Source organism: Mobula birostris, unplaced genomic scaffold (genome assembly GCF_030028105.1).
Source record: "Mobula birostris isolate sMobBir1 unplaced genomic scaffold, sMobBir1.hap1 scaffold_319, whole genome shotgun sequence".
NCBI lineage: Eukaryota > Metazoa > Chordata > Chondrichthyes > Myliobatiformes > Myliobatidae > Mobula > Mobula birostris.
In genome coordinates, this window is record NW_027276252.1 from 40190 (window position 1) to 162717 (window position 122528).

Here is a 122528-nt window from a genome sequence, read left to right on the forward strand (position 1 = left end):
TCCCGTTCTCCTGTAAATTGTCTCCCCAGTACAGACACATTCCCCGTCTTGCTGTACATTGTCTCTCCAGTACAGACACATTCCTTGTCTGCCTGTACATTGTCTCCCCAGTACAGACACATTCGCCGTCTCTCTGTACATTATCTCTGCAGTACAGACACATTCCCCATTTCCCGGTACATTGTCTCCCCAGTACAGACACATTCCTCGTCTCCCTGTACATTGTCTCTCCAGTACAGACACATTCCCCATTTCCCGGTACATTTTCTCCCCAGTACAGACCAACTCTCCGTCTCCCTGTACATTATCTCCCCAGTACAGACACATTCCCCATCTCCCTGTACATTGTCTCCCTAGTACAGACACATTCCTCGTCTCTCTGTACATTGTCTCTCCAGTACAGACACATTCCCCGTCTATCTGTACATTGTCTCCACGGTACAGACACATTTGCCGTCTCCCTGAACATTTTCTCCCCAGTACAGACACATTCGGCATCTCCCTGTATACTGTCTCCCCAGTACAGACACATTCCCCATCTCCCTGAACATTGTCTCCCCAGTAGAGGCACATTCCCCGTCTCCCTGTACATTGTTTCCCCAACACAGACACATTCCCTGTCTCCCCAGTACACACACATTCCCCATTTCCCGGTACATTGTCTCCCCAGTACAGACCCATTCTCGGTCTCCCTGTATATTGTCCCTCCAGTAAAGACACATTCCCCGTCTCTCTGTACATTGTCTCCCCAGTACAGTCATATTCCCCGTCTCCCTGTACATTGTCTCTCCAGTACAGACACATTCCTTGTCTGCCTGTACATTGTCTCCCCAGTACAGACACATTCCCCGTCTGCCTGTACATTGTCTCTGCAGTACAGACACATTCCCCATTTCCCGGTACATTGTCTCCCCAGTACAGACCCATTCTCGGTCTCCCTGTACATTCTCCCTCCAGTACAGACACACTCCCCGTCTCTCTGTACATTGTCTCCCCAGTACAGACACATTCCCCGTCTCCCTGTACATTGTCCCTCCAGTACAGACACATTTCCCGTTCTCCTGTAAATTGTCTCCCCAGTACAGACACATTCCTTGTCTGCCTGTACATTGTCTCTCCAGTTCAGACACATTCCCCGTCTCTCTGTACATTTTACCTCCAATACAGACACATTCCCCGTCTCCCTGTACATTGTCTCCCCACACAAACACATTCCTCGTCTCACTGTACATTGTCTCCCCACACAGACAGTTTCCGCATCTCCCTGTACATTGTCTCCCCAATACAGACACATTCCCCGTCTCCCTGTATATTGTCCCTCCAGTACAGACACATTCCCCGTCTCTCTGTACATTGTCTCCCCAGTACAGACATATTCCCCGTCTCCCTGTACATTGTCCCTCTAGTACAGACACATTCCCCGTCTCCCTGTATATTATCTCCCCAGTACAGACACATTCCCCGTCTCCCTGTACATTGTCTCTCCAGTAGAGACACATTCCCCGTCTCTCTGTACATTGTCTCCACGGTAGAGACACATTCCCCGTCTCCCTGTACATTGTCTCTCCAGTAGAGACACATTCCCCGTCTCCCTGTACACTGTCTCCCCAATACAGACACATTCCCTGTCTCCCTGTACATTGTCTCCCCAGTACAGAAACATTCCTCGTCTCCCTGTACATTGTCTCTCCAGTACAGACACATTCCCTGTTTCCCGGTACATTGTCTCCCCAGAACAGAGCAACTCTCCGTCTCCCTGTACATTGTCTTTCCAGAACAGACACATTCCCCGTCTCCTGTACATTGTCTCCCCAGTACAGACACATTCCCGGTCTCTCTGAACATTGTCACCCTAATACAGACACATTCCCCATATCTTTGTACATTATCTCCCCAGTACAGACACATTCCCCGTCTCCCTGTACATTGTCTCCCTAGTACAGACACATTCCTCGTCTCTCTGTACATTGTCTCTCCAGTACAGACACATTCCCCGTCTATCTGTACATTGTCTCCACGGTACAGACACATTTGCCGTCTTCCTGAACATTTTCTCCCCAGTACAGACACATTCGGCATCTCCCTGTATACTGTCTCCCCAGTACAGACACATTCCCCATCTCCCTGAACATTGTCTCCCCAGTAGAGGCACATTCCCCGTCTCCCTGTACATTGTTTCCCCAATACAGACACATTCCCTGTCTCCCCAGTACACACACATTCCCCATTTCCCGGTACATTGTCTCCCCAGTACAGACCCATTCTCGGTCTCCCTGTATATTGTCCCTCCAGTACAGACACATTCCCCGTCTCTCTGTACATTGTCTCCCCAGTACAGACATATTCCCCGTCTCCCTGTACATTGTCCCTCCAGTACAGACACATTCCCCGTCTCTCTGTACATTGTCTCCCCAGTACAGACACATTCCCCGTCTTGCTGTACATTGTCTCTCCAGTACAGACACATTCCCCGTCTTGCTGTACATTGTCTCTCCAGTACAGACACATTCCTTGTCTGCCTGTACATTGTCTCCCCAGTACAGACACATTCCCCGTCTGCCTGTACATTGTCTCTGCAGTACAGACACATTCCCCATTTCCCGGTACATTGTCTCCCCAGTACAGACCCATTCTCGGTCTCCCTGCATATTGTCCCTCCAGTACAGACACATTCCCCGTCTCTCTGTACATTGTCTCCCCAGTACAGACACATTCCCCGTCTCCCTGTACATTGTCCCTCCAGTACAGACACATTTCCCGTTCTCCTGTAAATTGTCTCCCCAGTACAGACACATTCCCCGTCTTGCTGTACATTGTCTCTCCAGTACAGACACATTCCTTGTCTGCCTGTAGATTGTCTCTCCAGTTCAGACACATTCCCCGTCTCTCTGTACATTTTACCTCCAATACAGACACATTCCCCGTCTCCCTGTACATTGTCTCCCCACACAGACACATTCCTCGTCTCACTGTACATTGTCTCCCCACACAGACAGTTTCCGCATCTCCCTGTACATTGTCTCCCCAATACAGACACATTCCCCGTCTCCCTGTATATTGTCCCTCCAGTACAGACACATTCCCCGTCTCTCTGTACATTGTCTCCCCAGTACAGACATATTCCCCATCTCCCTGTACATTGTCCCTCCAGTACAGACACATTCCCCGGCTCTCTGTACATTGTCTCCCCAATACAGACACATTCCCCGTCTTGCTGTACATTGTCTCTCCAGTACAGACACATTCCTTGTCTGCCTGTACATTGTCTCCCCAGTACAGACACATTCACCGTCTCTCTGTACATTATCTCTGCAGTACAGACACATTCCCCATTTCCCGGTATATTGTCTCCCCAGTACAGACACATTCCCCATTTCCCGGTATATTGTCTCCCCAGTACAGACACATTCCTCGTCTCCCTGTACATTGTCTCTCCAGTACAGACACATTCCCCATTTCCCGGTACATTTTCTCCCCAGTACAGACCAACTCTCCGTCTCCCTGTACATTGTCTTGCCAGAACAGACACATTCCCCATCCCCGGTACATTGTCTCCCCAGTACAGACACATACCCGGTCTCTCTCAACATTGTCACCCTAATACAGACACATTCCCCGTATCTTTGTACATTGTCTCCCCAGTACAGACACATTCCCCGTCTCCCTGTACATTGTCTCTCCAGAACAGACACATTCCCCGTCTCCCTGTACATTGTCTCCCAGTACAGACACATACTCCGTCTCCCTATACATTGTCTCCCTAGTACAGACACATTCCCTGTCTCTCTGTACATTGTCTCTCCAGCACAGACACATTCCCCGTCTCTCAGTATATTATCTCCCCAGTACAGACACATTCCCCGTCTCCCTGTACATTGTCTCTCCAGTAGAGACACATTCCCCGTCTCTCTGTACATTGTCTCCACGGTAGAGACACATTCCCCGTCTCCCTGGTCATTGTCTCCCCAGTACAGACACATTCGGCGTCTCCCTGTATACTGTCTCCCCAGTACAGACACATTCCCCATCTCCCTCTACAATGTCTCCGCACACAGACACATTCTCTGTCTCCCTGTACACTGTTTCTCCAGTACAGACACATTCCCTGTCTCCCTGTACATTGTCTCACTAGTGCAGACACATTCCCCGTCTCCTTGTACATTGTCTCCCCAGTACAGACACATTCCCCGTCTCCCTGTCATTGACTCCCCAGTACAGACACATTCCCGGTCTCCCTGAATATTGTCACCCTAATACAGACACATTCCCCGTCTCCATGTACATTCTCTCTCCAGTACAGACGCATTCCCTGTCTCCCTGTACATTGTCTCCTCAGTACAGAAACATTTCTCGTCTCCCTGAATATTGTCACCCTAATACAGACACATTCCCCGTCTCCATGTACATTCTCTCTCCAGTACAGACGCATTCCCCGTCTCCCTGTACATTGACTCCCCAGTACAGACACATTCCCTGTTTCCCGGTACATTGTCTCCCCAGAACAGACCATCTCTCCGTCTCCCTGTACATTGTCTTTCCAGAACAGACACATTCCCCGTCTCCTTGTACATTATCTCCCCAGTACAGACACATTCCCCGTCTCCCTGTACATTGTCTCCCTAGTACAGACACATTCCCTGTCTCTCTGTACATTGTCTCTCCAGCACCGACACATTCCCCGTCTCTCTGTACATTGTCTCCATGGTACAGACACATTTCCCGTCTCCTGAACATTGTCTCCCCAGTACAGATACATTCCCCGTCTCACTGTACATTGTCTCTCCAGTACAGACACATTCCCCGTCTCCCTGTGCATTGTCCCTCTAGTACAGACACATTCTCCGTCTCCCTGTATATTATCTCCCCAGTACAGACACATTCCCCGTCTCCCTGTACATTGTCTCTCCAGTAGAGACACATTCCCCGTCTCTCTGTACATTGTCTCCACGGTAGAGACACATTCCCCGTCTCCCTGTACATTGTCTCTCCAGTAGAGACACATTCCCCGTCTCCCTGTACACTGTCTCCCCAATACAGACACATTCCCTGTCTCCCTGTACATTGTCTCCCCAGTACAGAAACATTCCTCGTCTCCCTGTACATTGTCTCTCCAGTACAGACACATTCCCTGTTTCCCGGTACATTGTCTCCCCAGAACAGACCAACTCTCCGTCTCCCTGTACATTGTCTTTCCAGAACAGACACATTCCCCGTCTCCTGTACATTGTCTCCCCAGTACAGACACATTCCCGGTCTCTCTGAACATTGTCACCCTAATACAGACACATTCCCCATATCTTTGTACATTATCTCCCCAGTACAGACACATTCCCCGTCTCCCTGTACATTGTCTCCCTAGTACAGACACATTCCTCGTCTCTCTGTACATTGTCTCTCCAGTACAGACACATTCCCCGTCTATCTGTACATTGTCTCCACGGTACAGACACATTTGCCGTCTCCCTGAACATTTTCTCCCCAGTACAGACACATTCGGCATCTCCCTGTATACTGTCTCCCCAGTACAGACACATTCCCCATCTCCCTGAACATTGTCTCCCCAGTAGAGGCACATTCCCCGTCTCCCTGTACATTGTTTCCCCAATACAGACACATTCCCTGTCTCCCCAGTACACACACATTCCCCATTTCCCGGTACATTGTCTCCCCAGTACAGACCCATTCTCGGTCTCCCTGTATATTGTCCCTCCAGTACAGACACATTCCCCGTCTCTCTGTACATTGTCTCCCCAGTACAGACATATTCCCCGTCTCCCTGTACATTGTCCCTCCAGTACAGACACATTCCCCGTCTCTTTGTACATTGTCTCCCCAGTACAGACACATTCCCCGTCTTGCTGTACATTGTCTCTCCAGTACAGACACATTCCTTGTCTGCCTGTACATTGTCTCCCCAGTACAGACACATTCCCCGTCTGCCTGTACATTGTCTCTGCAGTACAGACACATTCCCCATTTCCCGGTACATTGTCTCCCCAGTACAGACCCATTCTCGGTCTCCCTGTACATTCTCCCTCCAGTACAGACACACTCCCCGTCTCTCTGTACATTGTCTCTCCAGTACAGACACATTCCCCGTCTCCCTGTACATTGTCCCTCCAGTACAGACACATTTCCCGTTCTCCTGTAAATTGTCTCCCCAGTACAGACACATTCCCCGTCTTGCTGTACATTGTCTCTCCAGTACAGACACATTCCTTGTCTGCCTGTACATTGTCTCTCCAGTTCAGACACATTCCCCGTCTCTCTGTACATTTTATCTCCAATACAGACACATTCCCCGTCTCCCTGTACATTGTCTCCCCACACAGACACATTCCTCGTCTCACTGTACATTGTCTCCCCACACAGACAGTTTTCGCATCTCCCTGTACATTGTTTCCCCAATACAGACACATTCCCCGTCTCCCTGTATATTGTCCCTCCAGTACAGACACATTCCCCGTCTCTCTGTACATTGTCTCCCCAGTACAGACATATTCCCCGTCTCCCTGTACATTGTCCCTCCAGTACAGACACATTCCCCGGCTCTCTGTACATTGTCTCCCCAGTAGACACATTCCCCGTCTTGCTGTACATTGTCTCTCCAGTACAGACACATTCCTTGTCTGCCTGTACATTGTCTCCCCAGTACAGACCCATTCTCGGTCTCCCTGTACATTCTCCCTCCAGTACAGACACATTCCCCGTTTCCCGGTACATTTTCTCCCCAGTACAGACCAACTCTCCGTCTCCCTGTACATTGTCCCTCCAGTACAGACACATTTCCCGTTCTCCTGTAAATTGTCTCCCCAGTACAGACACATTCCCCATCTTGCTGTACATTGTCTCTCCAGTACAGACACATTCCTTGTCTGCCTGTACATTGTCTCTCCAGTTCAGACACATTCCCCGTCTCTCTGTACATTTTACCTCCAATACAGACACATTACCCGTCTCCCTGTACATTGTCCCTCCAGTACAGACACATTCCCCGTCTCTTTGTACATTGTCTCCCCAGTACAGACACATTCCCCGTCTTGCTGTACATTGTCTCTCCAGTACAGACACATTCCTTGTCTGCCTGTACATTGTCTCCCCAGTACAGACACATTCCCCGTCTGCCTGTACATTGTCTCTGCAGTACAGACACATTCCCCGTCTCCCTGTATATTGTCCCTCCAGTACAGACACATTCCCCGTCTCTCTGTACATTGTCTCCCCAGTACAGACATATTCCCCGTCTCCCTGTACATTGTCCCTCCAGTACAGACACATTCCCCGGCTCTCTGTACATTGTCTCCCCAGTAGACACATTCCCCGTCTTGCTGTACATTGTCTCTCCAGTACAGACACATTCCTTGTCTGCCTGTACATTGTCTCCCCAGTACAGACCCATTCTCGGTCTCCCTGTACATTCTCCCTCCAGTACAGACACATTCCCCGTTTCCCGGTACATTTTCTCCCCAGTACAGACCAACTCTCCGTCTCCCTGTACATTGTCCCTCCAGTACAGACACATTTCCCGTTCTCCTGTAAATTGTCTCCCCAGTACAGACACATTCCCCGTCTTGCTGTACATTGTCTCTCCAGTACAGACACATTCCTTGTCTGCCTGTACATTGTCTCCCCAGTACAGACACATTCGCCGTCTCTCTGTACATTATCTCTGCAGTACAGACACATTCCCCATTTCCCGGTACATTGTCTCCCCAGTACAGACACATTCCTCGTCTCCCTGTACATTGTCTCTCCAGTACAGACACATTCCCCATTTCCCGGTACATTTTCTCCCCAGTACAGACCAACTCTCCGTCTCCCTGTACATTGTCTTTGCAGAACAGACACATTCCCCATCCCCGGTACATTGTCTCCCCAGTACAGACACATACCCGGTCTCTCTGAACATTGTCACCCTAATACAGACACATTCCCCGTATCTTTGTACATTGTCTCCCCAGTACAGACACATTCCCCGTCTCCCTGTACATTGTCTCTCCAGAACAGACACATTCCCCGTCTCCCTGTACATTGTCTCCCAGTACAGACACATACTCCGTCTCCCTATACATTGTCTCCCTAGTACAGACACATTCCCTGTCTCTCTGTACATTGTCTCTCCAGCACAGACACATTCCCCGTCTCTCAGTATATTATGTCCCCAGTACAGACACATTCCCCATCTCCCTGTACATTGTCTCTCCAGTAGAGACACATTCCCCGTCTCTCTGTACATTGTCTCCACGGTAGAGACACATTCCCCGTCTCCCTGGTCATTGTCTCCCCAGTACAGACACATTCGGCGTCTCCCTGTATACTGTCTCCCCAGTACAGACACATTCCCCATCTCCCTCTACAATGTCTCCGCACACAGACACATTCTCTGTCTCCCTGTACACTGTTTCTCCAGTACAGACACATTCCCTGTCTCCCTGTACATTGTCTCACTAGTGCAGACACATTCCCCGTCTCCTTGTACATTGTCTCCCCAGTACAGACACATTCCCCGTCTCCCTGTATATTGTCTCCCCAGTACAGACACATTCCATGTCTCCCTGAATATTGTCTCTCCTGTAAAGACACATTCCCCATCTCCCTGTACATTGTCTCCACAGTACAGGCACATTCCCCGTCTCGCTGTTAACTGTCCCCCAGTACAGACACATTCCCCGTCTCCCTGTCATTGACTCCCCAGTACAGACACATTCCCGGTCTCCCTGAATATTGTCACCCTAATACAGACACATTCCCCGTCTCCATGTACATTCTCTCTCCAGTACAGACGCATTCCCTGTCTCCCTGTACATTGTCTCCTCAGTACAGAAACATTTCTCGTCTCCCTGAATATTGTCACCCTAATACAGACACATTCCCCGTCTCCATGTACATTCTCTCTCCAGTACAGACGCATTCCCCGTCTCCCTGTACATTGACTCCCCAGTACAGACACATTCCCTGTTTCCCGGTACATTGTCTCCCCAGAACAGACCATCTCTCCGTCTCCCTGTACATTGTCTTTCCAGAACAGACACATTCCCCGTCTCTCTGTACATTATCTCCCCAGTACAGACACATTCTCCGTCTCCCTGTACATTGTCTCCCTAGTACAGACACATTCCCTGTCTCTCTGTACATTGTCTCTCCAGCACAGACACATTCCCCGTCTCTCTGTACATTGTCTCCATGGTACAGACACATTTCCCGTCTCCTGAACATTGTCTCCCCAGTACAGATACATTCCCCGTCTCACTGTACATTGTCTCTCCAGTACAGACACATTCCCCGTCTCCCTGTGCATTGTCCCTCTAGTACAGACACATTCTCCGTCTCCCTGTATATTATCTCCCCAGTACAGACACATTCCCCGTCTCCCTGTACATTGTCTCTCCAGTAGAGACACATTCCCCGTCTCTCTGTACATTGTCTCCACGGTAGAGACACATTCCCCGTCTCCCTGTACATTGTCTCTCCAGTAGAGACACATTCCCCGTCTCCCTGTACACTGTCTCCCCAATACAGACACATTCCCTGTCTCCCTGTACATTGTCTCCCCAGTACAGAAACATTCCTCGTCTCCCTGTACATTGTCTCTCCAGTACAGACACATTCCCTGTTTCCCGGTACATTGTCTCCCCAGAACAGACCAACTCTCCGTCTCCCTGTACATTGTCTTTCCAGAACAGACACATTCCCCGTCTCCTGTACATTGTCTCCCCAGTACAGACACATTCCCGGTCTCTCTGAACATTGTCACCCTAATACAGACACATTCCCCATATCTTTGTACATTATCTCCCCAGTACAGACACATTCCCCGTCTCCCTGTACATTGTCTCCCTAGTACAGACACATTCCTCGTCTCTCTGTACATTGTCTCTCCAGTACAGACACATTCCCCGTCTATCTGTACATTGTCTCCACGGTACAGACACATTTGCCGTCTCCCTGAACATTTTCTCCCCAGTACAGACACATTCGGCATCTCCCTGTATACTGTCTCCCCAGTACAGACACATTCCCCATCTCCCTGAACATTGTCTCCCCAGTAGAGGCACATTCCCCGTCTCCCTGTACATTGTTTCCCCAATACAGACACATTCCCTGTCTCCCCAGTACACACACATTCCCCATTTCCCGGTACATTTTCTCCCCAGTACAGACCCATTCTCGGTCTCCCTGTATATTGTCCCTCCAGTACAGACACATTCCCCGTCTCTCTGTACATTGTCTCCCCAGTACAGACATATTCCCCGTCTCCCTGTACATTGTCCCTCCAGTACAGACACATTCCCCGTCTCTTTGTACATTGTCTCCCCAGTACAGACACATTCCCCGTCTTGCTGTACATTGTCTCTCCAGTACAGACACATTCCTTGTTGCCTGTACATTGTCTCCCCAGTACAGACACATTCCCCGTCTGCCTGTACATTGTCTCTGCAGTACAGACACATTCCCCATTTCCCGGTACATTGTCTCCCCAGTACAGACCCATTCTCGGTCTCCCTGTACATTCTCCCTCCAGTACAGACACACTCCCCGTCTCTCTGTACATTGTCTCTCCAGTACAGACACATTCCCCGTCTCCCTGTACATTGTCCCTCCAGTACAGACACATTTCCCGTTCTCCTGTAAATTGTCTCCCCAGTACAGACACATTCCCCGTCTTGCTGTACATTGTCTCTCCAGTACAGACACATTCCTTGTCTGCCTGTACATTGTCTCTCCAGTTCAGACACATTCCCCGTCTCTCTGTACATTTTATCTCCAATACAGACACATTCCCCGTCTCCCTGTACATTGTCTCCCCACACAGACACATTCCTCGTCTCACTGTACATTGTCTCCCCACACAGACAGTTTTCGCATCTCCCTGTACATTGTCTCCCCAATACAGACACATTCCCCGTCTCCCTGTATATTGTCCCTCCAGTACAGACACATTCCCCGTCTCTCTGTACATTGTCTCCCCAGTACAGACATATTCCCCGTCTCCCTGTACATTGTCCCTCCAGTACAGACACATTCCCCGGCTCTCTGTACATTGTCTCCCCAGTAGACACATTCTCCGTCTTGCTGTACATTGTCTCTCCAGTACAGACACATTCCTTGTCTGCCTGTACATTGTCTCCCCAGTACAGACCCATTCTCGGTCTCCCTGTACATTCTCCCTCCACTACAGACACATTCCCCGTTTCCCGGTACATTTTCTCCCCAGTACAGACCAACTCTCCGTCTCCCTGTACATTGTCCCTCCAGTACAGACACATTTCCCGTTCTCCTGTAAATTGTCTCCCCAGTACAGACACATTCCCCGTCTTGCTGTACATTGTCTCTCCAGTACAGACACATTCCTTGTCTGCCTGTACATTGTCTCTCCAGTTCAGACACATTCCCCGTCTCTCTGTACATTTTACCTCCAATACAGACACATTACCCATCTCCCTGTACATTGTCTCCCCACACAGACACATTCCTCGTCTCACTGTACATTGTCTCCCCACACAGACAGTTTCCACATCTCCCTGTACATTGTCTCCCCAGTACAGACACATTCCCCGTCTCCCTGTACATTGTCTCTCCAGTACAGACACATTCCCCGTCTCCCTGTACATTGTCTCTCCAGTACAGACACATTCCCCGTCTCCCTGTACATTGTCTCTCCAGTACAGACACATTCCCCGTCTCCCTGTACATTGTCTCTCCAGTACAGACACATTCCCCGTCTCCCTGTACATTGTCTCTCCAGTACAGACACATTCCCCGTCTCCCTGTACATTGTCTTCTAACACAGACACATTCCCTGACTCCTACATTTTCTGTTCAGCACACATTCCTTGCCTCTCTATGTTTTCTCTGCAGCACAGACACACATTCCCTGTTTCTCTACATGCTTTCTCCAGCACAGACATATTTCCTGTCCCCCCTGTACATTCTGTCTCCACTCTGCCACCGTCCTGTCTCTCTGTTGCCCTCTATCACTTGCATGTGACTCTGCAGTAGCTGGCACTGCCACTTCATAGTCTCCGCCTGCTGCCCACACCAGCCAAAGCACAGCCCTCCTACAGGAACTCTGGACGGTGAACGTCAGCCGTTCCCAGAACAGGGAATGAGCTGCGAGGAGGTTGAGGGAGAAACATTCATCACAAGAGAGCGAGAAGAGAGGACAAAGTTATACAGCAATGCAGATAACGACACAACAACCACCTCCCTGAAACTTCCATCGACGGAGATACTGAGGTAGGAACTTCTATTACAGTCATAGTTTCGGCCCGTGTTTAGACATAGAGTGAAGCTCCCTCTGTGTTGTCCCATTACACACTCCCAGGGTATGAGAGAGACAAAGAGTGAATCTCACTCTACACTGTCCCATCACACACTCGCAGGGTTAGACACAGAGTGAAGCTCCCTCTACACTATCCCATCACACACTCCCAGGGTAGAGGTCAGACACAGAGTGAATTTCCCTCTACACTGTCCCATCACACACTCCCCTACACTGTCCCATCACACACTCCCTCGACACTGTCCCATCATACACTCCCTCTACACTATCCCATCACCCAGTCCGCTACACTGTCCATCACACACTGCCCCTACACTGACCCATCACACACCCCACTACACTGACCCATCACACACTCCCTCTACACCATCCCATCACACACTCCCCTACACTTTCCATCACACACTCCCCTACACTGTCCCATCACACACTCGCTCGACACTGTCCATCACACATTCCCCCTACACTGTCCCATCACACACTCCCCCTAATCCGTTCCATCACACAGTCCCTCTACACTGTCCCAAAACACACTCCTTCTGCACTGTCCCATCACACAAACCCTCTACACTGTCCATCACACACACCCTCTAAGCTGTCCCTTCACACTCTCCCCCACACTGTCCCATCACACACTCCCCCTACAATGTCCCACCACACACTCCCTCTACAGTGTCCATCACGCAATCCCACTACACTGTCCCATCACACACTCCTCCTACACTGTCCTATCACTCACTCCCTCTACACTGTCCATCACACAGTCCCCCTACACCGTCTCATCACACATTCCCCCTACACCGTTCCATCACACACTCCCTCTACACTGTCCCATCACACACTCTCACTACATTGTCCCATCACATACTCCCTCTACACTGTCCCATCACACATTCCCCCTACACAGCCCATCACACACTCCCTCTACACTGTCCCATCACACGCTCCCTCTACACTGTCCATCACACACTCCCTTGACAATGTCCCATCACACACTCCCCAAACACTGTCCCATCACACACTCCCCTACACCATCCATCACACACTCCCTCTACACTGTCCATCACACAATCCCTCTACACCGCCCCATCACACACTCACCCTGCACTGTCTCACCACTCACTCCCTCTACACTGTCCCACCACACACTCCCTCTACACTGTCCATCATACACTCCCCCTACACTGTCCCATCACACACTCCTTCTGCACTGTCCCCTCACACACTCCCTCTACACTGTCCCATCACACACTCCCTCTACATTGTCCATCACACACTCCCTCTACACTGTCCCCTCACTCACTCCCTGTACACTGTCCATGATGCACGCCCCCTACACCGTCCCATCACAAACTCCCTCTGCACTGTCCCCTCTCACACTCCCCCTGCACTGTCCCATCACAGACTCCCTCTACACCATCCCATCACACACTCCCCCTACCCTGTCCCATCACACACTCTCTCTACACTGTACCATCACTCATTCTCCCTACACTGCCCATCACACTCCCTCTACACTGTCCCATCACACACTCCCCCTACACTGTCCATCACACACTCCCTCTACACTGTCGATTACACACTCCCCCTACACTGTCCCATCACACACTCCCCCTGGACTGTCCATCCCACACTCCCCCTACACTGTCCCTTCACACACTCCCTCTACACTGTCCCATCACACACTCCCCCTACACTGTCCCCTCACACACTCCCCCTGCACTGTCCATGACACACTCCCCCTACACTGTCCCATCACACACTCCCTCTACACTGTCCCATCACACACACCCCTACACGGTCGCATCACACACTCCCCCTACAATGTCCCATCACACACTACATCTACACTGTCCATCACACACTTCTCCTACACTATCCCATCACATACTCCCTTAACACTGTCCTATCGCACACTCCCTCTATACTGTCCCACCACTCACTCCCTCCACACTGTCCTTCACACTCTCACCCTACAGTGTCCCATCACACACTCCCTCTGCACTGTCCCATCACACACTCCTCCTACACTGACGATCACACACTCTCCCTACACAGTCCATCACACACTACCTCTACACTGTCCCATCACACACTCCCTCTACACCGTCCCATCACACACTCCCTCTACACTGCCCCATTGCACACTCCGTCTACACTGTCCATCATACACTCCCCCTACACTGTCCCATCACACACTCCTTCTGCACTGTCCCCTCACACACTCCCTCTACACTGTCCCATCACACACTCCCTCTACATTGTCCATCACACACTCCCTCTACACTGTCCCCTCACTCACTCCCTGTACACTGTCCATGACGCACGCCCCCTACACCGTCCCATCACACACTCCCTCTGCACTGTCCCCTCTCACACTCCCTCTGCACTGTCCCATCACACACTCCCTCTACACTGTCCCATCACACACTCCCCCTACACTGTCTCATCACACACTCCCCCTACACTGTCCCATCACACACTACATCTACACTGTCCATCACACACTCCTTCCACACTGTCCCACCACTCACTTCCGTGTTCACTGTCCTTCACACACTCCCTCTACACTGTCCCATCACACACTCCCTCTAAACTGTCCCATCACACACTCACCCTTCACCGTCCCATCAACTACTCCCCTACACTGTCTCATCACACACTCCTTCTTCACTGTCCCCTCACACACTCCCTCTACACTGTCCCATCACACACTCTCTCTACACTGTCCATCACACACTCCCCCTACACTGTCCCATCACACACTCCTTCTGCACTGTCCCCTCACACACTCCCTCCACACTGTCCCTTCACACACTCCCTCTACACTGACCCATCACACATTCCCCCTGCACTGTCCCATCACACACTCCCACTACACTGTCCCATCACACACTACATCTGCACTGTCCATCACACACTCCCTCTAGACTGTCCCATCACATACTCTCGCTGCACTGTCCCACCACTCACTCCCTCTACACTGTCCTTCACACACTCGCCCTACAGTGTCCCATCACACACTCCCTCTGCACTGTCCGATCACACACTCCCCCTACACTGTCCCATCACACACTCCCTCTACACTGTCCCACCACTCACTCCCTATACACTGTCCTTCACACACTCCCTCTACACTGTCCTTCACACACTCCCTCTAAATTGTCCCATCACACACTCCCCCTACACTGCCCATCACACACTCTCTCTACACTGTCCATCACACACTCCCTCTACACTGTCCATCACACACTCCCTCTACACTGTCCATGATGCACTCCCCCTACACCGTCCCATCACACACTCGCTCTGCACTGTCCCCTCTCACACTCCCCCTGCACTGTCCCATCACAGACTCCCTCTAGACCATCCCATCACACACTCCCCCTACACGGTCCCATCACAGACTCTCTCTACACTGTCCCATCACTCATTCCCCCAATACTGTCCATCACACACTCCCTCTACACTGTCCCATCACACACTCCCCCTACACTGTCCATCACATACTCCCTCTACACTGTCGATCACACACTCCCCCTACACTGTGCCCACACACACTCCCCCTGCACTGTCCATCACATACTCCCCCTACACTGTCCCATCACACACTCCCTCTACACTGTCCCATCACACACAACCCTAAACTGTCCCATCACACACTACATCTACACTGTCCATCACACACTCCTCCTACACTCTCCCACCACTCACTCCCTCTACATTGTCCTTCACACTCTCACCCTACAGTGTCCCATCACACACTCCCTCTGCATTGTCCCATCACACACTCCCTCTAAACTGTCCCATCACACACTCTCTCTACACTGTCCATCACACACTCCCCCTACACTGTCCCATCACACACTCCTTCTGCACTGTCCCCTCACACACTCCCTCCACACTGTCCCTTCACACACTCCCTCTACACTGACCCATCACACATTCCCCCTGCACTGTCCCATCACACACTCCCACTACACTGTCCCATCACACACTACATCTGCACTGTCCATCACACACTCCCTCTAGACTGTCCCATCACATACTCTCGCTGCACAGTCCCACCACTCACTCCCTCTACACTGTCCTTCACACACTCGCCCTACAGTGTCCCATCACACACTCCCTCTGCACTGTCCGATCACACACTCCCCCTACACTGTCCCATCACACACTCCCTCTACACTGTCCCACCACTCACTCCCTATACACTGTCCTTCACACACTCCCTCTACACTGTCCTTCACACACTCCCTCTAAATTGTCCCATCACACACTCCCCCTACACTGCCCATCACACACTCTCTCTACACTGTCCATCACACACTCCCTCTACACTGTCCATCACACACTCCCTCTACACTGTCCATGATGCACTCCCCCTACACCGTCCCATCACACACTCGCTCTGCACTGTCCCCTCTCACACTCCCCCTGCACTGTCCCATCACAGACTCCCTCTAGACCATCCCATCACACACTCCCCCTACACGGTCCCATCACAGACTCTCTCTACACTGTCCCATCACTCATTCCCCCAATACTGTCCATCACACACTCCCTCTACACTGTCCCATCACACACTCCCCCTACACTGTCCATCACATACTCCCTCTACACTGTCGATCATACACTCCCCCTACACTGTGCCCACACACACTCCCCCTGCACTGTCCATCACATACTCCCCCTACACTGTCCCATCACACACTCCCTCTACACTGTCCCATCACACACAACCCTAAACTGTCCCATCACACACTACATCTACACTGTCCATCACACACTCCTCCTACACTCTCCCACCACTCACTCCCTCTACATTGTCCTTCACACTCTCACCCTACAGTGTCCCATCACACACTCCCTCTGCATTATCCCATCACACACTCCCTCTAAACTGTCCCATCACACACTCTCTCTACACTGTCCATCACACACTCCCCCTACACTGTCCCATCACACACTTCTTCTGCACTGTCCCCTCACACACTCCCTCCACACTGTACCTTCACACACTCCCTCTACACTGACCCATCACACATTCCCCCTGCACTGTCCCATCACACACTCCCACTACACTGTCCCATCACACACTACATCTGCACTGTCCATCACACACTCCCTCTAGACTGTCCCATCACATACACTCGCTGCACTGTCCCACCACTCACTCCCTCTACACTGTCCTTCACACACTCGCCCTACAGTGTCCCATCACACACTCCCTCTGCACTGTCCCATCACACACTTCCCCTACACTGTCCCATCACACACTCCCTCTACACTGTCCCACCACTCACTCCCTCTACACTGTCCTTCACACACTCCTTCTACACTGTCCTTCACACACTCCCTCTAAATTGTCCCATCACACACTCCCCCTACACTGCCCATCACACACTCTCTCTACACTGTCCATCACACACTCCCTCTACACTGTCCATTACACACTCCCTCTACACTGTCCATGATGCACTCCCCCTACACTGTCCCATCACACACTCGCTCTGCACTGTCCCCTCTCACACTCCCCCTGCACTGTCCCATCACAGACTCCCTCTAGACCATCCCATCACACACTCCCTCTACACTGTCCCATCACACACACCCCCTGCACTGCCCATCACACACTCCCTCTACACTGTCGATCACACACTCCCCCTACACTATCCCATCACACACACCCCTTCACTGTCTCATCACACACTCCCCCTACACTGTCTCATCACACACTACATCTACACTGTCCATCACACACTCCCCCTGCACTGTCCATCACATACTCCCCCTACACTGTCCCATCACACACTCCCTCTACACTGTCCCATCACACACAACCCTAAACTGTCCCATCACACACTACATCTACACTGTCCATCACACACTCCTCCTACACTGTCCCACCACTCACTCCCTCTACATTGTCCTTCACACTCTCACCCTACAGTGTCCCATCACACACTCCCTCTGCACTGTCCCATCACACACTCCCTCAACACTGTCCATCACAAACCCCCCCATAAACTGTCCATCACACACTCCCTTGACAATGTCCCATCATACACTCCCCCTACACTGTCCTATCACTCACTCGCTCTACACTGTCCATCACACAGTCCCCCTACACCGTCTCATCACACACTCCCTCTAAACCGTTCCATCACACACTCCCTCTAAACCGTTCCATCACACACTCCCTCTGCACTGTCCCATCACACACTCTCACTACACTGTTCCATCACATACTCCCTCTACACTGTCCCATCACACATTCCCCCTACACAGTCCATCACACACTCCCTCTAAACTATCCCATCACACGCTCCCTCTACACTGTCCATCACAAACTCCCCCTACACTGTCCATCACACACTCCCTTGACAATGTCCCATCACACACTCCCCCTACACCGTCCCATCACACACTCCCCAAACACTGTCCCATCACACTCTCCCCTACACCATCCATCACACACTCCCTCTACACTGTCCATCACACAATCCCTCTACACCGTCCCATCACACACTCACCCTGCACTGTCTCACCACACACTCCCTCTACACTGTCGCATCACACACTCCTCTACACTGTCCCATCACACACTCCCTCTACACCAGCCAATCACACACTCCCTCTACACTGTCCCATCACACACTCCCTCTACATTGTCCATCACACACTCCCTCTACACTGTCCCCTCACTCACTCCCACTACACTGTCCCATCACACACTCCCTCTGCACTGTCCCATCGCACACTCCGTCTACACTGTCCATCACACACTCACCCTACACTGTCCCATCACACACTCCCTCTACACTGTCCCATCACACACTCCCCCTACACTGTCCCATCACACACTCCCCCAACACTGTCCTATCGCACACTCCCTCTATACTGTCCCACCACTCACTCCCTCTACACTGTCCTTCACACTCTCACCCTACAGTGTCCCATCACACACTCCCTCTACACTGTCCCATCACACACTCCCCCTACACTGTCCATCACATACTCCCTCTACACTGTCGATCACACACTCCCCCTGCACTGTCCATCACATACTCCCCCTACACTGTCCCATCACACACTCCCTCTACACTGTCCCATCACACACAACCCTAAACTGTCCCATCACACACTACATCTACACTGTCCATCACACACTCCTCCTACACTCTCCCACCACTCACTCCCTCTACATTGTCCTTCACACTCTCACCCTACAGTGTCCCATCACACACTCCCTCTACACTGACCCATCACACATTCCCCCTGCACTGTCCCATCACACACTCCCACTACACTGTCCCATCACACACTACATCTGCACTGTCCATCACACACTCCCTCTAGACTGTCCCATCACATACTCTCGCTGCACAGTCCCACCACTCACTCCCTCTACACTGTCCTTCACACACTCGCCCTACAGTGTCCCATCACACACTCCCTCTGCACTGTCCGATCACACACTCCCCCTACACTGTCCCATCACACACTCCCTCTACACTGTCCCACCACTCACTCCCTATACACTGTCCTTCACACACTCCCTCTACACTGTCCTTCACACACTCCCTCTAAATTGTCCCATCACACACTCCCCCTACACTGCCCATCACACACTCTCTCTACACTGTCCATCACACACTCCCTCTACACTGTCCATCACACACTCCCTCTACACTGTCCATGATGCACTCCCCCTACACCGTCCCATCACACACTCGCTCTGCACTGTCCCCTCTCACACTCCCCCTGCACTGTCCCATCACAGACTCCCTCTAGACCATCCCATCACACACTCCCCCTACACGGTCCCATCACAGACTCTCTCTACACTGTCCCATCACTCATTCCCCCAATACTGTCCATCACACACTCCCTCTACACTGTCCCATCACACACTCCCCCTACACTGTCCATCACATACTCCCTCTACACTGTCGATCATACACTCCCCCTACACTGTGCCCACACACACTCCCCCTGCACTGTCCATCACATACTCCCCCTACACTGTCCCATCACACACTCCCTCTACACTGTCCCATCACACACAACCCTAAACTGTCCCATCACACACTACATCTACACTGTCCATCACACACTCCTCCTACACTCTCCCACCACTCACTCCCTCTACATTGTCCTTCACACTCTCACCCTACAGTGTCCCATCACACACTCCCTCTGCATTATCCCATCACACACTCCCTCTAAACTGTCCCATCACACACTCTCTCTACACTGTCCATCACACACTCCCCCTACACTGTCCCATCACACACTTCTTCTGCACTGTCCCCTCACACACTCCCTCCACACTGTACCTTCACACACTCCCTCTACACTGACCCATCACACATTCCCCCTGCACTGTCCCATCACACACTCCCACTACACTGTCCCATCACACACTACATCTGCACTGTCCATCACACACTCCCTCTAGACTGTCCCATCACATACACTCGCTGCACTGTCCCACCACTCACTCCCTCTACACTGTCCTTCACACACTCGCCCTACAGTGTCCCATCACACACTCCCTCTGCACTGTCCCATCACACACTTCCCCTACACTGTCCCATCACACACTCCCTCTACACTGTCCCACCACTCACTCCCTCTACACTGTCCTTCACACACTCCTTCTACACTGTCCTTCACACACTCCCTCTAAATTGTCCCATCACACACTCCCCCTACACTGCCCATCACACACTCTCTACACTGTCCATCACACACTCCCTCTACACTGTCCATTACACACTCCCTCTACACTGTCCATGATGCACTCCCCCTACACTGTCCCATCACACACTCGCTCTGCACTGTCCCCTCTCACACTCCCCCTGCACTGTCCCATCACAGACTCCCTCTAGACCATCCCATCACACACTCCCTCTACACTGTCCCATCACACACACCCCCTGCACTGCCCATCACACACTCCCTCTACACTGTCGATCACACACTCCCCCTACACTATCCCATCACACACACCCCTTCACTGTCTCATCACACACTCCCCCTACACTGTCTCATCACACACTACATCTACACTGTCCATCACACACTCCCCCTGCACTGTCCATCACATACTCCCCCTACACTGTCCCATCACACACTCCCTCTACACTGTCCCATCACACACAACCCTAAACTGTCCCATCACACACTACATCTACACTGTCCATCACACACTCCTCCTACACTGTCCCACCACTCACTCCCTCTACATTGTCCTTCACACTCTCACCCTACAGTGTCCCATCACACACTCCCTCTGCACTGTCCCATCACACACTCCCTCAACACTGTCCATCACAAACCCCCCCATAAACTGTCCATCACACACTCCCTTGACAATGTCCCATCATACACTCCCCCTACACTGTCCTATCACTCACTCGCTCTACACTGTCCATCACACAGTCCCCCTACACCGTCTCATCACACACTCCCTCTAAACCGTTCCATCACACACTCCCTCTAAACCGTTCCATCACACACTCCCTCTGCACTGTCCCATCACACACTCTCACTACACTGTTCCATCACATACTCCCTCTACACTGTCCCATCACACATTCCCCCTACACAGTCCATCACACACTCCCTCTAAACTATCCCATCACACGCTCCCTCTACACTGTCCATCACAAACTCCCCCTACACTGTCCATCACACACTCCCTTGACAATGTCCCATCACACACTCCCCCTACACCGTCCCATCACACACTCCCCAAACACTGTCCCATCACACTCTCCCCTACACCATCCATCACACACTCCCTCTACACTGTCCATCACACAATCCCTCTACACCGTCCCATCACACACTCACCCTGCACTGTCTCACCACACACTCCCTCTACACTGTCCCATCACACACTCCTCTACACTGTCCCATCACACACTCCCTCTACACCAGCCAATCACACACTCCCTCTACACTGTCCCATCACACACTCCCTCTACATTGTCCATCACACACTCCCTCTACACTGTCCCCTCACTCACTCCCACTACACTGTCCCAACACACACTCCCTCTGCACTGTCCCATCGCACACTCCGTCTACACTGTCCATCACACACTCACCCTACACTGTCCCATCACACACTCCCTCTACACTGTCCCATCACACACTCCCCCTACACTGTCCCATCACACACTCCCCCAACACTGTCCTATCGCACACTCCCTCTATACTGTCCCACCACTCACTCCCTCTACACTGTCCTTCACACTCTCACCCTACAGTGTCCCATCACACACTCCCTCTGCACTGTCCCATCACACACTCCTCCTACACTGACAATCACACACTCTGTCTCCACTATCCATCACACACTCCCTCTACACTTTCCCATCACACACTCCCTCTACACTGTCCCACCACTCACTCCCTCTACACTGTCCTTCACACACTCCCTCTATACTGTCCCATCACACACTCTCTCTACACTGTCCATCACACACTCCCCCTACACTGTCCCATCACACACTACATCTACACTGTCCATCACACACTCCTCCTACACTCTCCCACCACTCACTCCCTCTACATTGTCCTTCACACTCTCACCCTACAGTGTCCCATCACACACTCCCTCTGCATTATCCCATCACACACTCCCTCTAAACTGTCCCATCACACACTCTCTCTACACTGTCCATCACACACTCCCCCTACACTGTCCCATCACACACTTCTTCTGCACTGTCCCCTCACACACTCCCTCCACACTGTACCTTCACACACTCCCTCTACACTGACCCATCACACATTCCCCCTGCACTGTCCCATCACACACTCCCACTACACTGTCCCATCACACACTACATCTGCACTGTCCATCACACACTCCCTCTAGACTGTCCCATCACATACACTCGCTGCACTGTCCCACCACTCACTCCCTCTACACTGTCCTTCACACACTCGCCCTACAGTGTCCCATCACACACTCCCTCTGCACTGTCCCATCACACACTTCCCCTACACTGTCCCATCACACACTCCCTCTACACTGTCCCACCACTCACTCCCTCTACACTGTCCTTCACACACTCCTTCTACACTGTCCTTCACACACTCCCTCTAAATTGTCCCATCACACACTCCCCCTACACTGCCCATCACACACTCTCTCTACACTGTCCATCACACACTCCCTCTACACTGTCCATTACACACTCCCTCTACACTGTCCATGATGCACTCCCCCTACACTGTCCCATCACACACTCGCTCTGCACTGTCCCCTCTCACACTCCCCCTGCACTGTCCCATCACAGACTCCCTCTAGACCATCCCATCACACACTCCCTCTACACTGTCCCATCACACACACCCCCTGCACTGCCCATCACACACTCCCTCTACACTGTCGATCACACACTCCCCCTACACTATCCCATCACACACACCCCTTCACTGTCTCATCACACACTCCCCCTACACTGTCTCATCACACACTACATCTACACTGTCCATCACACACTCCCCCTGCACTGTCCATCACATACTCCCCCTACACTGTCCCATCACACACTCCCTCTACACTGTCCCATCACACACAACCCTAAACTGTCCCATCACACACTACATCTACACTGTCCATCACACACTCCTCCTACACTGTCCCACCACTCACTCCCTCTACATTGTCCTTCACACTCTCACCCTACAGTGTCCCATCACACACTCCCTCTGCACTGTCCCATCACACACTCCCTCAACACTGTCCATCACAAACCCCCCCATAAACTGTCCATCACACACTCCCTTGACAATGTCCCATCATACACTCCCCCTACACTGTCCTATCACTCACTCGCTCTACACTGTCCATCACACAGTCCCCCTACACCGTCTCATCACACACTCCCTCTAAACCGTTCCATCACACACTCCCTCTAAACCGTTCCATCACACACTCCCTCTGCACTGTCCCATCACACACTCTCACTACACTGTTCCATCACATACTCCCTCTACACTGTCCCATCACACATTCCCCCTACACAGTCCATCACACACTCCCTCTAAACTATCCCATCACACGCTCCCTCTACACTGTCCATCACAAACTCCCCCTACACTGTCCATCACACACTCCCTTGACAATGTCCCATCACACACTCCCCCTACACCGTCCCATCACACACTCCCCAAACACTGTCCCATCACACTCTCCCCTACACCATCCATCACACACTCCCTCTACACTGTCCATCACACAATCCCTCTACACCGTCCCATCACACACTCACCCTGCACTGTCTCACCACACACTCCCTCTACACTGTCCCATCACACACTCCTCTACACTGTCCCATCACACACTCCCTCTACACCAGCCAATCACACACTCCCTCTACACTGTCCCATCACACACTCCCTCTACATTGTCCATCACACACTCCCTCTACACTGTCCCCTCACTCACTCCCACTACACTGTCCCAACACACACTCCCTCTGCACTGTCCCATCGCACACTCCGTCTACACTGTCCATCACACACTCACCCTACACTGTCCCATCACACACTCCCTCTACACTGTCCCATCACACACTCCCCCTACACTGTCCCATCACACACTCCCCCAACACTGTCCTATCGCACACTCCCTCTATACTGTCCCACCACTCACTCCCTCTACACTGTCCTTCACACTCTCACCCTACAGTGTCCCATCACACACTCCCTCTGCACTGTCCCATCACACACTCCTCCTACACTGACAATCACACACTCTGTCTCCACTATCCATCACACACTCCCTCTACACTTTCCCATCACACACTCCCTCTACACTGTCCCACCACTCACTCCCTCTACACTGTCCTTCACACACTCCCTCTATACTGTCCCATCACACACTCCCTCTACACTGTCCCATCGCACACTCCGTCTACACTGTCCATCACACACTCCCCCTACACTGTCCCATCACACACTCCTTCTGCACTGTCCCCTCACACACTCCCTCTACACTGTCCCATCACACACTCCCTCTACATTGTCCATCACACACTCCCTCTACACTGTCCCCTCACTCACTCCCTGTACACTGTCCATGATGCACGCCCCCTACACCGTCACATCACACACTCCCTCTGCACTGTCCCCTCTCACACTCTCCCTGCACTGTCCCATCACAGACTCCCTCTACACCATCCCATCACACACTCACCCTACCCTGTCCCATCACACACTCTCTCTACACTGTACCATCACTCATTCTCCCTACACTGTCCATCACACTCCCTCTACACTGTCCCATCACACACTCCCCCTACACTGTCCATCACACACTCCCTCTACACTGTCGATTACACACTCCCGCTACACTGTCCCATCACACACTGCCCCTGGACTGTGCATCCCACACTCCCCCTACACTGTCCCATCACACACTCCCTCTACACTGTCCCATCACACACTCCCCCTACACTGTCCCCTCACACACTCCCCCTGCACTGTCCATGACACACTCCCCCTACACTGTCCCATCACACACTCCCTCTACACTGTCCCATCACACACACCCCTACACGGTCGCATCACACACTCCCCCTACAATGTCCCATCACACACTACATCTACACTGTCCATCACACACTTCTCCAACACTGTCCCATCACATACTCCCTTAACACTGTCCTATCGCACACTCCCTCTATACTGTCCCACCACTGACTCCCTCTACACTGTCCTTCACACTCTCACCCTACAGTGTCCCATCACACACTCCCTCTGCACTGTCCCATCACACAATCCTCCTACACTGACGATCACACACTCTCCCTACACAGTCCATCACACACTACCTCTACACTGTCCCATCACACACTCCCTCTCCACCGTCCCATCACACACTCCCCCTACACTGTCCATCACATACTCCCTCTACACTGTCCCATCACACACTCCCCCTACACTGTCCATCACATACTCCCTCTACACTGTCCCATCACACACTCCCCCTACACTGTCCATCACATACTCCCTCTACACTGTCGATCACACACTCCCCCTACACTGTGCCCACACACACTCCCCCTGCACTGTCCATCACATACTCCCCCTACACTGTCCCATCACACACTCCCTCTACACTGTCCCATCACACACAACCCTAAACTGTCCCATCACACACTACAATACACTGTCCATCACACACTCCTCCAACACTCTCCCACCACTCACTCCCTCTACATTGTCCTTCACACTCTCACCCTACAGTGTCCCATCACACACTCCCTCTGCACTGTCCCATCACACACTCCCTCTAAACTGTCCCATCACACACTCACCCTGCACCGTCCCATCACACACTCCCCTGCACTGTCTCATCACACACTCCTTCTTCACTGTCCCCTCACACACTCCCTCTACACTGTCCCATCACACACTTTCTCTACACTGTCCATCACACACTCCCCCTACACTGTCCCATCACACACTCCTTCTGCACTGTCCCCTCACACACTCCCTCCACACTGTCCCTTCACATACTCCCTCTACACTGACCCATCACACATTCCCCCTGCACTGTCCCATCACACACTCCCACTACACTGTCCCATCACACACTACATCTGCACTGTCCATCACACACTCCCTCTAGACTGTCCCATCACATACTCTCGCTGCACTGTCCCACCACTCACTCCCTCTACACTGTCCTTCACACACTCGCCCTACAGTGTCCCATCACACACTCCCTCTGCACTGTCCCATCACACACTCCCCCTACACTGTCCCATCACACACTCCCACTACACTGTCCCACCACTCACTCCCTCTACACTGTCCTTCATACACTCCCTCTACACTGTCCTTCACACACTCCCTCTACACTGTCCCATCACACACAACCCTAAACTGTCCCATCACACACTACATCTACACTGTCCCATCACACACAACCCTAAACTGTCCCATCACACACTACATCTACACTGTCCATCACACACTCCTCCTACACTGTCCCACCACTCACTCCCTCTACATTGTCCTTCACACTCTCACCCTACAGTGTCCCATCACACACTCCCTCTGCACTGTCCCATCACACACTCCCTCAATACTGTCCATCACAAACTCCCCCTAAACTGTCCATCACACACTCCCTTGACAATGTCCCATCATACACTCCCCCTACACTGTCCTATCACTCACTCGCTCTACACTGTCCATCACACAGTCCCCCTACACCGTCTCATCACACACTCACTCTAAACCGTTCCATCACACACTCCCTCTGCACTGTCCCATCACACACTCTCACTACACTGTTCCATCACATACTCCCTCTACACTGTCCCATCACACTCTCCCCTACACCATCCATCACACACTCCCTCTACACTGTCCATCACACAATCCCTCTACACCGTCCCATCACACACTCAGCCTGCACTGTCTCACCACACACTCCCTCTACACTGTCCCATCACACACTCCTCTACACTGTCCCATCACACACTCCCTCTACACCAGCCAATCACACACTCCCTCTACACTGTCCACCACACACTCCCTCTACACTATCCCATCACACACTCCCCCTACACTGTCCATCACACACTCCCTCTGCACTGTCCACTCACACACTCCCTCTACACTGTCCATGACGCACTCCCCCTATACCGTACCATCACACACTCCCCCTGCACCGTCGCCTGTCACACTCCCGCTGCACTGTCCCATCACAGACTCCCTCTAGACCATCCCATCACACACTCCCCCTACACTGTCCCATCACACACTCTCTCTACACTGTCCCATCACTCATTCCCCCTACACTGCCAATCACACACTCCCTCTACACTGTCCCATCACACACACCCCCTATACTGCCCATCACACACTCCCTCTACACTGTCGATCACACACTCCCCCTACACTATCCCATCACACACACCCCTACACTGTCCCATCACACACTCCCCCTACACTGTCTCATCACACACTACATCTACACTGTCCATCACACACTCCTCCTACTCTGTCCCATCACACACTCCTTCTTTACTGTCCCCTCACACACTCCCTCTACACTGTCCCATCACACACTCACTCTACACTGTCCATCACACACTCCCCCTACACTGTCCCATCACACACTCCTTCTGCACTGTCCCCTCACACACTCCCTCCACACTGTCCCTTCACACACTCCCTCTACACTGACCCATCACACACTCCCCCTACACTGTCCCATCACACACTACATCTACACTGTCCATCACACACTCCTTCTACACTATCCCCTCACACTCCCTCTACACTGTCCATCACACACTCTCTCTGCAGTGTCCATCACACACTCCCTCTACAGTGTCCCATCACACACTTTCGCTGCACTGTCCCATCACTCACTCCCTCTACACTGCCCTTCACACACTCGCCCTACAGTGTCCCATCACACACACCCTCTGCACTGCCCCATCACACACTCCCTCTACACTGTCCCATCGCACACTCTGTCTACACTGTCCATCACACCCTCCCCCTACACTGTCCCATCACACACTCCCTCTACACTGTCCCACCACACACTCCCTCTACACTATCCATCACACATTCCCCCTACACTGTCCCATCACACACTCCTTCTTCACTGTCCCCGCACACACTCCCTCTACACTGTCCATGACGCACTCCCCCTACACCGTCCCATCACACACTCCCTCTGCACTGTCCCCTCTCACACTCCCCCTGCACTGTCCATCACACACTCCCCGTACACTGTCCCATCACACACTCCCTCTACACTGTCCCATCAGAGACTCTCCCTACACTGTCCCATCACTCATTCCCCCTACACTGTCCATCACACACTCTCCATACACTGTCCCATCACACACTCCTTCTGCACTGTCCCCTCACACACTCCCCCAGCACTGTCCCATCACAGACTCCCTCTAGACCATCCCATCACACACTCCCCCTACACTGTCCCATCACAGACTCTCTCTAAACTGTCCCATCACACACTCACCCTACACCGTCCCATCCCACACTCCCCTACACTGTCTCATCACACACTCCTTCTTCACTGTCCCCTCACACACTCCCTCTACACTGTCCCATCACACACTTTCTCTACACTGTCCATCACACACTCCCCCTACACTGTCCCATCACACACTCCTTCTGCACTGTCCCCTCACACACTCCCTCCACACTGTCCCTTCACAGACTCCCTCTACACTGACCCATCACACATTCCCCCTGCACTGTCCCATCACACACTCCCACTACACTGTCCCATCACACACTACATCTGCACTGTCCATCACACACTCCCTCTAGACTGTCCCATCACATACTCTCGCTGCACTGTCCCACCACTCACTCCCTCTACACTGTCCTTCACACACTCGCCCTACAGTGTCCCATCACACACTCCCTCTGCACTGTCCCATCACACACTCCCACTACACTGTCCCATCACACACTCCCACTACACTGTCCCACCACTCACTCCCTCTACACTGTCCTTCATACACTCCCTCTACACTGTCCTTCACACACTCCCTCTAAATTGTCCCATCACACACTCCCCCTACACTGCCCATCACACACTCTCTCTACACTGTCCATCACACACTCCCTCTACACTGTCCATCACACACTCCCCCTGCACTGTCCATCACATACTCCCCCTACACTGTCCCATCACACACTCCCGCTACACTGTCCCATCACACACAACCCTAAACTGTCCCATCACACACTACATCTACACTGTCCATCACACACTCCTCCTACACTGTCCCACCACTCACTCCCTCTACATTGTCCTTCACGCTCTCACCCTACAGTGTCCCATCACACACTCCCTCTGCACTGTCCCATCACACACTCCCTCAATACTGTCCATCACAAACTCCCCCTAAACTGTCCATCACACACTCCCTTGACAATGTCCCATCATACACTCCCCCTACACTGTCCTATCACTCACTCGCTCTACACTGTCCATCACACAGTCCCCCTACACCGTCTCATCACACACTCACTCTAAACCATTCCATCACACACTCCCTCTGCACTGTCCCATCACACACTCTCACTACACTGTTCCATCACATACTCCCTCTACACTGTCCCATCACACATTCCCCCTACACAGCCCATCACACACTCCCTCTAAACTGTCCCATCACACGCTCCCTCAACACTGTCCATCACAAACTCCCCTTAAACTGTCCATCACACACTCCCTTGACAATGTCCCATCATACACTCGCCCTACACTGTCCTATCACTCACTCGCTCTACACTGTCCATCACACAGTCCCCCTACACTGTCCCCTCACACACTCCCCCTACACTGTCCCCTCACACACTCCCCCTGCACTGTCCATGACACACTCCCCCTACACTGTCCCATCAGACACTCCCTCTACACTGTCCCATCACACACTCCCCCTACACTGTCCCCTCACACACTCCCCCTGCACTGTCCATGACACACTCCCCCTACACTGTCCCATCACACACTCCCTCTACACTGTCCCATCACACACACCCCTACACGGTCGCATCACACACTCCCCCTACAATGTCCCATCACACACTACATCTACACTGTCCATCACACACTTCTCCAACACCGTCCCATCACATACTCCCTTAACACTGTCCTATCGCACACTCCCTCTATACTGTCCCACCACTGACTCCCTCTACACTGTCCTTCACACTCTCACCCTACAGTGTCCCATCACACACTCCCTCTGCACTGTCCCATCACACAATCCTCCTACACTGACGATCACACACTCTCCCTACACAGTCCATCACACACTACCTCTACACTGTCCCATCACACACTCCCTCTCCACCGTCCCATCACACACTCCCCCTACACTGTCCATCACATACTCCCTCTACACTGTCCCATCACACACTCCCCCTACACTGTCCATCACATACTCCCTCTACACTGTCGATCACACACTCCCCCTACACTGTGCCCACACACACTCCCCCTGCACTGTCCATCACATACTCCCCCTACACTGTCCCATCACACACTCCCTCTACACTGTCCCATCACACACAACCCTAAACTGTCCCATCACACACTACAATACACTGTCCATCACACACTCCTCCAACACTCTCCCACCACTCACTCCCTCTACATTGTCCTTCACACTCTCACCCTACAGTGTCCCATCACACACTCCCTCTGCACTGTCCCATCACACACTCCCTCTAAACTGTCCCATCACACACTCACCCTACACCGTCCCATCACACACTCCCCTGCACTGTCTCATCACACACTCCTTCTTCACTGTCCCCTCACACACTCCCTCTACACTGTCCCATCACACACTTTCTCTACACTGTCCATCACACACTCCCCCTACACTGTCCCATCACACACTCCTTCTGCACTGTCCCCTCACACACTCCCTCCACACTGTCCCTTCACATACTCCCTCTACACTGACCCATCACACATTCCCCCTGCACTGTCCCATCACACACTCCCACTACACTGTCCCATCACACACTACATCTGCACTGTCCATCACACACTCCCTCTAGACTGTCCCATCACATACTCTCGCTGCACTGTCCCACCACTCACTCCCTATACACTGTCCTTCACACACTCGCCCTACAGTGTCCCATCACACACTCCTTCTGCACTGTCCCATCACACACTCCCCCTACACTGTCCCATCACACACTCCCACTACACTGTCCCACCACTCACTCCCTCTACACTGTCCTTCATACACTCCCTCTACACTGTCCTTCACACACTCCCTCTACACTGTCCCATCACACACAACCCTAAACTGTCCCATCACACACTACATCTACACTGTCCCATCACACACAACCCTAAACTGTCCCATCACACACTACATCTACACTGTCCATCACACACTCCTCCTACACTGTCCCACCACTCACTCCCTCTACATTGTCCTTCACACTCTCACCCTACAGTGTCCCATCACACACTCCCTCTGCACTGTCCCATCACACACTCCCTCAATACTGTCCATCACAAACTCCCCCTAAACTGTCCATCACACACTCCCTTGACAATGTCCCATCATACACTCCCCCTACACTGTCCTATCACTCACTCGCTCTACACTGTCCATCACACAGTCCTTCTACACCGTCTCATCACACACTCACTCTAAACCGTTCCATCACACACTCCCTCTGCACTGTCCCATCACACACTCTCACTACACTGTTCCATCACATACTCCCTCTACACTGTCCCATCACAAATTCCCCCTACACAGCCCATCACACACTCCCTCTAAACTGTCCCATCACACGCTCCCTCAACACTGTCCATCACAAACTCCCCCTAACCTGTCCATCACACACTCCCTTGACAATGTCCCATCATACACTCCCGCTACACTGTCCTATCACTCACTCGCTCTACACTGTCCATCACACAGTCCCCCTACACCGTCTCATCACACACTCACTCTAAACCGTTCCATCACACACTCCCTCTGCACTGTCCCATCACACACTCTCACTACACTGTTCCATCACATACTCCCTCTACACTGTCCCATCACACATTCCCCCTACACAGCCCATCACACACTCCCTCTAAACTGTCCCATCACACACTCCACCTACACCGTCCCATCACACACTCCCCAAACACTGTCCCATCACACTCTCCCCTACACCATCCATCACACACTCCCTCTACACTGTCCATCACACAATCCCTCTACACCGTCCCATCACACACTCAGCCTGCACTGTCTCACCACACACACCCTCTACACTGTCCCATCACACACTCCTCTACACTGTCCCATCACACACTCCCTCTACACCAGCCAATCACACACTCCCTCTACACTGTCCACCACACACTCCCTCTACACTATCCCATCACACACTCCCCCTACACTGTCCATCACACACTCCCTCTGCACTGTCCATTCACACACTCCCTCTACACTGTCCATGACGCACTCCCCCTACACCGTCCCATCACACACTCCCTCTGCACTGTCCCCTCTCACACTCCCCCTGCACTGTCCATCACACACTCCCCGTACACTGTCCCATCACACACTCCCTCTACACTGTCCCATCAGAGACTCTCCCTACACTGTCCCATCACTCATTCCCCCTACACTGTCCATCACACACTCGCCATACACTGTCCCATCACACACTTCTTCTGCACTGTCCCCTCACACACTCCCCCTGCACTGTCCCATCACAGACTCCCTCTAGAACATGCCATCACACACTCCCCCTACACTGTCCCATCACAGACTCTCTCTAAACTGTCCCATCACACACTCACCCTACACCGTCCCATCACACACTCCCCTACACTGTCTCATCACACACTCCTTCTTCACTGTCCCCTCACACACTCCCTCTACACTGTCCCATCACACACTTTCTCTACACTGTCCATCACACACTCCCCCTACACTGTCCCATCACACACTCCTTCTGCACTGTCCCCTCACACACTCCCTCCACACTGTCCCTTCACACACTCCCACTACACTGTCCCATCACACACTACATCTGCACTGTCCATCACACACTCCCTCTAGACTGTCCCATCACATACTCTCGCTGCACTGTCCCACCACTCACTCCCTCTACACTGTCCTTCACACACTCGCCCTACAGTGTCCCATCACACACTCCCTCTGCACTGTCCCATCACACACTCCCCCTACACTGTCCCATCACACACTCCCACTACACTGTCCCACCACTCACTCCCTCTACACTGTCCTTCATACACTCCCTCTACACTATCCTTCACACACTCCCTCTGCACTGTCCCATCACACACAACCCTAAACTGTCCCATCACACACTACATCTACACTGTCCCATCACACACAACCCTAAACTGTCCCATCACACACTACATCTACACTGTCCATCACACACTCCTCCTACACTGTCCCACCACTCACTCCCTCTACATTGTCCTTCACACTCTCACCCTACAGTGTCCTATCACACACTCCCTCTGCACTGTCCCATCACACACTCCCTCAATACTGTCCATCACAAACTCCCCCTAAACTGTCCATCACACACTCCCTTGACAATGTCCCATCATACACTCCCCCTACACTGTCCTATCACTCACTCGCTCTACACTGTCCATCACACAGTCCCCCTACACCGTCTCATCACACACTCACTCTAAACCGTTCCATCACACACTCCCTCTGCACTGTCCCATCACACACTCTCACTACACTGTTCCATCACATACTCCCTCTACACTGTCCCATCACACTCTCCCCTACACCATCCATCACACACTCCCTCTACACTGTCCATCACACAATCCCTCTACACCGTCCCATCACACACTCAGCCTGCACTTTCTCACCACACACTCCCTCTACACTGTCCCATCACACACTCCTCTACACTGTCCCATCACACACTCCCTCTACACCAGCCAATCACACACTCCCTCTACACTGTCCACCACACACTCCCTCTACACTATCCCATCACACACTCCCCCTACACTGTCCATCACACACTCCCTCTGCACTGTCCACTCACACACTCCCTCTACACTGTCCTTCACACACTCGCCCTACAGTGTCCCATCACACACTCCTTCTGCACTGTCCCATCACACACTCCCCCTACACTGTCCCATCACACACTCCCACTACACTGTCCCACCACTCACTCCCTCTACACTGTCCTTCATACACTCCCTCTACACTGTCCTTCACACACTCCCTCTACACTGTCCCATCACACACAACCCTAAACTGTCCCATCACACACTACATCTACACTGTCCCATCACACACAACCCTAAACTGTCCCATCACACACTACATCTACACTGTCCATCACACACTCCTCCTACACTGTCCCACCACTCACTCCCTCTACATTGTCCTTCACACTCTCACCCTACAGTGTCCCATCACACACTCCCTCTGCACTGTCCCATCACACACTCCCTCAATACTGTCCATCACAAACTCCCCCTAAACTGTCCATCACACACTCCCTTGACAATGTCCCATCATACACTCCCCCTACACTGTCCTATCACTCACTCGCTCTACACTGTCCATCACACAGTCCCCCTACACCGTCTCATCACACACTCACTCTAAACCGTTCCATCACACACTCCCTCTGCACTGTCCCATCACACACTCTCACTACACTGTTCCATCACATACTCCCTCTACACTGTCCCATCACACATTCCCCCTACACAGCCCATCACACACTCCCTCTAAACTGTCCCATCACACACTCCACCTACACCGTCCCATCACACACTCCCCAAACACTGTCCCATCACACTCTCCCCTACACCATCCATCACACACTCCCTCTACACTGTCCATCACACAATCCCTCTACACCGTCCCATCACACACTCAGCCTGCACTGTCTCACCACACACACCCTCTACACTGTCCCATCACACACTCCTCTACACTGTCCCATCACACACTCCCTCTACACCAGCCAATCACACACTCCCTCTACACTGTCCACCACACACTCCCTCTACACTATCCCATCACACACTCCCCCTACACTGTCCATCACACACTCCCTCTGCACTGTCCATTCACACACTCCCTCTACACTGTCCATGACGCACTCCCCCTACACCGTCCCATCACACACTCCCTCTGCACTGTCCCCTCTCACACTCCCCCTGCACTGTCCATCACACACTCCCCGTACACTGTCCCATCACACACTCCCTCTACACTGTCCCATCAGAGACTCTCCCTACACTGTCCCATCACTCATTCCCCCTACACTGTCCATCACACACTCGCCATACACTGTCCCATCACACACTTCTTCTGCACTGTCCCCTCACACACTCCCCCTGCACTGTCCCATCACAGACTCCCTCTAGAACATGCCATCACACACTCCCCCTACACTGTCCCATCACAGACTCTCTCTAAACTGTCCCATCACACACTCACCCTACACCGTCCCATCACACACTCCCCTACACTGTCTCATCACACACTCCTTCTTCACTGTCCCCTCACACACTCCCTCTACACTGTCCCATCACACACTTTCTCTACACTGTCCATCACACACTCCCCCTACACTGTCCCATCACACACTCCTTCTGCACTGTCCCCTCACACACTCCCTCCACACTGTCCCTTCACACACTCCCACTACACTGTCCCATCACACACTACATCTGCACTGTCCATCACACACTCCCTCTAGACTGTCCCATCACATACTCTCGCTGCACTGTCCCACCACTCACTCCCTCTACACTGTCCTTCACACACTCGCCCTACAGTGTCCCATCACACACTCCCTCTGCACTGTCCCATCACACACTCCCCCTACACTGTCCCATCACACACTCCCACTACACTGTCCCACCACTCACTCCCTCTACACTGTCCTTCATACACTCCCTCTACACTATCCTTCACACACTCCCTCTGCACTGTCCCATCACACACAACCCTAAACTGTCCCATCACACACTACATCTACACTGTCCCATCACACACAACCCTAAACTGTCCCATCACACACTACATCTACACTGTCCATCACACACTCCTCCTACACTGTCCCACCACTCACTCCCTCTACATTGTCCTTCACACTCTCACCCTACAGTGTCCTATCACACACTCCCTCTGCACTGTCCCATCACACACTCCCTCAATACTGTCCATCACAAACTCCCCCTAAACTGTCCATCACACACTCCCTTGACAATGTCCCATCATACACTCCCCCTACACTGTCCTATCACTCACTCGCTCTACACTGTCCATCACACAGTCCCCCTACACCGTCTCATCACACACTCACTCTAAACCGTTCCATCACACACTCCCTCTGCACTGTCCCATCACACACTCTCACTACACTGTTCCATCACATACTCCCTCTACACTGTCCCATCACACTCTCCCCTACACCATCCATCACACACTCCCTCTACACTGTCCATCACACAATCCCTCTACACCGTCCCATCACACACTCAGCCTGCACTTTCTCACCACACACTCCCTCTACACTGTCCCATCACACACTCCTCTACACTGTCCCATCACACACTCCCTCTACACCAGCCAATCACACACTCCCTCTACACTGTCCACCACACACTCCCTCTACACTATCCCATCACACACTCCCCCTACACTGTCCATCACACACTCCCTCTGCACTGTCCACTCACACACTCCCTCTACACTGTCCATGACGCACTCCCCCTATACCGTCCCATCACACACTCCCCCTGCACCGTCGCCTGTCACACTCCCGCTGCACTGTCCCATCACAGACTCCCTCTAGACCATCCCATCACACACTCCCCCTACACTGTCCCATCACACACTCTCTCTACACTGTCCCATCACTCATTCCCCCTACACTGCCAATCACACACTCCCTCTACACTGTCCCATCACACACACCCCCTATACTGCCCATCACACACTCCCTCTACACTGTCGATCACACACTCCCCCTACACTATCCCATCACACACACCCCTACACTGTCCCATCACACACTCCCCCTACACTGTCTCATCACACACTACATCTACACTGTCCATCACACACTCCTCCTACTCTGTCCCATCACACACTCCTTCTTCACTGTCCCCTCACACACTCCCTCTACACTGTCCCATCACACACTCACTCTACACTGTCCATCACACACTCCCCCTACACTGTCCCATCACACACTCCTTCTGCACTGTCCCCTCACACACTCCCTCCACACTGTCCCTTCACACACTCCCTCTACACTGACCCATCACACACTCCCCCTACACTGTCCCATCACACACTACATCTACACTGTCCATCACACACTCCTTCTACACTATCCCCTCACACTCCCTCTACACTGTCCATCACACACTCTCTCTGCAGTGTCCATCACACACTCCCTCTACAGTGTCCCATCACACACTTTCGCTGCACTGTCCCCTCACTCACGCCCTCTACACTGCCCTTCACACACTCGCCCTACAGTGTCCCATCACACACACCCTCTGCACTGCCCCATCACACACTCCCTCTACACTGTCCCATCGCACACTCTGTCTACACTGTCCATCACACCCTCCCCCTACACTGTCCCATCACACACTCCCTCTACACTGTCCCACCACACACTCCCTCTACACTATCCATCACACATTCCCCCTACACTGTCCCATCACACACTCCTTCTTCACTGTCCCCGCACACACTCCCTCTACACTGTCCATGACGCACTCCCCCTACACCGTCCCATCACACACTCCCTCTGCACTGTCCCCTCTCACACTCCCCCTGCACTGTCCATCACACACTCCCCGTACACTGTCCCATCACACACTCCCTCTACACTGTCCCATCAGAGACTCTCCCTACACTGTCCCATCACTCATTCCCCCTACACTGTCCATCACACACTCGCCATACACTGTCCCATCACACACTCCTTCTGCACTGTCCCCTCACACACTCCCCCTGCACTGTCCCATCACAGACTCCCTCTAGACCATCCCATCACACACTCCCCCTACACTGTCCCATCACAGACTCTCTCTAAACTGTCCCATCACACACTCACCCTACACCGTCCCATCCCACACTCCCCTACACTGTCTCATCACACACTCCTTCTTCACTGTCCCCTCACACACTCCCTCTACACTGTCCCATCACACACTTTCTCTACACTGTCCATCACACACTCCCCCTACACTGTCCCATCACACACTCCTTCTGCACTGTCCCCTCACACACTCCCTCCACACTGTCCCTTCACAGACTCCCTCTACACTGACCCATCACACATTCCCCCTGCACTGTCCCATCACACACTCCCACTACACTGTCCCATCACACACTACATCTGCACTGTCCATCACACACTCCCTCTAGACTGTCCCATCACATACTCTCGCTGCACTGTCCCACCACTCACTCCCTCTACACTGTCCTTCACACACTCGCCCTACAGTGTCCCATCACACACTCCCTCTGCACTGTCCCATCACACACTCCCCCTACACTGTCCCATCACACACTCCCACTACACTGTCCCACCACTCACTCCCTCTACACTGTCCTTCATACACTCCCTCTACACTGTCCTTCACACACTCCCTCTAAATTGTCCCATCACACACTCCCACTACACTGCCCATCACACACTCTCTCTACACTGTCCATCACACACTCCCTCTACACTGTCCATCACACACTCCCCCTGCACTGTCCATCACATACTCCCCCTACACTGTCCCATCACACACTCCCTCTACACTGTCCCATCACACACAACCCTAAACTGTCCCATCACACACTACATCTACACTGTCCATCACACACTCCTCCTACACTGTCCCACCACTCACTCCCTCTACATTGTCCTTCACACTCTCACCCTACAGTGTCCCATCACACACTCCCTCTGCACTGTCCCATCACACACTCCCTCAATACTGTCCATCACAAACTCCCCCTAAACTGTCCATCACACACTCCCTTGACAATGTCCCATCATACACTCCCCCTACACTGTCCTATCACTCAATCGCTCTACACTGTCCATCACACAGTCCCCCTACACCGTCTCATCACACACTCACTCTAAACCATTCCATCACACACTCCCTCTGCACTGTCCCATCACACACTCTCACTACACTGTTCCATCACATACTCCCTCTACACTGTCCCATCACACATTCCCCCTACACAGCCCATCACACACTCCCTCTAAACTGTCCCATCACACGCTCCCTCAACACTGTCCATCACAAACTCCCCTTAAACTGTCCATCACACACTCCCTTGACAATGTCCCATCATACACTCGCCCTACACTGTCCTATCACTCACTCGCTCTACACTGTCCATCACACAGTCCCCCTATACCGTCTCATCACACACTCACTCTAAACCGTTCCATCACACACTCCCTCTGCACTGTCCCATCACACACTCTCACTACACTGTTCCATCACATACTCCCTCTACACTGTCCCATCACACATTCCCCCTACACAGCCCATCACACACTCCCTCTAAACTGTCCCATCACACACTCCACCTACACCGTCCCATCACACACTCCCCAAACACTGTCCCATCACACTCTCCCCTACACCATCCATCACACACTCCCTCTACACTGTCCATCACACAATCCCTCTACACCGTCCCATCACACACTCAGCCTGCACTGTCACACCACACACTCCCTCTACACTGTCCCATCACACACTCCTCTACACTGTCCCATCACACACTCCCTCTACACCAGCCAATCACACACTCCCTCTACACTGTCCACCACACACTCCCTCTACACTATCCCATCACACACTCCCCCTACACTGTCCATCACACACTCCCTCTGCACTGTCCACTCACACACTCCCTCTACACTGTCCATGACGCACTCCCCCTATACCGTCCCATCACACACTCCCTCTGCACTGTCCCATCACAGACTCCCTCTAGACCATCCCATCACACACTCCCCCTACACTGTCCCATCACACACTCTCTCTACACTGTCCCATCACTCATTCCCCCTGCACTGCCAATCACACACTCCCTCTGCACTGTCCCACCACACACTCCCTCTACACTATCCATCACACATTCCCTCTACACTGTCCCATCACACACTCCTTCTTCACTGTCCCCGCACACACTCCCTCTACACTGCCCATCACACACTCCCTCTACACTGTCGATCACACACTCCCCCTACACTATCCCATAACACACACCCCTACACTGTCCCATCACACACTCCCCCTACACTGTCTCATCACACACTACATTTACACTGTCCATCACACACTCCTCCTACTCTGTCCCATCACACACTCCTTCTTCACTGTCCCCTCACACACTCCCTCTACACTGTCCCATCACACACTCTCTCTGCACTGTCCATCACACACTCCCCCTACACTGTCCCATCACACACTCCTTCTGCACTGTCCCCTCACACACTCCCTCCACACTGTCCCTTCACACACTCCCTCTACACTCTCCCATCACACACTCCCCCTGCACTGTCCCATCACACACCCCCCTACACTGTCCCATCACACACTCCCTCTACACTGTCCATCACACACTCTCTCTGCAGTGTCCATCACACACTCCCTCTACAGTGTCCCATCACACACTTTCGCTGCACTGTCCCATCACTCACTCCCTCTACACTGCCCTTCACACACTCGCCCTACAGTGTCCATCACACACACCCTCTGCACTGCCCCATCACACACTCTGTCTACACTGTCCATCACACCCTCCCCCTACACTGTCCCATCACACACTCCCTCTACACTGTCCCACCACACACTCCCTCTACACTATCCATCACACATTCCCCCTACACTGTCCCATCACACACTCCTTCTTCACTGTCCCCGCACACACTCCCTCTACACTGTCCATGACGCACTCCCCCTACACCGTCCCATCACACACTCCCTCTGCACTGTCCCCTCTCACACTCCCCCTGCACTGTCCATCACACACTCCCCGTACACTGTCCCATCACACACTCCCTCTACACTGTCCCATCAGAGACTCTCCCTACACTGTCCCATCACTCATTCCCCCTACACTGTCCATCACACACTCGCCATACACTGTCCCATCACACACTCCTTCTGCACTGTCCCCTCACACACTCCCCCTGCACTGTCCCATCACAGACTCCCTCTAGACCATCCCATCACACACTCCCCCTACACTGTCCCATCACAGACTCTCTCTACACTGTCCTATCACTCATTCCCCCTATACTGTCCATCACACACTAACTCTACACTGTCCCATCACACACTTCCCCTACACTGTCAATCACACACTCCCTCTACACTGTCGATCACACACTCCCCCTACACTGTGCCCTCACACACTCCCCTGCACTGTCCATCACATACTCCCCCTACACTGTCCCATCACACACTACATCTACACTGTCCATCACACACTCCTCCTACACTGTCCCACCACTCACTCCCTCTACATTGTCCTTCACACTCTCACCCTACAGTGTCCCATCACACACTCCCTCTGCACTGTCCCATCACACACTCCCTCTACACTGTCCATCACAAACTCCCCCTAAACTGTCCATCAAAAACTCCCTTGACAATGTCCCATCACACACTCCCCGTACACTGTCCTATCACTCACTCCCTCTACACTGTCCATCACAGTCCCCCTACACCATCTCATCACACACTCCCTCTGCACTGTCCCATCACACACTCCCTCTACACTGTCCCATCGCACACTCCGTCTACACTGTCCATCACACCCTCCCCCTACACTGTCCCATCACACACTCCCTCTACACTGTCCCACCACACACTCCCTCTACACTATCCATCACACATTCCCCCTACACTGTCCCATCACACACTCCCTCTGCACTGTCCCCTCTCACACTCCCCCTGCACTGTCCATCACACACTCCCCATACACTGTCCCATCACACACTCCCCCTACACTGCCCATCACACACTCCCTCTACACTGTCGATCACACACTCCCCCTACACTGTCCCATCACACACACCCCTACACTGTCCCATCACACACTCCCCCTACACTGTCTCATCACACACTACATCTACACTGTCCATCACACACTCCTCCTACTCTGTCCCATCACACACTCCTTCTTCACTGTCCCCTCACACACTCCCTCTACACTGTCCCATCACACACTCTCTCTACACTGTCCATCACACACTCCCCCTACACTGTCCCATCACACACTCCCTCTGCACTGTCCCATCACACACTCCCTCTACACTGTCCCATCGCACACTCCGTCTACACTGTCCATCACACCCTCCCCCTACACTGTCCTATCACACATTCCCACAACACTGTCCCACCACTCACTCCCTCTACACTGTCCTTCATACACTCCCTCTACACTGTCCTTCACACACTCCCTCTAAATTGTCCCATCACACACTCCCCCTACACTGCCCATCACACACTCTCTCTACACTGTCCATCACACACTCCCTCTACACTGTCCATCACACACTCCCTCTACACTGTCCATGATGCACTCCCCCTACACCGTCCCATGACACACTCGCTCTGCACTGTCCCCCTCACACTCCCCCTGCACTGTCCCATCACAGACTCCCTCTAGACCATCCCATCACACACTCCCTCTACACTGTCCCATCACACACACCCCCTACACTGCCCATCACACACTCCCTCTACACTGTCGATCACACACTCCCCCTACACTATCCCATCACACACACCCCTACACTGTCTCATCACACACTCCCCCTACACTGTCTCATCACACACTACATCTACACTGTCCATCACACACTCCCCCTGCACTGTCCATCACATACTCCCCCTACACTGTCCCATCACACACTCCCTCTACACTGTCCCATCACACACAACCCTAAACTGTCCCATCACACACTACATCTACACTGTCCATCACACACTCCTCCTACACTGTCCCACCACTCACTCCCTCTACATTGTCCTTCACACTCTCACCCTACAGTGTCCCATCACACACTCCCTCTGCACTGTCCCATCACACTCTCCCTCAATACTGTCCATCACAAACTCCCCCTAAACTGTCCATCACACACTCCCTTGACAATGTCCCATCATACACCCCCCCTACACTGTCCTATCACTCACTCGCTCTACACTGTCCATCACACAGTCCCCCTACACCGTCTCATCACACACTCACTCTAAACCGTTCCATCACACACTCCCTCTGCACTGTCCCATCACACACACCCCTACACTGTCCCATCACACACTCCCCCTACACTGTCTCATCACACACTACATCTACACTGTCCATCACACACTCCTCCTACTCTGTCCCATCACACACTCCTTCTTCACTGTCCCCTCACACACTCCCTCTACACTGTCCCATCACACACTCTCTCTACACTGTCCATCACACACTCCCCCTACACTGTCCCATCACACACTCCTTCTGCACTGTCCCCTCACACACTCCCTCCACACTGTCCCTTCACACACTCCCTCTACACTCTCCCATCACACACTCCCCCTGCACTGTCCCATCACACACTCCCCCTACACTGTCCCATCACACACTACATCTACACTGACCATCACACACTCCTTCTACACTATCCCCTCACACACTCCCTCTGCACTGTCCATCACACACTCTCTCTGCAGTGTCCATCACACACTCCCTCTACAGTGTCCCATCACACACTTTCGCTGCACTGTCCCATCACTCACTCCCTCTACACTGCCCTTCACACACTCGCCCTACAGTGTCCCATCACACCCTCCCCCTACACTGTCCCATCACACACTCCCTCTACACTGTCCCACCACACACTCCCTCTACACTATCCATCACACATTCCCCCTACACTGTCCCATCACACACTCCTTCTTCACTGTCACCGCACACACTCCCTCTACACTGTCCATGATGCACTCCCCCTACACCGTCCCATCACACACTCCCTCTGCACTGTCCCCTCTCACACTCCCCCTGCACTGTCCATCACACACTCCCCCTACACTGTCCCATCACACACTACATCTACACTGTCCATCACACACTCCTCCTACACTGTCCCACCACTCACTCCCTCTACATTGTCCTGCACACTCTCACCCTACAGTGTCCCATCACACACTCCCTCTGCACTGTCCCATCACACACTCCCTCTACACTGTCCATCACAAACTCCCCCTAAACTGTCCATCAAAAACTCCCTTGACAATGTCCCATCACACACTCCCCCTACACTGTCCTATCACTCACTCCCTGTACACGGTCCATCACAGTCCCCCTACACCATCTCATCACACACTCACCCTAAACCGTTCCATCACACACTCCCTCTACACTGTCCCATGACACACTCTCACTACACTGTCCCATCACATACTCCCTCTACACTGTCCCATCGCACATTCCCCCTACACAGCCCATCACACACTCCCTCTACACTGTCCCATCACACGCTCCCTCTACACTGTCCATCACAAACTCCCCCTACACTGTCTATCACACACTCCCTTGACAATGTCCCATCACAGACTCCCCCTACACCGTCCCATCACACACTCCCCAAACACTGTCCCATCACATTCTCCCCTACACCATCCATCACACACTCCCTCTACACTGTCTATCACACAATCCCTCTACACCGTCCCATCACACACTCACCCTGCACTGTCTCACCACACACTCCCTCTACACTGTCCCATCACACACTCCTCTACACTGTCCCATCACACACTCCCTCTACACCGTCCCATCACACACTCCCTCTACACTGTCCATCACACACTCCCCATACACTGTCCCATCACACACTCCTTCAGCACTGTCCCCTCACACACTCCCCCTGCACGGTCCAATCACAGACTCCCTCTAGACCATCCCATCACACACTCCCCCTACACTGTCCCATCACTCATTCCCCCTATACTGTCCATCACACACTCCCTCTACACTGTCCCATCACACACTCCCCCTACACTGTCCATCACACACTCCCTCTACACTGTCGATCACACACTCCCCCTGCACTGTCCATCACATACTCCCCCTACACTGTCCCATCACACACTACATCTACACTGTCCATCACACACTCCTCCTACACTGTCCCACCACTCACTCCCTCTACATTGTCCTTCACACTCTCACCCTACAGTGTCCCATCACACACTCCCTCTGCACTGTCCCATCACACACTCCCTCTACACTGTCCATCACAAACTCCCCCTAATCTGTCCATCAAAAACTCCCTTGACAATGTCCCATCACACACTCCCCCTACACTGCCCTATCACTCACTCCCTCTACACTGTCCATCACAGTCCCCCTACACCATCTCATCACACACTCACCCTAAACCGTTCCATCACACACTCCCTCTACACTGTCCCATGACACACTCTCACTACACTGTCCCATCAGATACTCCCTCTACACTGTCCCATCGCACATTCCCCCTACACAGCCCATCACACACTCCCTCTACACTGTCCCATCACACGCTCCCTCTACACTGTCCATCACAAACTCCCCCTACACTGTCTATCACACACTCCCTTGACAATGTCCCATCACAGACTCCCCCTACACCGTCCCATCACACACTCCCCAAACACTGTCCCATCACACTCTCCCCTACACCATCCATCACACACTCCCTCTACAATGTCTATCACAAAATCCCTCTACACCGTCCCATCACACACTCATCCTGCACTGTCTCACCACACACTCCCTCTACACTGTCCCATCACACACTCCTCTACACTGTCCCATCACACACTCCCTCTACACCGTCCCATCACACACTCCCTCTACACTGTCCATCACACACTCCCCATACACTGTCCCATCACACACTCCTTCAGCACTGTCCCCTCACACACTCCCCCTGCACGGTCCCATCACAGACTCCCTCTAGACCATCCCATCACACACTCCCCCTACACTGTCCCATCACAGACTCTCTCTACACTGTCCCATCACTCATTCCCCCTATACTGTCCATCACACACTCCCTCTACACTGTCCCATCACACACTCCCCCTACACTGTCCATCACACACTCCCTCTACACTGTCGATCACACACTCCCCCTACACTGTGCCCTCACACACTCCCCCTGCACTGTCCATCACATACTCCCCCTACACTGTCCCATCACACACTACATCTACACTGTCCCATCACACACTCCCTCTACATTGTCCATCACACACTCCCTCTACACTGTCCCCTCACTCATTCCCTCTACACTGCCCCATCACACACTCCCTTTGCACTTTCCCATCGCACACTCCGTCTACACTGTCCATGACACAGTCACCCTACACTGTCCCATCACACACTCCCCCTGCACTGTCCATGACACACTCCCCCTACACTGTCCCATCACACACTCCCTCTACACTGTCCCATCACACAAACCCCTACACTGTCCCATCACACACTCCCCCTACACTGTCCCATCACACACTCCCCCTACACTGTCCCATCACACACTCCCTCAACACTGTCCTATCGCACACTCCCTCTATACTGTCCCACCAGTCACTCCCTCTACACTGTCCTCCACACTCTCACCCTACAGTGTCCCATCACACACTCCCTCTACACTGTCCCATCACACACTCCCTCTACACTGTCCCATCACACACTCTCTCGACACTGTCCATCACACACTCCGACTACAGTGTCCCATCACACACTCCTTCTGCACTGTCCCCTCACACACTCCCTCCACACTGTCCCTTCACACACTCCCTCTACACTGTCCCATCACACACTATATCTACACTGTCCATCACACACTATATCTACACTGTCCATCACACACTCCATCTACACTGTCCCATCACACACTCGCCCTAGTGTCCCATCACACACTCCCTCTGCACTGTCCCATCACGCACTCCCCCTACACTGCCCATCACACACTCTCTCTCCACTGTCCATCACACACTCCCTCTAAACTGTCCCATCACACACTCCCTCTACACTGTCCCACCACTCACTCCCTCTACACTGTCCTTCACACACTCCCGCTACACTGTCCCATCGCACACTCCGTCTACACTGTCCATCACACCCTCCCCCTACACTGTCCCATTCCACACTCCCTCTACACTGTCCCACCACACACTCCCTCTATACTATCCATCACACATTCCCCCTACACTGTCCCATCACACACTCCCCCTACACTGTCCCATCACACACTCCCTCAACACTGTCCTATCGCACACTCCCTCTATACTGTCCCACCAGTCACTCCCTCTACACTGTCCTCCACACTCTCACCCTACAGTGTCCCATCACACACTCCCTCTGCACTGTCCCATCACACACTCCTCCTACACTGACAATCACACACTCTCTCTCCACTGTCTATCACACACTCCCTCTACACTGTCCATCACACACTCCCCCTACAGTGTCCCATCACACACTCCTTCTGCACTGTCCCCTCACACACTCCCTCCACACTGTCCCTTCACACACTCCCTCTACACTGTCCCATCACACACTCCCCCTACACTGTCCCATCACACACTATATCTACACTGTCCATCACACACTCCATCTACACTGTCCCATCACACACTCTCTTTGCAGTGTCCATCTCACACTCCCTCTACACTGTCCCATCACACACTCTCGCTGCACTGTCCCACCACTCACTCCCTCTACACTGTCCTTCACATACTCGCCCTACAGTGTCCCATCACACACTCCCTCTGCACTGTCCCATCACACACTCCCCCTACACTGCCCATCACACACTCTCTCTCCACTGTCCATCACACACTCCCTCTAAACTGTCCCATCACACACTCCCTCTACACTGTCCTTCACACACTCCCGCTACACTGTCCCATCGCACACTCCGTCTACACTGTCCATCACACCCTCCCCCTACACTGTCCCATCACACACTCCCTCTACACTGTCCCACCACACACTCCCTGTATACTATCCATCACACATTCCCCCTACACTGTCCCATGACACACTCCTTCTTCACTGCCCCCTCACACACTCCCTCTACACTGTCCCATCACACACTCCCTCTACATTGTCCCATCGCACACTCCCTCTGCACTGTCCATCACACACTCCCTCTAAACGATCCCATCACACACTCCCCCTACACTGTCCATCACACACTCCCTCTACACTGTCCCCTCACACACTCCCTCTACACTGTCCATGACGCACTCCCCCTACAGCGTCCCATCACACACTGCCTCTGCACTGTCCCCTCTCACACTCCCCCTGCACTGCCCCATCACAGACTCCCTCTAGACCATCCCATCACGCACTCCCTCTACACTGTCCCATCACAGACTCTCTCTACACTGTCCCATCACTCATTCCCCCTACACTGTCCATCACACACTCCCTCTACACTGTCCCATCACACACTCCTCCTACACTGTCCATCACACACTCCCTCTACACTGTTGATCACACATTCCCCCTACACTGTCCCCTCACACACTCCCCCTGCACTGTCCATCACACACTCTCCCTACACTGTCCCATCACACACACCCTCTACCCTGTCCCATCACACACACCCTCTACCCTGTCCCATCACACACTCCCCTACACTGTCCCATCACACACTCCCCCTACACTGTCCCATCACACACTACATCTACACTGTCCATCACACACTCCTCCTACACTGTCCCACCACTCACTCCCTCTACATTGTCCTTCACACACTCCCTCTATACTGTCAATGACGCGCTCCCCCTACACAGTCCCCTCACACACTCCCCCTGCACTGTCCATCACACACTCCCCCTACACTGTCCCATCACACACTCCCCCTACACTGTCCCATCACACACTCCCCCTACACTGTCCCATCACACACTACATCTACACTGTCCATCACACACTCCCTCTACACTGTCCCATCACACACTCCCCCTACACTGTCCCATCACACACTACATCTACACTGTCCATCACACACTCCCCCTACACTGTCCCATCACACACTATATCTACACTGTCCCATCACACACTCCCTCTACACCGTCCCATCACACACTCCCTCTACACTGTCCATCACACACTCCCCATACACTGTCCCATCACACACTCCTTCAGCACTGTCCCCTCACACACTCCCCCTGCACGGTCCAATCACAGACTCCCTCTAGACCATCCCATCACACACTCCCCCTACACTGTCCCATCACTCATTCCCCCTATACTGTCCATCACACACTCCCTCTACACTGTCCCATCACACACTCCCCCTACACTGTCCATCACACACTCCCTCTACACTGTCGATCACACACTCCCCCTGCACTGTCCATCACATACTCCCCCTACACTGTCCCATCACACACTACATCTACACTGTCCATCACACACTCCTCCTACACTGTCCCACCACTCACTCCCTCTACATTGTCCTTCACACTCTCACCCTACAGTGTCCCATCACACACTCCCTCTGCACTGTCCCATCACACACTCCCTCTACACTGTCCATCACAAACTCCCCCTAATCTGTCCATCAAAAACTCCCTTGACAATGTCCCATCACACACTCCCCCTACACTGCCCTATCACTCACTCCCTCTACACTGTCCATCACAGTCCCCCTACACCATCTCATCACACACTCACCCTAAACCGTTCCATCACACACTCCCTCTACACTGTCCCATGACACACTCTCACTACACTGTCCCATCAGATACTCCCTCTACACTGTCCCATCGCACATTCCCCCTACACAGCCCATCACACACTCCCTCTACACTGTCCCATCACACGCTCCCTCTACACTGTCCATCACAAACTCCCCCTACACTGTCTATCACACACTCCCTTGACAATGTCCCATCACAGACTCCCCCTACACCGTCCCATCACACACTCCCCAAACACTGTCCCATCACACTCTCCCCTACACCATCCATCACACACTCCCTCTACAATGTCTATCACAAAATCCCTCTACACCGTCCCATCACACACTCATCCTGCACTGTCTCACCACACACTCCCTCTACACTGTCCCATCACACACTCCTCTACACTGTCCCATCACACACTCCCTCTACACCGTCCCATCACACACTCCCTCTACACTGTCCATCACACACTCCCCATACACTGTCCCATCACACACTCCTTCAGCACTGTCCCCTCACACACTCCCCCTGCACGGTCCCATCACAGACTCCCTCTAGACCATCCCATCACACACTCCCCCTACACTGTCCCATCACAGACTCTCTCTACACTGTCCCATCACTCATTCCCCCTATACTGTCCATCACACACTCCCTCTACACTGTCCCATCACACACTCCCCCTACACTGTCCATCACACACTCCCTCTACACTGTCGATCACACACTCCCCCTACACTGTGCCCTCACACACTCCCCCTGCACTGTCCATCACATACTCCCCCTACACTGTCCCATCACACACTACATCTACACTGTCCCATCACACACTCCCTCTACATTGTCCATCACACACTCCCTCTACACTGTCCCCTCACTCATTCCCTCTACACTGCCCCATCACACACTCCCTTTGCACTTTCCCATCGCACACTCCGTCTACACTGTCCATGACACAGTCACCCTACACTGTCCCATCACACACTCTCTCTGCACTGTCGATCACACACTCCCCCTACACTGTCCCCTCAGACACTCCCCCTGCACTGTCCATGACACACTCCCCCTACACTGTCCCATCACACACTCCCTCTACACTGTCCCATCACACAAACCCCTACACTGTCCCATCACACACTCCCCCTACACTGTCCCATCACACACTCCCCCTACACTGTCCCATCACACACTCCCTCAACACTGTCCTATCGCACACTCCCTCTATACTGTCCCACCAGTCACTCCCTCTACACTGTCCTCCACACTCTCACCCTACAGTGTCCCATCACACACTCCCTCTACACTGTCCCATCACACACTCCCTCTACACTGTCCCATCACACACTCTCTCGACACTGTCCATCACACACTCCGACTACAGTGTCCCATCACACACTCCTTCTGCACTGTCCCCTCACACACTCCCTCCACACTGTCCCTTCACACACTCCCTCTACACTGTCCCATCACACACTATATCTACACTGTCCATCACACACTATATCTACACTGTCCATCACACACTCCATCTACACTGTCCCATCACACACTCGCCCTAGTGTCCCATCACACACTCCCTCTGCACTGTCCCATCACGCACTCCCCCTACACTGCCCATCACACACTCTCTCTCCACTGTCCATCACACACTCCCTCTAAACTGTCCCATCACACACTCCCTCTACACTGTCCCACCACTCACTCCCTCTACACTGTCCTTCACACACTCCCGCTACACTGTCCCATCGCACACTCCGTCTACACTGTCCATCACACCCTCCCCCTACACTGTCCCATTCCACACTCCCTCTACACTGTCCCACCACACACTCCCTCTATACTATCCATCACACATTCCCCCTACACTGTCCCATCACACACTCCCCCTACACTGTCCCATCACACACTCCCTCAACACTGTCCTATCGCACACTCCCTCTATACTGTCCCACCAGTCACTCCCTCTACACTGTCCTCCACACTCTCACCCTACAGTGTCCCATCACACACTCCCTCTGCACTGTCCCATCACACACTCCTCCTACACTGACAATCACACACTCTCTCTCCACTGTCTATCACACACTCCCTCTACACTGTCCATCACACACTCCCCCTACAGTGTCCCATCACACACTCCTTCTGCACTGTCCCCTCACACACTCCCTCCACACTGTCCCTTCACACACTCCCTCTACACTGTCCCATCACACACTCCCCCTACACTGTCCCATCACACACTATATCTACACTGTCCATCACACACTCCATCTACACTGTCCCATCACACACTCTCTTTGCAGTGTCCATCTCACACTCCCTCTACACTGTCCCATCACACACTCTCGCTGCACTGTCCCACCACTCACTCCCTCTACACTGTCCTTCACATACTCGCCCTACAGTGTCCCATCACACACTCCCTCTGCACTGTCCCATCACACACTCCCCCTACACTGCCCATCACACACTCTCTCTCCACTGTCCATCACACACTCCCTCTAAACTGTCCCATCACACACTCCCTCTACACTGTCCTTCACACACTCCCGCTACACTGTCCCATCGCACACTCCGTCTACACTGTCCATCACACCCTCCCCCTACACTGTCCCATCACACACTCCCTCTACACTGTCCCACCACACACTCCCTGTATACTATCCATCACACATTCCCCCTACACTGTCCCATGACACACTCCTTCTTCACTGCCCCCTCACACACTCCCTCTACACTGTCCCATCACACACTCCCTCTACACTGTCCCATCGCACACTCCCTCTGCACTGTCCATCACACACTCCCTCTAAACGATCCCATCACACACTCCCCCTACACTGTCCATCACACACTCCCTCTACACTGTCCCCTCACACACTCCCTCTACACTGTCCATGACGCACTCCCCCTACAGCGTCCCATCACACACTGCCTCTGCACTGTCCCCTCTCACACTCCCCCTGCACTGCCCCATCACAGACTCCCTCTAGACCATCCCATCACGCACTCCCTCTACACTGTCCCATCACAGACTCTCTCTACACTGTCCCATCACTCATTCCCCCTACACTGTCCATCACACACTCCCTCTACACTGTCCCATCACACACTCCTCCTACACTGTCCATCACACACTCCCTCTACACTGTTGATCACACATTCCCCCTACACTGTCCCCTCACACACTCCCCCTGCACTGTCCATCACACACTCTCCCTACACTGTCCCATCACACACACCCTCTACCCTGTCCCATCACACACACCCTCTACCCTGTCCCATCACACACTCCCCTACACTGTCCCATCACACACTCCCCCTACACTGTCCCATCACACACTACATCTACACTGTCCATCACACACTCCTCCTACACTGTCCCACCACTCACTCCCTCTACATTGTCCTTCACACACTCCCTCTATACTGTCAATGACGCACTCCCCCTACACAGTCCCCTCACACACTCCCCCTGCACTGTCCATCACACACTCCCCCTACACTGTCCCATTCCACACTCCCTCTACACTGTCCCACCACACACTCCCTCTATACTATCCATCACACATTCCCCCTACACTGTCCCATCACACACTCCCCCTACACTGTCCCATCACACACTCCCTCAACACTGTCCTATCGCACACTCCCTCTATACTGTCCCACCAGTCACTCCCTCTACACTGTCCTCCACACTCTCACCCTACAGTGTCCCATCACACACTCCGTCTGCACTGTCCCATCACACACTCCTCCTACACTGACAATCACACACTCTCTCTCCACTGTCTATCACACACTCCCTCTACACTGTCCATCACACACTCCCCCTACAGTGTCCCATCACACACTCCTTCTGCACTGTCCCCTCACACACTCCCTCCACACTGTCCCTTCACACACTCCCTCTACACTGTCCCATCACACACTCCCCCTACACTGTCCCATCACACACTATATCTACACTGTCCATCACACACTCCATCTACACTGTCCCATCACACACTCTCTTTGCAGTGTCCATCTCACACTCCCTCTACACTGTCCCATCACACACTCTCGCTGCACTGTCCCACCACTCACTCCCTCTACACTGTCCTTCACATACTCGCCCTACAGTGTCCCATCACACACTCCCTCTGCACTGTCCCATCACACACTCCCCCTACACTGCCCATCACACACTCTCTCTCCACTGTCCATCACACACTCCCTCTAAACTGTCCCATCACACACTCCCTCTACACTGTCCTTCACACACTCCCGCTACACTGTCCCATCGCACACTCCGTCTACACTGTCCATCACACCCTCCCCCTACACTGTCCCATCACACACTCCCTCTACACTGTCCCACCACACACTCCCTGTATACTATCCATCACACATTCCCCCTACACTGTCCCATGACACACTCCTTCTTCACTGCCCCCTCACACACTCCCTCTACACTGTCCCATCACACACTCCCTCTACACTGTCCCATCGCACACTCCCTCTGCACTGTCCATCACACACTCCCTCTAAACGATCCCATCACACACTCCCCCTACACTGTCCATCACACACTCCCTCTACACTGTCCCCTCACACACTCCCTCTACACTGTCCATGACGCACTCCCCCTACAGCGTCCCATCACACACTGCCTCTGCACTGTCCCCTCTCACACTCCCCCTGCACTGCCCCATCACAGACTCCCTCTAGACCATCCCATCACGCACTCCCTCTACACTGTCCCATCACAGACTCTCTCTACACTGTCCCATCACTCATTCCCCCTACACTGTCCATCACACACTCCCTCTACACTGTCCCATCACACACTCCTCCTACACTGTCCATCACACACTCCCTCTACACTGTTGATCACACATTCCCCCTACACTGTCCCCTCACACACTCCCCCTGCACTGTCCATCACACACTCTCCCTACACTGTCCCATCACACACACCCTCTACCCTGTCCCATCACACACACCCTCTACCCTGTCCCATCACACACTCCCCTACACTGTCCCATCACACACTCCCCCTACACTGTCCCATCACACACTACATCTACACTGTCCATCACACACTCCTCCTACACTGTCCCACCACTCACTCCCTCTACATTGTCCTTCACACACTCCCTCTATACTGTCAATGACGCACTCCCCCTACACAGTCCCCTCACACACTCCCCCTGCACTGTCCATCACACACTCCCCCTACACTGTCCCATCACACACTCCCCCTACACTGTCCCATCACACACTACATCTACACTGTCCATCACACACTCCCTCTACACTGTCCCATCACACACTCCCGCTGCACTGTCCCATCACACACTCCCTCTGCACCGTCTCATCACACTCTCCCCCTGCACTGTCCATCACACACTCCCTCTACACTGTCCAACACACACTCCCCCTACACTGTCCATCACACACTCCCTCTACACCATCCCATCACACACTCCCTCTACACTGTCCCATCACACACTCCCTCTACACTGTCCATCACACACTCCCTCTACACTGTCCCCTCACACACTCCCTCTATACTGTCAATGATGCACTCCCCCTACACTGTCCCCTCACACACTCCCCCTACACTGTCCATCACACACTCCCCCTAAACTGTCCCATCACACACACTCCCTCTACACTGTCCCATCACACTCCCCCTACACTGTCCCATCACACACTCCTTCTACACTGTCCCATCACACACTCCCTCTACACTGTCCCATCACACACTCCCGCTGCACTGTCCCATCACACACTCCCTCTGCACCGTCTCATCACACTCTCCCCCTGCACTGTCCATCACACACTCCCTCTACACTGTCCAACACACACTCCCTCAACACTGTCCATCACACACTCCCTCTACACCATCCCATCACACACTCCCTCTACACTGTCCCATCACACACTCCCTCTACACTGTCCATCACACACTCCCTCTACACTGTCCCCTCACACACTCCCTCTATACTGTCAATGACGCACTCCCCCTACACTGTCCCCTCACACACTCCCCCTACACTGTCCATCACACACTCCCCCTACACTGTCCCATCACACACACTCCCTCTACACTGTCCCATCACAGACTCCCCCTACACTGTCCCATCACACACTCCTTCTACACTGTCCCATCACACACTCCCTCTACACTGTCCCATCACACACTCCCGCTGCACTGTCCCATCACACACTTCCTCTGCACCGTCTCATCACACTCTCCCCCTGCACTGTCCATCACACACTCCCTCTACACTGTCCATCACACACTACGCTACACTGTCCAACACACACTCCCCCTACACTGTCCATCACACACTCCCTCTACACTGTCCATCACACACTATATCTACACTGTCCATCACACACTCCATCTACACTGTCCCATCACACACTCTCTTTGCAGTGTCCATCTCACACTCCCTCTACACTGTCCCATCACACACTCTCGCTGCACTGTCCCACCACTCACTCCCTCTACACTGTCCTTCACATACTCGCCCTACAGTGTCCCATCACACACTCCCTCTGCACTGTCCCATCACACACTCCCCCTACACTGCCCATCACACACTCTCTCTCCACTGTCCATCACACACTCCCTCTAAACTGTCCCATCACACACTCCCTCTACACTGTCCTTCACACACTCCCGCTACACTGTCCCATCGCACACTCCGTCTACACTGTCCATCACACCCTCCCCCTACACTGTCCCATCACACACTCCCTCTACACTGTCCCACCACACACTCCCTGTATACTATCCATCACACATTCCCCCTACACTGTCCCATGACACACTCCTTCTTCACTGCCCCCTCACACACTCCCTCTACACTGTCCCATCACACACTCCCTCTACACTGTCCCATCGCACACTCCCTCTGCACTGTCCATCACACACTCCCTCTAAACGATCCCATCACACACTCCCCCTACACTGTCCATCACACACTCCCTCTACACTGTCCCCTCACACACTCCCTCTACACTGTCCATGACGCACTCCCCCTACAGCGTCCCATCACACACTGCCTCTGCACTGTCCCCTCTCACACTCCCCCTGCACTGCCCCATCACAGACTCCCTCTAGACCATCCCATCACGCACTCCCTCTACACTGTCCCATCACAGACTCTCTCTACACTGTCCCATCACTCATTCCCCCTACACTGTCCATCACACACTCCCTCTACACTGTCCCATCACACACTCCTCCTACACTGTCCATCACACACTCCCTCTACACTGTTGATCACACATTCCCCCTACACTGTCCCCTCACACACTCCCCCTGCACTGTCCATCACACACTCTCCCTACACTGTCCCATCACACACACCCTCTACCCTGTCCCATCACACACACCCTCTACCCTGTCCCATCACACACTCCCCTACACTGTCCCATCACACACTCCCCCTACACTGTCCCATCACACACTACATCTACACTGTCCATCACACACTCCTCCTACACTGTCCCACCACTCACTCCCTCTACATTGTCCTTCACACACTCCCTCTATACTGTCAATGACGCGCTCCCCCTACACAGTCCCCTCACACACTCCCCCTGCACTGTCCATCACACACTCCCCCTACACTGTCCCATCACACACTCCCCCTACACTGTCCCATCACACACTCCCCCTACACTGTCCCATCACACACTACATCTACACTGTCCATCACACACTCCCTCTACACTGTCCCATCACACACTCCCCCTACACTGTCCCATCACACACTACATCTACACTGTCCATCACACACTCCCCCTACACTGTCCCATCACACACTATATCTACACTGTCCCATCACACACTCCCTCTACACCGTCCCATCACACACTCCCTCTACACTGTCCATCACACACTCCCCATACACTGTCCCATCACACACTCCTTCAGCACTGTCCCCTCACACACTCCCCCTGCACGGTCCAATCACAGACTCCCTCTAGACCATCCCATCACACAATCCCCCTACACTGTCCCATCACTCATTCCCCCTATACTGTCCATCACACACTCCCTCTACACTGTCCCATCACACACTCCCCCTACACTGTCCATCACACACTCCCTCTACACTGTCGATCACACACTCCCCCTGCACTGTCCATCACATACTCCCCCTACACTGTCCCATCACACACTACATCTACACTGTCCATCACACACTCCTCCTACACTGTCCCACCACTCACTCCCTCTACATTGTCCTTCACACTCTCACCCTACAGTGTCCCATCACACACTCCCTCTGCACTGTCCCATCACACACTCCCTCTACACTGTCCATCACAAACTCCCCCTAATCTGTCCATCAAAAACTCCCTTGACAATGTCCCATCACACACTCCCCCTACACTGCCCTATCACTCACTCCCTCTACACTGTCCATCACAGTCCCCCTACACCATCTCATCACACACTCACCCTAAACCGTTCCATCACACACTCCCTCTACACTGTCCCATGACACACTCTCACTACACTGTCCCATCAGATACTCCCTCTACACTGTCCCATCGCACATTCCCCCTACACAGCCCATCACACACTCCCTCTACACTGTCCCATCACACGCTCCCTCTACACTGTCCATCACAAACTCCCCCTACACTGTCTATCACACACTCCCTTGACAATGTCCCATCACAGACTCCCCCTACACCGTCCCATCACACACTCCCCAAACACTGTCCCATCACACTCTCCCCTACACCATCCATCACACACTCCCTCTACAATGTCTATCACAAAATCCCTCTACACCGTCCCATCACACACTCATCCTGCACTGTCTCACCACACACTCCCTCTACACTGTCCCATCACACACTCCTCTACACTGTCCCATCACACACTCCCTCTACACCGTCCCATCACACACTCCCTCTACACTGTCCATCACACACTCCCCATACACTGTCCCATCACACACTCCTTCAGCACTGTCCCCTCACACACTCCCCCTGCACGGTCCCATCACAGACTCCCTCTAGACCATCCCATCACACACTCCCCCTACACTGTCCCATCACAGACTCTCTCTACACTGTCCCATCACTCATTCCCCCTATACTGTCCATCACACACTCCCTCTACACTGTCCCATCACACACTCCCCCTACACTGTCCATCACACACTCCCTCTACACTGTCGATCACACACTCCCCCTACACTGTGCCCTCACACACTCCCCCTGCACTGTCCATCACATACTCCCCCTACACTGTCCCATCACACACTACATCTACACTGTCCCATCACACACTCCCTCTACATTGTCCATCACACACTCCCTCTACACTGTCCCCTCACTCATTCCCTCTACACTGCCCCATCACACACTCCCTTTGCACTTTCCCATCGCACACTCCGTCTACACTGTCCATGACACAGTCACCCTACACTGTCCCATCACACACTCTCTCTGCACTGTCGATCACACACTCCCCCTACACTGTCCCCTCAGACACTCCCCCTGCACTGTCCATGACACACTCCCCCTACACTGTCCCATCACACACTCCCTCTACACTGTCCCATCACACAAACCCCTACACTGTCCCATCACACACTCCCCCTACACTGTCCCATCACACACTCCCCCTACACTGTCCCATCACACACTCCCTCAACACTGTCCTATCGCACACTCCCTCTATACTGTCCCACCAGTCACTCCCTCTACACTGTCCTCCACACTCTCACCCTACAGTGTCCCATCACACACTCCCTCTACACTGTCCCATCACACACTCCCTCTACACTGTCCCATCACACACTCTCTCGACACTGTCCATCACACACTCCGACTACAGTGTCCCATCACACACTCCTTCTGCACTGTCCCCTCACACACTCCCTCCACACTGTCCCTTCACACACTCCCTCTACACTGTCCCATCACACACTATATCTACACTGTCCATCACACACTATATCTACACTGTCCATCACACACTCCATCTACACTGTCCCATCACACACTCGCCCTAGTGTCCCATCACACACTCCCTCTGCACTGTCCCATCACGCACTCCCCCTACACTGCCCATCACACACTCTCTCTCCACTGTCCATCACACACTCCCTCTAAACTGTCCCATCACACACTCCCTCTACACTGTCCCACCACTCACACCCTCTACACTGTCCTTCACACACTCCCGCTACACTGTCCCATCGCACACTCCGTCTACACTGTCCATCACACCCTCCCCCTACACTGTCCCATTCCACACTCCCTCTATACTGTCCCACCAGTCACTCCCTCTACACTGTCCTCCACACTCTCACCCTACAGTGTCCCATCACACACTCCCTCTGCACTGTCCCATCACACACTCCTCCTACACTGACAATCACACACTCTCTCTCCACTGTCTATCACACACTCCCTCTACACTGTCCATCACACACTCCCCCTACAGTGTCCCATCACACACTCCTTCTGCACTGTCCCCTCACACACTCCCTCCACACTGTCCCTTCACACACTCCCTCTACACTGTCCCATCACACACTCCCCCTACACTGTCCCATCACACACTATATCTACACTGTCCATCACACACTCCATCTACACTGTCCCATCACACACTCTCTTTGCAGTGTCCATCTCACACTCCCTCTACACTGTCCCATCACACACTCTCGCTGCACTGTCCCACCACTCACTCCCTCTACACTGTCCTTCACATACTCGCCCTACAGTGTCCCATCACACACTCCCTCTGCACTGTCCCATCACACACTCCCCCTACACTGCCCATCACACACTCTCTCTCCACTGTCCATCACACACTCCCTCTAAACTGTCCCATCACACACTCCCTCTACACTGTCCTTCACACACTCCCGCTACACTGTCCCATCGCACACTCCGTCTACACTGTCCATCACACCCTCCCCCTACACTGTCCCATCACACACTCCCTCTACACTGTCCCACCACACACTCCCTGTATACTATCCATCACACATTCCCCCTACACTGTCCCATGACACACTCCTTCTTCACTGCCCCCTCACACACTCCCTCTACACTGTCCCATCACACACTCCCTCTACACTGTCCCATCGCACACTCCCTCTGCACTGTCCATCACACACTCCCTCTAAACGATCCCATCACACACTCCCCCTACACTGTCCATCACACACTCCCTCTACACTGTCCCCTCACACACTCCCTCTACACTGTCCATGACGCACTCCCCCTACAGCGTCCCATCACACACTGCCTCTGCACTGTCCCCTCTCACACTCCCCCTGCACTGCCCCATCACAGACTCCCTCTAGACCATCCCATCACGCACTCCCTCTACACTGTCCCATCACAGACTCTCTCTACACTGTCCCATCACTCATTCCCCCTACACTGTCCATCACACACTCCCTCTACACTGTCCCATCACACACTCCTCCTACACTGTCCATCACACACTCCCTCTACACTGTTGATCACACATTCCCCCTACACTGTCCCCTCACACACTCCCCCTGCACTGTCCATCACACACTCTCCCTACACTGTCCCATCACACACACCCTCTACCCTGTCCCATCACACACACCCTCTACCCTGTCCCATCACACACTCCCCTACACTGTCCCATCACACACTCCCCCTACACTGTCCCATCACACACTACATCTACACTGTCCATCACACACTCCTCCTACACTGTCCCACCACTCACTCCCTCTACATTGTCCTTCACACACTCCCTCTATACTGTCAATGACGCACTCCCCCTACACAGTCCCCTCACACACTCCCCCTGCACTGTCCATCACACACTCCCCCTACACTGTCCCATTCCACACTCCCTCTACACTGTCCCACCACACACTCCCTCTATACTATCCATCACACATTCCCCCTACACTGTCCCATCACACACTCCCCCTACACTGTCCCATCACACACTCCCTCAACACTGTCCTATCGCACACTCCCTCTATACTGTCCCACCAGTCACTCCCTCTACACTGTCCTCCACACTCTCACCCTACAGTGTCCCATCACACACTCCCTCTGCACTGTCCCATCACACACTCCTCCTACACTGACAATCACACACTCTCTCTCCACTGTCTATCACACACTCCCTCTACACTGTCCATCACACACTCCCCCTACAGTGTCCCATCACACACTCCTTCTGCACTGTCCCCTCACACACTCCCTCCACACTGTCCCTTCACACACTCCCTCTACACTGTCCCATCACACACTCCCCCTACACTGTCCCATCACACACTATATCTACACTGTCCATCACACACTCCATCTACACTGTCCCATCACACACTCTCTTTGCAGTGTCCATCTCACACTCCCTCTACACTGTCCCATCACACACTCTCGCTGCACTGTCCCACCACTCACTCCCTCTACACTGTCCTTCACATACTCGCCCTACAGTGTCCCATCACACACTCCCTCTGCACTGTCCCATCACACACTCCCCCTACACTGCCCATCACACACTCTCTCTCCACTGTCCATCACACACTCCCTCTAAACTGTCCCATCACACACTCCCTCTACACTGTCCTTCACACACTCCCGCTACACTGTCCCATCGCACACTCCGTCTACACTGTCCATCACACCCTCCCCCTACACTGTCCCATCACACACTCCCTCTACACTGTCCCACCACACACTCCCTGTATACTATCCATCACACATTCCCCCTACACTGTCCCATGACACACTCCTTCTTCACTGCCCCCTCACACACTCCCTCTACACTGTCCCATCACACACTCCCTCTACACTGTCCCATCGCACACTCCCTCTGCACTGTCCATCACACACTCCCTCTAAACGATCCCATCACACACTCCCCCTACACTGTCCATCACACACTCCCTCTACACTGTCCCCTCACACACTCCCTCTACACTGTCCATGACGCACTCCCCCTACAGCGTCCCATCACACACTGCCTCTGCACTGTCCCCTCTCACACTCCCCCTGCACTGCCCCATCACAGACTCCCTCTAGACCATCCCATCACGCACTCCCTCTACACTGTCCCATCACAGACTCTCTCTACACTGTCCCATCACTCATTCCCCCTACACTGTCCATCACACACTCCCTCTACACTGTCCCATCACACACTCCTCCTACACTGTCCATCACACACTCCCTCTACACTGTTGATCACACATTCCCCCTACACTGTCCCCTCACACACTCCCCCTGCACTGTCCATCACACACTCTCCCTACACTGTCCCATCACACACACCCTCTACCCTGTCCCATCACACACACCCTCTACCCTGTCCCATCACACACTCCCCTACACTGTCCCATCACACACTCCCCCTACACTGTCCCATCACACACTACATCTACACTGTCCATCACACACTCCTCCTACACTGTCCCACCACTCACTCCCTCTACATTGTCCTTCACACACTCCCTCTATACTGTCAATGACGCACTCCCCCTACACAGTCCCCTCACACACTCCCCCTGCACTGTCCATCACACACTCCCCCTACACTGTCCCATCACACACTCCCCCTACACTGTCCCATCACACACTACATCTACACTGTCCATCACACACTCCCTCTACACTGTCCCATCACACACTCCCGCTGCACTGTCCCATCACACACTCCCTCTGCACCGTCTCATCACACTCTCCCCCTGCACTGTCCATCACACACTCCCTCTACACTGTCCAACACACACTCCCCCTACACTGTCCATCACACACTCCCTCTACACCATCCCATCACACACTCCCTCTACACTGTCCCATCACACACTCCCTCTACACTGTCCATCACACACTCCCTCTACACTGTCCCCTCACACACTCCCTCTATACTGTCAATGATGCACTCCCCCTACACTGTCCCCTCACACACTCCCCCTACACTGTCCATCACACACTCCCCCTAAACTGTCCCATCACACACACTCCCTCTACACTGTCCCATCACACTCCCCCTACACTGTCCCATCACACACTCCTTCTACACTGTCCCATCACACACTCCCTCTACACTGTCCCATCACACACTCCCGCTGCACTGTCCCATCACACACTCCCTCTGCACCGTCTCATCACACTCTCCCCCTGCACTGTCCATCACACACTCCCTCTACACTGTCCAACACACACTCCCTCAACACTGTCCATCACACACTCCCTCTACACCATCCCATCACACACTCCCTCTACACTGTCCCATCACACACTCCCTCTACACTGTCCATCACACACTCCCTCTACACTGTCCCCTCACACACTCCCTCTATACTGTCAATGACGCACTCCCCCTACACTGTCCCCTCACACACTCCCCCTACACTGTCCATCACACACTCCCCCTACACTGTCCCATCACACACACTCCCTCTACACTGTCCCATCACAGACTCCCCCTACACTGTCCCATCACACACTCCTTCTACACTGTCCCATCACACACTCCCTCTACACTGTCCCATCACACACTCCCGCTGCACTGTCCCATCACACACTTCCTCTGCACCGTCTCATCACACTCTCCCCCTGCACTGTCCATCACACACTCCCTCTACACTGTCCATCACACACTACGCTACACTGTCCAACACACACTCCCCCTACACTGTCCATCACACACTCCCTCTACACTGTCCATCACACACTACGCTACACTGTCCAACACACACTCCCCCTACACTGTCCATCACACACTCCCTCTACACCATCCCATCACACACTCCCTGTACACTGTCCTATCACACACTCCCTCTACACTGTCCCATCACACACTCCCTCTACAAGGTCCCTTCACAAACTCTCCCTACACCGTCGCATCCCACACATTCAGATCCACCTAAATCTTTTTCTGCTTTTCCCCAAATCTGTGTCCTTTCGTTTGATCTACCATTAATGTGAGAAAACATTTGCATTTGATTCTGTTAATTTATACAAATTGTACATCAGTCTTATTCCCCCCGGAATGACCAGAGTATTATAAATTTGGACCCTAACATTTTGCACCAGTGACATATATGGGATCTTGTGAAAGGCTTTACTGCTGTCCATGTGGGCAACATCTACTGCACTCTACACCGAAACGTAGGCTAATCTTTTCAACTGATGCTGACTGACTTGCTGAGTTCCTCCAGTGCTTTGTGAGTGATCTACTGCACTCACCTCATTGACTCACTTTGTTACCTCCTCAAAGGATTCAGTCAGATTGGTCAGACAGGATCTCTTCTTGACAGTCATACTGCCTGTTTCTGATCAGTTCCTGACTTTCTATGTGACCATTAATCCTGCACTTCAGAAGTTTTCCAAAGGTCCCTCTGTCCTGTTGCTAGGTGCACTCGCTATAATCGCCAGGCTTTTCCTTACTGCCGTTCTTGAACAAGGAGATCATGATTTCATTCTCCAGTAAAGTGAGGCCTGAATTCTCAGTTGTGGTTGTTATTGATATAAAAATCTCAGCCACCTTTTGCCTCACTACCCCCAACACCCTAGGATAAATGTCATCTGGCTCCTTGGATGTGTCCACCTTGAAATCCATAAGACCAGAAGACCATGAAGACCATCAAGGTATCCAGTTCTTCCTCTTTATTTTTGGAGAAATGCTCTGGAATTTGATTCCACCCCTCACTGAGGTCTCCGAAAACAAAGTTGGTGCAGAGTGTGACGAGGATGGCAACTGTGTCAAACGCTGGATGTTGAAGGAAAAGAAGGAAGCTTGTGACAGGTGTAGAGCACTACTAAGCAAGCCACTCAATAGCACACAGAGTAGGGAAATGTTTAATAAAGAAATAAGGAGGGTAAAGATGGCCAAGAAGTATCACTGAGACAAATTAAAGGAAAATCCCAAAACATTTTAAGTTAAGAGCATGAAGGCAACACACATATAAAATTCTAAAGGGATTGGACAGGCTAGATGCAGGAAGATTGTTCCCGATGTTGGGGAAGTCCAGAACGAGGGGTCACAGTTTGAGGATAAAGGGGAAGCCTTTTAGGACCGAGATTAGGAAAAACTTCTTCACACAGAGAGTGGTGAATCTGTGGAATTCTCTGCCACAGGAAACAGTTGAGGCCAGTTCATTGGCTATATTTAAGAGGGAGTTAGATATGGCTCTTCTGGCTAAAGGGATCAGGGGGTATGGAAAGAAGGCAGGTACAGGGTTCTGAGTTGGATGATCAGCCATGATCATACTGAATGGCGGTGCAGGCTCGAAGGCCGAATGGCCTACTCCTGCTCCTATTTTCTATGTTTCTATAGGTCCCTTTAGGAACTAAATTGGCCATCTGGGTGTGGAGTCAGAGGATGTGGGGCAGATTGGATACAGCTGTTTCTCATTGGGCCTGATGTGATGTGTCCGAAGCTGCTGTGGAAAGCAGGAAGGTAGGAGACTGCTGGGGACAGAGGGGAAGTGTTGAAATCTTTGCTGGCCACAGGTGAGGTCCCAGATGACTGGAGGACAGCAAACACGGGGCCTCTGTTCAGGTAGGTATCAGCTTTTTGGATAAAACTCTGCAGGACAGGGTTAGCAGGATTGGAAAGGCAGCAATTTAATAGGCATAGTCAGCATGGATTTGTTGCTGGGAGATCCTGTTTTGTTTTTTTTTTTGGACAGATGACTAAATATTTTGATAAAGAGCAGTGCAGATGATGCTGTCTACATGGCAATTGACAAGGTCTCATATGGCAGGCTGGTCCTGAAGGATAGAAACCACGAGATGCTGGCATGTAAGCAAACTGGATCCAAAGTTACCCAGCTCTTAGGGGGTAAGGGGTGATGGTGGAGGGGTGGTTATTTGTGACTGGAAGTCTGTAACAAGTGCTGTTCTGCATGAATCGACGCTTGATCTATGAACATCCTAGATGTTAAGGTAGGTGTTCCAATAAGTTGGTTTGCAGTTAAACACAAAATAAATGGTGCTGTTGATAGTGAGTCTAGCTGAAGAGTCATTAAGTTGGGGAGAGTATTGGTATGAAGAATTTAATCCCCATAAGTGAAACAGGAGAATAGATTTGAGAGGAATAATAAAACAGCCATGATGGAATGGTGGACCAGGCTTGATGGTTCAAATGGCCTAATTCTGCTCCCTTGTCTTCTGGTCTTCTGGTCTTCTGGTCATGTTAAGTGGATTTGAAGGAAAATTGGAACCTAGTATAGAAACATAGAAACATAGAAAATAGGTGCAGGAGTAGGCCATTCGGCCCTTCGAGCCTGCACGGCCATTTATTATGATCATGGCTGATCATCCAACTCAGAACACCGCCCCAGCCTTCCCTCCATACCCCCTGATCCCCGTAGCCACAAGGGCCATATCTAACTCCCTCTTAAATATAGCCAATGAACTGGCCTCAACTCTTTCCTGTGGCAGAGAATTCCACAGATTCACCACCCTCTGCGTGAAGAAGTTTTTCCTAATCTCGGTCCTAAAAGGCTTCCCCTCTATCCTCAAACTGTGACCCCTCGTTCTGGACTTCCCCAACATCGGGAACAATCTTCCTGCATCTAGCCTGTCCAATCCCTTTAGGATCTTATACGTTTCAATCAGATCCCCCCTCAATCTTCTAAATTCCAACGAGTACAAGCCCAGTTCATCCAGTCTTTCTTCATATGAAAGTCCTGCCATCCCAGGAATCAATCTGGTGAACCTTCTCTGTACTCCCTCTATGGCAAGGATGTCCTTCCTCAGATTAGGGGACCAAAACTGCACACAATACTCCAGGTGTGGTCTCACCAAGGCCTTGTACAACTGCAGTAGTACCTCCCTGCTCCTGTACTCAAATCCTCTCGCTATAAATGCCAGCATACCATTCGCCTTTTTCACCGTCTGCTGTACCTGCATGCCCACTTTCAATGACTGGTGTATAATGACACCCAGGTCTCGTTGCACCTCCCCTTTTCCTAATCGGCCACCATTCAGATAATAATCTGTTTTCCTATTTTTGCCACCAAAGTGGATAACTTCACATTTATCCACATTAAATTGCATCTGCCATGAATTTGCCCACTCACCCAACCTATCCAAGTCACCCTGCATCCTCTTAGCATCCTCCTCACAGCTAACACTGCCACCCAGCTTCGTGTCATCCGCAAACTTGGAGATGCTGCATTTAATTCCCTCATCCAAGTCATTAATAAATATTGTAAACAACTGGGGTCCCAGCACTGAGCCTTGCGGTACCCCACTAGTCACCGTCTGCCATTCTGAAAAGGTCCCGTTTATTCCCACTCTTTGCTTCCTGTCTGCTAACCAACTCTCCACCCACACCAATACCTTACCCCCGATACCGTGTGCTTTAAGTTTGCACACTAATCTCCTGTGTGGGACCTTGTCAAAAGCCTTCCGAAAATCCAAATATACCACATCCACTGGTTCTCCCCTATCCACTCTACTAGTTACATCCTCAAGAAATTCTATGAGATTCGTCAGACATGATTTTCCTTTCACAAATCCATGCTGACTTTGTCCGATCATTTCACCGCTTTCCAAATGTGCTGTTATCACATCCTTGATAACTGACTCCAGCAGTTTCCCCACCACCGACATTAGGCTAACTGGTCTATAATTCCCTGGTTTCTCTCTCCCTCCTTTTTTCAAAAGTGGAGTTACATTAGCCACCCTCCAATCCTCAGGAACTAGTCCAGAATCTAACGAGTTTTGAAAAATTATCACTAATGCATCCACTATTTCTTGGGCTACTTCCTTAAGCACTCTGGGATGCAGACCATCTGGCCCTGGGGATTTATCTACCTTTAATCCCTTCAATTTACCTAACACCACTTCCCTACTAACATGTTTTTCACTCAGTTCCTCCATCTCACTGGACCCTCTGTCCCCTATTATTTCCGGAAGATTATTTATGTCCTCCTTAGTGAAGACAGAACCAAAGTAATTATTCAATTGGTCTGCCATGTCCTTGCTCCCCATAATCAATTCACCTGTTTCTGCCTGCAGGGGACCTACATTTGTCTTTACCAGTCTGTTCCTGTATACCAGTACAAAGTTCAGTCAATGTGGCAGCAGAGGGGATAAGGGGATAAACAAAGTTTGCATGATGCTTCATTAACCAGCACGCAGGAGGGTTTACGACGCAATGTCTGAGACCATTGGCATTGGTTTATTCTTGTCACATGTACAGAGATACAGTGAAAAGTTTACCCTGCACTCTGATCATACAGATTAGATCATTACACAGAGCATTGAGGTAGAACAGTAACAATACACAATAAAGTGCAACAGCTACAGAGGGAGTGCAATGCAAGATCAATAAAGTTCAAGATCAGAACAAGTTAGGCCGTGAGGCCACAGTCAATCTTATTGTACCAAGGAACCACTTATTGGTCTCATAACAGCGGCCTAGAAGATGTCCTTGAGCCTGGCGGTATGTGCTTGTGTCTGACGGGAAAGGGGTGAAGAGAATATGTCCACGGAAAGTTAGGTTTTTCATTTCTGGCGCAGCAATAAGTGTAGACTGAATGCAAGGAGAGGAGGCTGGTTTCTGGGACGTGCTGGGCTGTGACCGGAACTCACTGTGCTTTCTTGGGGGCACTGACAGAATAGTTGTTGTAGCAAGTCTTGATGACTTCAGATAGGATGCTTTCTATTGTGCACTTTTAAAAATTGGTAGATCTTGATGGGGACATACCAAATTTCTTATAGCATCCTGTGGAAGTAGCGACATTGGTGAGCTCTCTTGGTAATGGTAAGACCAGATGGGTCATGGTCACACCTTGGATCATGAAGCTGTTAATCCACACAACATCAGCACTGTTGAGCATCTACGTAACCCCCTCCCCTCCCCTCCCCTCCCCTCCCCTCCCTCAACTCAGCAGTTCATTTGATTTGCTGACATTGAGGAAGAGGTTGTTTTCATGACACCACATCACTAAACATCTGGGATACCAAGAACAGTTCTGCTCACCACATTATACAAGGATGTGCGAGGACATTCCCAGATGTTACCTGGAATTGAATGTCTCAGTGATCTAGAGATACTTGGTCTGTTCTCCCTCGAGCCAAGGAGATTGAGGGAGTCCTGACAGAGGGGTACAGATGAGGGGTATAGATAGGGGAATTGAAAGCAGGCTTTTTTACACTGAAGTTGCTTGAGACTATAACCAGATATCATTGGCGAAAGATGAAAGGTGAGAAGTTTAAGGGGAACATGAGGGGAAACTTCTTCAAATGGGGTGGTGAGAATGTGGAATTAGCTGCCAGCACAAGTGGTGGCCGCAAACTCAATTTCAGTGTTGAAGTGAGGTTTGGATACACATGAACGGGAGAGATACGGAAGCTATGGTTCCAATGCAGGTCGAGGGGAGTAGGTAGTTTAAATGGTTCAGCACAGACTAGATGGGCTGAAAGGCCTGTTACAGTTTGACTCTAGGACAAAATGAAGGGATGGGCTGTTGTAAACTTTTCCCACGGCAGAATTGGCGGATGTACTTATAACCATAATTGTGGATTTAGGGTGGGGAATGAGTGATTCAGAGGTGATCAGAGAGGGGTTTGGAATCTGAAACAGACTGGTGGTGGTGAGGTGGGGTGAATGATTCAGAGGGGATCTGAGAGGGTTTGGAATCTGAAACACAGACTGGTAGTGAGGGGAGGTGAGTGATTCAGAGGGGATCTGAGCGGGAAAGCAACCAGAAGTCAGGATACATGTTGGGACCAACGACATAGGCAGGAAGAGGGATGAGGTCCTGAAGTGTGAGTTTCGGGAACTAGGCAGAAGGCTGAAGAACAGGACCTCAAGGGTGGCATTCTCAGGATTGCTGCCAGTGCTACGTGATAGTGATGGTAAGAATTGGAGGAGATGACAGTTGAATGCGTGGCTGAGGAGTTGGTGCAGGGAGCAGGGTTTTAGATTTTTGGATCACTGGGATCTCTTCTGGGGAAGGTGGGACCTGTACAGATTGGATGGGTTGCACCTGAACTCGAGGGGGAGCAATATCCTTGCAGGTAGGTTTGTTAGCATGGTTCGGGAGGGTTTAAACTAATTTGCGAGGGGGATGGGACCTGGAGCGATAGAGCAGTGAAAGAAGTGCATGGAGTAAAGCCAGATCTAACATTGAGGAAAGAGAAGCAGAATAAATGGTGTAAAGACAGTAAGGCAGAAGGGCTGAAATGTGTGTACCTCAATGCAAGAAGCATCAGGAACAAAGGTGATGAACTGAGAACTTGGACACATACATGGAATTATGATGTAGTGGCCATTACAGAGACTTGGATGGCACCAGGGCAGCAATGGATTCTCAATATTCCTGGGTTTCAGTGCTTTAAAAGGGATGGTGGGGGGGGGGAAGGAGAGGAGAGGTGGCATTACTGGTCAGAGATACTATTACAGCTATAGAAAGGGTGGGTAATGTAGCAGGATCCTCTTTTGAGTCAGTATGGGTAGAAGTCAGGTACAGGAAGGGAGCAGTTACTCTACTGGGGGTATTCTATAGGCCCCCTGAGCAGCAGAGATACAGATGGGCAGACAACAGGCCGAAGGGCCTGTACTGTGCTGTACTATTCTATGTTCTATGTTCAATGTTTGGAATCTGAAACACAAACTGGTGGTGGTGAGGGAGGGTGAGTGATTCAGAGGGGATCTGAGAGGGTTTGTAACCTGAAACATAGACTGGGGAGTGAGGGGAGGTGAGTGATTCAGAGGGGATCTGAGAGAGTTTGAAACCTGAAACACAGACTGGTGGTGAGGGGTGAAAGTATCTGCACCAGCAGATGAATCACGAGGCAGAGAAGGTACGGACCGCGTGCTGTGAAATGGGATCGGTGTACATGTGGACAATGGTCACCATGGGAACGATGTGTTGATGGGCATGCGTCTAAAAGTCCTTCCAGCTTGTCCTCATTCCCCTCCCCCCACCTCTTTACTCCGGCATCTTTCCCCTTCCTTTCCAATCCTGATGAACGGTCACGTCCTGAAACATCAACTGTTTGTCCATTTTCATAGATGCTGCCTTACCTGCTGAGTTCCTCCAGCATTTTAGGTGTGTTACTCTGGATTTCCAACATCTGTGATATTGTGGCTGTATTGTCTGTTTCGGTGTCTATGAAACTCCCTCGACACTGTCCCATCACACAATCCCAGGAAACGGGTCAGTCACAGAGTGAAACTCCCTCTGCACTGTCCCATCACACACTCCCCCCGCACCGTCCCATCACACACTCCCCCCGCACCGTCCCATCACACGCTCCCCCCCCACCGTCCCATCGCACGCTCCCCCCCCACCGTCCCATCGCACGCTCCCCCCCCACCGTCCCATCACTCACCCCCCCACCGTCCCATCACACCCCCTCCCCACCGTCCCATCACTCACCCTCCCCCACACCGTCCCATCACTCACCCCCCCCACACCGTCCCACATCACCCCCCCCACCGTCCCATCACACCCCCCCCACCGTCCCATCACACCCCCCCCACCGTCCCATCACACCCCCCCCACCGTCCCATCACACCCCCCCCCACCGTCCCATCACTCACCCCCCCCACCGTCCCATCACTCACCCCCCCCACCGTCCCATCACTCACCACCCCCCCCCACCGTCCCATCACTCACCACCCCCCCCCACCGTCCCATCACTCACCACCCCCCCACACCGTCCCATCACTCACCCCCCCCACACCGTCCCATCACTCACCCCCCCACACCGTGCCATCACTCACCCCCCCACACCGTGCCATCACTCACCCCCCCACCCCGTGCCATCACACACCCCCGCTACACCGTGCCATCACACACCCCCGCTACACCGTGCCATCACACACCCCCGCTACACCGTGCCATCACACACCCCCGCTACACCGTCCCATCACACACCACCGCTACACCGTCCCATCACACACTCCCCCTACACCGTCCCATCACACACACTCCTACACCGTCCCATCACACACTCCTACACCGTCCCATCACACACTCCCTCTACACCGTCCCATCACACAATCCCAGGACACGGGCCAGACACAGAGTGAAACTCACTCTACACCATCCCATCACACACTCCTACACTGTCCCATCACACACTCCCTCTACACTGTCCCATCACACACTCCCTCTACACTGTCCCATCACACACTCCCCCTACACTGTCCATCACACACTCCCCCTCCACCGTCCCATCACTCACCCCCCCTCCACCGTCCCATCACTCACCCCCCCTCCACCGTCCCATCACTCACCCACCCTCCACCGTCCCATCACTCACCCCCCCTCCACCGTCCCATCACACACCTCCCCTCCACCGTCCCATCACACACCTCCCCTCCACCGTCCCATCACACACCTCCCCTCCACCGTCCCATCACACACCTCCCCTACACCGTCCCATCACACACCTCCCCTACACCGTCCCATCACACACCTCCCCTACACCGTCCCATCACACAATCCCAGGACACAGGTCAGATACAGAGTGAAACTCACTCTACACCGTCCCATCACACACCCCCCCTACACCGTCCCATCACACACCCCGCCCACACCGTCCCATCACACACACCCCCCTACACCGTCCCATCACACACCCCCTACACCGTCCCATCACACACCCCCCACACCGTCCCATCACACCCCCCCACACCGTCCCATCACACCCCCCCACACCGTCCCATCACACCCCCCACACCGTCCCATCACACCCCCCCCAAATCGTCCCATCACACCCCCCCCACACCGTTCCATCACACCCCCCCACACCGTCCCATCACACCCCCCCACACCGTCCCATCACACCCCCCCTACACCGTCCCATCACACCCCCCCTACACCGTCCCATCACACCCCCCCTACACCGTTCCATCACACAACCCCTCCTACACCGTCCCATCACACACCCCCCCCTACACTGTCCCATCACACAATCCCAGGACACGGGTCAGGTTCAGAGTGAAACTCACTCTACACTGTCCCATCACACACTCACTCTACACCGTTGCATCACACACCCCCCCTACACCGTCCCATCACACACACTCCCTACACCGTCCCATCACACCCCCCCACCGTCCCATCACACCCCCCCCACCGTCCCATCACACACCCCCCCCCACCGTCCCATCACACACCCCCCCCACCGTCCCATCACACACCCCCCCCCACCGTCCCATCACACACCCCCCCCGTCCCATCACACACCCCCCCGTCCCATCACACACCCCCCCGTCCCATCACACCCCCCCCACCGTCCCATCACACCCCCCACCGTCCCATCACTCACCCCCCCCACACCGTCCCATCACTCACCCCCCCCCCACACTCCCCCTACATCGTCCCATCACACACTCCTACACTGTCCCATCACACCCCCCCCCCACCGTCCCATTACTCACCCCCCCCCACCGTCCCATCACTCACCCCCCCCCCCACCGTCCCATCACTCACCCCCCCCACCGTCCCATCACTCACCCCCCCCACCGTCCCATCACTCACCCCCCCCCACACCGTCCCATCACTCACCCCCCCCACACCGTCCCATCACTCACCCCCCCCACACTCCCCCTACATCGTCCCATCACACACTCCTACACTGTCCCATCACACCCCCCCCACCGTCCCATCACTCACCCCCCCCACCGTCCCATCACTCACCCCCCCCCCACCGTCCCATCACTCACCCCCCCCACCGTCCCATCACTCACCCCCCCCCCACCGTCCCATCACTCACCCCCCCCCACCGTCCCATCACTCACCCCCCCCACACCGTCCCATCACTCACCCCCCCCACACCGTCCCATCACTCACCCCCCCCACACTCCCCCTACACCGTCCCATCACACACTCCTACACCGTCCCATCACACACTCCTACACCGTCCCATCACACACTCCCTCTGCACCGTCCCATCACACACTCCCTCTGCACCGTCCCATCACACACTCCCCCTACACTGTCCCATCACACAATCCCAGGACACGGGCCAGACACAGAGTGAAACTCACTCTACACCATCCCATCACACACTCCTACACCGTCCCATCACACACTCCCTCTACACTGTCCCATCACACACTCCTCCTACACTGTCCATCACACACTCCCCCTACACTGTCCATCACACACTCCCCCTCCACCGTCCCATCACTCACCCCCCCTCCACCGTCCCATCACTCACCCCCCCCTCCACCGTCCCATCACTCACCCCCCCTCCACCGTCCCATCACTCACCCCCCCTCCACCGTCCCATCACACACCTCCCCTCCACCGTCCCATCACACACCTCCCCTACACCGTCCCATCACACACCCCCCCCTACACTGTCCCATCACACAATCCCAGGACACGGGTCAGGTTCAGAGTGAAACTCACTCTACACTGTCCCATCACACACTCACTCTACACCGTCGCATCACACACCCCCCCTACACCGTCCCATCACACACACTCCCTGCACCGTCCCATCACACAGCCCCCCCACCGTCCCATCACACAGCCCCCCCACCGTCCCATCACACAGCCCCCCCACCGTCCCATCACAGCCCCCACACCGTCCCATCACACCCCCCCACACCGTCCCATCACACCCCCCCACACCGTCCCATCACACCCCCCCCTACACCATTCCATCACACAACCCCTCCTACACCGTCCCATCACACACCCCCCCCTACACTGTCCCATCACACAATCCCAGGATACGGGTCAGGTTCAGAGTGAAACTCACTCTACACTGTCCCATCACACACTCACTCTACACCGTCGCATCACACACCCCCCCTACACCGTCCCATCACACACTCCTACACCGTCCCATCACACACTCCCTCTGCACCGTCCCATCACACACTCCCTCTGCACCGTCCCATCACACACTGCCCTTACACCGTCCCATCACACACTCCCCCTACACTGTCCCATCACACAATCCCAGGACACGGGCCAGACACAGAGTGAAACTCACTCTACACCATCCCATCACACACTCCTACACCGTCCCATCACACACTCCCTCTACACTGTCCCATCACACACTCCCTCTACACTGTCCCATCACACACTCCTCCTACACTGTCCATCACACACTCCCCCTACACTGTCCATCACACACTCCCCCTCCACCGTCCCATCACTCACCCCCCCCTCCACCGTCCCATCACTCACCCCCCCTCCACCGTCCCATCACACACCTCCCCTCCACCGTCCCATCACACACCTCCCCTACACCGTCCCATCACACACCCCCCCCTACACTGTCCCATCACACAATCCCAGGACACGGGTCAGGTTCAGAGTGAAACTCACTCTACACTGTCCCATCACACACTCACTCTACACCGTCGCATCACACACCCCCCCTACACCGTCCCATCACACACACTCCCTGCACCGTCCCATCACACAGCCCCCCCACCGTCCCATCACACAGCCCCCCCACCGTCCCATCACAGCCCCCACACCGTCCCATCACAGCCCCCACACTTTCCCATCACACCCCCCCCACACCGTCCCATCACACCCCCCCCACCGTCCCATCACACCCCCCCCACCGTCCCATCACTCACCCCCCCCACACTGTCCCATCACTCACCCCCCCCACACCGTCCCATCACTCACCCCCCCCACACTCCCCCTACACTGTCCCATCACACACTCCTACACTGTCCCATCACACCCCCCCTCACACCGTCCCATCACTCACCCCCCTCACACCGTCCCATCACTCACCCCCCCCACACCGTCCCATCACTCACCCCCCCCCACACTCCCCCTACACCGTCCCATCACACACTCCTACACTGTCCCATCACACACTCCTACACTGTCCCATCACACCCCCCCTCACACCGTCCCATCACTCACCCCCCCTCACACCGTCCCATCACTCACCCCCCCCCACACCGTCCCATCACTCACCCCCCTCCACACTCCCCCTACACCGTCCCATCACACACTCCTACACCGTCCCATCACACACCCCCCACACCGTCCCATCACACCCCCCCACACCGTTCCATCACACCCCCCCCACACCGTCCCATCACACCCCCCCCACACCGTCCCATCACACCCCCCCACACCGTCCCATCACTCACCCCCCCCACACCGTCCCATCACTCACCCCCCCCCCACACTCCCCCTACACCGTCCCATCACACACTCCTACACTGTCCCACCACACACTCCTACACTGTCCCATCACACCCCCCCTCACACCGTCCCATCACTCACCCCCCCTCACACCGTCCCATCACTCACCCCCCCCCACACCGTCCCATCACTCACCCCCCTCCACACTCCCCCTACACCGTCCCATCACACACTCCTACACCGTCCCATCACACACCCCCCACACCGTCCCATCACACCCCCCCACACCGTTCCATCACACCCCCCCCACACCGTCCCATCACACCCCCCCCACACCGTCCCATCACACCCCCCCACACCGTCCCATCACACCCCCCCACACCGTCCCATCACTCACCCCCCCTCCACCGTCCCATCACTCACCCCCCCCTCCACCGTCCCATCACTCACCCCCCCTCCACCGTCCCATCACACACCTCCCCTCCACCGTCCCATCACACACCTCCCCTACACCGTCCCATCACACACCTCCCCTACACCGTCCCATCACACACCCCCCCCTACACTGTCCCATCACACAATCCCAGGACACGGGTCAGGTTCAGAGTGAAACTCACTCTACACTGTCCCATCACACACTCACTCTACACCGTCGCATCACACACCCCCCCTACACCGTCCCATCACACACACTCCCTACACCGTCCCATCACACACACTCCCTACACCGTCCCATCACACACACTCCCTACACCGTCCCATCACACAGCCCCCCCACCGTCCCATCACACACCCCCCCACCGTCCCATCACACACTGCTTCTACACTGTCCCATCACACCCCCCCCACCGTCCCATCACACCCCCCCCACCGTCCCATCACACCCCCCCCCACCGTCCCATCACTCACCCCCCCCACCGTCCCATCACTCACCCCCCCCACACCGTCCCATCACTCACCCCCCCCACACTCCCCCTACACCGTCCCATCACACACTCCTACACTGTCCCATCACCCCCCCCCACACCGTCCCATCACTCACCCCCCCCACACCGTCCCATCACTCACCCCCCCCCCACACCGTCCCATCACTCACCCCCCCCCACACCGTCCCATCACTCACCCCCCCCCCACACCGTCCCATCACTCACCCCCCCCACACTCCCCCTACACCGTCCCATCACACACTCCTACACTGTCCCATCACACACTCCCCCTGCACCGTCCCATCACACACTGCTTCTACACCGTCCCATCACACACTGCCCTTACACCGTCCCATCACACACTCCCCCTACACTGTCCCATCACACAATCCCAGGACACGGGCCAGACACAGAGTGAAACTCACTCTACACCATCCCATCACACACTCCTACACCGTCCCATCACACACTCCCTCTACACTGTCCCATCACACACTCCTCCTACATTGTCCATCACACACTCCCCCTACACTGTCCATCACACACTCCCCCTCCACCGTCCCATCACTCACCCCCCCTCCACCGTCCCATCACTCACCCCCCCTCCACCGTCCCATCACTCACCCCCCCTCCACCGTCCCATCACTCACCCCCCCTCCACCGTCCCATCACTCACCCCCCCTCCACCGTCCCATCACACACCTCCCCTCCACCGTCCCATCACACACCTCCCCTCCACCGTCCCATCACACACCTCCCCTCCACCGTCCCATCACACACCTCCCCTCCACCGTCCCATCACACACCTCCCCTCCACCGTCCCATCACACACCTCCCCTACATCGTCCCATCACACAATCCCAGGACACAGGTCAGATACAGAGTGAAACTCACTCTACACTGTCCCATCACACACTCCTACACCGTCCCATCACACACTCACTCTACACCGTCCCATCACACACTCACTCTACACCGTCGCATCACACACCCCCCCTACACCGTCCCATCACAGACCCCCCCCACACCGTCCCATCACACACCCCTCCCACGCCCTCCCATCACACACCCCTCCCACGCCCTCCCATCACACACCCCTCCCACGCCCTCCCATCACACACCCCCCCCCTACACCGTCCCATCTCACACCCCCCCGACTACACCGTCCCATCACACAATCCCAGGACACGGGTCAGACACAGAGTGAAACTCACTCTACACCGTCCCATCACACACTCCCCCTACACCGTCCCATCACACACTCCCCCTACACCGTCCCATCACACACCCCCCCTACTCCGTTCCATCACACACTCCCTCTACACTGTCCCACCACACACTTTCAGGACACAGGTCAGACACAGAGTGAAGCTTCCTCTTCACTGTCCCATCACACAATCATGGGACACGGGTCAGATACAGAGTGAATTTCCCTTTACACTGTCCCATCACACACTCCCAGGATGCATGTTAGGTACAGAGATAAGAGCCCTTTACCATAGCATTGCAGGGGAATAGAAACAGACAAGTTAGGAAAGCATTTAATTGGAGTAAAGAGAAATATGAGGCTATCAGGCAGGAACTTGGAAGCATAAATTGGGAACAGATGTTCTCAGGGAAACGTACGGAAGAAATGTGGCAAATGTTCAGGGGATATTTGCGTGGTGTTCTGCATAGGTACGTTCTAATGAGGCATGGAAAGGATGGTAGAGTACAGGAACCATGGTGTACAAAGGCTGTTGTAAATCTAGTCAAGAAGTAAAGAGCTTACGGAAGGTTAAAAAAACTAGGTAATGATAGACATCTTGAAGATCATAAGGCTAGCAGGAAGGAGCTTAAGAAAGAAATCAGGGGAGCCAGAAGGGGCTATGAGAAGGCCTTGACAGGCAGGATTAAAGAAAACCCCAAGGCATTCTACAAGTATGTGAAGAGCAAGAGGTTAAGACGTGAAAGAATAGGACCAATCAAGTGAGACAGTGGAAAAGTGTGTATGGAACCAGAGGAGATAGCAGAGGTACTTAATGAATACTTTGCTTCAGTATTCACTATGGAAAAGGATCTTGGAGATTGTAGGGATGACTTGAAGCGGACTAAAAAGCTTGAGCATATAGATATTAAGAAAGAGGATGTGCTGGAGGTTTTGGAAAACATCAAGTTGGATAAGGCACCGGGACTAAACGAGATGTACCCCAGGCTACTATGGGAGGCGAGAGAAGAGATTGCTGAGTCTTTGGCGATGATCTTTGCATCATCAATGGGGACGTGAGAGGTTCCGGAGGATTGGAGGGTTGCGGATGTTGTTCCATTATTCAAGAAAGGGAGTAGAGATAGCCCAGGAAATTATAGACCCAGTGAGTCTTACTTCAGTGGTTGGTAAGTTGATGGAGAAGATCCTGAGAGGCAGGATTTATGAACATTTGCAGAGGCATAATATGATTAGGAATAGTCAGCATAGCTTTGTCAAAGGGCAGCATCTCTAGGAAGAGGTACAATCAACGTTTCAGGCCGAGACCCTTCATCAGGACTAACTGAAGGAAGAGTTAGTAATTACCAACTCTTCCTTCAGTTAGTCCTGACGAAGGGTCTCGGCCTGAAATATCGATTGTACCTCTTCCTAGAGATGCTGCCTGGCCTGCTGCATTCACCAGCAACTTTGATGTGTGTTACTTGAATTTCCAGCATCTGCACAATTCCTGTTGTTATGGCTTTGTCAAGGGTAGGTTGTGCCTTACGAGCCTGACTGAATTTTTTGAGGATGTGACTAAACACATTGATGAAGGTAGAGCAGTAGATGTAGTGTATATGGATTTCAGCAAGGCATTTGATAAGGTAACCCATGCAAGGCTTATTGAGAAAGTAAGGAGGTATGGGATCTAAGGGGACCTTGCTTTGTGGATCCAGAACTGGCTTGCCCACAGAAGGCAAAGAGTGGTTGTAGACGGGTCATATTCTGCATAGAGGTCGGTGACCAGTGCTGTGCCTCAGGGATCTGTTCTGGGACCCTTACTCTTTGTGATTTTTATAAATGACCTGGATGAAGTGAAGGGATGGGTTAGTAAATTTGCTGATGACACAAAGTTTGGAGGTGTTGTGGATAGTGTGGAGGTCTGTCAGAGGTTACAGCACGACACTGATAGGATGCAAAACTGGGCTGAGAAATGGCAGATGGAGTTCAAACCAGATAAGTGTGAAGTGGTTCATTTTGGTAGGTCAAATATGATGACAGAATATAGTATCAACGGTAAGACTCTTAGCTGTGTGGAGGATCAGAGGGATCTTGGGGTCTGAGTCCATAGGACACTCACAGCTGCTGCACAGGTTGACTCTGTGGTTAAGAAAGCACACGGTGTATTGGCCTTCATCAATCGTGGGATTGAGTTTAGGAGCCAAGAGGTAATGTTGCAGCTATATAGGACCCTGGTCAGACCCCACTTGGAGTACTGTGTTCATTTCTGGTCGCCTCACTACAGGAAGATTGTGGAAACCATAGAAAGGGTGCAGAGGAGATTTACAAGGATGTTGCCTGGATTGGGGAGCATGTCTTATGAGAATAGGTTGAGTGAACTCTGCCTTTTTTCCTTGGAGTGACAGAGGATGAGAGGAGACCTGATAGAGGTGTATAAGATGATGAGAGGCATTGATCATGTGGATAGTCAGAGGCTTTTTCCCAGGGCTGAAATGGCTAGCATGATGGGGCACAGTTTTAAGGTGCTTGGAAGTAGGTACAGAGGAGATGTTAGGGGTAAGTTTTTTACGCAGAGAGTGGTGAGTGCTAGTATGGACTGCCCGCGACGGTGGTGGAGGCGGATACAATACGGTCTTTTAAGACACTCCTGGACAGGTACATGGAGCTCAGAAAAGTAGAGGGCTATGGGTAACCCTAGGTAATTTCTAAGGTAAGGACATGTTTGACACAGCTTTGTGGGCCGAAGGGCCTGTTTTGTGCTGTAGGTTTTCTATGTTTCTATGCTGTCCCACGACACACTCCCAGAGCACGGGTTAGGTAGAGTGAAGATCCCTCTACACTATTCCATCACACACTCCTTAATATATGCACTGGGCATACACACTTTCTTAAGTACACCTATACACCTGTTTGTTGAAGCAAATATCGACTCAGCCAATCCTGTGGCAGCACCTCAATGCATAAAAGGTCAAGAGGTTCAGTTGTTTTCAGAACAAACATCCAAGTGACTTTGACCATGGAATGATTGCTGGTGCCAGACGGGGTGCTTAGAGAATCTCAGACATTGCTGATTTTTTTGAGTTTTCATGCTGAATAAACACTAATGTTCACAGAGAATAGAGCAAAAAACAAAAAATATCAGCGAGTAGCAGTTCTGAAGGCAAAAACGCCTTGCTAATGAGAGAGATCAGAGGAGAGTGGCCAGACTGGTTCAAGCTGACAGTCACTCAAATAACCACACGTTACAACAATGATGTGCAAAGGGCAAGCACATCGAACCCTGAAGTGATTGGGTAACAGCAGCAAAAGACCACAAACATACATCAGTGAGCAGCTTATGAGGAACAAGAGGTGTCAACACGGTGGCCACTGGGAGTTTACCTTACTCGTGCCTGAGAGCCATGGGAGTAACTGACACACACATGCACTGTCCGTCACACATTCTGAAACAACTTTCTTGGGCTTGTTTTCTCTTCACAGCCCTGGAGAATTAATCTTTAATATATTTTTCTCTCTCCTTTAGTATCTTTCATTTTTCCCTCTGCTCTTTCTGTTGCAGAATCCCCACCCCCCGCACCGTCACATTGTCCTTTCTTCATGCAGCTCGCACTGTGCTCCTTGCACCCATGCTCCCGCTAGCTTAGCCATTCCCTGCCTCCCCCTTTGTCTTCATCTCACAGTTGATGATCGCCTCAATGAAACTTGGAAATAGAGGAGTCTTTGTTGGGAAACTGAATGCAAATCAGCAGCTACACAAAACCAGTTGAACTCTGTGAGAGGGAGGAGAGAAGGGCAGAGCCAGGGAGACTCACAAAGGCACCCATTAAGATGTGTACACAGATTCACGGAACACAACAAAGCTCCCATCCAAAGAGGAGAAACTGCATGTTAGAGAGAGGGTGAAGCTCCCTCTACACTGTCCCGTCATACACGTCAGGGGCATGGGTCAGTCACAGAGTGAAACTCCCTCTACACTGTCCCATCACACACTCCCAGTACACGGGGCAGACACAGAGTGAAACTCCCTCCACACTGTCCCATCACACACTGTCAGGGTACGGGTCAGTCACAGAGTGAATCTCCCTCTAGACTGTCCCATCTCACACTCCCAGGGTACAGGTTAAACACAGAGTGAAGCTCCCTCTACACTGTCCCATCACACACTCCCTCTACACTGTCCATCACACACTCCCAGTACACGGGTCAGACACAGAGTGAATCTCCCTCTACACTGTCCCATCACACACTCCCAGGGTACAGGTCAGTCACAGAGTGAAAATCGCTCTACACTGTCCCATCACACACTCCCAGTACACGGGTCAGTCACAGAGTGAAGCTCCCTCTACACTGTCCCATCACACACTCCCTCTACACTGTCCCATCACACACTCCCAGTACACGGGTCAGACACAGAGTAAAACTCCCTCTACACTGTCCCATCACACACTCCCAGTACACGGGTCAGACACAGAGTGAAGCTCCCTCTACACTGTCTCATCATAAGACCATAAGATATAGGAGCAGAAGTAAACCACTCGGCCCATTGAGTCTGCTCCACCATTCAATCATGGGCTGATCCAACTCTTCCTGTCATCCCCACTCCCCTGCCTTCTCCCCACACCCTTTGATGCCCTGGCTAATCAAGAACCTATATATCTCTGCCTTAAATACACCCAATGACTTGGCCTCCACAGCCACTCGTGGCAACAAATTCCACAGATTTACCACCCTCTGACTAAAGTAATTCCTCCATATCTCTGTTCTAAATGGACGTCCTTCAATCCTGAAGTCATGCCCTCTTGTCCTAGAATCCCCTACCATGGGAAATAATTTTGCCATATCCAATTTGTTCAGGCCTTTTAACATTCGGAAATTTTCAATGAGATCCTCCCTCATTCTCCTGAACTCCAGGGAATACAGCCCAAGAGCTGTCAGACATTCCTCATACAGTAACCCTTTCATTCCTGGAATCATTCTTGTGAATCTTCTCTGAACCCTCTCCAATGTCAGTATATCCTTTCTAAAATAAGGAGTCCAATACTCCAACTGTGGTCTCACGAGTGCCTTATAGAGCCTCAACATCACATCCCTGCTCTTATATTCTATACCTTCAAAAATGAATGCCAACATTGCATTTGCCTTCTTCACCACCAACTCAACCTGGAGGTTAACCTTTAGGGTATCCTGCACAAGGATTCCCAAGTCCCTTTGCATCTCTGCATTTTGAATTCCCTCCCCATCTAAATAATAATCTGCCTGTTATTTCTTCCACCAAAGTGCATGACCATACACTTTCCAACATTGTATTTCATTTGCCACTTCTTTGCCCATTCCGCTAAACTATCTAAGTCTCTCTGCAAGCTCTCCGTTTCCGCAACACTACCCACTCCTCCACCTATCTTTGTATCATCAGCAAATTTAGCCACAAATCCATTAATCCAATAGTTCAAATCATTGACATACATCGAAAAAAGCAGCAGTCCCAGCACCGACCCCTGTGGAACTGCACTGGTAACCGGCAGCCAGCCAGAATAGGATCCCTTTATTCCCACTCTCTGTTTCCTGCCAATCAGCTAATGCTCCAACCAAGCTAGTAACTCCCCTGTAATTCCATGGGCTCTTATCTTGCTAAACCGCCTCATGTGCAGCACCTTGTTAAAGGCCTTCGGAAAATCAAAGTACAGCACATCTACTGCATCTCCTTTGTCTACCCTGCTTGTAATTTCCTCAAAAAATTGCAGTAGGTTAGTCAGGCAGGATTTTCCTTTCAGTAAACCATGCCTATCTTGTCATGTACCTCCAGGTATTCTGTAATCTCATCCCTAACAATTGATTCCAATAACTTCCCAACCACTGATGTCAGGCTATCAGGTCTATAGTTTCCTTTCTGCTGCCTCCCACCCTTCTTAAGTGGCGGAATAACATTTGCAATTTTGCATTCACCCGGTACAATGCCAGAATCTATCATTACTTGAAAGATCATCGTTAATCCCTCCGCAATCTCGCCAGCTACTTCCTTCAGAACCTGAGGGTGTATTCCATCAGGTCCAATAGATTTATCCAACCTCAGATCACTAAGCTTCCTGAGCACCTTCTCAGTTGTAATTTCCACTGCACATTCTTCACTTCCCTGACACTCTTGAATGTCCAGTATACTGCAAATGTCTTCCACTGTGAAGACTGATGCAAGATATGCATTTAGTTCTTCTGCCATCTCTGAGTCTCTCATTATAATATCTCCAGCATCATTTTCTATTGGTCCTATATCTACCCTTGACTCTCTTTTACCCTTTATATACTGAAAAAAGCTTTTAGTATCTTCTTTGATATTAGTTGCCAGCTTCCTTTCCTAATTCATCTTTGCCTTCCTAATGACCTTCTTAGTTTCCTTCTGCAAGTTTTTAAAAGCTTCCCAATCCTCTATCTTCTCACTAGCTTTGGCTTCCTTGTATGCCCTCTCTTTTGCTTTTACTTTGGCTCTGATTTCACTTGTCAGCCACGGTAGTGTCTTCTACCATTTGAAAATTTCTTCTTATTTGGAATATATCTGTCTTGCACTTCCCTCATTTTTCACAGAAACTCCAGCCATTGCTGCTCTGCTGTCCTTCCTGCTAGTGTCCCCTTCCAGTCAACTTTGGCCATTTCCTCTCTCATACCATTGTAATTTCCTTTATTCCACTGAAATTCCAGCACATTGGAATTTAGTTTCTACTTCTCCAATTTCAAAGTGAACTCGATCAAATTGTAATCACTGTTCCCTAAGGGTTCCTAAACCTTAAGCTCTCTTATCACCTCCGGATCATTGCACAACACCTGATCCAGCACAGTCGATCCCCTAGTGGGCTCAATAAGCTGATTCAACAACAAGTCAACAACAACATCACACACTCCCAGGGTCAGACACAGAGTGAAGTTCCCTTTACACTGACCCATCATACACTCTCGGGGTCAGACACAGAGAGAAGCTCCCTATACACTAACCCATTATACACTCCCGGGGCACAGGTGAAGCTCCCCCTGCACCGTCCCTTCACACACTCCCCCTGCACCGTCCCATCGCACACTCCCCCTGCACCGTCCCATCGCACACTCCCCCTCTACACCGTCCCATCGCACACTCCCCCTCTGCACCGTCCCATCGCACTCCCCCTCTGCACCGTCCCATCGCACTCCCCCTCTGCACCGTCCCATCGCACACTCCCTCTACACCGTCCCATCGCACACTCCCTCTACACCGTCCCATCGCACACTCCCTCTACACTGTCCCGACACAGAGTGAAGCTCCCTCTACACTTTCCCATAAGACATAAGAACATAAGAAATAGGAGCAGGAGTCAGCCATCTGACCTGTTAAGCCTGCTCCACCATTTAATAAGATTGTGTCTGATCTGGCCATGGACTCATCTCCACTTATCTGACTTTTCCCCTTAACCCTTAATTCCCCTACTATGCAAAAATCTATCCACCGTATCTTAAGTATATTTACTGACGTAGCCTCCGCTGCTTCATTGAGGAGAGAATTCCAGGTTCACCACTCTTTGAGAAAAGCAGTTCCTCTTCATCTCCAACCTAAACCTACTCCCCCGAATTTTCAGGCTATGTCCCCTAGTTCTAGTCTCACCTAGCAGTGGAAACAACTTTCCTGCTCTATCTTATTTATCCTTTTTGGAATTTTATATGTTTCTATAAGATCTCCTCTCATTCCTCTGAATTCCAGTGAGTACAGTCCCAGGCAACTCAATCTCTGCTCATAGTGTATACCCCTCATCCCTGGAATCAATCTGGTGAACCTCTTCTGCACCACCTCCAAAGCCAGTATATCCTTCCTCAAGTAAGGAGACCAGAACTGCACGCAGCACACCAGGTGCGGCCTCACCAGTACCCTGTACAGTTGTAGCATAACCTCCCTGCTCTTAAGTTCAATCCCTCAAGCAATGAAGGCCAACATCCCATTTGCCTTCTTGACAGCCTGCTGCACCTGCAAACCAGCCTTTTGTGATTCATGCACAGACACTCCCAAGTCCCTCTGCACAGCAGCATGCTACAATCTTTTACCATTTAAATAATTCTCTGATCCTCCATTTTTCCTTCCAAAGTGGATGACCTCACATTTACCAACATTGTATTCCATCTGCCAGAGCCTTCCCCACTCACTTAACCTATCTATGTCTCTCTGCAGACTCTCCGTATCTTCTGGGCAATTTGATTTTCCACTCAGTTTAGTATCATCAGCAAAATTACATACAATACACTCAGTCCCATATTCCAGATCATTAGTGTATATTGTGAACAGTACGGGCCCAGCTCTGACCCCTGCAGCACATTGCTCACCACTGATTGCCAACCAGAGTAACGCCCATGTATCCCAACTTAATTAGTTCTGTTAGTTAACTAATCCTCTATCCATGCTAATACATCACCCCAACTCTCTGCATCCTTATCTTATGGATACGTCTTTTATATAGCACCTTATCAAATGCCTTCTGGAAATCCAAGTAAATAACATCCATTGCGCTCATTATATCCCCAGTAGGTTTGTCAAACAGGACCTGCCTTTCTTGAATCCATGCTGTGTCTGCACGATGGATCCACGTCTTTCCAGATGCCTCATTATTTCTTCTTTAATGATAGTTTCAAGCATTTTCCCAACTACAGATGTTAAACTAACTGGCCTATAGTTACCTGCCTTTTGTCTACGTCCTTTTATGAAGGTGTGACATTCGCCGTCTTCCAATCTGCCAGGACCTGCCCAGAGTCCAGAAAATTTTAGTCATTTATCACCAAAGCCTCTATTTTAACTTCTGCCATTTCTTTCAGTACCCTGGGATACATTCCATCAGGACCAGGGGACTTATCTATCTTCAGGCCTACAAGTTTGCTCAGCACTGCTTCTTTAGTGATTAAGTGAGATTAGATTAGATTGAGGACACACAGTCCTCTTTTATTGTCATTTAGTAATGCATGCAATACAATATTCCTCCAGTGTGATATCAGAGAAACACAGAACAGACCAAGACTGAAAGACTAACAAAAACCACATAATTATAACATATAGTTACAACAGTGCAAGCAATACCGTAACTTGATGAAGAACAGGCCATGGGCACGGTAAAAAAAAGTTCAAAGTCTCTCAAAAGTCCCATGATCTCATACAGACAGGAGAAGGAAGAAAACTCTCCCTGCCATGCCCAACCACAGTCCAACTCTGAGTCGTCTGAAAACTTCGAGTTCCGATCAGTTCTCCGACACTGAGCACCAAGCACCATCTCTGCCAAACGCTTTGACCCCAGCCTCGGTCGCCAGCAGCAGGCAAAGCCGGGGATTTTGGGGCCTTCCCTCTGGAGATTCTCGATCGCACAGTAGCAGCGGCAGTGAACTGGGCATTTCAGAAATTTCTCCAGATATTCCTCTGTGCTTTCACGTCTGTCTCCATCAAATCAGAATTGTGCACGGCATCCTACACATATGATATCATTTCACCAGAGAGTTGCGCGCGCTGCGTCACACTGCCATCTTCTCCTCCTGATAGCTGTTGTATCAAGGTCCTCACCTCCCATCACATCCATAACATCTCTCCTTGGCATGGTAGACATGTCCTCAAATGTGAAGCCCGACACAAAATAATCATTCAAAGCCTTGGTCATTTCCTCGTTACCCAATATCAATTCTCCTTTCTTGTCCTCCAAGGAACCTACGTTCACTTTAGTCACCTTCTTCAGCTTTATATAATTATAAAAACTTTTACTATCTGTTTGTATATTTTGTGATAGTTTCTTTTCTTAATCTATCTTCCCTTTCTTTATTGTTCATTTATTGGTTCTTTGTTGCTTTTTTAAGTTTTCCCAATCTTCCAGTTTCCCACTACTCTTGGCGACTTTGTACACATGAGCTTTCAGTTTGTTGCCTTCTTTTAGTTCCTTAGGGAGCCAAGACTGGCCACCCTTACTGTCCTTGCTTTTCACTGGAATATACTTTTGTTGAGCACCCTGAAAAATCACTTTCAAAGTCTTCCACTGTTCTTCAACCATCCCACCTTATAGCCTGTGTAATCAGACACTCCCATGATGCACTCCCAGAGCAGGTGTCAGACACATAGTAAAGTTCCCTCTACATTGTCTGAACATGCATACCCAATTAACAGACACAGTGTGAAACTCCCTCTACACTGTCCCATCACACACTCCCAGGACACGGGTCAGATACAGAGTGAAGCTCCCTCTACACTGTCCCATCACACACTCCCTCTACACTGTCCCGTCACACACTGTCAGTACACGGGTCAGACACAGAGTGAAACTCCCTCTACACTGTCCCATCAAACACTCCCAGGACACGGGTCAGACACAGAGTGAAACTCCCTCTACACTGTCCCATCACACAGTCCCAGGACACGGGTCAGACACAGAGTGAAGATCCCTCTACACTGTCCCATCAAACACTCCCAGGACACGGGTCAGACACAGAGTGAAGCTCCCTTTACACTGTCCCATCACACACTCCCAGGACACGGGTCAGACACAGAGTGAAGATCCCTCTACACTGTCCCATCAAACACTCCCAGGACACGGGTCAGACACAGAGTGAAGCTCCCTTTACACTGTCCCATCACGCACTCCCAGGACACGGGTCAGACACAGAGTGAAGCTCCCTTTACACTGTCCCATCACACACTCCCAGGACACGGGTCAGACACAGAGTGAAGCTCCCTTTACACTGTCCCATCACGCACTCCCAGGACACGGGTCAGACACAGAGTGAAGCTCCCTTTACACTGTCCCATCACGCATTCCCAATTAACAGACATAGTGTGAAACTGCCTCTACACTGTAGCATCACACACTCCCAAGACACAGGATAGAACAGGCTCCTGTAGGGCTGGAAGGAGTCGAGTGAGAGGGTTAATGCCTCTAATGGTGGATGTGTTTCCTGGTGTGTGTATGTGGGGAGAGGTTGCTCTGCTGCTGATTCCCACGATATGTTGGTGAGCTGTGCATCTGCACTGACATTGTCACTTATGAATACACCCTCTCTGGTAGTGCAGTACTTGATACTAATCTCTCCCTGCACAGTGTGGGACTGAACAAAAGTTCTTTTAATGGATTTAGAAATGGCAGAGATCTCTCAGCGATTAACTTGTCTCAATATCGGTTCTACTAAGATCAGTTGTGATATTTCTCTATTTTAACAGGGTGAATGGATAAAGGATCATAGCCAGAATGGTTGCTCTGCAGGCAGCAGATTAGACACAGAGTGAAACTCCCTCTACACTGTCCCATCACACACTCCCAGGGCACGGGTTAGACACAGAGTGAAACTCTCTCTACACTGTCCCATCACACACTCCCAGGGCACGGGTTAGACACAGTGAAACTCCCTCTATGCTGGCCCATGACACACTGCCTGGATTGGTAGTGCTCGCACTGTAAGGAGTGGAGTACCAAACCGAGTTGTTTTCTCTGGAGTGGTGAAGGCTGAGTGGATACTTAAGAGAGATTTACAATAGAGAGCCAATGCTCTTTTCCCAGAGTCGAAAGGTCTTACACTAGAGGCATATGTTGCATATGTTTAAGGTCGGTGGGGAGGGTGGGGCATCAAAGTAGATGTGCAGGCTAAGGTTTTTTTAATCACAGAGTATGATGGGTCCCAAGAATGAAGTTGGGTGGGAGAGGCAAGTACAGTAGATGTGTTCAGAGCGTTTTGGATAAGCACATGTATGTACACAGCATGGAGGAATATGTAAGTTGGGACAGCAGAAAGGTTGATTTTACTGAGGCATTTTACTGCTAGTTTCCTTAGATCACAATATCATGTTGGGCCCAGCATCCTCTTCCTCTGCTGGATTGTTCTATGTGTATCTGTGTGTGTGTCAGTGTGTGAGAGAGGGTCTGAATGTGCGTGTGTGAGTACGTGTGTTTGAGTGTACGTGAGAGGGGGTGTGGGTGTGCATCTGTGTGAGAGTGTGTGTGAGAGAGAGGGTGTGCGTGTGTGTGTGTGTGAGAGTGTGTGGGCATGTGTGTGAGAGTACACATGTGCGAGTGTATGTGAGAGAGGGTGCAGGTGTGCATGCGTGTGAGAGAGTGTGTGTGAATGCATGTGAGAGCGTGTGTGTGTGAGAGAGGGTGTGAGTGTGTGTGTGTGTATAAGAGTGTACGTGTGTATCCCCAGTGAATGTGTGTACATCTGGTATGTGTGTGCACATGTGTTAGCCTGGGGTATCCATGTATGGAAACGTGTGCATGCTTGCAGTGTCTCCCTGAGTGCAGTTTGCATCAATTATGTCCTGTCTCACAGGTATGGGTGTGTTTAAACACTGGGATTTTGCACTGTGGAGGACTGATTTTTAAAAATGATTTTACACACCCACAGAGACAAAAGAATCTCATGAATTTATTCATTGTAATTCAAAACAAACAACGAATTGTAAATGATATGAGAGAATGGCAAACAAGAGAAAATCTGCAGATGCTGGATGCTGCAGATCCTGCCGAAGAGTCTCGGCCTGAAACATCAACTGTACTTTTTTCCATGGATGCTGCCTGCCTGCTGAGTTCTTCCAGCATTTTGTGTGTGTTGCCAGATGATTGTAAGACAGTGTGGAGGGAGTTTCACTCTGTGTCTGACCCTGGGAGTGTGTGATGGGACAGTGTAGAGGGAGTTTCACTCTGTATCTGATTCGTGTCCTGGGAGTGTGTGATGGGACAGTGTAGAGGGAGATTCACTTTATGTCTGACCCGTGTCCTGGGAGTGTGTGATGGGACAGTGTAGAGGGAGTTTCACTCTGTATCTGACCCATTCCCTGGGAGTGTGTGATGGGACAGTGTAGAGGGAGTTTCACTCTGTATCTGACCCATGTCCTGGGAGTCTGTGATGGGACAGTGTAGAGGGAGCTTCACTCTGAGTCTGAACTGTGTCCTGGGAGTGCATGACAGTATGAGGAGTGAATTGATTGCGAACTGAAGGGCTGGTCACATGGATACTTGGCATGCTGGCTTGGATCAGGCCCTTGTTGTCCTTGAGAACAGAGGAACTGTCACGACTGACAGATTCTTCTGTTTAGCTGAGCCGATTATAAATGTAAATCAGCGGAAATGAGAGGGAACCAGATACGGCGGAAGGGAACATTGGGTCTTCGCTGCACCAGATAAAGGCTCTCTTCATCCGCATGGGGAAGGACAGCGGCCAGCTGACACCAAACCTCCACTTCATTGTGGCTGTGCTCAATACCAGACAAACTTGCTTGTCGGGGGCGAGGAATCCCGAGGCTTTTTAACTAGCTCAGACTACTTTATTTCAATCTCCCTTCCTCCCATGATTTGTCCTGTATCTTTCCCTCACCAACTCTCTTGTCTTCTTTCCCTCCTTTTTCATCATTCTCTCCATCTTTGCCCTTCTTTTTCTACTCCCCCTGTCTCTCTCTCTTTCGTGCTTCCTCTCCGAACCATAGCAGACGGATGGATTGTCAGGTTGCAAGTTGACTGCCTATTCAGCAGTGGAGAGGGTCACATCATTAATGGGTGAGCCCCCCCTCGCCATCAATCACAGCTCAGCTGCTGAATGCAGTGAGGAAGCCGTGATTGTGGGAGCTTTCCCATCGCTGCATTCGTCCACAGAAACTGCCCAGTTACCTTGGAAACAGGCAGTGTAGGCCAGCAGGTCAAGGGTGAGAGGGGGATGGAAAGGGAGAATGCGAGGGAGGGGTGAAGGAGAGAGAGACACACAGGGAGGGAGGGAGGGGAAGGGGAGGAGAGGGCGAGGAGGAGGAGACAGAATGGGGAGCAGGAGTAGTAGTGAAGAGGGACACGGGTAAAGAGGGAGAGGAAGTAGGAGTGGAGAGGTTGTGGGGAGGGACAGGAGATGGGAAAGAGAGCGTGAGAGAGCAGCAAGAGGGAGATAAGTAGGGATGAAGAAGGGGAGAGGGGTCTGGAGTGGGCAGAGATGGGGAAGTGGAAGGTTTAGGGAGGGAGAAGGGGAGATAGGGAGGAGAAAGTGAGAACAGGGAAAAGCAGATAGTGAGGGGGAGTGTGGAGAAAGGGGAAGAAGAGAGGGGTAGTGAAAATGGGAAGAGAGAGAGGGGGCATGGAGTGAGGGAGCAGGAGAAGGGGCAGAGACAGGGAGAAACCAGGGTAATATGGGGAATAGATGAGGTGTGTGGAGGAGGGAGACAGGAGTTGTGTGGGAGGGGGGAAAAGGGGGAGATTGTGGAGCAGTGGACAGAGGGGAGAGGCAGAGAAGAGGGACAGGGAGGTGGGGAGAGGTGTGTAGGCAGGGAGGGGAGTGTGGGAAGACATTAGGGTGAAAGCAGGGTGGAGGGGAGAGAGTGGGGTGGACGGGGCTGCAAGGGGGAAGGGGTGGTTGGGTGAGGGTAGAAAGGGGAGAGGAAGGAGGATGAGAGAAGGAGTGAGCAAGTGGGAGGGGGACAAGAGAGCAAGGTGTAAAAAGGGGTGACAGAATAAAGAGGGTGGGTGTGAAGGCGTGAAGATGAAAAGTGAGGGGAAGGGGAAGATGGGAAAAGAGGGAACAGGGTAGGGAGTCATTGGGAGGAGAGTGGGAACTGCCTCCTCACCAACACTCCCCACCCTCACATCCCCTCTTTAACTCATGTCGATGACTGAAGAATATCTGGGTACAACAGCATCAGGGTCAAATGCAAGGAAGCCTCACATTCCACATTCAATGCCTTTCTCTCCCTTGGACCAGTGGCATGCTTGGCTTTAAACTCTTGCACAGAGTGAATAGGTCTAAGGTTGTCAACTTCCAACAACCCCCAGTTTTTGGACTGAGGTTTTGCACTGATTAAGGACAGAGGGAAAAAGTAAACTCTGTCCTGAGCAAAATGCTGAGATCTTTGTGTGGGAGGGTGAATTTGGGGTACCCAGAAACAGTTAAATACTTAGATTTTCCGTTACACATAATAAGATCCAAATGAAAGTGATACACCAACAAGGATGAAGGATTGGAAAATTCACAGAGAACTGTCAGTCAGTGCTGGGGTCATGAGGACCATTGAGACTCACTACTTACAGGAAGGAGTTGGGTGTTGCTAATTGAGCAGACAATACTCAGCTAGGAAAGTCACAAAAGAGGTCGAGGTCCACGGTCACATCAAATTGCCCAGCCAGTGCTCAGGTGGAACTGCTCCAGGTCTCATCAAGCTCAGTCCCCAACCTTTCAAACCTTCTTCCACTTTTTCTTCAGATTTAACCCCTGTGATCCATTCTCTACGTATTCCACAGGTGGAGAATTCCCAAGACTCCTCATCCTCTGAGAGAGAATCTTATGCACCGCAGGTTTACACGACCACCTCTAATCCTGTCACTCTGTTTCCTCATTTGTGGCTCTCCCACTGGTGGAAACATTCGAAAATCTACCCTTTCTGCCCCTCAGGATGTTGTCTATTTCGAAGGATCACGTGTCATTCTTTGAAATTACATTGAAATCAGATTTAAATTCTTTAACCACTCATGAAAGGACAAATCTTCATCCCAGGAATTAGCCAGGTGAATTTGTTTCACGACTCTTGGTATACAGTATTGCATATTCAACAGACAGACCAAAGCTATGCAGAGTACCCAGGTGTAGACTTGCAAACAGCCTGTATACTGTAAAACACATTTCCCCATTCCCTGTAGCCAGGCAGCAAAGTTACCGCTGATGGGGGCAGGGAAGGTAAGGCTCCTGGGGTAGTGAGGATGGTGACACAGAAGGCTATGCAGATGGATAGAGGGGACAGAGACTGGGTGTGGAGTGATGTGGTGTCCCTGTACATAGCAGACAGGATGTTGCATGTGAGCACAGCGAGTCACTTCAGGGCAAGTGGTTGGATACTGATTTTTTTACAGGGGATGGGGTGTAACAGTGGAGAAGAAAGAGTCAATTGGGGAGGGTTTATTTGTTGCAAGGAAGCTGAGGGGAGATCTGACGGAGGGACAGAAAATCATGCAAAGCTGAGATAGTGGAGACCTTCATTTAAATGGTAGAGGGATGGGGCAAGCTTCAGAGGGAAGCTGGGAGAGAATGTTTCCCCCAGAGGGTGATTTGGGACCTGGAGTACACTGTTTGAGGGGATGGTGGAGGCTGCGACTCGAACCAATACTTGGATCAGTAAGGTAAAATTGGATCGGTTTATTATTGTCATATACAGTGATAAGCTTATTTTGCACACTGGTCATACAGATTAATTACAGAATGCATTGGGGTAATTTAAAATGAAACAATAACAGAATATACAACAGTTACAGAGAAAGTTCAGTGCAGGCAGAAAATAAGCAGCAAGAGTTAGATTGTCAGCTCAAGAATCTATCTTATTATCTTAGGGAACATTTCAATAATCTTACAACAACAGGATAGACATCGTACTTGAGCCTGGTGGTACGTGCTTTCAGGCTTTTGCATCTGCCTGATGGAAGGAGGGAGGAAGATTTCCTGGCTGGGTGGGGTCTATAATTATGCTGGCCGCACTAGGAATCTCAAAGGACTTGTTCGATACCAGTTTTTATCCCTGATCAAGCCTGGTTATCCTTTGTTCACTGGGTTCCCTTAAGTTATTTTGAAGAGCGCGGGAACAGGCCCTTCAGCCCACAATGAGTGGACTACCACATATGTGAAAACGAACTAGACTGACTATTTTTGCCTTCAGGGACATGTTCATTCAACTATCTCAATTTTAAACACCTCCTATTTATCACACATTGTTACCCATTCCCTCACTCCACCCTTCCAAGCAGCTGCCCATAGTCTACCTCTCCCAGGTCCTGTCTTACACCATTGAAATCTGTCCTGCAGTTTAGGCCTTAAATTAAGAACTAGTTTTCCTACTGCTGTCCAGCTCAATGAACAATGGTCACCACATTTCATAGAACAACAAGGAGTACAGACCCTTCCCCAGTAGGAGATTCTGAGAAGCCTCTTGTAATTCTGCCTCCCCCTCAATAAGTCCATTCACTAAGGCAATTCAATCAAAGTTAGGAAAATTAAAAGACTCTCAGTGGAGGGTCTTGGCCCTGAACACCAACTGTTTATTCTTTTCAATAGATACCGCCTGGCCTGCTGAGTTCCTCCAACATTTTGTGTGTTGCTTTGGATTTCCAGCATCTGCAGACTTTCTCATGTTTGGGATTCTACCACTAAATTCTATTATCTAAATAATAGATAATTATCTTCACCATCCCATCGCATGGGTTAGGCAGAGAATGAAGCTCCCTCTACACTGTCACATCACACACTCGCAGGACATCGGTTAACACAGAATAATACAGGCCCTTTGGCCCACAATGTTGTGTCAGCCTTTTAACCTACTCCAAGATCAATTTAACCCTTCTAACCCCCATAGACTTCTATTTTTCTTTCATTCATATACCTATCTGAGAGTTTCTTAAATGTTTCTAATCTAACTGCATCTACCTCTATATCCTTCCTAGAATGAGGCAAGAGAACTGAACACAATACACCAAGTGTGGTCTAAACAGTTTTTGGATCTGCAACTTTACCTCATGTCTCGTACTCAATCTGCCAACTAATGAAGGGAAACACACAATACACCTTCCAAACTACCCATCAACTTGTTGGCAACTTTGAGGGATCTATGGAGAGAGACCCCAAGATCAATCTTTTCCTCTTCACTGCTAAGAATCCTGCCAATAACCCTGTATTCTGCCTTCAAATTTGACCTTCTGGAGTGAATCACCACACTTTTTCAGAATGAACTCCATCTGCCACTTCTCAGATCAGCTCTTATCTCTGTCCTGTTGTAACCTATGACAACGTTCTAAACTACTCACAGTATCACCAACCTTCAAATCATCTACAAATTTACTAATCTACCATTCCACTTCCTCCATCCAAGTTATTTATAAAAATCATAAAGATCAGGGGTCCTGGAACAGATCCCATGGATTTTGATGAGGCATTTGATAACGTTTTCCATGGCAGGCTCATTCAGAAAGTTATGAGGCCAAGGATCCAGGGACTCTGAACTGTGGGTTCAGAATTGGCATGCCCACAGAAGGGAGAGGGTGGCCCACCCTCACTGTCTATAATTCCCAGGATTATCCCTTACCTTTCTTGAACAAAAGAATAACATTTGCCACCATCCGATCTTATGGTACTACTCCTATGGCCAGTGATGGCACAAAGATCATCACTAAAAAGTACAGCGATCTCTTCTCTCACCTCCTGCAATAACTTTGGTATAACCTGTCTGGCCCAGGGACTTAGAAATCCTAATGCTTGTCAAAATTTCTAGCATATCTTCTTTTCTAACATCAACACATTCTAGCATATCAGCCTACTTTATGCTATCCTCAGAAATGCTTTTCAAAAGTTGCATCTCATCTTTCCTAACATCAAGATGTGCCAGCACATCAGCTCGTTCTCAGAAACAGCAAGATCCCTCTCACTGGTGAATACTGATGCAAAGTATTCGTTAATGACCTCCCCTATCTCCGACTCCAGGCATGATTCTTCCTTTATCCCTGATTGCTCCTACTTTACCCAGTAATCCTCCTTTTCTTCACAAGTGCCTTGGGGTTTTCCTTAATCCTACTTGACGGGCCTCTTTCATTTTGCCTCTACTTTTCCTAAGAAAGCTCTTCAGCTCCTTCCTGGCTACCTTGTTTATGCTCTAGACTCCTGTCTGATCTTGCTTCCGAAACATTAATTGTGTGTATTGTTTCCCGTTGATCAAATATTCCACATCTCTTCTCAGCCATGGCTCCTTCACTCTACCACCCTTTCTGTGCCTCAATGGGACAGACCTAACCAGAACCCGCAGCAAGTGCCCCGTAAACAACCCTTACATTTCCATTGTGTGTAATTTATTCATTGCATTGATGACATTGTACATTCGTTCCCAATTTACACACCCAAGCTCCTGCCTAATAGCATCATAATTCTCCCTCCCCCAGTTGAAAGCTTTTCCATACCATTTCCTCCTATCTGTGTCCAAGGCTCTGGTAAAAGCCAAGGAGTTGTGGTCACTGTTTCCGGCATGCTCTCCCACCAAGATATCTGTCGCCTGACCACGTTAATCACCTTGTACTAGATCCAGTATAGCCTCTCACTATATTGTGTAAGGAATCATTCCTGGATACACATAACAAATTCTCTCCCATCTAAATGTTCTGCACAAATGAGGTGCCAAAACTTAGGAAAGTTGAAGTCACTCATGAATGTGAGTGATCCTTTCCAAAGACTGACTCCGGATCAGCTCCTCAAACCCTCTGCAGATCATGGGGAGGGGGGATTCTATAGTAATCTCCCAGTAAGAGTGACCCCTTTATGACTTCCACCCAAATTGACTTAGTGGATGATCCCTCCCTAATGTCCTCCTTTTCTGCAGCTGTAATATTATGCCCAGTTAGCAATTCCGCTCCTTCACCTCACTCCCTGTCACTTTTGAAACATCAAAACTCTGGAATATCCAGCAGCCATTCCCTTCCCTTGAGACAACATCTGTAATGGCATAGTTCCATGCATTGACCCAAGGGGAAAGTTCATCACCCCTGTAGTTCCATGTACTGACCCATGTTCAAGTTCATCTCCCCTTGTACTTTCATGTACTAACACATGTTTGAATTTCATCTTCCTAGTAGTTCCACGTACTGATCCATTGTTGAATTTCATCTCCCTTGTAGTTCCATGAACTTATCCATGGCTCGAAGCTTATTACCCTTGTAGTTCCATGTAATGACCCATGGTTGAATTTCAACTTCCTAGTAGTTCCATGTTCTGAACCATCGTTGAATTTCATCTACCTTGTAGTTCCATGCACTTGTCCGTGGCTCAAAGTTCATCATCCTAATAATTCCATTCACTGACCCATGGTCGAATTTCATCTCCCTTGTAGTTCCATAAACTTATGCGTGACTCAAAGCTCATCACCCTTGTAGTTCCATGTACTAACCTATAGCTGAATTTAATCTCCCCTTGTAGTTCCATGTACAGACCCATGTTTGAATTTCATTTCCCTTGGGGTTCCATGTACAGACCCATCGTCAAATTTAATCTCCCCTTCTAGTTCCATGTACTGACCCAAGGTGAAAGTTCATCACCAATGTAGTTCCATGTACTAACCCATGGTCAAATTTCATCACTTTCATTCCTAATACTTCTTGCATTTTATATTTTATCTCATCTAACCAAATGCATTTATGTGTATGCTTCCTCACAGTCTCTCTACAGACTGCATCTACATTTACACCAACTGCTCTATCCTCTGACCTATCAGTCTGCTTTCCACCCCAGTTTAATCACCTCCCGACAGGTCTACAAGACCTGCTCACATAGGTCTTGATCCCCCTTGGGTTCAGTTGTAACCCATCCTTTTTGTTCAGGTCACACCTTCCGCAGATGAGATCTCATAAATCTGAAACCCTGCCCATCTGCCAAATAATCTTTATCTTACCATCACTGGTGTGTGGCAGATGCAACAATCCAGAGATTACTACCCTTGAGCTTGTGTCTTATCTTCCAACCTAGCTCCCTATATTCACTCTTTAGAAACATAGAAAAATAGAAAATAGGTGCAGGAGTAGGCCATTCGGTCCTTTGAGCCTGCACCGCCATTCAGTACGATCATGGCTGATCATCCAACTCAGAACCCTGTACCTGCCTTCTCTCCATACCCCCTGATCCCTTTAGCCACAAGGGTCATATCCAACTCCCTCTTAAATATAGCCAATGAACTGGCCTCAACTGTTTCCTGTGGCAGAGAATTCCACAGATTCACCACTCTCTGTGTGAAGAAGTTTTTCCTCATCTCGGTCCTAAAAGGCTTCCCCTTTATCCTTAAACTGTGACCCCTCATTCTGGACTTCCCCAACATCGGGAACAATCTTCCTGCATCTAGCCTGTCCAATCCCTTTAGAATTTTATATGTTTCAGTAAGATCCCCCCTCAATCTTCTAAATTCCAGCGCGTATAAGCCTAGTCGATCCAGTCTTTCATCATCTGAAAGTCCTGCCATCCCAGGGATCAATCTGGTGAACCTTCTTTGTACTCCCTCTATGGCAAGAATGTCTTTCCTCAGATTAGGGGACCAAAACTGCACACAATACTCCAGGTGTGGTCTCACCAAGGCCTTGTACAACTGCAATAGTACCTCCCTGCTCCTGTACTCAAATCCTCTTGCTATGAATGCCAGCATACCATTCGCCTTTTTCACCGCCTGCTGTACCTGCATGCCCACTTTCAATGACTGGTGTATAATGACACCCAGGTCTCGTTGCACCTCCCCTTTTCCTAATCAGCCACCATTCAGATAATCATCTTTTTTCCTGTTTTTGCCACCAAAGTGGATAACCTCACATTTATCCACATTAAATTGCATCGGCCATGAATTTTCCCACTCACCTAACCTATCCAAGTCACCCTGCATCCTCTTAGCATCCTCCTCACAGCTAACACTGCCGCCCAGCTTCGTGTCATCCGCAAACTTGGAGATGCTGCATTTAATTCCCTCATCCAAGTCATTAATATATATTGTAAACAACTGGGGTCCCAGCACTGAGCCTTGCCTGCCATTCTGAAAACATCCTATTTATTCCCAATCTTTGCTTCCTGTCTGCCAACCAATTCTCTGTCCACATCAATACCATACCCCCAATACCGTGTGCTTTAAGTTTGCACACTAATCTCCTGTGTGGGACCTTGTCAAAAGCCTTTTGAAAATCCAAATATACCATATCCACTGGTTCTCCCCTATCCACTCTACTAGTTACATCCGCAAAAAATTCTATGAGATTCGTCAGACATGATTTTCCTTTCACAAATCTATGCTGACTTTGTCAGATAATTTCACTGCTTTCCAAATGTGCTGTTATCACATTTTCCCCACCACTGATGTTAGGCTAACCGGTCTATAATTCCCCATTAGCCACCCTCCTATCCGCAGGAAATAATCCAGAATCTAAAGAGTTTTGAAAAATTATTACTAATGCATCCACTATTTCTTGGGCCTCTTCCTTAAGCACTCTGGGATGCAGACCATCTGGCCCTGGGGATTTATCTGCCTTTAATCCCTTCAATTTACCTAACACCACTTCCCTACTAACATGTGTTTCCCTCAGTTCCTCCATCTCACTAGACCCTCAGTCCCCTACTATTTCCAGAAGATTATTTATGTCCTCCTTAGTGAAGACAGAACCAAAGTAGTTATTCAATTGGTCTGCCATGTCCTTGTTCCCCATAATCAATTCACCTGTTTCTGTCTGTAAGGGACCTACATTTGTCTTAACCAATCTTTTTCTTTTCACATATCTATAAAAGCTTTTACAATCAGTTTTTATGTTCCCTGCCAGCTTTCTCTCATAATCTTTTTTCCCTTTCCTAATTAAGCCCTTTGTCCTCCTCTGCTAACATAGTCATAGTCATACTTTATTGATCCCGGGGGAAATTGGTTTTCGTTACAGTTGCACCATAAATAATTAAATAGTAATAAAACCATAAATAGTTAAATAGTAATATGTAAATTATGCCAGGAAATAAGTCCAGGACCAGCCTATTGGTTCAGGGTGTCTGACCCTCCAAGGGAGGAGTTGTAAAGTTTGATGGCCACAGGCAGGAATGACTTCCTATGACGCTCTGTGCTGCATCTTGGAGGAATGAGTCTCTGGCTGAATGTACTCCTGTGCCCACCCAGTACATTATGTAGTAGATGGGAGACATTGTCCAAGATGGCATGCAACTTGGACAGCATCCTCTTTTCAGACACCACTGGCCGAGAGTCCAGTTCCATCCCCACAACATCACTGGCCTTACGAATGAGTTTGTTGATTCTGTTGGTGTCTGCTACCCTCAGCCTGCTGCCCCAGCACACAACAGCAAACATGATCGCACTGGCCACCACAGACTCATAGAACATCCTCAGCATCGTCCGGCAGATGTTAAAGGACCTCAGTCTCCTCAGGAAATAGAGACGACTCTGACCCTTCTTGTAGACAGCCTCAGTGTTCTTTGACCAGTCCAGTTTATTGTCAATTTGTATCCCCAGGTATTTGTAATCCCCCATGTCCACACTGACCCCCTGGTTGGAAACAGGGGTCGCCGGTACCTTAGCTCTCCTCAGGTCTACCACCAGCTCCTTAGTCTTTTTCACATTAAGCTACAGATAATTCTGCTCACACCATGGACTCTGAATTTCTCCCAGTCCTCAGGTCTGCTGCTTTTTCTGGCTAATTTGTATGTTTCTTCTTTGGAATTGATACTATCCCTAATTTCTCTTGTCAGCCACAGGTGCACTACCTTCCCTGGTTTATTCTTTTGCCAGACTCGGATGAACAATTGTTGCAGTTCATCCATGTGATCTTTAAATGCTTGCCATTGCATATCCACTGTCAACCCTTTAAGTATCATTTGCCAGTCTATCTTAGCTAATTCACGTCGCATACCTTCAAAGTTACCCTTCTTTAAGTTCAGAACCTTTGTTTCTGAATTAACTATGTCACTCTCCATCTTAATGAAGAATTCCACCATATTATGGTCATTCTTACCCAAGGGGCCTCTCACGACAAGATTGCTAACTAACCCTTCCTCATTGCTCAATACCCAGTCTAGAATGGCCTGCTCTCTAGTTGGTTCCTCTACATGTTGGTTCAAAAAACCATCCCGCATACATTCCAAGAAATCCTCTTCCTCAGCACCCTTAGCAATTTGGTTCACCCAATCTATATGTAGATTGAAGTCACCCATTATAACTGCTGTTCCTGTACTGCACGCATTTCTAATTTCCTGTTTAATGCCATCCCCAACCTCTCTACTACTGTTAGGTGGCCTGTACCCAACTCCCACCAACGTTTTCTGCCCCTTAGTTTTATGCAGCTCTACCCATATCGATTCCACATCCTCCTGGCTTATGTCCTTCCTTTCTATTGTGTTAATCTCCTCTCTATCCAGCAATGCCACCCCACCTCCTTTTCTTTCATGTCTATCCCTCCTGAATATTGAATATCCCTGAGTATTGAGCTCCCATCCTTGGTCACCCTGGAACCATGTCTCTGTGATCCCAACTATATCATATTCATTAATAACTATCTGCACTTTCAATTCATCCACCTTGTTATGAATGCTCCTTGCACTGACACACAAAGCCTTCAGGCTTGCTTTTACAACACCCTCATACAATTATGTTCAAAAGTGGCCCTTTTTGATTTTTGCCCTGGATTTGCCAGCCTGGCACTTTTACTTTTCACCTTACTACTTTTTGCTTCTACCCTCATTTTACACCCCTCTGTCTCTCTGCACTTGTTCCCAGCCCCCTGCCACATTAGTCTAAATCCTCCTGAACAACAGTAGCAAACGCTCCCCCTAGGACATTGGTTCCAGTCCAGCCCAGGTGCAGACCGTCCTGTTTGTACAGGTCCCACCTCCTCCAGAACTGGTTCCAATGCCCCAGCAATTTGAATCCCTCTCCGTTGCACCATTTTTCAAGCCAGGTATTCATCTGAAATTTCCTCCTATTTCTACTCTGACTAGCACGTAGCACTGGTAGTAATCCAGAGATTATTACCTTTGTGGTCCTACTTTTTAGTTTATCTCCTAACTCCCTAAATTCACCTTGTAGGACCTCATCCCATTTTTGACATAGACATAGAATAGTACAGCACAGTACAGGCCCTTCAGCCCACAATGTTGTGCCGACCCTCAAACCCTAACTCTCATATAAGCCCACACCTTAAATTCCTCCATATACCTGTCTAATAGTCTCTTAAACTTCACTAGTGTATCTGCCTCCACCACTGACTCAGGCAGTGCATTCCACGCACCAACCACTCTCTGAGTAAAAAACCTTCCTCTAATTTCCCCCTTGAACTTCCCACCCCTTACCTTAAAGCCATGTCCTCTTGTATTGAGCAGTGGTGCCCTGGGGAAGAGGCGCTGGCTATTCACTCTATCTATTCCTCTTATTATCTTGTACACTTCTATCATGTCTCCACTCATCCTCCTCTCCAAAGAGTAAAGCCCTAGCTCCCTTAATCTCTGATCATAATGCATACTCTCTAAACCAGGCAGCATTCTGGTAAATCTTCTCTGTACCCTTTCCAATGCTTCCACATTCTTCCTATAGTGAGGTGACCAGAAATGGACACAGTACTCCAAGTGTGGCCTATCCAGAGTTTTATAGAGCTACATCATTACGTCGCGACTCTTAAACTCTATCCCTCAACTTATGAAAGCTAACACCCCATAAGCTTTCTTAACTACCTTATCCACCTGTGAGGCAACTTTCAGGGATCTGTGAACATTAACCCACAGATCCCTCTGCTCCTCCACACTACCAAGTATCCTGCCATTTACTTTGTACTCTGCCTTGGAGTTTGTCCTTCCAAAGTGTACCACCTCACACTTCTCCGAGTTGAACTCCATCTGCCACTTCTCAGCCCACTTCTGCATCCTATCAATGTCTCTCTGCAATCTTTGACAATCCTCTACACTATCTACAACACCATCAAACTTTGTGTCATCTGCAAACTTGCCAACCCACCCTTCTACCCCCACATCCAGGTCGTTAATAAAAAACCACGAAAAGTAGAGGTCCCAGAACAGATCCTTGTGGGACACCACTAGTCACAATCCTCCAATCTGAATGTACTCCCTCCACCACCACCCTCTGCCTTCTGCAGGCAAGCCAATTCTGTATCCACCTGGCCAAACTTCCCTGGATACCATGCCTTCTGACTTTCTGAATAAGCCTACCATGTGGAACCTTGTCAAATGCCTTACTAAAATCCATATAGATCACATCCACTGCACTACCCTCATCTATATGCCTGGTCACCTCCTCAAAGAACTCTATCAGGCTTGTTAGACACAATCTGTCCTTCACAAAGCCATGCTGACTGTCCCTGATCAGACCATGATTTTCGAAAGGCACAGAGATCCTATCTCTAAGAATCTTTTCCAACAGCTTTCCCACCACAGACGTAAGGCTCACTGGTCTATAATTACCCGGACTATCCCTACTACCTTTTTTGAACAAGGGGACAACATTCGCCTCCCTCCAATCCTCCTGTACCATTCCCGTGGACAACGAGGACATAAAGATCCTAGCCAGAGGGTCAGCAATCTCTTCCCTCGCCTCGTGGAGCAGCCTGGGGAATATTCCGTCAGGCCCCGGGGACTTATCCGTCCTAATGTATTTTTAAAAACTCCAATACCTATATTGTTGGTACCTATGTGCACCACGGCCACTGGCTGTTCACCCTCCCACTCCAGAATGTCCCGCAGCCGCTCAGAGACATTCTTGACCCTTGCACCAGGGAGGCAACATACCCTCCTGGAGTCTCGTTTGCGGCTGTAGAAGCGCCTATCCATTCCCCTCACAATCGAATCCCCTATCACTATAGCTCTCCCACTCCTTTTCCTTCCCTCCTGTGCCGCAGAGCCACCCATGGTGCCATGAACTCGGCTGCTGCTGCCTTCCCCTGATGAGACATCTCCCCCAACAGTATCCAAAACAGTATATCTGTTTAGGAGGGAGATGACCTCAGGGGACTCCTGCACTACCTGCCTACTGCTACGTTGTCTAGTGGCCACCCATTCCCTTTCTGCCTGTGTAGCCTTTACCTGCGGTGTGACCAACTCACTGAACGTGCTAGTCACGACTTTCTCAGCATCGCGGATGCTCCAGTATGAATCCAGTCGCAGCTCCAGCCGCTCAATGCGTCTGCCAGAAGCTGAAGCTGGACACATTTCCTGCACACATAGTCGTCAGGGACACTGGAGGTAACCCTGATTCCCACATGCTGCAGAATGAACAAACCACGGGGCCGATCTCAGCTGTCATGACCCACCCAATACGCTACAGCCTCACCACCTCCCTTGCTTCAAATAAAATACTGCTGCAGACCGTTCTCCTTTTAAAGGAACTTACCCAGCCTTACCTCACTTGGAGCGAAGCTCGTCCTCAGTCTCTGCTCGCTGAAGCCTCTCAAGACAAAGCCTTCCTACTCTGTCTCCTTCTACTCCGTCGCCCACTACAACGTTGCCCGCTCCGTCAAACTGCTCTCTTTTAAATACTCCCGCTGCCTCACATGCTGACTTACATGCGCTTGTGCAGTCCTGCCCCTTTCAACCGCTGAGAAAAATGACCTTTAGGACTTCATCCCTTTTCCTTCCTATGTCATTAGTTCTAATGTGTACCACTACTCTTAGAATTAAATGGAATCAATCTGAGGCTTTGCTGAACCTGGCACCTGGGAGACAACATGCCGTCTGGAAGTCTCTTTCACATCTACAGAATCTCCTCCCATAACTATTGAATCTCTTATCATTATCAGTTTTCTCTTCCGCTACCCCCTTCCCCTTCTGAGTTACAGAGGTGGCAGAGACCTGGTCACTGTAGCTTTCTCCAGTACGTTGTTTATCCCCACTATCAGTGTACAAAATGGTATACTTGTCATTGAGGGGTACTCTACACTACCTGCTTATTCCCTTGCTCTCTCCTGACCATCACCCAGCTATCTGCTTCCTGCATCTTAAGTGTGACTGCCTCTGTATTGCTCCTATCTTTCAACTCCTTATTCTCCCGAACAAACTGTGGATTATCCAGCTGCAGCTCCAATTTCCTAACATAGTCTGTAAGATGCTGCACCCAGATGCACTTCTCACACATGTGGAGATCAGGGAGACTAGATGTCTCCCAGATATCCCACATCTTGCAAAAGGAGCACGCCACTACCCTGCGATCCATCATTGCTGTGCTGGCTGGGCACTAATAAAAAAAGAAACTGATGCCTCAACTTAGCCTCCTCTCCCTCTCCCAAACCCTCAGTTCCTCATTATAATTGTACCCTAGTCACACTATGACCTCTTTCATAATGGCTGCTCCCATCTGCACTGTCCCGTCGTCCACTCCCAACAACCGTTAGACACAGAAAGGAGCTTCCTCCACATCGTCCCACCACACAGCCCTGGGTCAGACACAGAGTGAAGCTCCCTTTACACGCATCCTGACCTCCCGTCTCACCTATTGGCAGGGCTGGTGTCAGCTGAAAGGTCGCTTGGACCCCGCCATGTCCTCAGCCAAGGTGTTCTCGAGCCAGGAGACGCAGACGGACAGCCAGCCACTGCTGAGGCAAATGCGGGCCCGGGGCCGGGTGATGAACAAGGACGGCCGCAGCAATGTGCGGCTGGTGCACGTCAGCGGCTGGGGCTACCTCTACCTCAAGGACTTGTGGACCACCTTCGTTGACCTCAAGTGGCGCTACAAGCTGGCCCTCTTCTGCACCAGCTTCGCCGGCACCTGGTTCGCCTTTGGCCTGGCTTGGTACGCTGTGGCCCTGGTACATGGTGATTTGGAGGGCGAACTGCCTCCGGTAAACCACACTCTGTGCGTGGAAAACATGCGGAGTCTGACGGCCGCCTTCCTCTTCTCACTCGAGTCGCAGACCACCATCGGCTACGGCTACCGCTACATCTCGGAGCAGTGCCCGGCCGCAGTCCTGCTGCTGGTGGCCCAGCTGTTACTCACCACCCTGCTGGAGGTCTTTGTCACTGGCACCTTCCTGGCGAAGGCAGCGCGCCCCAAGAAGCGGGCGGCGGGCGTGCGTTTCAGCCGCCAGGCAGTAGTCTCGGCCCGCAATGGCCGTCTCTCACTGCAAGTGAGAGTGGCCAATGTGCGCCCCAGCCTCCTGCTGGGCTGCAGTGTGTCGGGGAAGCTGCTGCGGGCAGTGCCAGCCAGGCCCGGTGAGGCCGTGCACCTCTGCCAGGCCGACGTGCCCTTTCGGTTGGACGCGGGCACTGAAAGCCCCTTCCTGCTGCTGCCCCTAACCTTCTACCACGCCATCGACGATACCAGTCCACTGGCACCCGCCGCCCTACGCCAGGGACGGGAGCCTGAACCCGACGGTGGCTTTGAGCTGCTGGTCATCCTGAGTGGCACGGTGGAGTCCACCAGCGCCCTGTGCCAGGCACGCACCTCCTACCTGCCCGAGGAGATCCTGTGGGGCTACGAGTTCTGCCCCGTGGTCTCCGTCTCGGCTGGCGGCAAATACGTGGCCGACCTGGCTGGCTTTGACCGGGTGGCACGGGTGCCTGGCCTGGAGGGACATGCCGAGGGCGCGGGCATGGGTGAGAAGGCACGACTGGAGGAGGAGCTCAGGAGGGTGGGGGAGAAGGAGGGGGGATCCCGCAATGTTAAGATCAGCAACGTCTGATGGTGGGGGAGGGCGGAGTCAATGACTTCCCCCTTCCCCACTCAACCTCCTACAGCCTCTCCACCCATTTAATCCCCTCCCGCATCCCACGGACATTCTCTCACTTACAGAACACCCTCCCACAGCCCTCAGACTCCCCCCTGCCCACCACCCACTTAATACCTGCCCATAGCCAATTGACATCCCTACCCACAAACACCTTCACACCCACTGACTCCTTCGCACAACATCTTTCCTGTCACCCTCTCCCCCTCCACAAAACACCCACAGACTCTCCGCACCCACAGTCACACCTCACCTTGAGAGCACACTCTCACAGGGTAATGGGGAATAGAGCACCAATATTACCAACAGAACTCTCCATGATGATCAATTACCCTCTCCATTCAGTGATTCCCCATCCATTGCCCACAGAAACTACCCCATCACCAGCTCCTGAGCACACTCCCATTGCCCTCTGCTCCCTCTCCTAAAATGATCCTATGGTCTGAATGTTTCCACTGGACAGTCCCCTTGCCCAAGGCATTTTGGGGAAGGGGGAAGGGGGAAATGAAGATTCTTTAGTTTGTTGTCATGTCTCCCTGTTCTACACCCAGCCCCAGTCCTGTGGGGATGAGAAGTTCCCCAGCCCTGTTTCTCACATCATGAGATCTCATCCTTATCGGGACCTGATGTGGAACTGCACATGGCATTTTATAAACCTCTGGACATCACCTTCTGCCCCCTTTTCTGCATCTCCAAACTCTCTGCATTAATCTGCGGTAGCCGCTTCTTGGCCCAGTGTCTTCCCGCCAGATATAACTATCTCTGAAATAGCAAGGTTGGGAGTGAGAGCAGGGTGAAGGGAGTGGTCCCCCTACCAAGAGAAGACAGCTTGATTGGTGGTAGTGGGAGGGGAGGTGTTCCTTAACCTGAGGAAGGAGTGGGAGCAGAGGGTATTCCTCCTGATGGGGAGCAGACCATGGGCACCAGATGAAGAGGCTGTGCGGATTCCGGAAGAGCTCCCCACCACCGAGTGTGTGAGCGTGGGACCCACCCCAAAGGGTGGAGCTCAGGGGAAGGGAGTTGCAGGTGGAAAGCCTTTACAAAGGGAAAGACAGGAGGTGGTGGCTAGCACAATGGGTGGGTTGAAGGGCCTTTAACTCTGTCACCTGTACAATATAATCTGCTTCTTATGAAACACGAAGTTGCACTCACTTTGCTAACATCTCTCCTGTCACTTGAGGTCTATGCAGAAGAGCCCATAGCCGCCCTCCAGGCCTCTCAGGTGATGTTCCAGAGACTGACACCTCACCAAACAATTAAACTGCACTTACTGCCTGCTTGCCCACCTTCTGCACCAGAATAGCAGCGTGAGACGTACAGAGGCCTGCTCTGCCTTATTCCTCCCACCCCGCACTGACTCACACATGGGGCAGGTACGAACACCCCCAACCAGACAACACAGCCCCACCCCAACCTCCAGACAGCAGGGTTTCAGTCCAGACCTGCCAGGACTGGAAGACTTATCCCAGCTGCTGAAGCCCGACAGGGGAGATGGGGAGGGAGGGGCGCAGGGTGGGGGGGGGGGGTGGAAGAGATGCAAGAGCATTAGCACTTTGTACACTTATCACTCGAACACAAATAAAAGCATTAATGAATTATAAGGAATAATAAAATTGTCTGTACCTGAGAGTATGATCATGCATGTGTAGCAGAGTGTTTCAGTTTGTGTGTGAGAGAGAGTAGGGGTGTGTGAGTGTGAGTTTGAGTGAGTGAGTGTGTGTGTGTGTGTGTAAGAGAGTGAGTGTGTGTGTGTGTCAGTGTGTGTGTGAGAGATAGTAGGTGTGGGTGTGAATGAGTGTGTGAGTGTGTGTGTGAGAGAGAGAGAGAGAGTAGGTGTAAGTGTGTGTGTGTGTGTGTGTGTGTGTGTGTGTGTGTGTGTGTGCATGTGACTATCTATGTGACAGTGTATGGGCATCCTGTGAAACTGTACACGAGGAACATGTGCCTCAGGGATGCGAGGAAGGGGGGGTATGTGAAGGAAGAAGATGAGAGGCAGGGATGTGCGTCTGGGGGCAGACAACATACAGCAAGGAGTGGGAGAATGGACTGGATATGTGTCAAATAGAGAGAGGAATGTACGGTGAGGGGTCAAGGGGGTGGAAGGTGTGGACAGCAAAGGAGAGTGGGAGTGAAGGTGAGGGGGCAGAGAGGGGTTGAAGGTGGGGGAGAGGGAGGTTTGAAGGAGTGGGGGCAGAGGGGGTTTGAAGGTGTGGGGGCAGAGGGGGTTTGAAGGTGTGGGGGGTAGAGGAGGGTTGAAGGTGAGGGGGCGGGGGGTTGAAGGTGAGGGGGCAGAGGGGGGTGTAGGCGTGAGGGTGTAGTAGTGGTGAAGGCGAGAAGAGCAGAGGGTGTTTAAATGTGAACAGCCTACAGCAGTTGAAATGTAGGGGGTCGAGGAGGGGTGAAATGTGGGGGCCAAGAGGGGATATGTGTGGGGGGGCCGAAGGGATTGTGATGTAGTGTGGGGCAGGGTCGGTGAAGGCGTGAGGGTCGGGGATGATGAGGCATGATGGTCGGGGGTGACGAGGCATGAAGGGCGGGGGTAACGAGGCGTGACAGGACAGAGGGTGGTTGAAAGCATGAGGGTAGAGGGGGTGGAATGTGTGTGGGCAGAGGGGGGTTGAAGGTGTGAGAGCAGAACGGGGTTGAAGGTGAGGGTGGGAGCAGAGGGGGGTTGAAGGTGAGGGTGGCAGAGGGTGGTTGAAGGTGAGGGTGGCAGAGAGGGGTTGAAGGTGAGGGTGGCAGAGGGGGGTTGAAGGTGAGGGGGCAGAGAGTATTTGAAGGAGTGGGGGCAGAAGGGGGTTGAAGGTATCGGGACAGAGGGGGATTGAAGGCGTGGGGGCAGGGGGGGTTGAAGGCGTGGGGGTAGAGGGGGGTTGAAGGTGTGGGGGTAGAGGGGGGTTGAAGGCGTGGGGGGCAGAGGGGTTGAAAGCGTGGGGAGCAGAATGGGTTGAAGGTGAGGGGGTAGAGGAGGTTGTAGGTGTGTGCAGCAGGGGGGGGTTGAAGGTGTGGGAACAGAGGGTAGTTGAAGATGTGAAGGGGAGAGGGGTTTGAAGGTGAGGGTGGCAGGGGGGTGAAGGTGTGGGGGCAGAGGGGGGTTGAAGGTGAGGGGGCAGAGGGGGGTTGAAGGTGAGGGGGCAGAGGGGGGGTGTAGGTGTGAGGGTGTAGTAGGGGTGAAGGCGAGAAGAGCAGAGGGTGTTTAAATGTGAACAGCCTACAGTGGTTGAAATGTAGGGGGTCGAGGAGGGGTGAAATGTGGGGGCCAAGAGTGGATATGTGTGGGGGGGGCCGCAGGGGTTGTGATGTAGTGTGGGGCAGGGTCGGTGAAGGCGTGAGGGTCGGGGTGACGAGGTGTGAAGGTCGGGTGTGACGAGGCATGAAGGGCGGGGGTAATGAGTGAGGGGACAGAGGGTGGTTGAAGGTGTGGTGGCAGGGGGGTTGAAGGTGTGGAGGCAAGGGGGTTGAAGGTGTGGGGGCAGAGGGGGGGTTGAAGGTGTGGGGGCAGGGGGGGTTGAAAGTGTGGTTGCAGGAGGGGTTAAAAGCATGGGGGGCAGAGGGGGGTTGAAGGTGTGGGGGCAGGGGGGGTTGAAAGCGTGGGGGGCAGAGCGGGGGGTTCAAGGTGTAGAGGGGGGTTGAAAGCGGGGGTGTAGAGGGGGGTTGAAAGCGGGGGGGCAGAGCGGGGGGGTTCAAGGTGTAGAGGGGGGTTGAAAGCGTGGGGGGCAGAGCGGGGGGTTCAAGGTGTAGAGGGGGGTTGAAGGTGTTGGGGCAGACGGGGGGTTGAAGGTGTGGGGGCAGAGGGGGGTTGAAGGTGGGGCGGAGGGGGGTTGAAGGTGTGGGGGCGGAGGGGGGTTGAAGGTGTGGGGGCAGAGGGGGGTTGAAGGTGTGGGGGCAGAGGGGGGTTGAAGGTGTGGGGGCAGAGGGGGGTTGAAGGTGTGGGGGGAGGGGGGTTGAAGGTGGGGGAGGGGGGTTGAAGGTGTGGGGGGAGAGGGGGTTTGAAGGTGTGGGGGGCAGAGGGCGGGTTTGAAGGTGTGGGGGGCAGAGGGCGGGTTTGAAGGTGAGGGTGGCGGAGGGGGTTGAAGGTGAGGGTGGCGGAGGGGGGGTTGAAGGTGAGGGGGCAGAGGGGGTTTGAAGGTGAGGGGGCAGAGGGGGTTTGAAGGTGAGGGGGCCGAGGGGGGTTGAAGGTGAGGGGGCGGAGGGGGGTTGAAGGTGAGGGGGCGGAGGGGGGGTTGAAGGTGAGGGGGCAGAGGGGGTTTGAAGGTGAGGGGGCAGAGGGGGTTTGAAGGTGAGGGGGCGGAGGGGGGTTGAAGGTGAGGGGGCGGAGGGGGGTTGAAGGTGAGGGGGCGGAGGGGGGGTTGAAGGTGAGGGGGCAGAGGGGGTTTGAAGGTGAGGGGGCAGAGGGGGTTTGAAGGTGAGGGGGCCGAGGGGGGTTGAAGGTGAGGGGGCCGAGGGGGGTTGAAGGTGAGGGGGCGGAGGGGGGTGTAGACGTGAAGGCGAGAAGAGCAGAGAGTGTTTAAATGTGAACAGCCCATGGTGGTTGAAATGTAGGGGGTTGAGGAGGGGTGAAATGTGGGGGCCAAGAGGGGACATGTGTGCGGAGCCGCAGGGGTTGTGATGTAGTGTGGGGCAGGGTCGGTGAAGGCGTGAGGGTCGGGGGAGTCGAGGCGTGAGGGTCAGAGGTATCAAGTCATGAAGGGCGGGGGTGATGAGGCGTGAGGGGACAGAGGGTGGTTGAAGGCGTGAGGGCAGAGGGGATTTGAAGCTGTGGGGGGCAGAGGAGGGGTTGAAAGTGTGTGGGGCAGATGGGGTTTGACGGCGTGGGGAGCAGAATGGGTTGAAGGTGAGGGGGCAGAGGAGGTTGTAGGTGTGTGCAGCGGGGGGGGTTGAAGGTGTGGGAATAGAGGGTAGTTGGAGATGTGAAGGGGAGAGGGGTTTGAAGGTGAGGGTGGCAGGGGGGTTGAAGGTGAGGGGGCAGAGCGGGGTTGAAGGTGAGGGGTCAGAGGGGGTTTGAAGGTGAGGGGGCGGGGGGGGGTTGAAGGTGTGGGGTCAGCAGGGGGTTGAAGGTGAGGGGGCAGAGAGGGGTGTAGGCGTGAGGGTGTAGTAGGGGTGAAGGCGAGAAGAGCAGAGGGTGTTTAAATGTGAACAGCCTACAGTGGTTGAAATGTAGGGGGTCGAGGAGGGGTGAAATGTGGGGGCCAAGAGGGGATATGTGTGGGGGGGCCGAAGGGGTTGTGATGTAGTGTGGGGCAGGGTCAGTGAAGGCATGAGGGTCGGGGGTGATGAGGCATGAAGGGCGGGGGTAACAAGGCGTGAGGGGACAGAGGGTGGTTGAAGGCACGAGGGCAGAGGGGGTGGAAGGTGTGGGGGCAGGGGGGTTGAAGGTGAGGGGGCAGAGGGGTTGAAGGTGAGGGGGCAGAGGAGGGGTTGAAGGTGTGGGGGCAGAGGGGGGTGTAGGCGTGAGGGTGTAGTAGGGGTGAATGCGAGAAGAGCAGAGGTTGTTTAAATGTGAACAGCCCAAGGCTGTTGAAATGTAGGGGGTCGAGGAGGGGTGAAATGTGGGGGCCAAGAGGGGATATGTGTGGGGGGCCGAAGGGGTTGTGATGTAGTGTGGGGCAGGGTCAGTGAAGGCGTGACTGTCAGGGGTGACGAGGCGTGAGGGTCGGGGGTATCAAGTCCTGAAGGGCGGGGGTAACGAGGCGGGAGGGGACAGAGGGTGGTTGAAGGCATGATGGCAGAGGGGGGTGGAAGGTGTGGGGGCAGGGGGGTTGAAGGTGTGGGGGCAGAGGGGAGGTTGAAGGTGAGGGGGCAGAGGGTAGTTGAAGATCTGAAGGGCAAAGAGGGGTTGAAGGTGAGGGGGCAGAGAGAGGTTGAAGGTATCGGGGCAGAGGGGGGGTTGAAGGCGTGGGAGCAGAGGTGGGGTTGAAGGTGTGGGGGCAGAGGTGGGGTTGAAGGTGTGGGGGTGGAGGGGGGGTTGAAGGTGTGGGGGGAGAGGAGGGTTTGAAGGTGTGGGGGGAGAGGGGGTTTGAAGGTGTGGGGGGCAGAGGGCGGGTTTGAAGGTGAGGGTGGCGGAGGGGGTTGAAGGTGAGGGTGGCGGAGGGGGGGTTGAAGGTGAGGGTGGAAGAGGGGGGTTGAAGGTGAGGGTGGCAGAGGGCGGTTGAAGGCATGGGGGTAGAGGGGGGTTGAAGGCGTGGGGGCAGAGGGGGGTTGAAGGTGTGGGAACAGGGTAGTTGAAGATGTGAAGGGGAGAGGGGTTTGAAGGTGAGGGTGGCGGGGGGGGTTGAAGGTGTGGGGGGCAGCGGGGGTTGAAGGTGAGGGGGCAGAGGGGGTGTAGGCGTGAGGGTGTAGTAGGGGTGAATGCGAGAAGAGCAGAGGTTGTTTAAATGTGAACAGCCCAAGGCTGTTGAAATGTAGGGGGTCGAGGAGGGGTGAAATGTGGAGGCCAAGAGGGGATATGTGTGGGGGGGCCGAAGGGGTTGTGATGTAGTGTGGGGCAGGGTCAGTGAAGGCGTGACTGTCAGGGGTGACGAGGCGTGAGGGTTGGGGGTATCAAGTCCTGAAGGGCGGGGGTAACGAGGCGGGAGGGGACAGAGGGTGGTTGAAGGCATGATGGCAGAGGGGGGTGGAAGGTGTGGGGGCAGGGGGGTTGAAGGTATGGGGGCAGAGGGGAGGTTGAAGGTGAGGGGGCAGAGGGTAGTTGAAGATCTGAAGGGCAAAGAGGGGTTGAAGGTGTGGGGGCAGAGAGCGGGTTTGAAGGTGAGGGTGGCGGAGGGGGTTGAAGGTGAGGGTGGCGGAGGGGGGGTTGAAGGTGAGGGGGCAGAGGGGGGTTGAAGGTGAGGGGGCAGAGGGGGGTTGAAGGTGAGGGGGCAGAGGGGGGTTGAAGGTGAGGGGGCCGAGGGGGGTGTAGACGTGCAGGCGAGAAGAGCAGAGAGTGTTTAAATGTGAACAGCCCACGGTGGTTGAAATGTAGGGGGTTGAGGAGGGGTGAAATGTGGGGGCCAAGAGGGGATATGTGTGGGGGGCCGCAGGGGTTGTGATGTAGTGTGGGGCAGGGTCGGTGAAGGCGTGAGGGTCGGGGGGTGATGAGGCATGAAGGGTGGGGGTAACGAGGAGTGAGGGGACAGAGGGTGGTTGAAGGCATGAGGGAAGAGGGGGGTTGAAGGTGTGGGGGCAGGGCGGTTGAAGGTGTGGGGGCAGGCGGGTTGAAAGCGTGGAGGGCAGAGGAGGGTTGAAAGCGTGGACGGCAGAGGAGGGCTGAAAGCGTGGGGGGCCGAGCGGGGGTTGACGGTGTGGGGGTAGAGGGTCTTTGAAGGCGTGGCGGTAGAGGGGGGTTGAAGGTGTGGGGGCAGAGGAGGGTTGAAGGTGTGGGGGCAGAGGGGGTTTGAAGGTGTGGGGGCAGGCGGGTTGAAAGCGTGGAGGGCAGAGGAGGGTTGAAAGCGTGGGGGGCAGACGGGTTGAAAGCGTGGGGGGCAGAGGAGGGGTTGAAAGCGTGGGGGGCCGAGCGGGGGTTGACGGTGTGGGGGTAGAGGGTCTTTGAAGGCGTGGGGGTAGAGGGGGGGGTTGAAGGTGTGGGGGCAGAGGGGGTTTGAAGGTGTGGGGGGCAGAGGGGGGTTGTAAGCGTGGGGGTCAGAGGGGGGTTGAAGGTGAGGGGGCAGAGAGTATTTGAAGGTGTGGGGGCAGAGGGGTTGAAGGTATCGGGGCAGAGGGGGGGTTGAAGGCATGGGGGCAGAGGGGGGTTGAAGGCGTGGGGCTAGAGGGGGGGTTGAAGGCGTCGGGGTAGAGGGGGGTTGAAAGCGTGGGGGGCAGAGGGGGGTTGAAAGCGTGGGGAGCATAGTGTTTGAAGGTGAGGGGGCAGAGGGGTGGGTTGAAGGTGTGGGGGCAGAGGGGGGTTGAAGGCATCGAGGCAGAGGGGGGCAGAAGGCGTGGGGGCAGAGGGGGGGTTCAAGGTGTAGAGGGGGGGTTGAAGGTATGGGGGGCAGAGGCGTGGGTTGAAGGTGTGGGGAGCAGATGTGTTTGAACGTGCGGGGGCAGAGGGGGGTTGAAGGTGTCGGGGCAGAGGGGGGTTGAAGGTGAGGGTGGCAGCAGGGGGTTGAAGGTGAGGGGACAGAGGGGAGTGTAGGCGTGAGGGTGTAGTAGGGGTGAAGGCGAGAAGAGCAGAGGGTGTTTAAATGTGAACAGCCTACAGCAGTTGAAATGTAGGGGGTCGAGGAGGGGTGAAATGTGGGGGCCAAGAGGAGATATGTGTGGGGGGGCCGAAGGGGTTGTGATGTAGTGTGTGGCAGGGTCAGTGAAGGCGTGAGGGTCGGGGGTGATGAAGCATGAAGGGCGGGGGTAACGAGGTGTGAGGGGACAGAGGGTCGTTAAAGGCATGAGGGCAGGGGGGTTGAAGGTGTGGAGGCAGAGAGTATTTGAAGGTGTGGGGGCAGAGGGGGGTTTGAAGGTGTGGGGGCAGAGAGGGGTTTGAAGGTGAGGGGGCAGAGGCGGTTGAAGGTGAGGGGGCAGAGAGGGGTTGAAGGTGAGGGGGCAGAGGGGGGTGTAGGCGTGAGGGTGTAGTAGGGGTGAAGGCGAGAAGAGCAGAGGGCGTTTGAATGTGAACAGCCCACGGCGTTTGAAATGTAGGGGGTCGAGGAGGGGTGAAATGTGGGGGCCAAGAGGGGACATGTGTGCGGGGCCATAGGGGTTGTGATGTAGTGTGGGGCAGGGTTGGTGAAGGCGTGATGGTCGGGGGAGTCGAGGCATCAGGGACAGAGGTATCAAGTCATGAAGGGTGGGGGTGATGAGGCGTGAGGGGACAGAGGGTGTTTGAAGGCATGAGGGCAGAGGTGGGGTTGAAGGTGTGGGGGCAGGGGGTTGAAGGTGCGAGGGTAGAGGGTCTTTGAAGGTGTGGGGGCAGAGGGGGGTGGAAGGTGTGGGGGCAGAGGAGGGTGGAAGGTGTGGGGGGCAGAGGGGGGTGGAAGGTGTGGGGGGCAGAGGGGGTTGAGGGTGTGGGGGCAGAGGGGGTTGAGGGCGTGGGGGGCAGAGGAGGGGTTGAAGGTGTGGGGGGCAGAGGGGGGTTGAAGGCATGGGGGGCAGAAGGGGGGTTGAAGGTGAGGGGGCAGAGGGGGGGTTGAAGGTGAGGGGGCAGAGGGGGGGTTGAAGGTGAGGGGGCAGAGGGGGGGATAAAGGTGAGGGTGGCGGGGGGTTGAAGGCGTGGAGGCAGAGGGGGGTTTGAAGCTGTGGGGGCAGAGGGGGGGTTGAAGCTGTGGGGGCAGAGGGGGGGTTGAAGGTGTGGGGGTAGAGGGGGGTTGAAGGTGTGGGGGAGGGGGGGGGTTTGAAGGTGTGGGGGGAGAGGGGGGTTTGAAGGTGTGGGGGGAGAGGGGGGTTTGAAGGTGTGGGGGAGAGGGGGGTTTGAAGGTGTGGGGGAGAGGGGGGTTTGAAGGTGTGGGGGAGAGGGGGGTGGAAGGCGTGGGGAGCAGATGGGGGTTGAAGGTGAGGGGGTAGAGGAGGTTGTAGGTGTGTGCAGCGGGGGGGGTTGAAGGTGTGGGAACAGAGGGTAGTTGGAGATGTGAAGGGGAGGGGTTTGAAGGTGAGGGTGGTGGGGGGGTTGAAGGCATGGGGGCAGAGGGGGGGTTTGAAGGTGTGGGGAGAGGGGGGGGTTTGAAGGTGTGGGGGCAGAGGAGTTGAAGGTGTGGGGGCAGGGGGGTTGAAGGTGTGGGAGCAGAGGAGTTGAAAGTGTGGGGGCAGAGGAGTTGAAGGTGTGGGGGCAGGGGGGTTGAAAGCCTGGGGGGCAGAGGAGGTTTGAAAGCGTGGGCAGAATGGGGGTTGAAGGTGAGGGGGCAGAGGGGGGGTTGAAGGTGTGGGGGCAGAGGGGGGGTTGAAGGTGTGGGGGCAGAGGGGGGTTGTAGGTGTTGAAGGTGTGGGGGCAGAGGGGGGTTGAAGGTGTCGGAACAGCGGGTAGTTGAAGATGTGAAGGGGAGAGGGGTTTGAAGGTGAGGGTGGCGGGGGGTTGAAGGCATGGGGGCAGAGGGGGGTGTAGGCGTGAGGGTGTAGTAGGGGTGAAGGCGAGAAGAGCAGAGGGTGTTTAAATGTGAACAGCCTACAGTGGTTGAAATGTAGGGGGTCGAGGAGGGGTGAAATGTGGGGGCCGAGAGGGGATATGTGTGGGGGGTGCCGAAGGGGTTGTGATGTAGTGTGGGGCAGGGTCAGTGAAGGCGTGAGGGTTGGGGGTGATGAGGCATGAAGGGCGGGGGTGATGAGGCGTGAGGGGACAGAGGGTGGTTGAAGGCATGAGGGTAGAGGGCGGTTGAAGGCGTGGGGAGCAGATATGTTTGAAGGTGTGGGGGCAGGGAGGTTGAAGGCACCGGGGCAGAGGGGGGTTGAAGGTGTGGGGGGCAGATGGGGGTGGAAAGTGTGGGGGCAGAGGGGGTGGAAGGTGTCGGGGGAAGAGGGGGTTTGAAGGTGTGTGGGGCAGAAGGGGTTTGAAGGTGTGGGGGCAGAGGGGGGTTGAAGGCGTGGGGGCAGAGGGGGGGTTGAAGGCATTGGGGCAGAGGGGGGTTGAAGGCGTGGGGGCAGAGGGGGGGTTGAAGGCATTGGGGCAGAGGGGGGTTGAAGGTGAGGGGGCAGAGGGGGGTGTAGGCGTGACGGTGTAGTAGGGGTGAAGGCGAGAAGAGCAGAGGGTGTTTAAATGTGAACAGCCTACAGTGGTTGAAATGTAGGGGGTCGAGGAGGGGTGAAATGTGGGGGCCAAGAGAGGATATGTGTGGGGGGGGGGCCGAAGGGGTTGTGATGTAGTGTGGGGCAGGGTCGGTAAAGGCGTGACGGTCGGGGGTGACAACGAGTGAGTGTCGGGAGTATCAAATCATGAAGGGCGGGGGTAATGAGGTGTGAGGAGACAGAGGGTGGTTGAAGGCATTAGGGCAGAGTGGGGTGGAAGCTGTGGGGGTAGGGGGGTTGAAGGTGTGGGGGCAGAGGGGGGGTTGAAGGCGTGGGAGCGGGGGGGTGTAGGCATGGGAGCAGAGGGGGAGGTTGAAGGTGTGGGGGCAGAGAGGGGTTGAAGGTGTGGGTGGCAGAGAGGGGGTTGAAGGTGAGGGTGGCAGAGAGGGGTTGAAGGTGAGGGTGGCAGAGAGGGGTTGAAGGTGAGGGTGGCAGAGGGGGGTTGAAGGTGAGGGTGGCAGAGGGGGGTTGAAGGTGAGGGTGGCAGAGGGGGGTTGAAGGTGAGGGGGCAGAGAGGGGTTGAAAGTGAGGGGGCAGAGAGGGGTTGACGGCATGGAGGCAGAGGGGGGTTGAAGGTGTGGGGGGCAGCAGGGGGTTGAAGGTGAGGGGGCAGAGGGGGGTGTAGGCGTGAGGGTGTAGTAGGGGTGAAGGCGAGAAGAGCAGAGGGTGTTTAAATGTGAACAGCCTACAGCAGTTGAAATGTAGGGGGTCGAGGAGGGGTGAAATGTGGGGGCCAAGAGGAGATATGTGTGGGGGGGCCGAAGGGGTTGTGATGTAGTGTGCGGCAGGGTCAGTGAAGGCGTGAGGGTTGGGGGTGATGAGGCATGAAGGGCGGGGGTAACGAGGCGTGAGGGGAAAGAGGGTGGTTGAAGGCATGAGGGCAGAGGAGGGTTGAAGGCGTGTGAACAGAGGGAGGTTGAAGGTGTGGGGGGCAGAGAGGGGTTGATGGTGCGGGAGCAAAGAGGTTGAATGTGTGGGGGCAGAGGGGTTGAAGGTGAGGGTGGCAGAAGGGGGTTGAAGGTGAGGGTGGCAGAGGGGGGTTCAAGGTGAGGGGGCAGAGAGGGGTTGAAGGTGAGGGGGCAGAGAGGGGTTGAAGGTGTGGGGGCAGAGGGGGGTTGAAGGTGTGGGGGGAGGAGGGTTGAAGGTGGGGGAGGGGGGTTGAAGGTGTGGGGGGAGAGGGGGTTTGAAGGTGTGGGGGGCAGAGGGCGGGTTGAAGGTGAGGGTGGCAGAGAGGGGTTGAAGGTGAGGGTGGCAGAGGGGGGTTGAAGGTGAGGGTGGCAGAGGGGGGTTGAAGGTGAGGGTGGCAGAGGGGGGTTGAAGGTGAGGGGGCAGAGAGGGGTTGAAAGTGAGGGGGCAGAGAGGGGTTGACGGCATGGAGGCAGAGGGGGGTTGAAGGTGTGGGGGGCAGAGGGCGGGTTTGAAGGTGAGGGTGGCGGAGGGGGTTGAAGGTGAGGGTGGCGGAGGGGGTTTGAAGGTGAGGGGGCCGAGGGGGGTTGAAGGTGAGGGGGCGGAGGGGGGTTGAAGGTGAGGGGGCGGAGGGGGGTGTAGACGTGAAGGCGAGAAGAGCAGAGAGTGTTTAAATGTGAACAGCCCATGGTGGTTGAAATGTAGGGGGTTGAGGAGGGGTGAAATGTGGGGGCCAAGAGGGGACATGTGTGCGGAGCCGCAGGGGTTGTGATGTAGTGTGGGGCAGGGTCGGTGAAGGCGTGAGGGTCGGGGGAGTCGAGGCGTCAGGGACAGAGGTATCAAGTCATGAAGGGTGGGGGTGATGAGGCGTGAGGGGACAGAGGGTGTTTGAAGGCATGAGGACAGAGGTGGGGTTGAAGGTGTGGGGGCAGGGGGGTTGAAGGCGTGGGGTGCAGAATGGGTTGAAGGCATGGGGGCAGAGGGGTGTTGAAGGCGTGGGGTGCAGAATGGGTTGAAGGCATGAGGACAGAGGTGGGGTTGAAGGTGTGGGGGCAGGGGGGTTGAAGGCGTGGGGTGCAGAATGGGTTGAAGGCATGGGGGCAGAGGGGTGTTGAAGGCGTGGGGTGCAGAATGGGTTGAAGGCATGGGGGCAGAGGGGTGTTGAAGGCGTGGGGTGCAGAATGGGTTGAAGGTGAGGGGGCAGAGGGTAGTTGAAGATGTGAAGGGGAGAGGGGTTTGAAGGTGAGGGGGCAGAGGGTAGTTGAAGATGTGAAGGGGAGAGGGGTTTGAAGGTGAGGGGGCAGAGGGTAGTTGAAGATGTGAAGGGGAGAGGGGTTTGAAGGTGAGGGTGGCAGGGGGGGTTGAAGGTGTGGGGGGCAGCAGGGGGTTTAAGGTGAGGGGGCAGAGGGGGGTGTAGGCGTGAGGGTGTAGTAGGGGTGAAGGCGAGAAGAGCAGAGGGTGTTTAAATGTGAACAGCCTACAGCGGTTGAAATGTAGGGGGTTGAGGAGGGGTGAAATGTGGGGGCCAAGAGGGGATATGTGTGGGGGGGCCGCAGGGGTTGTGATGTAGTGTGGGGCAGGGGCAGTGAAGGCGTGAGGGTCGGGTGTGATGAGGCATGAAGGGTGTGGGTAACGAGGCGTGAGGGGACAGAAGGTGTTGAAGGCATGAGGGTAGAGAAAGGTGGAAGGTGTGGGGGCAGGGGGTTGAAGGTGTGGGGGCAGAGAGTATTTGAAGGTGTGGGAGCAGAGGGGGGTGGAAGGTGTGGGGGGCAGAGGGGGGTGGAAGGTGTGGGGGGCAGAGGGGGTTGAGGGTGTGGGGGGCAGAGGGGGTTGAGGGCGTGGGGGGCAGAGGAGGGGTTGAAGGTGTGGGGGGCAGAGGGGGGTGGAAGGTGTGGGGGGCAGAGGGGGTTGAGAGTGTGGGGGCA

General features: G+C 52.7%; 1 protein-coding gene across 1 annotated transcript; it reads left to right on the forward strand.

Moving 5' to 3' along the window:
* The first annotated feature begins 12089 nt into the window (after positions 1 to 12089).
* On the forward strand, positions 12090 to 110499 carry LOC140192945 (ATP-sensitive inward rectifier potassium channel 10-like). Its single transcript, XM_072250416.1, has 2 exons — positions 12090 to 12237; positions 107791 to 110499. The coding sequence occupies exon 2, from the start codon at positions 107827 to 107829 to the stop codon at positions 108967 to 108969; it is 1143 nt and encodes a 380-aa protein (XP_072106517.1). The 5' UTR covers positions 12090 to 12237; positions 107791 to 107826; the 3' UTR covers positions 108970 to 110499.
* Positions 110500 to 122528: the final 12029 nt, after the last annotated feature.

Coding starts and splice junctions, on each gene's coding strand:
- LOC140192945 (XM_072250416.1), top strand. CDS start 107,827: ATGTCCTCAGCCAAGGTGTTCTCGAGCCAGGAGACGCAGACGGACAGC.